Source organism: Micromys minutus, assembly GCF_963924665.1.
Source record: "Micromys minutus genome assembly, chromosome: 1".
NCBI classification, from domain to species: Eukaryota; Metazoa; Chordata; class Mammalia; order Rodentia; family Muridae; genus Micromys; species Micromys minutus.
Window position 1 is genome coordinate 115,108,590 of NC_137969.1, and position 143,328 is coordinate 115,251,917.

Sequence of the window (143,328 nt, forward strand, 5' to 3'; positions counted from 1 at the left end):
TTGAGCCTTGGTGTTGCTTAGTCTTCATGTAGGGCCCCCAACAACTGGAGTGGAAGGCTGTCTCTAAAGCTGTTGCCTGTCTGTAGATCCCATTCCCCTAACTGGGCTACCTTACTGAGCTCAGTGGGAGTATGTGCCAGGGGGACCGCTACCCTCTCAGAGGAGGAGAGAAGGGGCTGAGGGGGTGCTGTGTGAGGGAGGAAGCAGAAATAAGGGGGAAGCTCTTAGGATGTAAAATGAATAAAGAAAAATTGGAAAATACAGAGAATTGGTTTATACAGTTTTTTTTTTTTTTGAGGAAAAGCTTATTTCTTCCTATTCATGTACATACAAAATGCCCACATGAAATTTACTTAAAAATTATTACTATGTGTATATTATGTATGGGAGCAGGGATGTGCAGAGGTCAGAAGACAACTTTGGGAGTCAGCTCTTTCCTTCCACTGTAGGGTTCAGAGATTAAACTAGATTGTCAGGTTTGCTCTACAGGCCGTTACCCATGGAGCCTTCCGCCAGCCCCTACATGTGGAATTTTAGTGCTAATAGAGATACACCGGCCCAGCATATGGGAAACGCCTTTTGACATGTACGCAACATGAACAAGTTCCTGTTACTTCGTTATTGTTTTCCAAACAGCATGACTGCCCCGGTGAGCTCCAGGTGAGAAAGGAAATGAGTCCCAGAAGTCTGAAGAATTAGCAAGTGAACAACCACACTACACGAGGAATCTAGGGCCATTCAGAATCTGTCTCTGTAAACATCATACTAAAAGTGCATTATTCGCAAGTGAAAAACGACTTGTGACACCATCCTGCCTGTCGCCCAAGTGCGGAGACTGAGGTATAGTCTACCACACCTGGCTGCTGTTACAACTTTTGCAAAGTATATATTGAGGTGCAAGTTTGTTTGGGGGGGGGTGTTTCTAAGTAGGTACTAATTTAGAAAGCAAACATTAAATGTGCCACCATTGGGTAAGTAACGAAATAAAGCCAAGCAAACGAAGTCCGTCAGCTCCCTCTGTAGGTCTCCTACTTGTACAGCATCTGCCGCCAATCATGCTGCTCAAACATCATGACTCAAGAATATGCCGCCCTCTAGTGGAACAAAATCCCACAGCGAGTAAAGGCTAATGATTCATCTAATAGCAACAGGCATTGGGGGGTGGGGAGTGACCGGTACTCTAAACCCAATTATGTCAATTCTAATAGACAAAAGTGAGCCCAACCTTCCCCTTTAGTGTTTAAAAGTCTTTAAAAGCACTGCTCTTGTCCTTTGTAAGTTAGAGACCAACAAGGAGGACACAGTGAGAATCTTGTCTCAGGAAAAGAAATCATATTGGTCCGATACTTTTTAAAAATAATCGTTTTGGACCAGGGATGGTCTCAGTCCACCCAGGGTTTGCACAGCCTGCAGGTAGCCCTGTGTTTGATCCCCAGCACTAAAACAGGCGAATGCCGTTCAAGAACAGATTCATAGGAGATCTTGAGTGCTCCAAGAAAACAAGTCTTGTGACTTCATTTTCTTCAAAAGCATGGAAGTGTTCTGGGAATGTGTTCTGGTGCTCCCTTCCAGGTGTATCCATAAGAGCACTTACTGCAGAGTATTCATCACAGCTGGCTAGTGTTGTTTACCTGCCTCCTGTAACTTGCTACCCCCTCCCCCCAGCTTGGCCTTGAGATTGTTCGTTTTACTTACATCACTTCTCTGACCCTCTCAGAGTGTAACACTGGCTGTCACTGCATGAATCTGCCTCATTGTTTTCCACTTGTCCAGGTAAATTACAGGTTATGATGACACACTTGGAAACAAAGGCTCAAGGATCACAAGTTATTTTTGACTACATGAATGTTTGAAGGGAGTTCAAAACTAGCCTGGACTACATGAAAAAAAAAAAAAAAAAAACTGCAAGTGAATGAATTTTAGACATCTTGGTAATCCTTTGGTTCAAGTCCCACTGTTTACATAGAGGACTATTCTTAAAGGAAAGTGACTTCCCAGTGTCACAGCAGCACACCAACAAGCGAGGGAACTTCAGTCTAGATTTGGACTCCCACCCCTCAGAAAGCCTTAACAAAGATAAAGCTAAAGCATCGGCAAATGGACGGGCCTGCCCCACTTCCATCCACATATGTAGGGATCAAATAACTCCTTTTCGATTGAAGACTATGTGGTAGTCAGATAACCTTGTCACAAGCCTGGGGGATGCAAACTGACCCACATCAATTCCCTGTTCCCATCCTTATACACAAGAGGCATCCGTGATGTCCTCCCCTTTGCTTAAGAAACAGAGCATCATTTAAACATTTACCTAGAGTTGACTAAATCTCAGCACGAGTCAGGCGCTGGGACACAAAACACAAAGCCTACATTCTGAACTGAGGTTGGAGGATGACAAGACAATCTACGTAAGTCAATCTGCAGGTCACTTTTTTACTGGTAGAGCTGTAGAAAAAACCGCAGAGGAAGATGATAGCTTGCGGGTGCTCAGAACACAATACCAAATCAAGTGAGGAAGACAGGCCTCTCCGAACCAGTGACTTTTAGAGATAGGGTCTGTTACTGTGTAGACCAGTCTGGACTCAAACACAGAGACCCACCTGCCCCTGCCTCCCCAGTGTTGGGATTAGTGTGACACCATGACTGGACAACAGTTTAAGGAGATAAAACTGAAAATGTGATCAACATTTTTGAATATACAAACTGTAGACATAATTTTCTCTGTAAATCAAGTCTGCATTACTAATGCGCAGAGCATGCGTTAAGTACCAGACAGAAGCAGTGTAACAGTTTCAGTGAGTACCTGTATGCAGCAATGTGCCTTAGCTGAAAGTGGATGAGGATGACGGAAAGCCAACTGACCAACACAGAAGCATTCATTCTAGCTTGTGAAGCCTATGGTGAGGCAGCACATTAAGGTAATGGAAGGAAAGATGCTTGTATTACTGTGGCCAGGAAGCAGAGGAAAGCACCAGAATCCAACGTTCCAGCAAGAACACACCCGCAATGACCTAACCCTTAGGGTCCCTACCCCGCATTTCTACCCTTACTCAGCAACACCACTACCAATCTAGGACCAAGTCTTCAGCATATGGACTTTGGGGGACATTTAGGATCTAAACTATAACAAGGTATTTCATATGACACCACCTTAGGCCAGCACCAGCAGGAACAATTCTTCGACTTCGCTTTCAGTTCACAAGGTTTAACCTTGATGCCAAGAAGAGAGAAGGTACTTTAAAAAGGTAAAGTACTAAATACACATAACGCTAAGTGAGCCAGAAGACTTGGAAAACACTCAAATATGCAGAGATGATAAATTTCCTCTCAATAGTATGTAAACGGAGCTTTTAGGAGCTCCTTTTTGAACGTCAAAGCAGAAAGAAGCATGTTCTGACTTCAGAGTGCAGGTGGCACTCACCATAACCCAGCATCAAGGAAGCAGCTGGGAGCTGCACAGGTGGAAACCCTAGGATGCTCTGTAAGAGTGTCTGGTGCACGGATTAGCACAGCCATTTAGAACATAAAATAAAAGGTTTTTAACACTTGGTAACTTTTTTCAAAGTATGTCCTGTAATTTTCTCTCTACCACTAAGTCCACTCCACACATGTATCCTCACAGTAACTACAGTGGGCTGTGGCTTCGTGGGTTAATGAATTCAAAGTCACCTTTCACTACTCCGTTCTAACTCACCTGTGGCCTTAAGCTAACTCTACATCCACTAGCGTCCTAGGCAGAGCCACCAGCATCCTTCACCTGGGCTGACAAGCACAGCCAAATCATCTTCCACCTCTAAGTCTCTAGGAGCCAGAGTGATGCTTTCAAAGTGCAAGTCTGATCCTGCCCCCTTCACTAAAAACCCCATGCACTGCCAGACCACCCCTACTCCATTCTGATGCCATCACACCATTTCTGACCACTGCAGATAGCCTTTTACTGCAGGGCTTTCTCATGGCTTTGTGCTTTGACTGGGGTCTTCCTTCCTGGTGCACCTTGGCTGTGTTGTTTGTATCCTCATCGGTTTAAGTAGTCCAGTCTGGCTGGGACCCGGATTCAACCACTGCAGTGCCAGGAAGCTCAGTGTGACTCACCTCCAATATTACAAACTTGTGTCTCCCTAGGTTTTCTCTTTGTTCAGCATTATTTCTCTCTATATAACCTCTTGAGAAATTGTTACTTATCTTTTTAATGTTTCATTTCCTTACAAGAATGCAGACAACCCAAAGGAAGTAATCTGGTTTTATTCATTGCTATATCCCAGTGTCTGATGAACAAAGGACCATGCCAAATGGCTGGGTGTGGAATGGCATCTGTACTGGGAGGTTTAGCTGGAAAGGCGTAGTAAAGATGAAGCAGGATCATGGCAGCAAGCCCCAGAACACACAGAGACAGGGCTTCTGGCAATGACACACAATGGTCAGATTGACTTCTTTTAGAGTGATTTCAGATGTGTCATTGGCATAGACAAAGAAAACAAATGTTTCCAAGTTTGTCCAAGTGCCTTTCTGCTCACCTTTACAAAGGCTGTGGATGTTCATCATAATCGTGTTCTGATACTTCTAAAAAATGTTTGCAAGACAAAAATAAAAGAATAAAATATACAAAGTTCTTCATTAAAATAGTACCTTAATAAATCTGTTAAAAGCAGAGACAGGACTGGATCCCGACATTATTAGGCTTGAGGCCTTTGATGCAATCATGTGACCACACCTCAGCCTCCCCAGACACTGAGATGGTGAAGAAGCCTCCTCCAGCCACTTCTACTTCAGGGTTCAAAAGTAGCTGAAGGATGGACGGTTTCATTCTATTTTCCTTTTTTGGCCTTGGCTGTTTTTTCCTTTCTTTTTTTCACATGTTTAGGGATTTTATTTTTTCTCTTCTCTCTCTGGGCTTCCTTGACCATCTTTTTTCTTTCCTGTAAAAAACAAACAACCCACCCCCAACAAAATTTCATTCATTCAGTGTATTCAATTATTGCTGGAACTAAATTAAAAGTAACAAAAGATAAAAGTATATATAGCATCAAAACTAACGATTACAGGTTGGTGAGTTTGCTTTGAGGCTCCCTGCATCTCACTTCTTCCCATCTCTCTCCCTTCAGATCCCTGCCTTCTTTCCTCTCTCAAGAGGGTCTCACTTTGTAACCCAGACTATTCTTAAACTCCTGAGGTTCAAATCATCACCCCCTCCTCAGTTTCCAAGTTCGGGTACCTGATTACATACAGGTTATCTTTCTTCCCCACCCCCATTCCCAGCCCATCTACTATTGAGCCATATCCTGTTCCTTGAACTTTGTTGAAAATGCATTTATTATACAATTTCAATATTACCGTATATGTTGATGTTTACAAGTTCCCATGTTTTAAGAGAAATAATGGTTAAAAAGAAGCAAGTATTTGCTTCTAGCAGACAAACACAATGTGTTCTGTGTGATATTAAAGAAGCTAGTTTACTCCAAAAGTAAAGTCTGCATTTAGTTACACCACTGATGTTTGAGAGCCACCACGTAAGAGGAATAAAATCTCGGCTAACCTTTTTATTAAGGTCAGGGTCAGCAGTATGGTTTTTGCATCTGGCTTGATCTTCCTGCTCTTCAGAGTATGTGTCAGAGCACTCAGAGCTCCCTGCATTGTCTGAACCAAAACAAGTCTCTTCCTTATCTTCACTTTCTAGGAGCGCAGGGACCTTAAAATTGTCATAGAAGAATGTTATTTGAGCCAAGTACTTACTCAAGTGTTAGTCAACACATTAATGCCAGCATTTTCCATCAGTATGTCAGATACTCTTTCAAGTTGTACACGCAAACATCAAAGTAGAATCAACATTAGGGAGAAAGATGGTAACATCCACTCACTGCAGTAGGACTCAAGACATACACAAGCAATTAGCAGGGGTGCCCCGTCCTTTGACAGTGCAACATGATGCTGCGTTTACAAATGGATTACACTCACAGCTATCCTGGCACACATATCTCATTACTAGGGTTCTGGGGCAGCATAAATTAACACAACTCTGCTACTTTTAGCAAGACAGATAGTTGAGCTTGGATTTGGAAAGAGTGTGACATACACAGGTGGGGGTGGAGGTAGTAGTATCTATTTGGGTGACTTCACAACTGTTTTCCTATGTACTACATTACTAGCAATAAGCTAACCTAACAAAATGAACAATCAACCAAGAGGAAGTTTCATTTTCTCTGAAATTAACCAGTTATTTAACTTTTTCCTTCTTTTTTGAGATAGGATTTCATTAGAGTCAGGCTGACCTTCAACTTTCCATTTCCTTGTCTTACAGAGAACTGAATGGGTGCTGGGAACTGAACTCAGGTCCTCTGGAAAAGCAGCAAGAGCGCTGAGCTGCTGAGCCAGCTCTCCAGTCTTGACGTTTTTCAAAACTGATTTTAAAAATTACTAAAAAAGGTGTATGGCTATCATTAAATACCCCTGCATCAAAGAAGACTAACATTAATGACAAATATCTCACTTTTAACTGAAGAATTCAGAGACAGAATAAGTACATTACCAAATTTAATTCTAATACCACTTTACTGTAACTCTTATATATATTCAAATTCTTAAAAACTTCAAGAAGAGTTCCCACAGGCTGGCAAAATGGCTCATCCGGGAGCCTGAAATCTAAGTTGGATCTTAAAGTCCTATGAGGTAGAAAGAATCAACTCCCCAGAGTTATCTCCTGACTACCACACGTGCTGTGATACACTTGTGAGCACACACACATACAAATGCAGTATTTACAGAATAAATTCTGTTAAAAAGCAATAACAACATATGTTTTTCATACCGTCTGGACTCCTGACAAATCTTTTTTCAATCCCATGACAGTCTGGTATAGAATCTTGAAAACAAAAGGAAAAGGAATATAAGCATAATATATAATAGATGTAAACATAAAAACTGACAATAATATGCATACACTGTACCATTAAGCGTGGACTAAACACTGCTCCTGTGACTCTGAGAATGCACTGAGAACCTGTCCCACATGAATTCAGAGACAGCATGCACTATGCATTATTCTTGGGTCCCTGGCATCTCCACAGGCTCAATACAATCAAACCTGGGAGTTTTTACATGAGCTTTGCAACCCAGGAGCTGAGAGCAAATACTAACTTGGACCTGACTCAGTGAAATGTTACTCACTCCACACACAGTCCTATTCTCCTCTCACCAACAGATCTACATGGCAAAGTTGTAGTTACTACTAACAGTGCTTTCGAGGGTCGGAAAGATGGCTTAGTGATTAAAAGTGCACGCTGCTCAATCCTGACAGTCAGGATCCCAGCACCTATATTCGGTGGCTCAGGGAGCTCCAAGGGCTCCAGCACCCTCTTCTGGCCCAAGGACACACACAAATATATACTATACATGCAATCACACAAGCACATAGACATAAATAATAAAAGTGCCTTTTGGCCAGACAGTGCTCAGCAGGTAAAGGCACTTGCCATAAAAGCCTCACAAAGAAGCCACACAAAGATGGAGAGAAGTGATCCCATGAAGCTGTCCTCTGGCCTTCCTACAGGCACCATGGCATGTGTGCTCTGACACATGTCTAACACACGTGGTAATATATTTTTAATGCTTTTGTTTCATGCATGAAAATCTGAGGAACACTTCTTTGCTCTTTATATAAAAACTTATATGAACAGCTAAATTTTGCTACATGGTTGCAAAGCCTAAATAAAATGTTACTTTCTGGTCCACTAACAACAATTCCTGCCCCCCCCCCCCAACCCTCCAAGGGAACCAGAGAGATGCACTGTGGCTAAGAACTTGTTCTGCTCATGCAGAGGACCCGAGTTTGTTCCCAGCACCCATGCAGGGAAGCTTACAATCCACACTTAACTCCAAGTGACCATAATACCTCTGGCTTTCAAGGATATCACCCCCACCCATAATTATCCCTTTATAGCCAACATGTACGGAAGCATGCCCATACAAAGGGAGCTGACCGTCTCATGAGCACCAAGCCACTCACATTGTCCTGTTGAACATTCAGAGCCATGTCTTCTTCCTTTAACCGCATCATTATGTCCACATCTCTCTCATAATTCTTTACCTCGTTTAAGGTTCTGGGAATATATGCTTGTTTGAACACCTTAGAGGAAAGCAAGACTAAGCCATTATTCCTATAGTCTCCTCATTCCTCAGTCCTTAGCTGTATCAGTCATGCAGAAACGTATTGCCATCTCCAACGCTGACTCTCAACCTGAGTACACACTGGTGTCCTGCCTGCTATGTGGTAAGCTAAAATAAAATTTTACAACTGATTTGGGGAAGAAAGAGAGTGTATTCCAGATGATCCTTAAAGCAACACTCCTCCCAAACATGCACATTTCAAAAAGCATCTGAGGAAAGACAGGATGGAGTCACAGTTAGCAAGGACAGCCTGGCTGTGAGCAACTGAATACTCAGCACTCTTACTATGTAGAAATATCCTACTCGACTTCCACAAACTTCTGAGAAGAATAAGCTGCTATTAAAATAATAATAAATATAACAATAAGCCTATTGTGGACCTTAATGAAGACATCTTGATTTCTTTAGACTAGTTTGATTTTAATTTTAAAGTATTTAAAGTTTGTTATATTTACACAGTCAGCATATAGGTCATTGAAAAATTCATACAAGCAAATGAATCAGCTTTTCCTTTTTGACTCACACCCCACAAGCTCTTTCAAAACTCTACCTGAACAACAGGCTAAAAGGTTGCTGAGAATAGCAATATAACTGAATGTAGATTATATACCGTGTGTCTAAAAATCAAGTTCATACTTTACCAACAAAAACAAAACCATGAAAAATCCTGTAACATGAGCATCAGTCCGAAATGACAGCACACACTCGTAATTCCAGCAATCAGGCAGCCAAAGTAGAATGGGTGCCAGTTTGAGACCAACCTGTAGCTTGTATTAAGTTCTAAGACAGCCTGGTTTATATGAAAAGACCCTGTATCAAAACACACAACAGACCACCCCAGAGTTCCAAGCAAAACCCACAAGTGTTCCCCAAATCTGTGAATACATAATAAACCCCCACCTCTTCATCCACATGATCTTGGCTAGTCTTTTCTTCCTTGGTCCTTTGGGATGCTATTTCCATGGCCTTTGAAAGAAAGTAAAAAAATTATTTTCCTTTACATTTATCCTAGAAGACACTTTTTTTTTAAAAATCTTCACAGGTGTCACATCTTCACACTTCTCCCAGTAACCAGAGTGAGCTTCTATAATGGAGGTTAGCTCTCTATCGAAGACTTCCAGTCAGTTTAAAAGAACTAGAATAAAATTTTAGTCTCAATACTTTGATAGTCAGTCAAATACTTGTATGGTAGTTTGAATGAAAATGGCCACTATAGGCTCAAAGGGAGTAGCATTATTTCAAAGGATTAGGACATAAAAGGATTAGGCCTTGTTGGAATAGAAGAGGCCTTGTTTAAGAAAGTGTGTCAATGAAGTTTTTTTTAGGTTTCAGAAGCTCAAGCTAGGCCTACTGGCTCACTGTCTCTTCCTGCTGCCTACTGATCCAACGTAGAACTCTCAGCTACATCTCTGGCACCATGTTTGCCTGCATGCCAACATACTTCACATCATGATGATAATGAACTGTAAGCTAACCTCAGTAAATGTTTCCCTTTAAGTGTAGCTGTGGTCAAGATTTTTCATCACAGCAAGAAAGCCCCTAAGACAACATGTAGTTGCCTGGAATCAGGTACTAACAATATACAAATAAAATTTCTGTCCCTCAAGAGCTCATAATTGGGTTGGAGAAATGGCTCAGTGGTTGAGAGCACTGACTGCTCTTCTAGAGGTCCTGAGTTCAAATCCCAGCAACCACATGGTGGCTCATAACCATCTGTAATGGGATCTGATGCCTTCTTCTGGTGTGTCTGGAGACAGCTATAGTGTACTTATTTATAATAAGTAAATCTTTTTTAAAACTCTCATAATCTACCAAACACAGTAGTGCATTATGACCCAAGCATTTCTGAGGTAGCAGCAGGGGGAGCAAAAGGTCAAATGAGCTGGGGCTACAAGTAAGACTATCTAAAGGAAATAAAACCCCACAAAGAGACAAGTGAAACAAATAAATAGGCTGGAGATATATTCAGTTGCAAAGACTGTTGGCACAGCATGCACTGAACCCTTGGTTTAATCCCCAGAACTACATAAACTGAACAGGCTATTGTGATGCACAGTTATTGTGATGCACAGTTATTGTGATAGTTTGCATATGCTTAGTCTAGAGAGTGGCACTATTAGAAGGTGTGGCCTTGTTGGAGGAAGTATGTCACTCTGGGGATGGGTTTAGAGATCTTCCTCCTAGCTGCCTGAGGATGCTAATCTGTTCCTGGCTTCCTTCCGATGAAGATGTGGAACTCTCAGCTCCTCCTGCACCATGCCTGCCCGGATGCTACCATGCTCTTGTCTTAATGGACTGCACCTCTGACCCTGTAAGCCAGCCCCAATTAAATGTTGTCATTTGTAAGACTTGCCTTGGTGTCTGTGCACAGCAGTAAACCCTAAATAAGACAGTTATAATCTCAGAACTCAGGAGACAGAAGCAGGAGAATCCAAGTTCAAGTTTATCCTTAGCTTTATATGGAGTTTAAGGTAGCTGGGAATATAAAAAACACTGTCTCAAAAAAATAAAATTAAAGAGAAAACAATGACCCTGAAATCACTGTTCCTTCTGAATCTCCCCCTTGAGATAACTGCCTGACCTGAGTTTTAATGTCTGTCAGACACAGCAAGATGAACAAGGGCCAACGTGGACATGCAGTCCAGGGGAAAAAGGAAATATGAGAATCCTGACTCAGAAGTGACAAGATTAACAAGACACAAATGGATTATATCAAAATATAAAACTTCTGTTTGGGGACCAAAGGATACACTCAGACAACAACCACAAAAAGCAATGCACAGGCATTTGCCTTGTTGGGAACCCTGGCTGTTGAGTTTTCACCAGCCTTGAGTTGGGTCTTTTCTTCTGCTTGTGTGTTGCCTTTTTCCCTGAGTTTGGTTCCCAGCATCACTTCAGGTGGCTCACAGCACCTGTAACTCCAGCTCCAGGGATCAAATAACATCTGGCCTCCTTGGACATCTACACACACATGCAGCATATAGTCACACAAACACACATATATACATATTAAAAGAAAATGTGATTTTACTTATTAGCAGGAAGTACCAAGAACAGCAGAATGTAGGCAGAATGGTGGTTTCCAAGAGCTGGTGGGGGCTGGTAAACACGGGGGCAGTATTTGATGATTAAAAAAAAGTTTTGAAGATAGAAAAATCAGTGGTTTAAATAATAATTTCAATATCATGCTCAGTTTTACCTGCATGTTTACCACATGCATGACAGTTTTCTCACTAAACATATGAAGGTTGACAGTTGTCACAATTTCTCTATCTTGCCTGTTGAGTAAAATCAAGAAACTTGGCTCTACTGACTTCACTGTTTTTAATCTGTGAATTGGTAAGTACTAAGACGTTATTAAAATGAATGACACTGAGCAACACTAATGACTGAACCCCTCAGATATTCTACACAAAGGCAAACTGTCCTAACTCCTCTCCTCAGCCCATCTCACCTTCTCCAGATAAGCGTCTATGTTGTCAGCGGTGATGGCAGGGTCCGTGATGAACTCGAAGAGCTCACGCACAGTCATCACAGCAACAGCATGCTTGAAAAAGAAATCTGTCAGAAGAAAAAACATTAATGGCAACTCTATAAAGGGAACAGCTACTACTCCAACTAAGAAACAGAGAAATAACAATGCATCATCTCCCACCAATGGCTTAAGTGGCACTGTATTGAGTAATTCAGTGAGACTTGTTTGTCAGCACTAGGGATCCAATGCGTGGCCTTGAACACGACTTTCCACACGAGACAAATGTAGCATTCCTATGCCAGACTATATTCCCACTTCAAGTGACAAGACCTTCCCCCAGTGCTTCTCACCCTTCCTACTGCTGCGACCCTTTTAATACAGTTCCTCGTGGTTTGGTGACCCCCAATCATAACATTATTTTCATGGCTACTCCATAACTGTAATGTTGCTACTGTTAGGAATCGTCATGTAAATATCTTATACGTAGGATATCTGATGTGAGCCCTGTCAAAGGCCATTTGACCTCCACAGGGTTAGGACTCACAGGTTGAGAAACACTGCCTTATCCCATATATGCAAGCACAGATGCTGTCAGGAAATTCCACTTCCCACTCACCATTGACGTTGGCACAGTCTTTTCTTAAGAACTCCAATGCATGTGGGTGGTCATGCTCCACAGACTGAGAAACATCAATGATATACACATCTCCGCCATGGTACCTTGTGGGCAATAAGCACAGAAAGTTAGTTGTACACTATTACTATACTTTTGGTGTTTAAAAAAATCTATTCTGACATCAGTTATGGTGATACATGCTGGCAGGATTTGCTGAAGAATGCAGAGGTGGGTGGAGGATCAGGCCAGAGTTCAAGCTGCACATTTCTGGCTAGGTACAGTAGCACATTACTTTAATCTCAGCACATGGGAAACAGGCAGGTGGATCTTGGTGAGCTCAAGGCCAGCCTGATCTACAAAGTGAGTTCCATAAAGCTAAGCTATAAACAAATCTTCTCAAAAACCAAAACAACAAAAATCTATTCTGTTCCTTATTTTAAATAGACTCTCTCTCTAGCACAGACTAGCCTTAAACTATTCTTACCGCTGCTTCCTAAGTGCTGAGATTAGTCATGCACTATTATATCTAATTTAAAAAAGAAAAAAACCCATCTTCAATAATTCATAAATGACTACAGCAGATGAAAGAGTCCTAACTAATAAAAGCTGAGAAACGGAAAAATTTAAAACCTATTAAATCAGCTAAAATTGTTTCCCCTCCTGACAGCTTGTGCAGGGAATGAACACTGAAGCATCACACGCGCACACTCTCACTCTCTCTCTCACACTCACTCACACTCACTCACTCTCTCTCTCTCACACACACTCTCTCCCCACAGCGCTCCAGTCTGTAAGGTCACTGAAGGCAGTGACCACAGGGAAGCGAACACAGCACAGTATCACTTCGTAGCTTAGGATTTTCTTAGATTGAAGTCTATGAAGTAATTATGGGAAGTTTCCAGGAAACAAACCACACTCACAGCATGTTGAATTCACTGAGATCCGCATGGACAAGTCTAGCGTCCTGATACATTTTCCTCATGTACTGAATGACCTGCAGATACAACTCCCGTGCCTTGGATTCTGACAGCTGGACATTTTTCAAAAGTGGTGCAGGCCTGGAATGAAAAGGGAATGAAGAATCAGTTTTCTTGCATCATTCCAGTGTCCACACACCTCTCCTATAACTCATCATGTGAGCGCCACTCCAAATGCTGGCAGTTATAGGTGTGTTCCCAGCAGGTGAATAATTAGCCATCCCTCGAAAGCACAGTTACTTGTGTTATACAGAAACTTCACAATGGTGAATTCTAGCAGCTATGTACTAACATACCTGGAAATCATGAAAGGAAAAACAGAAGGAATTACCTAGTACATGGCTCACAGGACTTCAGATAGTTTCACCATGAAATTTCTGCCATTCCTCGTACTTACATGTCATCCTTGCCAATGAAGCTCATGAGAAGAACATGACATCTTAGCCTGAGTGGTTTTGGACATGGTATGTTTGCTGATTTTAGCCTGTTATGTACATAAAGGACAATTGGAAAGTCAAAAGACATAAATCAGAGCAGTTAGAGACAAGTTCTCTGAACTACACTATTTCATAAACAAGTCGTTTTAAATGTCACCATTATGTGCCATCAAAACACTGATAAGCAAACTATTATACTGCATAACCTGTAACACCTAATCTACTTCTAGAGGCATTAAAACTCTAAAGAGGAAGGACTGATGAGACAGCAGCTATGTCAACAATTATCTTCTGAGCTTAGTAATGTCAAATATAAAAAAAAAAAATCACTTACACCAAGTAGCCAATTGCACACAGGAGTATTTCTGAACAAATGGTGCTGGCTTACTAGCCAATTGTAACTACGGATAACACATACAAAGTTGAAAGACACTGGAAAGGGAAAGGGAAAAGCCAAACTTTGAGAAAACTAGCTAAGAGTCCTTTCTTTACAGTACTTACAGAAAAATGACTGTGTGAATGTGTCCTACACTGGACTGAGTAAGAAAAGCAAGTGATTACCCAGAGCTTAGAGCCTGACAACATTTATGTAAAACCCCTGGTTTGGCTTTGTTGGTTTTTGTTTGTTTTTGAGCCAGAGTTTCTCTGCATAGCCCTGGCTGTCCTGGAACTCACTCTGTAGACCAGGCTGGCCTTGAACTCAAGAGATTTGCCTGCAGCTGCCTCCCAAGTGCTGGGATCTAAGGTGTAAGCCACCACTGCCCAACTCCCCTGTAATTTTCTCACATGACAGTATTACCATCACTGTCACTGTCTTAAAATCCTATAAAAAGCCTTATCTCAAAACAAATTATGTTTTCACGTGGCTTCAGGCTCTTTAGAATAACAAAATTCATCTACATAGTTCAACACAGTAACAGAGCTGCATGATCTAATGGGTCCTTCTAGTCAGAAAGGGCAGGGCAGACGCCCAGACAGGCACAGCTAAGCACATGGACTACAACTCTCACACACTATCAGTTACCTCCACAGATTCCTCATCTCCTTCTCTGCCCACGTCTTCACCATTTTTCTAGGGTTTCCTTTACAATAGCCATGACGGAACCTAGAACAAGTAAGACATTTGTTAATCACTGCATTACACTATGTTAGCTCTTGACAGAAAAGGAATTCAAGAATCTAGACTCACCTGAACTCCCCAGTCACGTACTTATCACGATCTTTGAACATCAAAATAGAAGTTTTATATATTTTGAGTGCTCTGCTCTCTCCATGTTCTGTGCTAGCATAGTATACGTTAGCCTATTTTAAGCAAAACAAAGAAAAATATGTTAAATAACAAGTGTCAGTGATTCTAATGTCAAACAATCCATCACGGACCACTCTTGAAGGTGTGAACTAAAATAGGAAATGTGTTCCGATAAATATACCTCCAGCATACATTCACATGCCACCCTGTGACGGATGCTCTGGAGTGCTCCTAAGTCCCTATCACCTATAGTGATGACGTGGTAGTCTTAGGTCTAGTACACAAAACTGCTTAATGACGAATTCTCCCAACACAGCCTATTGTTACAAGGGGCACAGTAGATATAGAAAAGTCCAATTTAAATATAATTGGTTTCACACATACATCACTGATGAAACTTTTCTTACATCTAATTAACTTCCACAGAAAGGAGTTACTAATTGTGATGGTAAGAATGAAAAATGTCTTCCATAGGCTCATGGGTTTGACCCCTGGGCCCCAGTGGGTGGGCTTATGCCTGGGAGCTTATGGAACTTTGAAAGTATAGCTTTGCTGGAAGAAGTATGTCATAGGAGGTGGGCTTGGGAATTAAAAGCCTGGGCCTACTTCTAGTTCACTGTTTCCTGCTTGCCATGCTTCCCAACCCTAACTCTCTTGAATGCTAAGCTAAAATAACATTCTTCCTTAAGAATTATTCTTGGTTATGTATAGGGTCCCTGTGTTACAGCATGGATCCACCGCACCTCCATTTGCAGTTGAAGAAGACCCTGGGCAACAGGAGAAGAATTCTATTTTATCACAGCAAGGGAAAAGTAACATTTTGTTTTTGTTTTTTTTCTTTCTAAAGTCACACTTAGCCTTTAAATACACAGCACATAGGAGGCATAGGATCTCTGAGTTCAAGAACAGCCTGGTCTACAGAGTGATTCCAGGGTTCCAGGACAGCCAGGACTACACAGACAAACCCTGTCTAGAGGGAAAAGTCACACTTATTTTTCTAAAGAAAGACTGGCTAAAAGAAATGAGTGGGGCTGGAGAGATGGCTCAGTGGTTAAGAGCACCGACTGCTCTTCCATAGGTCCTGAGTTCAATTCCCAGCAACCACATAGTGGCTCACAACCATCTGTAATGGGATCCGATGCCCTCTCCTGGTATCTGAAGACAGCTACAGTGTACTCAAATACATTAAAAAAAAAAGTGAGTTAATAAATCTCATTCATTAGTAACTGTAAATTGGTACTCAGGACCACAGTAATCTGAAAAATCTAAGGTCACTGCTCGACTCAGTAATACAATAAAGTAATCATAGTAAATTACATATATAATTTCTTATCGACTGACTACCAAGCAAGATAATTTCTAGAAACGTTGTTAATAAACTATCTGGTATATATAGCTTTTTCGTTTTCTTTATAGTCCTAGCCGCCCTAAAACTTGCTTTGTAGACCAGGCTGACCTCAAACTCACAGAGATCTGACTGCCCCTGCCTCCGAGTACTGGGATTAAAGGTGTGCATCAACACAGCCAGCTTTCTTTCTTGATTGAACGATTTCTATAAGTAACTCTAGTTGGCCTAGAATTTGCAATATAGACCATGCTGGCCTGGAACTCCAGAGGTCTGATTCTGCCTCCCAAGTGCTGGGACTAAAAGCTTGGCTTTCTTTTCTTCTTAAACGCACAAATTATAAAGAGCCTTATTTTTCCTGAGTGTCTGAAACAAGAAAACTAACATGAAAATACTGTCATCACAACAAAAGCTCACTTCTTTTCCAGTGCTAATGCAGCCATGTATCTCTGATATGTATTTTCTATTCAACAACCTGAATAAAATCATCCTTGTTCTGGGATCCAAAACCTAAAAATTAAAAAAAAAAAAAAAAATTCTTTTAAAGAACAGTCATGAAAACAAATCACAAAATAAAGAACAGCAAAAATATATACCAAGAGTGATCAAGATGGCTCAGTGAATGAAGGTGCTTGCCACCAGGCTCGTGACCCAAGTCTGATCGCCCAGAACCCATCCGCATAAAGGTGAGTGGATGGAATAAACCCCACAAAGATGTCCTATGACTTTCAGAGGCCCCACTGCACAGGCACTGCCTTCCCCATCATGCACACACACAATACAGTTTTGTCTCTGTTGCTGTGATAAACACTATGACCCAAACAGTGTTCGGGGTTGGGGGGGGCTAATCTCATCTCACTCTTGCAGAAAATAGTAACTGCTGAGGGCAGTCAAGATAGAAGTTGGATGCAGGAACTGAGGCAGAAACATGGACCTGCTTTCTACATGGTGCTCAACTATGATACTCAGTTTGTTCCTGTACTACCCAGGTTCAGTGTAGCATCACCCCACAGTGGGCTGGCACACAACTTGCCTACAAAGCCAATCTGATAGAGGCAATTCCTCACCAAAAGTTTCCTTTTCGCAAGTGGCTTTAGTCTGTTGTAAGTGGACTAAAACAAAAAACAACCAACATAACCTATAATAACAAGTTAACATTATAAATAACCACTTTCATAATTCAGCTGCACAAACTGGTTCTCTACTGCAGATCAGCTTCTACACCCTTGGGGGTGAAGCACAGAAGAGGTGCTATCAAGGAAGTGAAGGACAGAAGAGGTGCTTAAGTCAAAAGGTTACAATTTCAAAGTGTGGAATTGTACACATACATAAGGGTAGAGGAAAGCCCAGGCAGCAATAATAAATCTAACCCCCTCTTTTTTTTTTTTTTTTATCATTTTCTTCATATTAGTGGATCAAGTGGCATACACCTTTAATACTAGCTCTCAGGAGGCAAGAGGCAGGCACATCTAAGTGACTTTGAGACCCTCCTGATCTACACAGCAAGTTCCAGGCCAGCTAGAGCTGGGCTCACACTCTCACATGCTCTCGCTCTCTGTGTGTGTGTGTGTGTGTGTGTGTGTGTGTGTGTGTGTGTGTGTGTTTCTGCTGCCCATCAGAAATCAGGGGCTAGAGTCCCACCCCCTCCATAAAAGCACATATAATTTCTAAACAAAGAGATCTCCAGTTAGAAAATTAAAGGTATCACCCTTCTTTCCCTTTTCATCTACACACGCCCTATATACATGGCAGCTATGAAACCCTCTTACTGGCAGATATTCAACCTATTTAACAGGAATGAGAATAAAATTCCTACAGACCCTGCTTAAGAAAGATCCTGGTCTAATAGTCTCTGTCTTCCAAATGTCTGAGAAGGGGAAAGCATTGCACAGTAGCTTCAAAGGTTATGGAAGCTATTCTGAAAGGGTTATGGCTCTACCTTCCCTACTAGTGGTCATTTTATATAGTAAAATGCTAATCAGTGAATATGAAACAGTGTTTACTCATGAGTAATTTAGTTGAGGTTGACACCAATAGGAAGCTAAAAACAAGGCACAATTCAAAGAGAAAAGGAATGCTAATTTCAAACAAGACTGCAGTACTTCAAGCATACCTGTTCTACAGTTGCTCTGTCGGCCTTATCTTTAATGCGATACCTAGATGGAACAAAAATGTACAGCAGACATATTCAAAACTCAGTGAGGAGCCAAAATAAAACCTCTATACGTACATGATTTGGTGACAATTATCAAGCAGTTTTTCATAAGAGATATAACCTGATACAGCCTCTTCACTCAAACCCCATTTCTCTGAGCACGCAAGTCAATTCTCTTTAGCAAGCATGTCCAATCTTTTGGTTTTTTTCTTTCCATTTTAGTTTGTAATCTTTTTTCATTTATTTCCTTGTAAATGAATGAAGAGTAGGTAAGAGCACGCCGCCCTGCCTACAGTGGTCAGAAGACAACTTTTGGGAGCTGGTTCTCTCCATCCACTGCCAGGGTTGGAAGCTGCAAGACAAGCACTTACTGCCCCCTCTCACTCTCTCCCAGGGTGGCCCTTTTGGTAGTTCCACAGAACATACATATAAATGCATGTATAAATATACAGATGTGCATATATGTTATATATGTAATATATATTTCACCTATGCATACAGAAGGGACAGCAAGGAGGAGATAGAAAGAGGTGGGAGAAGGAATGTGAATGTGGAAGCCTTCCCACATCCTGAGGCATTAAATAAGAGCATCTGGAGTACAGTGACAAGGGAAATGTGGAGTGTCTGTGCTGTCCTTTAAACTCTCAATTTGCTTCAGCTCATCCACTAAATAATGCAATCCAACACGCTAACTCGAACAAACACATGCTTAAATGCAAAAAGTCAGACAGACAGGTCAATGAAATACCAAGTGGCCAAAGTGTCTCTCAGAAAGCAGTTATCTCTGTGGACAGAGTAACAAGCCAGAGAAAAACTAATTTTAATGTTCAGTTCTGTCACTGCTAGTGGACTAATGTAATTTTCTATACTACAATGAACATCCCAGTATTAGCACATATGAGAAGTCAGTCAGACATCAGTCAAATGGAATTGACACTCATCCTGATGAAAACACACTATGTACTTTTACTACTTAAGACTCACTGTCTATTTTGATTTGCTAATGTATAGCATACTCTAAGCTAATAAACAAAAAGTACATTAACATCCCTTACAGAACAATTACACTGCCCAGTCAAGAAATAGTCTCTACCAACTTTATACTGAAACATTACTTACGATTCTGCTTCTTTTTGTCTCAATTTTACGGTGACTTTATTTGTGACAGAATCAGTAACATTCAGCTTATCTAAAAAGACAAAAAACTCAATGTAAACAAGACACTAATACTCATCTCTACTTCTCTATACATTTTCTTAATAGAATTAGAATATACTTATGAGGTAAGAAATAAGTTATTTATAGTGTTCATTCTCAGCACTATAGTGTGCTTTTTGAACCCGAATTCTAAAATTGTAGATATAGACAAAACTCAAAAACACTGATCTTCATAGTAAATCTCAGATACTTAATATTTTGTATACTACAGATAACACAACTTTACTTCTGCAAGCTCCAGTTTCTTTTCACATTAGAGATACATCATGATGACTAGGAAATACTTATATACACTAACTTCATACTTATGGAGAGTATACAGGAGACACTGGGAGGTTTGCAGAGTCAGTTCAGTCGAGGCAAGGCTTTCAACTAAAGCATTAACACCACCCACCTAAACAAATAGCACTTTTAGGAAAGGCAATGCAGAACCAAGAAGAATTGGGGTGGGAACATGAAACTTCATATTCCCACAACAGATGAACAGAGAGCTAAGAAAGGTGAATTACAGTGACTTGAAGTGACTAAAAGTCACTTTTCCTCATTCTATCTAGAGTCATTCATTGACCTATCACTGAGTCAAATACATTCACTTCTTCAGCTAACAAAAATGCCCAACATTTCCAAGAATTTCTTCACAGCTGCTAAGCAATGCAGTTTTTAAAAACTTACTTAGATTGATTTTATTTTCAAATTTTTGTAAGGACTTGTCACTTGGAGCAGACATTTTGGCTGAATTGTAGTTAGAAGTCTGTCGATTTGCCTACAAGAAATTAGTTTAAAATATAATTAATTGTAAATTCAAGCTTAAGGTTCATAGTTACATTTCTTTCTCCCTTTGCTATTTTTTATTATGCTTTGCAGGAGGGGACACCACACATATGGAGTCAGAGAACAACTTAGAAAGCTGATTTTCTCTTTCCACACTGACCGCCCCAGGCATTGAACTCAGGTTGTCAGGCTTGGCACCAACTGCACTTACCTACTGAACCACCTTCCTACTCCAGTTCAGCTAGTCATTAAGGCATCGTTACATACAGGAGCATACTAAAAAAAGCAAACTTTTAAAGGCTTTTAAAGGTTCTTAGAGCTGGAAAGATGGCTCAGCAGTTAAGGACGCTGGCTGCTCTTCCAGGGGAGCTAGGTTTGATTCCCAGCACCTGCACGGCAGCTCACACCCGTCCGTAAGTTCAATCCCATGGGGATCCAAAACCTTCTTTTAATCTCCTTGGGCAGTTCATGAACTGCCTGCACATGGTGCACAGACACATGCAGGTAAAACACCCACACGTTAAAAAGTCAAAAGAGAAGGCTGAGGTTACTGACCACAGAACACAGCCCACATGTTATTTTGTAGTGGTAAGTATAAAAAAATGTAAAAAGTCACCATGCCACTCTATCACCAGCTACTCTGTCCCCTGCAGTGATCCTGCTGTCATGGCTAGTCCCAGCAGTGGCCGCCCTTCTAATTCCCATGACAGGTCGCTGCCACGCCAGCCCCATGCAATGACCGCCTATCTTGAGGTTAGCTGTCACAAATCCCTGTAACCCGGCAAAATCAAAACTCCAGAGGCTTGTAATTTATCAATCAGATTTATATCAGTAAATTCTCACCCCACATAAACTGCCTACATAGATAAGACAAACTGTCCTACAATTATCCATCCCTTATAAGATATTCATAGCTACCTGTAGCTATTTAAAACCACAAGGGGGTGGGTCATCCTTCTCCATCTTCTTCCCTTTCACCTCTCTCAAAAACTCTGCCCCGCCTTTCTTTCTCACTGCCCAGTCAAGTCCTTGCCATATCTTGTGCCTGCCCTCACCTGCATATAGGCATCAACCCACATTTTCTTCTCTTCAATCTATTTTTTATTATGAATAATAAAGTTGAACTTTTAAAATTTAATTGGCTTATACATTTGATACTTGAATATTCGCTTACCTTCAAAGTATTTAATAAAGTGCTAAGGCTAACATTAAATTCTTTTTTTGAATTTATTTTTACTTATTTTTTATGTATGTGAGTACACTGTCCCTCTCTTCAGATACACAAGATGAGGGCATCAGATTCCATTACAGATGGTTGTGAGCCACCATGTAATTGCTGGGAATTAAACTCAGGACCTCTGGAAGAGCAGTCTCTCTTAAACTCTGAGCCATCTCTTCAGCCCTTAAATTCATTATTAAACCTGTATTTTAAGCCTGACAGTTCAAGACAGGGAATGGCAAAGGTAAGTACAAGGTTCAGCACTTACACTGGTATTCTGTGCAACCTTAAGTAATAACAAAGAGAGGCAGAAGCAATACCTAAAACTCATAGCAAATGCAGTGAAGGGCTCTCAGCCATGTGGTATTAGTACATGCTTTTAATTCTAGCAGAGACAGATATTTCTCCAAGTTCAAGACGAGCCTGGTCTATGGATTGAGTTTCAAGGTAGCACAGATATACTCAGAAAAACCCTGTCTCAGGGAGGGGAAAATTTTTTTTAAAACGGTACTAAACACTTGATCTTAGCCAAAAGGCCAAGAAGTAATAAAAATGATACTAACCAATTAAATTCCCTCTTATTGTATCTCAGCATGAAAGTCTTATCTGTAAAGAACTTAAGATTTTCTACTAAATGTAATATAAAGTTTCTTTTAGAATCAGTTCTGTCCCTCTAACTGTATGAATGTTTTGCTTGAGTGAATTCTTGTGTACCATATGGTGTCTAGTGCCCAGATGCCATAAGAGAGCACTGTATCCCATGTCACTGGAGTTACAGATTGTGAGCTGCCATGTCGGTGCTGGGAATTAAACCCAGGTCCTTGACAAGAGCAACATGTGCTCAAACCCACAGAGCTATCTCCTCAGCCCCTTTAACTTGTAAAAGAACTTTAGGCTTTGGGATACAGATTAGTAGTACAGTACCTGCCTAGTATAAAAAAGTCTGTGTTTGAGTCCTAGGACCACAATAAATAGAAATCAGACCATGTTTGCTATCACATACATGCCAGACTGACTGAATTGACTTCTGTAGTGCTGAGATGCATGGTAGGCAAGTGCTCCAAAAATACACTGCATCCAACAAAACAATTTAATTACTATAATCACGAGCAACAAACAGCATTACTATACAGGTAACATTAACTATACATATGTCGTAACACAATTCATGCTGAAATTATCCAAAGACCCACCAGCGACTCAGTGTTGGAGTTACCAAAACTCACTTTGTAATCCAGGCTGGCCTTGAATTTGTGATCCTTCTACCACTCTTCACAGGGAGCTGGGGCTATATAACTGTTCCACCAGCCCCGCTATACTTCTCTAGTTACCAATGAGTCTCAACATTCTTCCTTCCTGCTGTGCTGGGAAGCCAGGGATAAACCCCAAGATCTGTTGTACCATAGCCAAATGCTTTACAGCTTAGTGTGGCCTTTCCTTTGTATATTTTTAAGTTCATTCATCCTAGGACACTTCAGTAACTTAGCAGTTACTGACCATTTAAAGAATTCAAATACAAGAAATTATGAACTTTGAAGTCAGTAAAAGCTGGGGCTCTAAGATGATATAACCTACAGAACCACAGTTTTTTTTAAAAACTACATGGGCTGGACAGATGGCTCACCCATAAATTACTGTCACTCAAGCCTGAAGACCTACTTCAGTCCTCAGCAGCCACATAGAAAGGCAGACTCAGGGGTAAACATCCATGATCCCAGTACTGGGGCAGCTGAGAGAGTAGGGTCTCTGGAAGTCATGAGCCAGTGGCTGGCTAAATGGTGAGATCTGGGCTCAGTGAGATGTCTCAAAAGACAAGGTGGAGAGGCTGGAGACACCTCAGAGATATGATTAGGACTGGAATTGGATCCCAGCACACACGTAAGAACCTGTTTGATGTTGTGGATCCCCAAACTATCTGTAACTGGAGCTCCAAGGGACTGGTACTCACTTCTGCCTTCCTCACATGCACACAGGTATGTGCACACATATGTGTAGACAGACAATATAACACAGATTTACAGAATTCCTTACACACCTGATAGTTACTGCCACCATTCCAACTCTTGGTGAGTTTTCCAGTCACGTCATCGAAGTACCAATCAGTGTCATAATCATAATCATCATCTTCCTCATCAATCTCATCTTCGCTCATCGCCTCCAATGCATCATTCTGAAGGTTTTTAAGTAGAATGTCATCTTCTGTTTGGATTGACTGCACTTCTTTGTTTTCACTAGGAATAAGAATGTTCTGGCATGTTTATCCATCCTTTAATAGGAAGAGACACATACATACACACCTAAAAGATTCCCTTACATTTCCTAATCTGCTCCATCTTCTTACTATCAAATTCTTCTGTCTCCCCATCTGCAGCAATTCTTTATTTCTCCACGTCCCCAGACTAGTCTCTGCGTGCTGGCTTCACTTTTGCCTTAAGTCAAACTAGTTTACATTATCATCTTGGATAATGCCTGGTTCAGCAGCACACAACAGGAACAATACCAACATTAGCATGAGCTCCACGACAAGGACAACACATAATCAATCAATCTCAGGTGCTGAGATTAAAAATGTCTGTACCTCACCTAACCATAAAAAGATCCTTTTTTTTTTTTCTCTCCTAGTTCTGAGGACCCAGAGCCTTGCCCCTTTTGGCAAGTACTCAACTAAAGAACTAAATCCCCAGCACCTAGCCCCCCCCCCCCCCTGTTGTTTTGTTTGTTTGAGACGGTCTAACTGTTGGGTCTGGCTGCCCTGGAAGGCACTATGTAGCTAGTGCTGACCTTGAAACCATAGATCTCAGATGTTTCTGCTTCTAGAGTGCTGGGCTTAAAGGCGTTGCACCACCACACCTGGCTCCCTATTTCTTAAGTAAATAAATTCAGCTGTCAACTCCAAATTATTAACTGGCTACAGCTTACAGGGCTTTAGATGACCATGGGCATGAGTAGGAAGAAGAGAGATGGTCATTTAATAACTGCAATTTACTAGGACATCATAAGAATTGTACATAAATTACTTCAATTACAAATCTAATGATCTAGGCAGTGCAGTGGCAAAAAAATGACATCCCGCAGAGGACCACTGGTGTAGTCTCACAACATCCTGTGTGTATGGGGCCTGTGGCTAAACAATACACTGTTGACTATTACATACTGACTAGCAAAGAAGGCTTGTTTCTTCCCACTTAAATGCTTCAGTGGGGATTTTTGTGAGATGATCTGTAAGCAGAAGGCTGGGAATCTCCAATTTCTCCTGCTAATTCCTACTTACCCTCTAATCACTATGTTACTGATCACTCATTTTTTTGTACTATTTACCAATTTTAATTCAAATAATTTACCTCACTGTTAATATCAATCTCCCCTAGCAGAGGACAACCCTTGTGGCAATCAAAACCGTAGTCACTAATATTTCCCTAAATCTAGATTTGACACAGAGCGGTCAACATATATTTACCAAAACCACTCACAAGTGATGAATACAATCTACAGGATATAAGGTACACAAGACTGTTGTTTCAAAATAACTGTAATTTTTTTTTTTTTGGAAACGGGAAGTTTTCTGTCACTGCTTTCTTCGGATCTCACATCTGATTTCACCAAAAAACTTCAATTAACACTGCTACCTCGAAGTCGTTGTACGACCATAGCGATATTTGAATCTGGATATTTATTTGTTACTGGTTTTCTGCTCCACTCCTTCTTTCCAAGAACATCTTCTACGTAACGCAACAGTTCCTTTAGTTAATAAATGAAATGATGCCCTGTCACTGCTGAAAGCCTTCCTCTGGCCTATAAGACCTGAACAGCTTCTTAACTCCTCAGTCACTACCTGACCGGTCTCCCTTTTTCCTTCATTCTCTCCGTGGCGCTGTATGCGCCGGCCTCTTGGTCTGCCCTCCTTTCCAAATAAAAAAAGAGACTTGATATGTCTTGTTCATCATTACTATCGCCCGTGGAGGTAAAACTTTTGCTGACTGTGTGTGAAACCCAGTATGTAGAAGAAAAAAAAGTCCCACGTTTTTCAGTTGTCCCCCAAATCTTGCTTCTCTGTTAAACATTCTGGGAACAGGTAGCTTTCACGAACTGCCCAGCTATGAGGACAAAGCCCGAGAAAAACCCAAACCGGTAGGTGTCAGCTCCCCGAACCGAATACGGAGCTGGCGGAATCTGAGGAGTCCGTGAGTCATCCCCGGCCGCCTACCTGTCTGAGGAATCCGCGTCATCAAATTGCCCGGGGACCACCGCGACCATCCTATCCCGACTGCAGTCCATGACTAGTGGGGTGAGCTCTCCGCGCCCCTCAGGCCGCGAGCAGAAGAGACAGCTTTCTACCTAGCGAACGTGTTAGAGACGGCTTTCCACCTAGGAACCAACCGCGTCTCCGTGATCCCCGTCTCTCAAATCCCTCGGCAACCGCCAGGCCCAAAGCAGCGACCAGGAGCCACGAGATGTCAGGATCCGCAGTTTCTGCAAACACCGCCAGGAGACCGGAAGTGCAATGCAGGAAGTACGCCACCAGAAGTACTTCTTCAAGCCCAAGTGCCCTCAGGGAGCATGCGCGTTACGGTGGCCGGAAAAGACCAATTCGCGATGTGAAATGGGCGTGGTGCGTTGTCTGTGGAGTGGGATGTGTAGCACGTGTTGCTCCCCAACCTTTGGTTCTTGCTCAACCAAGGCATTTCCCGTCGTAGAACGTCAGCCCATTATTTCCTGGCCGCTTCAAAAGACTTACGTCCTCTGACGTCCTTCCTCCGGACTCCTTTGCGGTCCAGAGGACGTCACACTGGGACGTTCGAGCGCTCTGCGACGCACCACTTGGTGCCCTCGGTGGGGACGGTTGGAAGGTGTTCTCCCTCCCGCGGAGCCGGTGTGCCGGGAGGAAACCCGGAATCCTTAGCCTGAGTCCCAGAAGCTCTATGGATCATGGAAGTGAGCATACTTTTGCTCTCTGGAAACGTTGGTGCGTTGTTTTGAGATGCAAATGAGACAAATCCTTTTTTTTTTTTTTTCAAAGTTGGGAGGTTTAAATCTTTGCGTCTGGCAGGAACTCTCGTGACACCTCTTTCTGCCTCTTTTTTTTTTTTTTTTTTTTAATGTTAAATGTCAAGTATTATCTAGCGCGCGCGTGTGTGCACGCGCATGAGTAAAGTTCAGAGAACAACTTGAGAGCTTACTCATCCCACCGTGGGGTACGGGAACCGAACTCTGGTCATTGCGCTTTTCCCTGTTCAACCACTTGACAAGCCCTTATTGTCTTAAAATGCTATATCTCAAGCTGGGTGGTGGTGGCTCACACCTTTTAATCTCAACACTTAGGAGGCAGAGGCAGGCAAGTCTTTGTGAGTTCAAGGTCAGCCTGGATTATAAAGCGAGTTCCTGGAAAGCCAGAGCTACACAGAAACCCTTTATTGTACAACAAACAAAAAATAAAAATCCCTAGGGACCAAAGTGAAAGATGAAAACGAAAAGGAAGTCATTTTCTTTTTGTGTGTGTGATGGTAATTTATACTGAGCCGTAGGAAGCATGAACAGACTTTTAAAAAAACGTTATTGGAGAAGATGGCTCAGTGGTTAACCTGGGTTTCAGCTCCCAGCACCCAGTTGGACCACTCACAGTTACTATAACTCCAATTCCAGAGGATCCCACACACACATAAATGTTTTAAAATGTAATTGCAAGTCACAGGCCCATGGAAAAGAAAGACATTTTGCATTTGGAAAGTGATTTAAGGCTTTACACATGCCTGCCAACCCACAGGTAGGTTTGTTTGCAGGGCAGGAAAGATGAAAGGTTGAGTCTGCCAGCAACCCTGCCTAGATTCCTTGGCCTACTCGGTTTTTTACACTTTACCAAGTGATGACATCGATTTGAGAACTTCGGTAAATTAAGTAATCTTAACAAAGTCATCCAGGCAGACAGGTACCAAGGGTAGACTGAGACAATTTGATAATGTGTTACTAGAATTTGGAGTATTTTCAGCATGTATTTTTAACTGTGTAGACCAAAGTTTTTTTTTTAAGTATTTATTTTATATATGAGATACACCGTAGCTGTCCTGAGACACACCAGAAGAGGGCATCAGATCTCATTACAGATGGTTGTGAGCCGCCATATGGTTCCTGGGAATTGGAGTCAGAACCTCTGGAAGAGCAGTCAGTGCTCTAACCACTGAGCCATCTCTCCAGCCCCTAGACCAAAGTTTCCTAACTGAGGACATTGGCTTCACGATGGGACTGGGGGTGGAATGGGGAAGGGGGGGCATGATAAATTCTATACATCCACAACTTGATTCATAATTTAACTTGTGAGAGATATCTGACAAATGTCTGGCAATACTCACCCATGATATAACCTCACAACTTCCAATGTTCTCGACACTTTACCAACCCACAGCAACAAACACCGGAAATACCTCCGTTCAGATTTGAGACTTAAATGTTCCTGTTAGGGTCCGAGAATAACTGAAGAAAGGCCCCAGACTCAAATAGTATGCGGAGGCAAAGAGCATTTACTGCAGAAATTACTAGCATTCAGGGGCCAACCATTTATCAGAATGGCGACCACCTGAGGAGCTCATGGACTTTTATGAAGGGCTGAGAGAATTTTCCAGAAGGATTCGGTAACCTCTAATATGATCGGAAGAGGGCAAAGCAGTGATATTAGTCTAATTTTTGATTGGTTGTTAACTTAGTTTCATTGTAATTAGTGAGATCTTGAAGAGTTTGAAAACCAGCTCTGTTCTGGCCTTGTTATCTCTAGGGAAGTGGCCCAGACTTACTTTCCCTAAGTTAGGGTTCATGGACTAAATTGTCAGTGACTCCTGAGGAACCCAGTATGCTTTCCAGGGAGTGAATTTTTTTTTTTATTCCCAAGATTTTTGGACTTCCCATTATGAACTGCAGTGTTTTTACTATGCACTGAAGTTTTCTGCTCTTATAGAAATAATCATTTTATTACAGAAAGCAGACTTAATATTTTCCTGATCTCATTTCTTGGCATATAAATATCAAAGTAGTATATCTTTGGATGGTATTATGTTAGATAAACACATCTAGTTAATATGTAAATTTGCTTTCCTATTTAACAAGTGGTAAATTATATGTGTATCAAAAGAATTGTTTTAAAATAAATTTCTGCATAATTTATTATCAGTAAGTATTTTATTTGTATCTTCTACTTTATAGACATATAAACTTTACATAGTAAGTGGGAAAAGTCTTTAAAGCCCTGAACTAATCTATCCCACTTGATGTAAAAAGAGAAGACTGTAAATAGGAAAATCAGGGGCTAGAAAGATGGGTGCAGCTGGTAAAAGTACCTACTGCTCATACAGAGGACTGGAGTTTGGTTCCCAGTGCCCAAGTCAGGTGGCCCCCTCTTCTTGTGACACCAACTCTAGGGGATCTGACCCCCTGGCTTCCAAGGACACCTTGAATTACAAGCACAGATATACAGATAATTAAAACCAATAGGAATGTTAGTGAGGCCCAGGAAATAAGAGAACCGAGAAAGGGGAGCACTGGCCTGTGTGCAGTTCTGAGTACCAGAAACGATAGACTCCTTGCCGGACAATTATAATGTGGATATGGAGAATAAGTAACACCCTTGCAGTGCTAGTTAAGACTAAACAGCGGTGAGTTGTGAGAGAGCAATGACCATAGAACGTCACAGAGAACGTAAAACTAGACAGCTGGTGCGCTGGGCTTTCCTCAGCTTCATGTGGACTATCTGAAAGCTCAGCTGCGGGGTCCAGCCCACTGTACTCTGGGGGAGCATTCCCGGGCTGGTGGGCCTGGGGTTTTTTGTTTTGTTTTTTGTTTTAAGGGAAAAAAAGGTAAATGAGTAATGAGTAAGCCAATAAGCAACAGTCCTCCCAGTTCCTGCTTGAATTTCTGCTCTGAGTTGCCTCAGTGATGAACTTTGAACCAGAAGTATAATCCATAAATCCTTCCAAGTTGGTTTTGGTTATGATTTTTTGTTATAGCAACAGAAAGCATTATGGAAGGTTGGAGGAGAAGCACAGGCTCAGACAGAAAACATGCCTGTGTACAGAATATTGGGTAAGTAATGTGAGTATAGAGGATGAAATGCCTCAAGGACAAACAGAATTTGGATTATATGAGTTGACCTTAATATCCTATTTCCTGACAGATGTGTATAAAAATACAGATCAGGGCTGGAGAGATGGCTCGGTGGTTAAGAGCACTGACTGCTCTTCCAGAGGTCCTGAGTTCAATTCCCAGCAACCACATGGTGGCTCACAACCATATGTAATGGGATCTGATGCCCTCTTCTGGTGTCTGAAGACAGCAGTGTATTCATAAACATAAATTTCTTTAAAAGAATACAGATCAGTGAGAACAGAGCTAGAATGAACCTGTGGATTGTGGACAGATACTTACAAAGGAAAAACAGACAGAGTTGGATGACAGTAGCTGTGGGTGACAACATATGACTTCTAAGATGCCTCCAGTGTTTCAGACTTTTGCCCAACGTGGTGAAGTAGACCAAAAATAAACCAAAAGGACAGCAGAAACTGAGGCTGAATGTCATGGTGGCAGCTCATAAGCCAGTCAGAAGGCCGAGGCAGTAGGCTTGCCACAAACTTAAGGCAGCCCAGGGTACAGAGCAGGACCCTCTCTTTAAAACCAAACAAATTTAAACCCAACAGGTGTGGTATAGGAAAACCTGTACAATGTTGGATTTGACTTAGTATGTTGAAATAGCATCGGACAGAAATTTTGTGAAAACTAAAATGTTTCTAATAGTAGTTTGGAAATAATAGACTTCTTTGCTTTGTAGGGTTCACACTTTGTAGGACATTATTGGATAGAAGCTATACACATTGCCTTGGTTTTGGCCAAATCACTACTGTGATGCTAAGTTGGAAAATGGCATTTTAAAATTTAGAGTAGTAAACTTTACTTTTTAAAAATTCATATGTATATGCCTGCACACTACATGTATACGGCTCCCAAGAAGACCAGAAGAGGTATCTTCCAAGACTGGAGCTACAAACAGATGTGAACTACCATGTGGGTGCTGGGAATTCAACGCTGGTCCTCTGAAAGAGCAGCCAGTGTTCTTAACTTCTGAGCCATCTCTCCAGCCCCTTCATTAACCTTCTTACAATGTAAAGGGGTAAGGAAAGTCTTTGCACACACAGATTAACACTAAAAATGTGTCTTTCTCTTTTCTTTGCTTGTCTTAAAGAGGCCTTTCGTCATTTAGCAGTTAGAAATACAGACTCTCAAAAGTTTTGGTCATCATCCCTGGTAGCGCAAAACGAAAAGGAAAGTTACTGCCTTCACCTTCAGATCCTGTACGTTTTGAAGTGGATTCTTGCATGAAAATTTAGAAAGTATGTCAGAGTCAGAAACAATGAATGTCAGTGGTCCTCAAGACTTTTACTCAGACTCACCCGTCTTTGTGGAAGCCAGCTCCTCCTCCTCAGACCTACTTCAGGTGTGCAACCTACAATAGTAAGCTGGAAAACGTAACCTAGATTGCTCTCATATGAACAATTTCTTTTTCAAAATTAAGGAAGGTGCATGCTCAGACTAGTGTTCTTAGTCTTAGTGTGCAGAGTGGAATAGTTTTACAGTGTTCTAAAAGAGGTCCTTTCTACTTAGGAGGTTCCAAGCATGCCGCTAGGAGACATGGCTGCAGCTTAGTCCCAGACAGGATGAGAGCCCAAACAAGGGCCCGCCTCCAACTCTAGTGTATCTCCCACTGCATCTCTCTGCAGGTGACCGGCCGCCATGCCTGACACTGACAGCACCCATCCGGTGTCTTCATGAGAAGTCCTAGTGTCCTTCCCCAGGAAGTAATGTCTCAGGACCTTCAAGAATGTTGACACTTATAGCCCCTAGCAAGAGTACAGGAAAATAGTAGAAATGGGTTAAGTTTACCATATTAAGTTGGTTTAAAACAATGGACAAATAATGAAAAACTCATGTGGTCCAGAGTATAAACTGGCAAAGGCTTCCTAAAGAGCTTGTTTAATATTAGGGATCTAAGATAATTTAAAAGCCTATCTCTAGGAAATATTTTTAAAAAGATACTTAAGGAATTATTCATAATGGGGTTGCTTGGCTTAGGAGGCAAAGGCACCTGCAACCAAGCCTGGCGACCTGACTTCACTCTCCAGGCCTGTCCTGGGATCATCACAGGAGCCCCTCAGCACACAGGCCCAAACTCATGCACAGAGAAGGAATTATCTATAAAGTCTTTTAATTTATGGAGTAAAGGAGTTAATCCATAAATTAAAAAGATAATCCATATAATGCATAATCTCTAATTGCATTAGAAACATTTTTGAATGGGTCATAGTTAAATTACGTTAATATAAACGTCCCCATCTGTCCCTGTGACTAGAGATATATAACCTCACTTAAAAAAAAAAAACTCACTAAGTAATAGGCTACTTGTTTAATGTGACTTCTACAAGGGATTTAGAGAGAGCGAAATATGCAGTGGGAAAATGTACTAAAATGGGCGTCGTGCCTGTAAAACAAATTCTCACAAGAAACTACATAGCAACTTATGTTACTCCTTTAGAAAAGGCTAATGCTTTCTTGAAATGTTAATAATGCTTTTTAAATTATTATACAGACTGAAACAAAGAATGCAAAAAGGGGAAATGAGTCTGCACACACATCTTCTGAAGATATTTATAGCACAGAAGGCAGTTTGTTGGGTGGTAAGTGTGCCTTTGCTGAAACACGCAGAAAACTCTGTGTCCTGTGATAACAATACTGTGCGGAGAGGAGCACTTTATAAGAGTTCTACAGTAGAGCCACAGGCAGTCCTGTGGGACCCTGCTGCTCTCCTTCCTAAAACAAGACTGCGTTCTCTTTCCTTTTCGCAGTAAGGCTCTGTTTTACCCAAGGCAAGTATCTTTAATTAACAAGCTGTGATTCAAGTCTCCTCCAACATCAAAACCACATGTGGTTTGAATGAAAATGGCCCCCATAGGATGTGGCACTATTAGGAGGTGTGGCCTTGTTGGAGGAAGTGGTCACTTCCCACCCCCTCTAACACATACACACACACACACACACACACACACACACACACACACACACACACACACACCATGAAGATAGCAGGTATACACAATCTGTTTCAGTTTCTTTAACTTTTGTTGTGATAAAGTATCCTGCCAAGGCCAGGGGGCGGGGGAGGGTGTTCTTTAATCCCAGCACTCAGGAAGTAAGAGGCAGTTTGTGTGTGTGTGTGTGTGTGTGTGTGTGTGTGTGTGTCTCGTCTATACTGCCGATTCTAGTCCAGCCAAGATTTAAACAAGAATAAATAAAAAAACAACCCTGACAAAGCCACTTAAAGGAGGAAGGGTTTATTTGGTGCACAGTTCAAGGCCAGTGGGAAGTTCAGAGAAGCAGGAACTGAAGGCAGTCAGTCGCAGTCAGGAGAGCAGTACCGGCTTTCTCGTTAGTGCTTAGTGTGCTCTCCTTCACACAACCCCAGATCCCTGCCCAGGGAAAGGGCTCACTGGGACTACGATGGGTCTTTTCTCATCAGTTAACATTAGACAGACGTGCAGAGCCCCATCTCCCGGGTGATCTAAAAGCACAACCACACACCGCTCAAAATATCATTCTTTCCATTACTGGTAGAAAGATAAATTGTTAACAACTGCTTAGGAGAGTAATTTCACCATAGCTAACAGCTATTCCATTTCTACAGACCTGCAGATTAGACATGCCGGTCTAGTGCAGTGCTGGTTTGAATAGCAACATTAAGAACAAGTTGTGTAGTCAGTAAAATCTTTTTAAAAAGTAATCTTCAGTAGATTGAATTAGAGCTCCATGTATCTACATGGCTGACTCTCAAAGGAAAATGGAATTATAGAAAAGACTGCAGGATTTTCTGTTCCTGTGCTGGAGGTCAAACCGCACCTAGAAGCATGTATGTGTCAGTGCATGTGTGTAGGCCAGAGAACCATCGCAGGTGTTGGACTCAGGAAGGCTGTCCACCATTGTTCTGAACTCCCCATTAGATAGACTGGTTAGGACTGGCTAGCCAGTGCGCCCCAGGCTTATACTATTGTTACTGTCTTCCCGGTGCTGGGGATTAGAAGCACCTGCCACCACACGCACCACCACACCCAACATTTTTATGTGAGTCCTAGGTATTGGACAGACGTCCTTATGTTTGCAAGGCAACAATTTACCAATTGAGCTATCCCCTTAGTCCTGAAAGACTTTATAAAAACAGATATAGTCATGCTATTTCTGTAAAGGTGGTATCGCTTGTCGTTACCATAGTTTACCAGGTAAACTTGAGGCTGTCTCAAATGCTGCATCATTCAAACTCATGCACTCATCCACAGGAGCTCACTGTTTCAGTGATTCTTTCTGGGGTGTCTGGCAGAGCTCTTGGAAGCGGTTGTGATAAAAAGTCAGCGGATGTATAGGAAGAAGAGTTGGTGGTATCCATCAGATCCAGGGTTAAGATGCTGTGGGGTATCCAGCAGTGTTTCCCTAAGTGGTCAGAATGGTTGTTAAAGATAGTATCAGGCACTGAATTTTCATGTAGCACAGATTTTCAGAGAGGTGATGAGTTGTTAGTTATGTAAAACTATACACTATTTTATACAGCTGAATTGGCCAGTTTATAAGAAGAAAGGATAAGAATTTATTTCTACTATCTTTTATTCTATACTTGCCTTTACTGACAACCTATAGACCATGTGTGTGTCTGTGTCTGTGTGTCTATGTATGTGTGTCTGTGTATGTGTGTCTGTGTGTGTGTGTGTATCTGTGTGTGTATCTGTGTCTGTTTACCTGAGTATCTATGTGTGTGTCTGTGTGTGTGTGTGTGTGTCTGTGTATACTAGAGTTTGGCTTTGGGCATCTTCCTCTATTGCTCTGCACCTTATTAGTTCAGACAGAGTTTTGAACTAAACTAATCAATTGGCTACAACAGCTGGCCCGTGAGCTCTCGGGATCTGCCTGCTTCAGCCTCTTTAGTACTGTAAACTATAAAAATTAAACACACTTATGTGTTTGCAATTATTTTACCTGTCCTTTTAAAGTACTTCTTCAAAGAAAAAAAAATTTATTGCCCTCAGAGGCCAGAAGAGGGTGTCTGCTCCCCAGGACTAAACAGCTGTGCACTGTCATGTGGGTGTAGGGATCAAACCTAAGTCAAGCATGTGCACACACCTGTAATCCTAGCAGCTGGAGGTAAAGGTGAGGCTGTCTTGAACTTAAATAGTAGATGCTAAATTAAATAAGACAGTTGTTTGAAATATCATATAATGCTTAGAAGATACCATCATTATTTTAAGTATAACTGAAGCAGTTCTGTAAGTTTATGCTGACTCATTATCTCTCTTTTTCTAATAAGATATCAACCTTGGGAATTGCCCAGAGAGTATACGGAATCAACCAACCAACACTAGGATTTCTTCCTTGAGACAATTTGAACCCATTTGCAAATTTCACTGGATAGAAGCGTTTGATGATGAACCAACAGTTGAAGGTCTGAGGGGGACGTTTTCTTACTCGGAGAAGCCCGAGTTGCAGAGCCAGGTGTACAGTGATCTGGCAGATGCCAGAGAAAAGCCAGGTCCTTTTAAGGAAGAAAGTTCGGTGGAAAGTAGCGTTTTCGAAAATAAAGACGAACTTGTTTATGAACAGGTGAGGAAATCTTTTAGAAGTCTGTGTCTAAACTACTACAGAGGAGAGTGGCGGCCACTTACGGAAACACCATTGGTGAGAAGTGCCACTGTAGATGCCCCCCTCAACATCAGTCAGCCTCAAAGCTTTCTGGGTAAAGAAGCTGTTCGTAGAAATGGTGAAAATTTGTCTGATAGTGAGAATTGTTTGACTTGAGAGCTATTTACAAAGCAGAGGAGGTAAGGTTGAGGGCTGGTGTCACTGCAGCCTGTGACAAGCTATTGGATGCCGGCGTGTTTATACTGTTTGAAAACACAGAATCTGAGACTTTTCTGAATAGCATTAAATCATCAGATCATGGGGATCTTAACCAGTCAAATACAAAATTTCCTAATAAATACAGGGCGTACTTAAAGATTAGCTGTACCAAGCTTGTCCCCCGATCTAAGGATTCTACTGACTGTCCTGAGTTCCTTAGTATTTACATGGGCAGAGCAAACATGGTGTGGTAATTATAGCCCATTTTTATGTGAGTTGTACCAAATCAGCCAAGATTTGAGAGCTGGCCTTGAGGCAAAGGTTGAGAAAGGGAGGTTGTACAGAGGTGTTTATTAAATTATGTGACAAGCTAAGCCAAAGATATTTCTATCTTGTTAGACTTCTTTGGACAAGGAAAAATGAACTTGTCTTAGGTTTTGCTGGTTGTGGTCACATGTGTGATATCCTAAAAGCACTGACATCATCAACAATATAAAGTCTATGAATTCTCTAGACAACTAGCAAAGAAGAGTGTAATCCAACAGTAGTGTAAATGGTGTCTTTTTCAATGTGAGCTTCATAAGAAAAGGTACTCCTCACTTGTCTGTGATTATGAGAAGGGATTACATGGCAGTATTTGAAAGAGAACTTAACTCACCCATGTTGATTTCTAGAAGCCAGCATTTCAAAGATTAATTTGGATTTCTTAAGATTGCTTATGAGGGCTGGAGAGATGGCTCAGTGGTTAAGAGCACTAACTGCTCTTCCAGAGGTCCTGAGTTCAATTCCCAGCAACCACATGGTGGCTCACAACCATCTGTAATTGGATCTGATGCCCTCTTTTGGTGTGTCTAAGGATAGCTACAGTGTATTCATATATACTAAATAAATGAATAAATCTTTTTAAAAAATGATTGCCTATTTCTTCCTCCATCCCCTTCAGTGCTTTTTCTCAGTAGTCAGTAGGTACTCTTGAGAGTCTGCTGTGTACCTGAACAGGCGATGTAATGGTTCTATAATGTTAAAAACAAACAAGAAAAACACATGGCTCATGTGTTCCTGAAAATGACATCCTAGTAAAAGCAGAGATTAGCAAATAATCAGGAAGATAAAAGCACTTGTCTCCCAGAACTGCTGAGTGGAAGGGTTCTGCTGAGGGCACTTCTCCAGGCAGAGGCTCTGATGGGTGAAGAGAGGTCAATTGGACAACTGTGGGGTGGTAAGCATTCCACGAACAAGGAGCAGTGCTGGAGCAGAACAAGGAACAACTCCCTATGCTTTATGGTCTATGATACCTACTGGGATGTCAAGGAAGCCCAGTGTTCAGGAAACATGGGGCTTCAGGGAGCCGGGGGATGGTAGAAGATGATGATAGGGTGGGGAATGGGTAGGTAAGCCGTCTAGAGCAGTTAGCAGGACCTTAGAAACCTTGCTTAGATAACTGACTTTATCCCAGGGAAAAGCCACTAAAAGTCAGGGCTCAACAACTCTAAATTGATATAATGTCAACCCTACGGATACCTTTTACCAAGGGGTTTAATGTCATTCACTTCAGTGTTTTATACCACAAGTGTGCAGTCTTTTGTTACATACTACCACCAAACATGTATTGTGGGCATACAGTCGGTCATGACGTATGCCTGCCATTCTTAAGTTATAGGAATCAGCATGGGTGAAGTATATTATTAGAGATCTGTATTCAAAAGTCCTTACAGTCTATAGTAACTAGTACATTTTGTTAAAAATTGATTTTGAAATCAAAGAAAGCCGTATATATGTGACCAGAAAGTTTACATGACGGAAGATAGCAAGAGTCCAAATAGAATTTTTCTTTAATCATTAGATACACATGTCTAGCTTATGTCCCTGCTTATGCCATACGGTTGGAAGTTATATTCAGCAGTCTACTCATTCACGCTTGTTTTATTTGCTATAATTTACAGCCTGACGTTTCTTCAAAAGGAATACAGATTTCTGAGATGTCTGTTAGTCACCAGGAGGAAGTCACCGAAGATGGTGTAGACAGTCTCGCCATCTCTTCACTGTGGTCTCCAGATGGCATTTTGAAGGGGAGTGGGTCTCAGGACAACTTCCTGATGCCTGAAAGGGAGCTAGACTTTGAAAGCCTGGAACCTCTGGAAGAGGACATGGCTTTAAATGAAGCCTTACAGAAATTGAAACAGACTAACAAGAAACAGGAACTGCAGATTCAAGACCTCCATGGTAGGAACGCGAACTTAGAAAATAGGGTTCAGGAGTTGCAGACAAAGGTCACCAAACAGCACGTGTTGGTTGACATCATAAATAAACTAAAGGTGAACATTGAGGAGTTGATCGATGATAAATACAACGTAATCTTGGAGAAGAATGACATCACCAAGAAACTTCAGGATCTGCAGGAGGCTTCTGCTCACACCAGAAAGCACCTTCAGGAATCCAAGAAAGACAAGGAGAGCCTCCAGCTGCAGGTGAAAAAGATCAAGGTTCATTATGTCCGCTTACAGGAAAGGTGCATTGCTGAGATACAGCAGAAAAACAGGTCGGTCAGTCAGTGCCTGGAGATCGAGAAGACTCTAAGCCAGAAAGACGAAGAGCTCCAGAGGCTGCAGCACCACAAAGGAGAGCTGGAGAAGGCCACCAGCTCCGCCCTGGACTTGCTGAAGAGGGAGAAGGAGATCCGGGAACAAGAGTTCTTGTCTTTTCAGGAGGAGTTCCAGAGGCGGGAGAAGGAAAACCTGAAAGAAAGGCGGAAATTGAAGTCAAGAGTTGAGAAGCTGGTCGCTCAAGTGAAGAGTTTGCTGGTCACCTGTGAGAGCGAGAGGGCTCAAACCACAGCGCTCCGGGGGCAGGTCGACCAGCTGAGGCTGGAGAACTTAGAACTCCGGCAGCAGGCTGCAGAGAGAGGGGCACAAGCTCGCACCCCTAGCTTTGAGATGATTCAGTCAAAGGAAAAGCTGGAAGAAGTGGTGGAGCCAGATGTCACCCAGGTATTGATGCAGATGCTGAATTCTAACAAGTCCCCAAGGTCTCATACAGCCTAGGGATGGACACTTAGACTGGACACCCAGAGTATGTGTTTGTAGGAAGAATTATTTTCAAGAGAGGGAAGTGAAGGAAATGCACCACAGATTTAGGGACATTTCTACTGGTTGCTGGATGCTCGCCTTAAAGAACAATAAGTCTTGGCTTCTTGTGATGACTTTGGTAGAGGTGATGATTAATCTGGGAGTTTTATGAGTACCCATGACCAATGTCTAGAAGGTCCTTCTGAAAGAGGATTTCTTTCTTTTTTCTTTTGTTTTTGTTGGGAATTGTGGGGCATGTTTGGTATATTTTTGCTGGCTGCCGGAGGATTTTTGAAATGTGGTTCCAAATCTGATTTAGCAATAAACAAAATAAAATTGCTCTTTTCCTTACAAAGTAAAACATATGCTATAGCAGATGTTAGGACTGTAAAGCATTGAAAACAGCATTAGAACCTTTTGCCAACACGTTTGTAGAAACCAAATTTTAAAAAATGTCATTCTACAGCTTTGGTTGGTTTGTTTTAGCAGAGTGCCTGAAAGCATCTCCAGGAAGGGTTAATTCCGTTGTCGGGGCACATCTGTTCTATTTCTTCCCTTAGTCTATGAATCTCAACTAAGTAGAGTAAAATCTGTTTTGGTTAGCTTATATGTTTGTGGCAGGGTCTTGCTATGTAGCCTAGGCTGGCCTGAAACTATGCAGTTGAGGCTGGCCTTGAACTCAAGGTAGTAATGCCTGAGATCCCGACTGTTATATTTGCAGGTGTGAGTCATGTGCTGCCTAGGAAAAGTAAGATCTCATTAGGCAAATGAAAGCTAATCTGGCAGTTGTGGTGGTGTATGCCAGTGGACACCTTGCTGAAGAAAGCAAGCCAGTTTGGGCTAGGAAACTAGACAAGTCTACTCCACTGTAAAGCTCAGTATTTAATTGTTGGCTGGTTTTTAGATGGTCTTGCTATGTTACCAGGCTGGCCTCCGACTTCCGGTGAGTCCCCGGCCCTGCCTTCCAAGTAGGGCCTCATAGGCATGTGCCACTGCCCGGCTATGGTTATTTTTCCTGTTGTAATAACTTGGGCAGAGCTGGTATATTACCTCAGAAGTATTGTGGGGTGGTTTTTATTATCATTATAAACATTATTTAAAAGTAAATCTATTTTAAAAAAAGAAAGTAAATCTATTTTTTATTTATTTTTTTGAAAATACTGTTGTTGTCTTAGTTTTTTTTAAAAAAAATCAAAACAAAACCAAAACACTTAAAAGCTCTCTACGAATCACCTAGGATAGTGATTCTCAACTCAGACACACATGACTTGGAGGTTTGTTGATGTATAGACTAGCTGGGTTGTGCCTGAGAGCACACAGTTCTAGCAAGATCCCAGGGGAAATTATGGTACTGTTCCAGGGGCCCCGCCTTTCAGAGCAGCTGACTTTATCAGAGGCCTTGAGTTTAGCTCCTCCCAACCCATGGAACCTTTCCAGATGGTTTGAGAACAGAGATTTAACATGACATAGGTTTTTCCCTCCTTAGTTATCTTGTTAAGAAGTTAAATTCTACTTGGGCAGTGGTGGCATAGGCCTTTAATCCCAGCACTTGGGGGACAGAGGCTGGTGAATCTCTGTGAATTTGAAGCCAGCCTGGTCTAGAGTGAGTTCTAGGACAGCAAGGACTGCACAGAGAATCCTTGTCAGGGGGCAGTGGTGGGGTAGGACAGGAAAGGAAAAAGTCAAGTTCCTAGTCTAATCTTGACCAAGGAATTTGTTTTAACATTTTCAAATTCAAAGTCTTATTGCTTTTTCTTTAACCCATTCAGGTCCATAATCTCAAACTATGGTCTGAAAGCATCTATGACATCAACAATACTTTTATAGCATTATTAAGTCGTTACTGGTGTGTTGGAGCAGTGCCTTTGCCTTCCATGTCTGCATCTTTTTTGGTGCTGCCAATGGAGTCATTCACAGAGTGTCAGAGCCACTATGGCGAGGGCCACAATGAAAAGCTCTTACAGGTTACAATGGCCCTGGTCTTTGGATCTGTATCTGCTACTCCTACTTCCCTCCCCCTCCCTCTCTCCCTTGCTCTATCCCTCCTCCTTTCCCTGCTTCTCTTCTTCCTTCCTTCCCTTTGTTTATTTTTTATTTTTTTGTTTTTGAGATGTTTTTATTATGTAACTGAGGCTGATTTCAGATTTGTAGTAATCTTCCTGCTTTAGTCTCCTGTCTGCTTGGATTATAGATGTGAGCCACCTTGCCTTGCCTGGTGGCATCTTTTATAGTAAGACACAGGCTATCTAAGAAACAAGGTTGTTTGGGGACTGGCAAGATGACTCTGTGGGAAAGCACTTGCTATCAAGCGTGAGAACCTGAGCTAAGTTACTGAAATTCACATGTTCGGCGCAAAGATCTGATTCCCAAAAACTGTTCTGTGACATCCCCCCACACGTGTTGCATGTAACAAAATGAAATGAACTGTAATAAATAATAAGGGTATTTTATTCATTTAGAAAATATGAAGAGTATTATTCTTGTTTATTTTCAAAACATGGCTTCGATGTATAGCCCTGGCTGTCCTAGAACTTGATCTGTAGACCAGGCTGGCCTTGAACTCACAGAAATCCACCTGCCTCCGCCTTCCAGTGCTTGGGTTAAAGGGATTTCACACCACTGCCAGGCTGGAGTATTCTTAAATGAGACAACCAGTTTGAAAGTGGCTGAGACTCTGGAACTCATGTGGTATAATATATTATGTCTGTAATTTGCTGTGCATGTGGGAATACCGGTTTTGATATCCTCTCTCAAAAGATATCATTGCTTTTCTCAAGCATATGGTGTTTTAGAAACTCTGTGACATGTGGTAATGAAATTGCTCTCCTGGTGGATGGACTGTGTACTAGTCATTGTTCTGTTGTTGTGAAGAGGCACCATGACCAAGGCAGCTCTTATAAAAGAAAGCAGTTAATATGGGCTTGCTTACAGTTCCAGAGGTTTAGTATGTTGTTGTATCAGGGAGAAGGCAGCGCACAGGCAGGTACTGGAGCAGTAGCTGAGAGTTACATCCTGATCTGTAGGCAGAGGAAGAGACTCTGGGCCTGACATGAGCTTTTGAAACCTCAAAGCCCACCCCCCTCAGTGATACACTTTCTCCAGCGAAGCCACACCTACTACAAGGCCACACCTCCTAGTCCTTCTAATCCTTTCGAAAGAGTTCCACTCCCTGGTGACTAAGCATTCAAGTAAACAAGCCTATGGAAGAACATTCTTATTCAAACCACCACAGGATATGTGTATCAAATATGAGGATTCTGCTGCCTTTTCGACTATAGAATTAAAATTAGTTACAAATGAGCCAAGGTTCTTGCTGTGCTGAGCAAATTAAGACCCTGAGTCTGATACCTAGTACCATCCCCCAAAACTACAAAAACAAGAAAATTGTTCCTCCACTAATATTTTTATTTTGGAAAATATAACTTTAATAAAAGGTCCGTTTATGTTGAGACATGATGGATTGTTAGCCAAATGAATTAGTAAACAAATATTTTAAAGTGTTGTTATAATTTCTAATGTAACAAATCTGGCCCTCAATAATTTTTTAAGTGTGCTTTGTTTTTCTCAATAAGTTTTAAGAGTATAAAGGTATCCCAAGAAAACAATGCTTCAGAACCATTGCTCAGAGCTTTAAGCATAGTGTTTTATCAGTGTTTTATTTAAACACTAACTTGGGTCCTTTGACTTTATGGTGATAAATCTGAATTGTGCACATGTAGGATACAAAGGGAACACATTATAATTTGTTCCTGAGTTGCTCGTCTTGTAAAGAAAACCTGGAGCTCCAACCTATGAAGAGAACTTCTCCACTGACCTCTAGAATTCACAGTCTTTTGGCCCTGACAATAGGACTTCTCACGTGTCAGGTAAAAAAAATAAAATAAAATAAAGAAATTATATTCTTCAGTTGGAGTGAACTGAGAGAGGCTGTGAAAGGTCACAGAATTAAGTCACAGGAGGGGAAAAGGCAGAACCAGACCTATAGCCACCCAGCCCTCCCCATGCTTCATACTGTTTATCTTCGATGTTCAGTACTAAGGTGAATGTAGTCAGATGGAAAAATAAATGGTAAGGAATAAAGGCAGTAACTAGCCATCTAGTACTTCCTGTTCCCAGAGCAGGTGTCTTGGATTCCGAGCCAGTGTGCTCTCAGTGAGTGTTCACATTGGCGAGTTGTTTGCCTGATTTAAACATAGTTTGGGACAGCACCTCTCCACATTGGTAGGGTGAACAATGAAGTAGCAATGAGGTGCTGGAGATGTGGCTCAGGAGTTAGGTGCTACCTTCCCACAGAACCCAGGTTCGATTCTCAGCATCCACATGCAAGTTCAGAACCACCTATCATTTTAGTCCCAGAGCTCTGTGGGCATCAGGCATGCATACAGGCAAAATACCCATACATCTGTAGATGGAATAAATAATTTTAAATGGCATATTAATGAGTTCAAATTCTGGCCTTTCACGTGGTATCTGTGTGACTTGTTCAAGTAATATAACATTTCTCAGCTGGTTTTCTTGACAGGAAACTCTACTTGCTTCTGTCTTGGGTAGCAACTGCATTCAACAAAAATGATCGGAAAGGGTGTGTACTCCCTACATTGTCAAACTATTTTTTTCTTCTGTTGTACACTTCTTCCATCGGAAATACAATTCTCCACACTGGAATTTGAAGGCATGGCTTGCTGTATTTGTTTGTTTGCTTGCTTCCTTGTTTTGAGACAGGATTTCTCTGTGTAACCCTGGTTGTCCTGGAACTCACCATAATGACCTGGCTGCCCAGAACTCAAAAGAGATCCACCTGCCTGCCTCCCAAGTGCTGGGATTAAAGGCATATGCTGCCACTGCCTGGCATTGCCATGTTTTTAATAGAAGACAAAAAAAACCTTTGTCTCATCTACCTAAAGGCTACTGAACATTAGGATTTGCTGAGTTTGAGATAGCATGCTAAGTCTTTTGTGTGCAGGTCACAGATCACAAAGCTATAGCTCACAAACACTTAACTCTGGTTTTTAAAGGTTCAAATTAAATGTGGCACAGACCCTTCTTGGTTACCAGCTTCTTTATCCCATCCTTCCAATGATTATGAACAGTAATTTCTTAAACTCCCTGATCCCCCGTGGCTACTGTTGTTGTTCTTGTTGTTTTCTCCTCAGTCCCCTTTGTCTAGGTACCAGAAGTCTTTTTTTTTTTAAGATTTATTTTTTTAATTTATTTTATGTAAATGAGTACACTATAGCTGTCTACAGACACAACAGAAGAAAGCATTGTATCCCATTACAGATGGTTGTGCGCCACCGTGTGGTTGCTGGGAATTGAACTCAGGACCTCTGGAAGAGCAAGCACTGCTCTTAACCGCTGAGCCACCTCTCCAACCCCAGGTACCAGAAGTCTTCATAGCAGTGTATTATCAACCTACTCAGTGGATCCCATCCTATCGTACATAACTACTTCCTGTTTGCCTGTTCTGTGTCTCCCACCCCACAGTGTGTTCTGTACCTAATGCAGACTCAAGCCCACAATGATCTCGAAGCAGGAGCTTGCTGACTTCCTGACTATTTCTTAGAGGCATCACTTTCACTGTCCCAGATATGTTCTGGTCAGACATTTAACTCAGAAAAACAAAGCAAGCTTTGCCAGAGCTGACTTTCTGTCCTGAGTTTCACAGACAAGCAACAGAACTCAAACACGAACCATTACACATCAGACCTCTAGGACATCATTCTACAATTACTTTCATCCTGGCCACTCTTGAACTACCTGGTTGTATATTGGTGAGGACATCTGGCCTTTGCAGTGTGTCGGAGGTACCAGTTTATTTAAACTTTGCATAGGTAAACTGGCCAGGCTAAGGAGCAATGTACCTATGAATATATAAGCAGGCATTTATCCTAGATGAGGATTAACAGGCACCACCCACTCTTCACAACAATCTGTGGACATGTGTAAATCCACGTCACTATATTAGCGCTTTCATGTTAACTTTTGTGTTGTCTCCTAGTGAAATGACGGAGAGCATCTGAAGCAGGAGATACAATATGACTCACCCCCTTGGGCCCCCGATTTCCAAACTGCTTTCCTTCTCCCTTGTAGCTTCAGTGAAAATCTTTCAACCTAGTTTCTCAAACCATTATTATCCTTAGGACTGTGCCATTCCTGATGCTGAGGTTTACCAAGAGAGTAAGAAAGCTAATGACATAATGCAGCAAAGCCTGAAGGACTGTCAGCTTAAAAAGAAAGATTTAGATAAAGAGGTACTGTATCCTTTCTTTCTAAAACCTGATTCAGTTTAGTGGGAAGAGCTGGCTAAAACATCACAGAACAGTTGCGCCAAAAGTTCTGGATTTGTTTAAAAAGTGCTTAGGGACCAGACTAGCTTAATTATGCCTTTTAGAAGTAGATACAACACCTAACATTTGACTCCTTTACAACTTAAATCTCCATTGGAAAGTTTTATTCACAGGGGTTGGTGAGATGGCTCAGTAGCTAGGGATGGGAGCTACCACACCTGGAGTTTCAGGAGTGGTTCTTGCTTTCCATCATCAACTGCAGGGACTGAACAGGACTCAGGACGCAGCTAACTACAATGTCTTATACCAAAAAGCAGCCAAGGGAAAGCAGCCAGGGAAAGGAAAGTGGGGGCGCATCAAAAGGAAACAAGGTTCCGTGTGTCCTGAAGGAGTGACAAAATCTGCGCATCGTTTCCCCAGCACTAGATATCGATCGCAGGGTGAATGGCCATCTGCCAGTTCAGTAAAACCACTGTCCACAGACAAAACGTCTGAGGGAATCATGTATCCAAGTCCCACCCACCAGAGAGCAGGCAAGTGTTCAGTCTAAACAACGAGCTGTGAACATTGTTTACATCTGTCATTCATGGGAGAGACCAGACACCTCAGACAATGCAGGGGACCAGGTGACTTGCCAGCTTGTCTTGCTAAGCATAGCAGTCTTGGGCCCGCTGCAGGACCTCTCTCTGTCATGGAAGAGGTAAAACATGACATCATTTCAAGATGGGACTTTGCATGGTTGGGTGATTTTATCATAAATGTTTTTGTAGTTAATTTTATTTCTTCTCTAAAATATAAAAATGCTTTTTTTCTAGTTATTGAAACATAAAAACAGAATTGCAACTCTTAAAGAGTTAATTGCTAATGAAAGAGCACTTCAAGACCACACTATTGAGGTGAGTTTAGCATGTTCTACTTAGCTTCAACATACAAATACGCTATAGATACTCATGTCCTCTTGGCAGCTTTGCTAATGTCCTTCTAGCTCTATGTTCTGGGTTTTTTGTTTGTTTGGGTTTGGGTTTTTGAGAGAGGGCCTCTCTGTGTAGCCTTGGCTGACTCAGAACTCAGAGTGCTCATTCATCTGCCTGCTTCTGCCTTCCAAGTATTGGGATTAAAGGTGTGGGCCGTCAGCCATTGGCAAGTTCTGTATTTCTATGACTCCAGCCTCATGTCAGATTATATATGTGAGTGTTTTGCCTGCCTGTGTGTGTACTATGTATATGCAAGAGGCCAGAGGGCCTCAGATCCCATGAAATTGGAATTACAGATGTTGCTGAGGCCACCATATGGTACCGGGAACCAAACCTGTGTCCTCTATAAGATCTGCAAATGCTCGTAACTGCTGAGCCATCTCTCCAACCCTCTTTTTCTGATTCTCAAGTTAAAATGATACTGTGAAATGCTAGGAATATGTGAGTACTGAAATGTGTGCAAACATTTAATCTCAGATCACAGATGTTGATGCAGAAGAGCTCAAGAATGCCAGAGATGCACCTGTGCTGTTGGCGGTCAAACTAGATCAATACCACAGTCTGAATGAGGAGCTTGACTTCCTGGTAAGACAGACCAGTGCCTTATGGTCCTTTTTATACCTAGTGCCAGCCATTAAATTTTAAGAACTTATCAACCTTCTAAGTGTTATTAACGTATCATTAAAATATTCACACTGGCACTGTGGCACTATTGCCAATAAAAATATGAAAAATATTTTCATGTACACATCAGGCTAGAGAAATGGCTAAGTGCTTAAGCTGCAATTCTAGAGGACTCAGGTTTCGTTCCCAACACCTACAAAGTAGCTTGCAACTGTCTGTATATCCAGTTTCAAGAAATCCAATGCCCTCTTCTTATCTCTCCAGATACCAGATATGCAAGAATTAAAGAGACATATATTCAGGTAAAACATCCATACACATAAAATAAAAATTAATTTAAAAAATTCAAATATTGCTCAACATAATTTGTTTTTAGGCAAATAAAATTTATGCCTTTCAAAACAAAGAAGCCAAAAGGTAAACATGCTTTTATTTTCCCCATTTCTAGGGATCAAACCCAAGGCTTCCCTCACGCCAGGAAAGCTTTCTACCATAACCCTCCTGTTTAATTTTTTATCTTTAAAAATGTTATTTATTTGTGTGCATGTACATCTATTCCCTCAGAGGCCAGAAGAGGATGCCAAACCACCCAGAGCTGGTGTTACATCATTGAGTATGAGCTGCCAGATGTAGGTGCTGGGGACCAAACTCCAGTCCTCCAAAAGAGCAACAAATGTGCTTTTGGCTGTTGAGCCATCTCTCCAGCCCATGTTTATTTATTTATTTATTTATTTATTTTTGAGATAGGATCTTTCTGTCTAGTTCAAGCCTTCCTCCCACAGTGTCCCACCTCAGCTTCTGAAGTTCTGGGCTTACAGCTATTCACCACACAGCTCTCCAAAATACGTGCAACTTGTCACTGTGGATGAAGCACACTGAGGTTTCCGTGTGTTCTACTACAGTAGCTGGATTCAGTAACCATTTGGACAGAACTCTTAGTTCACCTAAGAGAATGCAGAAAAATTCAAGAAAATAAAAACATTTCAGTGCTTAGATAGTTACAGAAAACAATTTAAAAACCGAGTTGGCACCGTGTAATATTCCTTTTTTTTCATACTGTATTTTAATATACATATACAATGTGTGTTAATCAAACAAATCTCTTTTCTTACCATAACTTGTTTGGAGTTTCGGCTGCTTCCCTACTGGTTATTTATAGACTGTGTTGCATGTTTCTGTGGACACTGGGTCTGTGACTACTACCCGTGTGTTTCTGTAGACACTGGGTCTGTGACTACTACCTGTGTGTTTCTGTGGACACTGGGTCTGTTGCTACTCCATGTTAGATGCCTCTTACCCAGCCCTACTATCCTGTCTTCTCCTCATCCTCCCCATCCTCTAGACATGGCTACTGGACATCCACTCCAGCTGTTTAAAAGCATCTCCCTATGAAACCCAGCATGCAGTGTTTATCTTTGTGGGTCTGATGCATTTCATTTACTTTAATATCCTCCTGATCCATTATTTAGCTGCATAAATGTGTATAGCTGCTACACGAAAATCTAAGTGCTTTTAAAGAGATGGAAATGTGAGCAGTTCTAATCTTATCACGGTAGATTTTGTGTGCATTAGATTATTACACTGTGCCACAAATACAGTTAGAACAATACAAGAAGTCTCCATGGGTCACTGTAATGAAAAAGACCAATAATGTCCCTGGCACAGCACAGAGTCTAGCCTTTATTTCTGAATCACTTATAGCAGAATTAGGCACTGTATCCATTGCAATGTCATGCACCTTTAAAAGAGAAGAAAAGTGGTGACCCATGCCTATAATCCCAGAACCCCAGAGGATAAGGAAGGCAGCTTTCAAGTGTGAGACTAGTTTAGGCTATACATTGAATTCAAGGCCAGCCTGGCCAACTTAGGGAGACCCTGCCTCAAAATGAAGATGATGGTGACGATGATGATAAATGGCCTGGAAGTAGAGCTCACCAATCACAAGCTAGGTCCTAGGTTCTTTTCCCATCCCTGAAGAAGAGAGAAGGGACAGGAAGGGAGGGTTGTTGCAGCTTCTACAGCATGTTGCTTCACCGTTGCTCCATGGCCGTCCTCTGCCGGTATGTAAGTGTATATAAAGTGTAGGAAGACTGAAGTCACTCTTAGCACTGCTATTTATTAGGACATTTCCATAGTTTTTCATCTCTAATTGCCTTGAAAATTAATGTAGCTCTCAGAGAAGATTATTAATAAACTTTCCTAATGCCCCTAAATATACTACTCTCAGAAAAAAATAACTCTTTATTTAAAACTTTAATTGTATTTGATTGGTTGTGTGTGTGTGTCTGTGTGCTCGCACGCGCGCGTGTGCGCGCGTGCGCGCATGTGTATTGGCATGCAAAGTGCTATGGCACACACAGAGGTCAGAGGACAACTTGCAGGCATTAGAACTTACCAAAGTAAGTTCTCCCCTTTCCGTATGGTCTGGGGGACAGGCCTCAGAATAGCAGCTGTGGCTACAGATGCCTTCACATACTAAGCCACATCTTCAACCTGTATAATATTTAATTTCAATAGTATTCTTGCAAAAAACAGATAGTAGGCTAGACTGTGAAGTGCGAAAAGCCAAACCTTAGAGACGTGTGTCGTCTGCAAGGGGGAGGCCTACATCATCACACATCCGAGCTTGCGCTCAGACTCACAAGCCTCTTGTGGGCTATCTGTGCAAAGGATGGGAATGAGAACTGGATGTGATTCGTTTGCAGGTAGCAGCAGACGTTTGGCTATTTACAAAGCTACTCCACAGTAGAAAATAACAGAATTGGCAAAAGCCCTGCTTGCTTGTGTGTTTTTTATGTAACCGGCTGTCTGTGCCACACCTCACGTCATCAGAACTCGGCCTCAGAGGGTATCACAATAAGATAGAGCTGTCGGATTGCATTTTTTTACACCTGTTTCATGCTGGTTTCCAGGTTACATTTTTGATAATGTTTCTCCATAGATAACAAAGCTGGGAAGCCTTCTGGAGAGCAAAGAAGACTATTACAGCAGACTTATCAAGGAGAATGACAAGTACCGGAGACACGTAGGCAGCCTGATAAATAAGGTATCGTACACGTCTCCTTACAGAAAACAAAACCGAAAAACCTTCAGAAACTGTCAGGCTAGAATGTGGCCCAGATGGAAGACCATTGGCTCAGGATGTGCCCTGCTTCTGGTCCTCAGAATAAAAACCAAACCAAATACCCACAATAAACTCAACCCAAACATCACCTCAGAACTAACCTAACTCCAGAACCAAAGGGATCTGAAGTTTGCCAAGTCATTTTTACCCCTAACAGTCCCTCTTACCTCCTAATGCGTGGCCAAAAACCTTGCTGCAGCCACTTTAAAGTCTTAATTTTGGTACCCTACCTTCAAGGCAATTAAGCATCTTGCCAACCTGGTGTTTTACTTTGCTTTTTTGCTTTCATTTTGTTTCTTTGAGACAATGTCTCTATATGTGGCTCAGTCTGGCCTTGGGATCCCAAATTCTATTGCCTCTGCCTCACAAGTGCTGAAACTGCAGGACTGCATCAACTTAACCTAAGGCCATAGTCCTAACCTTAGTCCTTGCCTGGCCCATAGCACTGTGGAGGACAGTGGAGGACAGTGGGTTCCTGGGATTCCCACTGCAGTATGATATCAAGATAGGAAAAGGACATTTTGTCTCTGGTAAGATTTGCATTTATTGTCATCAAATAATTAAACTTCAACTTGTAAAGATTTTTAAAAGGAGAAAATAAAATTAAATACAAATGCTCATATTTATAAAAAAATGTTTATTTTCTCGAGATAACGTCATATGAAGAAATTATCAAGTGTGCTGACCAAAGACTTGAGATATCCCATTCTCAGATTGCACAGTAAGTTAATAAAACTAATTATCATTTTTAAATATTTATTGACGTTTTGTTTCTTCTGACTTCTAAGATTTTTTTTTCTCTGACTGTTAGAGACAGGATAACAGGGCATGTGTCCTTTCAGATGAACTAAAACCATGTCCCCGACCTAGTTCAGAACAAGCTAAGCTACTTTATTACTTCTTTCCTCTTGGGGACACTGGGAGTCAGAGCACAGCCTGGCTTCTGACAGACTGCTTGGAATTCCAGGACAGCCAGGGCTACACAGAAATCCTGTCTCAGAAACCCGAGACCAACCAAACCAACAAAAGTTACTTTCCAGTCCCAAACGGCAGAAGCAGGACCTCTTCCTCCTCTCTACCTATGCTTGGCAGTGCTGGCTTGCTGCTCCTGAGCTGCTTCAGTGTGTGTTTGTCTTGAAACATTCGTATTTCTCTCACATTCTAGAAGACAGTTTTCTGGATACAAAAACCTTATTTGGAAGTTAATTTGCTTCTAGGACTTGAAATCTATCATCCCATTCTGGATTCAGAACTTCCTTTGAGAGGTTTGATGTACTGTACTTGCCTTTGAATCATTCTGTTCTTTCCTGGTTAGAGGTTTGATGTGCTGTGTTTGCCTTTGTAGGTGAGTTTTTTTTTTTTTCCCCTTGTAGCTTTTAGTACTGTTTGTTTTGAACTTTTTTTTTTTTTTTTTAGCATGTTGACTATGCTCTGAAGAGTCTATTAGAGATTCTAAATGTTTCTTTTGCTTGGATCTCTGTCTCTCTGTCTCTGCCTTTCTTTGTCTCTCCCTGTGTCTCTGGCTGCCTGTCTCTGTCTCTGTCTCTCTCTCACTCTCTCTGTCTCTCTCTCTCTCTCAGTGCATAAGAATAGAAAACAGGCAAATCTCTAGCAGGCTAATGGAATGCTGTAACCATGCTGTAACACCATCAAGCATTTCCCTGTGGTAACACAGTCCCAGATTAGGAGCTCTGTTAACACACTGCCCTAGGGCTATGTTACAATGCATGCACTGTGCAAACAAAAACAGCTAAACGGCATGCTATATATTGCTATTATCTGTTCTTTTAAAAATATTCATTTAATGTATGTGAGTACACTGTGGCTGTCTTCAGACACACCGGAAGAGGGCAGCAGATCCCATTAGAGATGGTGGTGAGCCACCATGTGGTTGCTGGGAATTGAACTCAGGACCTCTGAAAGAGCAGTCGGTGCTCTTAACCTCTGCACCATCTCCCCAGCACCCATCTATTCTTATCTTTAACCCTGGAACCTATAAAGAGAAAAATTAACCAAGTGTTCTGAATTGCCAGAACAATGCTCAGGTTCTATGGTGATCTGAATGAGAATGACTCTGAGAGGCTCATATGTTTGAAGACTTGGTTCACTGTTAGTGGAACTGTTTGGGAAGGATTGTGTTTGGCATTGTTGGAGAAGATATGGCCCTGTTGGAGAAAGTATGTGACTGGGGGATGGGACTGGAGGTTTTAAAAGCCTATACCAGGCCCAATAGCTCCCTCTTTCTCAATATGCTGCTTGTGGATTAAGATGTAAAACTTTCATCTACTGCTTCAGTGCCATGCTTCCTGCCATGATGATAATGGACTGACCCTCTAAAACTGTAAACAAGCCCCGAGTTAAATGCTTTCTTTTGTAAAAGTTTCACTGGTTATGGTGCATTTCCCAGTAATAGAACAGTAACGAGTTCTCCACAGAATCTACAAGATAGTCATCTGGAAAAGTCCATTTTTTGTGTAAAATGCAATTGTTTCTTTCTTTAGTTTGGAAGAGAGAAATAGACATTTGGAAGATTTAATTAGAATGCCCAGAGAGAAAGCCAAAAGACCAAGGTAAGTTTTGTTTTCTATTAAAACAAATGATGTCTTTAAAATACATATAGTAAATAATACATTTAATTTTTTTTCTCCCCTCACATTTTTAAGATAAAGAGATAAATGTTTTGTTATCTATCATTTGAATATTTAATGCAACATGCTTTTCTAGTATAAAACAGTTGCTTGATCAAACTTTTGTTGTAGGTCTTGCATAGGGTCACATAGTTAGACTCCCAGCTCTCCTGGAGGCTAGCAAGCCAAGTTTAGCAAGATCCTGTGTCAAAAACAGGTTTCGTTTTAATCTTATTTTTGAGATGGTTTCATATGCTTTAAAAAAAAGCTATGTTTTGCTATGCAGCACAGACTACAATACAAGATCCTTTCACCAAGTGCCCAGAGTTCTGAGATTACAGGCACATTCCACCTACCTCATTACTAGAAGGTTTTGGTGGAGCCTGAATTAGAAGGCCAGTCTGCCTGCCCTCTCAGAAGCTTAAGCGGGATTCTACAAGGGTTATGAGCAAGGAGCTTGTCTTCAATAACAACACTTACCTTCTCCACACTTATAAAATGATTCTCTTTATTTGCATGAAACCTTGAAATCTCTATTTTTAGAAGAGTCTCTGTCAGTCAGTAGCCAGTGCTGTAGGGTATGTTCAGAAGCTTGTGGGTTGACTGTAAGGACAGTTGGGTTCCAGCTTCAGTGGTACATACACTAAAACCGAAAAGTTAGAAAAAAAATCATAGGGCTGGAGAGATGGCTCGGTGGTTAAGAGCACTGAGTGCTCTTCCAGAGGTCCTGAGTTCAAATCCCAGCAACCACATGGTTGATGGTTCACAACCATCTGTAATGGATCTAGTGCCCTTTTCTGGTGTGTCTCATGACAGCAACAGTGTACTCACATCAAATAAATAAATCTTTTTTAAAAAGCACTAAAAAAAAAAAAGAATCATAGCCATTTTATGTGGTCATCTTGCAAAAACTAGTTTCAATCTGCTCAGGAGTTTTGATTTCCAAAACAGCATGAATTTTCTCTCTTGAGTTGTAGGAACATAAAACCATGGGATTTATTTCTAGAATTATTTAAAATTATTTTTATATAATTTACACATTTACCAGTTGAGACATTTGTTTACTTACCACATTTATTTTTACACTCAATTTGAGGCTTATTTATATGGATTTATTGGCTTTGAAACAAGGGAAAGAGTTCACAAGGCATTCCCAGCTGGTAAGCCCATTTGTGTGAAAACTCCAGCGTCCCTGCCGAATACATCTGTGAATAACTCTGAAGTATTGGTTGACCTGCTGACCTCAGTGTACTAGTCAGAAGTTCAGCCTGATAATTCCTCTACATCTTTTTAAAGTATGGTTCTGATCTGTCCACTTGTCTCTGGAAGTGGAAACAGTTGAACTCTAGGATTAAGAAATAGTCCCAGATGTCTAAGTTTTTAAAATACGTTTTTATTTTATGTATATATGTGTCTGGCGCAGGTATGTACATATGAGTGTAGGTGACCACAGAGGCCAGAGGCTTGGAACTTGGAGTCACAGGCTCTGGTGACCAACCTGACATGGGTGCTGGAGACCAGACTTTGGTTCTTTGTAAGAGAGAGCCCTGTCAGCCACTCTGCCATCCCCACGCCCAGATGTCTAATTTTTGTTTCATCATGTGCAAGAAGATTTTGTAGGTTTCATTTCAAAGCTGAATCTTGACCTAACTAAGTAAATTAGGAGCCTATTAAATATAAGGAGACTATGGGATAGTATTATATTCACATGCATCAAGGATGGTTCTCACTGAGGATGGTCCTCACTGAAGATAGTCCACACACTGTGTTGAAAGTTTCATCATTTTAGGGTCTCATAGTTTGATATAAATGACAAGTGAGAGACAAATATATGCTAAACAATGGCGAGTTTTTCACCATAATCACTATTTGAGTCTTTACTCCCTATTTTTACATCATTTTCCTTCTTTCTTACAGACCAAGATTAGATAATCACCCCAAGTCCATGACCTTGATAAGTCATCTTGAGGGCCACGATAAAGAATGTTCTATTTCCATGTGAACTAACAGTAATATGTGATTAAATATTCATTCCTGAAGTTATGTTAACTTATTTGTATGTGTGCATGTGTGCAAATGTATGTGCATGTGTGGGCATATGTATGTGTGTGTTCATGTATGTGCATGGGTGTGTGTGTGTGTGTGTGTGTGTGTGTGTGTGTGTGTGTGTGTGCTTGAGTATCTAGGGTAGAGGACAAACTTGGGCAGGAGTCATCATGTCATTTTTGGACATGGGCTCTTTCACTGGCCTTGAACCTACCAAGTAGGCTAGGTTGGTTGACCAGTGAGCCCAGGCACCCTCCTGTCTCCACGACAAGACCACAAGTGTGAAGCACTTCCCAGCTCTTTCAAAATGTGGTTTTAGAAATATGAATCACGTCTTCTTGCTTGCTCAACAAACATGTGACCTATTGAAGTTCTTTCCTGCTGGGTCTCCTGTTTACCTTATTCCACCCCCTTTTCAAATCCCCAAACAAGGCTGGAAGCGTAGCTGTTAATCAACATATTCTATTGGTGGAAATGCAGAAATCAGGGTTACATTGAAATCAGTCAGGTATGAGAGTATGTGTGGTGTGCATTCCAAAGGACATGCTGAACAAGACATGTGATCATGCTTCTGTCTGTGAGAGAACTCTATACAGCAGGTCATCTATGAACCTGGAAACAAAATATGTCGTTTGTTGGAGTCTTGGAACACTTGGTCAAAGTGGTCCCACGGGGTTCAGACAGCCCCTGTCTTTGGGAAAGGGGTCTCATTACCTGGTTGGGTGGATGACCTGGAGGGCTCTGGATGGGTGAGGAACAAGGGGCAGGGGAGGCCCAGCCAGCACTCTGTCAGCTGAGACTGACATGCTCAGTAATTCAACTAATTCACTGTAAAAAAAAGTAGAAACGTGGTTGTGGCGATTTAAATATAAATGGCCCTCTTAGACTCACATGTTTGAATGCTTGGCCATAGGGAGGTGTGGCCTTGTTAGAGTGGGTGTGGCCTTGTTGGAGGGGGTGTGGCCTTGTTGAAGAAAGTGTCCTGGTAAAGGCTGGCTTTGTGGTCTCCTATGCTCAAGCTAGGCTCAGTGTGGCACACAGTTCCTTTCCTGTTGCCTTCAGATCAATATGTATATCTCTCAGCTCCTTCTTCAGGACCATGTCTGCCTGCATGCCACCATGCTTCCTGCTGTGATGATAATGGAATGAACCTCTGAAACTGTAAGCCAGCCCCAATGAAATGTTTTCCTTTATAAGAGTTGCCAGGGTCATGGTGTGTCTCTTTTCAACAATAAAACCCCTATGGACAGTAAGAATGATAGAAATTAGAATATTTTTAAAACCATACAAAAACATTGAACATAACTCATGACCAGCTAAAGAGATGCAACTCTAGCAGTGTCCCCTATCAGTGAGGTGGCCATGAGAGTTGTGGCATGACCCAGTGTGAGCAGATACTTTCATTATAATTCATGTCCTCTGGGAAAACCGGACATGCTGGGGGAAGGTAACTATTACAGAGACAGTAAGTCTAGAATCTTCACACAGATGAGATGAAGCAAGTGAAAGAAAGCCAGCACAGGCTGTCTGAAAGCAGGGCCCTGTGCAGAAACACTGAGTTGAGGTGGGATTTGAGCTCAGGAACTCTGGAAGAGCAGTCAGTTCTCTTAACCACTGAGCCATCTCTCCAGCCCAAGGCAGTCCTTTAAGAAACATTAAATGGGACATTTCTCCCTTGGAGACCATCCCACTCTGAGGAGTTCTTGATTGTTCATATACTTCTATCTCTATATGATCTATATCTATATCTATACCATCTATGTATCTTATCTACATATAATTTATATCCATAGCTATATCTACAAGCTGGACGTGGTGGTGCACACCTTTAATCCCAGCCCCGAGGAAGCAGATGTGGGTGGATCTCTGTGAGGCCAGCTTGGTCTACAGAGTGAGATCCAGATCAGCCAGAACTACACCAGAGAGACCTTGTCTTAATCAACTAATAATATAGTGAAACTGCTTAAAGGGAGAAAGAATCACTAGACAGGGCTGGAGAGATGGCTCAGAGGTTGAGAGCGCTGACTGTTCTTCCAGAGGTCCTGAGTTCAATTCCCAGCAACCACAGGGTGGCTCACAACCCTCTGTAATGGGATCCGATGCCCTCTTCTGGTATATATGGAGGCAGAACACTGTGTACATGATAAACATGTATGTTTTTCTTTTTTTTTAAAGGATCATTAGATGTTCTGATAAACTGTGTGGCAGGTTGTGAGCAAGCTGCTCAGGAGGCAGAGAAAAGAGGTAGAGATTACAAGGATAGGGGTGTATAGGAAGTTAGGTGAAGAACTGTTCACAACCTGCAGAGTGATGGTCCTGCAGCTGGAGAAGCTGGTAGGAAGTGGCCCTGCCTGGTACAGGGGACCCTGGGAAGACTTTATAGAAATCCTGACTGGGCAGTTTCAGGTTGAACGAGGAAGCCAAACATGCCCAACACATGTAGGTCTGACATGGCTGAAAGTCAGGCTCTTCCTGTGGGATGAGGATAATCATGAACAATAACCACCAACCTAGAAAACTTAAACTTGGTTCCCAAGAGCCACCAAAGGGGCTCAGAGTCAGGGAGTGATGTGGAACATGCTCTTTTGAAAGACCCTTTGGTGATACACAGGAGGGCTTCCTCTGTGTCTGGGGCCAAATCTCTCGTACCTCATGTCAGTCTCTCCCCCACAATCCTCTCTGTACCAGAACTTCTACCTCCCTATTTTCTGTCTAAACTAGTAGGACAACAACAACTTTATTGACAAGTGATTCTTCCATACAGTACAAGAGACCCTACAGCTAGAGGGACAAGGACGCTTTACAGGAGTGACACTGGATTTACCAGGTTTTAATGGCATGTTTAAAATCCGAGCCTAGTTGGACTACACTGAGAAATAAGAGTGACGTTTCATCTTTAGGGACATAAGACTGAGAGGAGAGGCCTCCGAGCCGTCGGCTTTGAGAGGTATCGTTAGAGGAAAGTGTATGCTGATGTGCTACACTGAGCAGCATTCACTGTGGTGTAGAGAGGGAAGTTTTAGAACCACTTCTTTACACAGGGCTGGCGTCTAGATTGCAAAGGATGACTGGCTTTGATTGGCCTATAAACATTTACTGTGAGAGAAAGGAGGGCAGAGCCTGAGGGGACAGAGGCAGGTTAAGTGGTGGGTTTTGTGGTGCTCAATCTGGTGGCTGGATTGCCCATGTTCTTTTTGAAGTGTGGCTGGAGAAGGAATGGAGGCTCTCCTGCTAATTGAGGAGCTGGTCAGGACACCCCTGTTTTCTGTACCCTTTTCCCATGGATTTTTTTTTTTCCTTCTTAGAGGCAGACAGCAGAAATACTTCATTCTGCTCTGTTCTTTGCCACATGAAAGATCTTTGTTCCTACACAATAAATACAACTGCTTAGACTGATATATTATTAGACATGCATAAAAAGAAGGAAAGACACACTATCGCAAAACCATATATCCCATTGGTTCAGCGAGTTTTTCTGAGCTGGGCTTGAGGGTATACTACTGCAGAACAGGCACTGGGAGTCTGAAGCAGGATGGTTCAAGGCTTAAGGCCATCCTGGGCTTCACATGATGGCCCTGTTTCAAAACAAAATGGAGTTCTCTCATGTCAGACTTGTTTTTGGTATCATGATATATTAACACACAGGAGGCCAAGAGCTACGGATTGTATAAGAAGACAGGGGGAGGGGGAACTTGAGAGTAAGAGGCGTGGGGAGTTAAGTGTGGGTGCTAAGAACTAAACTTGGGTGGTCTGGAAAAACAGCCCTCTCTCCAATCCAAGGGCTGTGTTTTTGTAGCAGGTCAGGATTAAGTGAGATGAGGGTTAAGAAGAGGGATGAGCGAAGTTCTGAAGGACATGAAGAAGACACAGAGGCTCTTGACATTTTAATGGTGCCGAGGCAAACCTAAGTGTCAAGGGAAATGATTGTCTGCTCCCACAAATTATAAAGGAATCAAATGACCAAAGCAGAGAATTATCTGTCTACCTGTCTGAACTTTGCCAATGTGATTATCCTGGGTGTCTTATGTTCCTAGAAAACAAGATACCTTCCAAAAGATGGGTCAGAAGTTTGGAGGAGACAGGGAGACATGAGTGGGGGGAGGTCGATATTAGGGAAGGCTTAAGTTAGTAGAAAAGACTTTCCAATAAAGGCTGTGTCATGATAACTCAACCTTCTCTCAGTTGCTGATATCGGAATGTTCTATTGCTGTGAAGAGACACTATGATCAAGGCAGCTTGCACAAAAGGAAGCATGTCACTCAGGGCTTGTTTACAGTTTCAGAGGCTGAGTCCACTATCATCAAGGCAGAGAGCATGGCTGAACACAGGCAGAATGGAGCTGGAGAAGTAGCTGAGAGGCTACACCCTGATCCACTGGCAGCAGGAAGAGAACTGGTCCTGGTGAGAGCTTTTGAAACCCCAAAGCCCACCCACAGTGACATATTTTCTCCAACAAGGCCACACCTACTCCAACAAGGCCACACCTCCCACTCCTTCTCCAATAGTGCTCTCAGACAACTAAGCACTTCAATCTATGAGCCTATGGGCCCACTCTTATTCAGACTACCACAGATTTCTGTTTGTTTTTGTGGTTGTCTCAACAAACTTGTCCTTGTGTAGCAGTAGTCAGTTAACCACTCTGTGCTCCCGATGGGCCGCACATGCTCGTGAGCGTGAGCGTGTCAGTTAATTTTAATAGGCCTTGACTAGCTTAATGACTGGGTGTTCCTAATCCTTCCAGCCTCTGGCAAACTCCCCTCTGATACTCCTCGGTTAACATCTTTTAAAATCATTGTTTCATCTCTGCTACCCCAAATACAATTGGGGAAGTGGCCCATGTGGCCAATTTCCCTGATTCTTAAGTATTAGTGGGCCTTTAGGTCTGGTCTTCTTCCCTATCATGGTGATCTCTGTTTCTTTCCTCTCTCGTGGTTCCTAGTCCAAGCCAATGTCAAAGTCCCGCCTCAGTCTATCTGCCCAGTCAATGGCCATTGCATCTTTATTGATCCATCAAAACCCAACTAGGGACAAGGACCTTCAGCATCTGGACACGCAGAATCCCAATATTGGAGGCCAGATTAATTCAAAGCATTAGGTCTAATCCCCAACATTTCACCTTTCCTGTCCAAATTAAAAAAAAAATAAAACACAAAAAAAAAACCTCTCAGACTTAAATTGAGCACAATCACAACAATTATGAAAATCACAGAGTATGATATACAATTAGCACCCAGTCCATTATATTTGTCAAAGTCCTCTAACATCATTCCTAATTTAAAGACTTTATGATTCTATACCTGAATTACATTGATTTTAGTTTGCATTACCATCTGAAAATCATCCTTTCAAATCTTATTATCATATCTCTCAATGCTAAAAACTTAAGTCTCTGCACTGAAGACCTTTATGTGAGAAGGCACATTGTTGGGTGTGAGCTTTGAGGTTCCTTTTTGTTTTTTAAAGATTTATTTTATGTGTGTAAGTCCACAGTCATTATCTTTAGACACACCAGAAATTAGATCCCATTACAGATGGTTGTGAGCCACCATGTGGTTTCTGGGAATTGAACTCAGGACCTCTGGAAGAGCAGTCAGTGCTCTTAACCACTGAGCTATCTCTCCAGCCAGGCTTTGATGTTTCAAAAGCCCATACCATTGGAGTTACCTCTCTGCCTTGTCCTTTTTGGCTGAACAAATAAGCTGCTGTGTCAGCACCAGGCCTGCCTGTTCCCATTCTCTCTGACATGATAGTCATGAACTCACTCTCTGAAACCATAAACAAGCCTACAAATCAAACACTTGTGTAAGTTGCCTTGGTAATGGTGTCTCTTCACAGCAACAGGAAATTAAGACAGTCCCTGATTCAGGATTGTGTCTGGAGTTTCTCAGCCCAGCAGCTACATCCTGAGTGTTTCACACTAGCCAGCTGAAGTTGCAAGAAATATACCAAAAGTGAGCCCTAAGTCTGGGTTGTTAAGAAAAATCACAGAACTGCGCCTAGGAGGTGGTTGTGATACAAACCTAATGACCAGACTTCAAGCCCAGAACCCATCTAAACGTGGAAGGAGAGAATCAATTTCCCAGAAGTTGTCCTCTGACCTCTACATCTGAGCACTGGCAATTTCATACCAGAGAGGGGGATGAGGGGGGGGGGGAGAGGGAGAGGGGAAGAGGTGGAGAGGGAGAGGGAGGGAGAGAGAGGGAGAGGGAGAGGGAGAGGGAGGGAGGGAGAGAGAGGGAGAGGGAGGGAGAGAGAGGGAGGGAGGGAGAGAGGGAGAGGGAGGGAGAGAGAGGGAGAGGGGAGGGAGAGAGAAATTTTAAAGGACAGAACTCCGATTGTTTATTGCAGAAGACGGGTAGATTTTTCTAGTCTGGGTAGTATTTCCCTCTCTATCTGCTTTTGTTTTGTAGCCCAAACTTGCCCCCAAGAACTCGCTACATAGCCCAGGCTGGTCTCCAACTCAGGGCAATCCTTCTGCCTCAATCTCTCAAACGGTGGGGTTACAAGGTGAGACATCATCACTCATGGCTTTAAAAAAATTTTTTTTTTGTCATTACCCACATCCTTTCCTTTCTGTCTTTCAATTGCCACACATGCAGGAAGTTTATGGTCCTTGGTCCCTCAAAGCAGCAGCAGAAGATGCTAAGGAGTAGGCCTGCTCAATCAGCTAGGCTGTCCTGGGAACCCGGAGGCCTCCCCACCGCCGGTCACGTGATCTCGTGGACCGCAGGTCCCGCCCCTGGGCTCCTAGAGGCCACGTCGACCGTAGCGGGGAGGGGCGACGGATGGCGCGCGTGCGTGCCCCGCCCCTCCTGCGCGGCCCGGATGAAGAGTAACGCCATTACCGCCAGAGCCGCCGAGAGCCCTAGCGGACGCGCACTGGACGCTGACCGACCGCACCATGAGACTCCTCCCCCGCCTGCTGCTGCTGTTCCTGCTGGCCTTCCCCGCCGCGGTGCTGCTCCGAGGCGGCCCCGGAGGTGAGGGGCGCGGGGCTGGGTTGGGCACCACGGCCTCCCCCCGGCCCGGTTCTCGAGGGAACCTTCCAGGACCCCCTCCCGCAGCCCGGTGCCCTCTGCGAGCGCGGGCCCGGAGCCCTAGGTCCGCGGGACCCACGCCAGGGCCGGCCTCGCTCCTCCGCCCGCGCTCGCCGCGGGCCGCCCGTTCCCAGCCTCTGCGCTGACGTGTCGCTAGCCCCACGCCGGCGCGCCTCCATTCATTCGTCCACTGCCGATTCTCCACCTCGGCGCCGTGGACCGCGAGGCTCGGTGTCCACAACTGCCCCTTCTTCCTGCTGCTTGTCAGCCTCTCCCGAAGATTCCCAGCCGGATGGCTTTCTTCTTTTCTGATTTCTCCCCACCCCCCGCCCCCCACTTCTACAGCCAGTTTTTGCTGGTTGGAAATACGCTGGGAAAAAGTTATTTCGAGCTTTGTAAGTTTATTCTTTCCAACGATTAACCTGGGGTAAAAACTTGGTAGTGGTCACCAGAATTCCTTTTCTTTCTCTAAGTTTCTGTGGCCCACGCAGGGCATGAGAAATAACGATACATGTTCTTGAGCTCTTTAACCAAGCAAACAGAAGTGCTTGGCTTCTACTTAGTATGACTTTGAATTATGCCTGTGAGGAATTTGGGCTGGGAGTGTGGTGGGACACAGATGTTGAGACTCTGGCTGGGTTGGAAGTCCGTGGCTTAGCTATCGCGTCCTTGAACTTAGGATCTTTGTGCTCGTACCTCTGGGGTGCTGGGTTTCAGGTTTCTGTCACCACACCCCGTGGATGAAGTGGTGGGGATGAACCCAGGGATTCCAGCACGCCAGGCATACAGGGCATGCACCCTGCAACCGTACACCCTTCGGGGTTTCTTTGTTCTTTTTAAACTGGCTTTTCGAAAATGACCAGTAAACTATGAACTATTTTAACTCAAGAAAGTAAAAGGACGAAAAAAAAAGGGATGATCTTAAAAATAAATGTTTTTTCTTGAGCATTGCACATGTGGTTCTTCCCACGTTTTCCTTTCCTACTGAATTGCCACATCATCACTCTCTGAGAAGTGGTAATAAGAACCGCTTGAACTTTAAAGGTCCTTTTAGAGTTTTGCTTGAAAGTGATGTAGTGTGATTTGTTGAGAAAGTCTTGTCAACACGTCTATGATTTATAACTCTGCATTATGATTTATTTATCCTTTATTTTTTGATATTTTAAATCTTTCTGAAAATATGCTTGAAGTCATGTGCAAATATAATTGGATTTTTTTTGCTACTAACCATGAAGCTACCATTACTTATTTTAATTTTTTATTATATTTAGTGTGTGTGTGCGCACGCGCGTCTTGCAGTATATCCAGAGATTAGAAGACAGTTTGCAGAGTGCATACCAAGAATCAAATCTACATGGTTTGGCAGCAAGTGCCCTTAACCACTGAGCCATTTGGACTGCCCTGGTTTTTGTGCCTTTTAATATTAAGAACATTTCCATTAAAAATTTTGTGCAGTAATTAAGACTATGATAAAAAATGTAAATATTTTTGGGAAGTGGCATCATTCAGCTGTCCAGAGAGACTATGTTAGGATAGGTGGAACATTTTCTTGTCTAGACCTGATGTTTAAAGACAATGATAAAGGTTAATTTCAATTTTATTTTATTTTCAGGGTCATTAGCTGTGGCTCAAGATCTTACAGAAGATGAAGAAACAGTGGAAGATTCAATAATTGAAGATGAAGACGATGAAGCTGAAGTAGAAGATGAACCCACTGATTTGGTAAGTACTATATAGTATATTTAGAATATTTGTGATATATTCTGAGCTAGAGATTCTAAGAGTGTATTTTTATAGGCAACTTTACTGATTATTTCTTAAATTATATGTAAGTGTAGGTTTTTGTATGGTACTTGGATGTGAGAGCAAATACCCGGGGTAGGGGGCATTGGATCACAGGGAGCTGGGGTTACAAACAGTGGTAACCTTTCAGACATGGGTTCTCTGCAAAAGCAGTATGTGCTCTAAGCCTCTGAGCTGTCTCCCCTGGGTTGAAGTTGGCCTAAGGACAAGTCATTGAGCATGAGCACAGGGGTGTTCTGGAGTAGTGGGGAGACAAAGATAAACTGAACAAGTCAAGATCATCCAATTGTGAGTGAGGCCAGCACCAGACCCTGAGCTATATGTTACATTTGGAGCCTGTGGTGCTTAGCTTCTTAGGTCTGTCTTGTCTTTTTGTGCTTATAACCTGCCATTGACTCTTATGGGGATTGGGGGAACCTCTACCATGTAGCAAAGTACTGTTCTGGGTACTAGATTGAACAGATGAAATATTTTCTCTGCTTTCTTAAGTTGATAATTTTTTGGGTAATGTGTGTGTATTTGAGAGCAGGTGATGAAATATGCCTTATGCATGTAAGGGTTAGAGAAGATTGCTTACAAGCTTTGAAATCTGTGCTCTCATGATGACAGTAAGAGCACCCTGCCCAGAGCTGGAGAGAAGGCTCAGCAGTTAAGATGCTGACTGCTCTTCCAGAGGTCCTGGGTTCATTTCCCCTGCACCACAGAACTACTCACAAACGTGTACTTTTAGATCCAGGGGATCTGGTACCCTATTCTGGCTTCCATGAACATATGCTCCATAGACGTGCATGAAGACAAAATACCCAACACAGGAAGTTAAAAAAAAAAGCTCAAATTAGGGTCATTGCAACATGCTACCTGCTAATGTGCTAATTATTTCTTGCCAGGAATACTATAATCTGTCCTCTATAGTTTTTTTTTTAGTTTTTTTTTTTTGTTTTTATGGACATGCCAGCCACTCAGCTCTGTGTTGATGTTGTTAATGATTTGATACATAGGCACACAGTGTTTCATCTGAGTAGAAGACCCTTAATTTGTGTACTTTTCCGGCTCTCCTACCTTTCAGAGACTTTGGTCTGCGAGAAGCCTTACACTCTGAGGCTCTGAGTCTTAACTCATCTCATTAGATGAACAGTCTTGATTAGATCAATATATTCCTGTTTCATAGTTGTAAATATTTGACCAAAGTAGCACTTTGGGTAAGATAATTTAGACCATATGGGAATTTAAGTTAGGATTAAAGATGGTGTTTAGGGCTTTGAAGTTTGAGCAAACATGATAGTAGTGGATTGTCTCATTTTCCTGAATTACTTGAGTTTTCTGGCACTGAAATGTACTTACTGTGGAGAAATGAGATCCAGAAGGGAAGAATTAGGTCTTTTTAAGAGGTTGGTTCAAATTTTTCTTACCATAAAAATAAGTGGTCAAGATGAGCTGAAACAGGAAGCAGAAGTATCCTCAGTTGTGTGTAGTCTGTTGAAGAAAGACGAACTTTTAGAGCCATGGCCGCTACAGAACCTCTGGAACACTGAGTTAGAGCTTTGGTTGTAACTACTCCCCAAATTTCTGTATTAGCAACGTACACTCAGCAGTCAAGACATGGAGGAATTGGGAGATATGACAGACTCCGAGTTGTCTTGAGATTCGTGTATACACTCACACATTTACACTGTTCCAAAGCTGGAGGTTGAGGTAGGAGAGAGACAGTGATATAGGAGGTGGATTTCCCAAGGAGAGGCTCATGCATTGTACTCAGGATGTTCTGACTCCTAAAATTTTCCAGTGCAGAAAACTGCACTATAGAACTTGTGATAGTAGGGGACTGTGTTCATGTTCTCTGCTTAAAAAACAAAAAACTGGTAGACTAGAAACCAACAAAGCAGTATTTTATCCCAGTCTAGTGAATTCAGTGGTTTTCCAGCCCTTTCACACCAATCTGTTTTTAATGTTGTTTCCCTTAGGCTGAAGATAAAGAAGAAGAAGATGTGTCTAGTGAGCCAGAAGCTTCACCAAGTGCAGACACAACTATTCTCTTTGTAAAAGGAGAAGGTAATGCAAAATTGTTCATTTTAATTTCAGTCTGACTCGTGAATACGGATGCATATAGTAATGCTGATTTTTAAAGGGAAAATAAATACTCTCTGCTTTACTAGATATTAAACATTCTTCTCAAAGATGCTTTCACAAACACGTGTGTACCTGGGTGCACACTTGCCTCTGTGTGCTGGGTGGTTTTGTGTCAACTTGACACAAGCTGGAGTTATCACAGAGAAAGGAGCCTCAGTTGAGGACATGCCTCCATGAGATCCTGCTGTAAGGCATTTTCTCAACTAGTGATCAAGGGGGGAGGGCCCAGCCCATTGTGGGTGGTGCCATCCCTGGGCTGGTAGACTTGAGTTCTATAAGAAAGCAGGCTGAGCAAGCCAGGGGAAGCAAGCCAGTAAGTGACATCCCTCCATAGCCTCTGCATCAGCTCCTGCTTCCTGACCTGCTTGAGTTCCAGTCCCGACTTCCTTTGGTGATGAAGAGCAATATGGAAGTGTAAGCTGAATAAACCCTTTCCTCCCAAACTTGCTTCTTGGTCATGATGCTTGTGCAGGAATAGAAACCCTGACTAAGACATTCTGGGAGCATAAAGACAGCTTGCAGGAGGCCTACCCTTCCCCTGTGGGTTCCGGGGAACAAACTCAGGGGTGCTGGGCTTACATGCCAGTACTTTTACCCACTCGGCCATCTTACCAGCCTCAAAGCTGCCATTCTTGAAATGTCTTCTAAACTGTGTCAGTAATAACATTTTGTTTTGTTTTGAGGACTTAAGCTTAATCACTGGAACCTCATTAAAGAGCCAGCAGTCCTATGAAAAAGCCAGTTAGGGTGGTTCATGAGGAGCATGAGATAGCTGGGTGGATTAGCACTGCAGAAACAAGAGGCCTTCCTCAGCACGTGAAGGAGAGAACTGACTCCCAAAAGTGGTCCTCTGCTCTATGTGTGTGCATCCACACTCACACACATACTAGCTTTTAAAAGGAATTTATTTTGTTGGCATTGAATTCAAGATTCTCCTGGCTTGGCCCCCAAGTGATAGGATTACAGACATGCATCAGGCCTGTCTGGAATTTGGAGTATTTTTGAATGTTTAAATGTCAGGAAAATACTAAATGTCTACAATTAGGCCTTAGTTATAGCTTAGCATTAATTTGAAAAGAAAACAAGAAACTTAAGTTTGCATATTTCTTGCTCCAGATGCATAGGACCAGAAGTGTTTTTGTTTATTTGTTTGTTTGTTTTGGGGTTTTAGAATAATGAGCTATTTGGAGAATGGAGTTTATTTCATGTACCATCTCATCACTGATGCTTGGATTTTCCACTTGTAGTATCTTGTTGGCCTACAAAGGTTTAGACTTTGAAGCATTTCCAGTCTTCTGGTTAGTGCTCCTCAAATGCTTGAGTACATTTATTGAGGGCTCTGTGGATGTCATTGTTCTTAATACTTTGCAGTATTTATTTAATCCCAGCAAATCCCTAGGGTGTGGTTATTGTTGATCTTGGGTTTAGAGAAGAAACTTGTCCTAGGGTTACCCACATAAAATAGATGGGCGAGACAGGATTCAAACCCAGATGTGTCTGTTTTATAGCCTGTGTTGTACTAGGTGAGTTAGCCCATTAGACTGTCTTACAATATCAGAAAACATTAGTTTTCTTGGTATTAAGTATTCTGTTTTCTATAAATTCCAACTTCATGCCCACAGAAAGTGATTGATTGTTGGGGATGCACGTGGTAGTTCTTCACGTAGCAAGAATGTACAAAACCCCATTCTGTTCTCAGCATTTTAGAAAAGGGAGTTTGCGTTTGTGACTCCTCATTTATTTTGTAGTAACATACTGAGCTGTATAAACCTCTTAGGTTACAGTCTTGCTACCATGGTTTTCTTAGCCTCTTATCTGGATGTTATTTGGCTGAAATTGCAATACCTAGTTTATGTCCTAAATTGGAATCCCAGAGAACAGACAAAAATGACTGCATTTAGACTGGTGCACAGTCACACTAGAGTGCTCTGCTGATGAGAGTTCTGAAACTGTCCATGTCTGTATTTCATTTGATCCTAACCCCACCCCTCCTATTTTGTGTTTTAGATTTTCCAGCGAACAACATTGTGAAGTTCCTGGTTGGCTTTACAAACAAGGGGACAGAAGATTTTATTGTTGAATCACTAGATGCCTCATTCCGTTACCCTCAGGACTACCAGTTTTACATCCAGAATTTCACAGCTCTTCCTCTAAACACTATCGTGCCACCCCAGAGACAGGCGACTTTTGAGTATTCCTTCATTCCTGCAGAGCCTATGGGGGGACGGCCCTTTGGTCTGGTCATCAATCTGAACTACAAAGATTTGAACGTAAGACCTTTTGAGTTGGTATTCTGTTTTTGGTAGAGACTGCAGTGGATAGTGACCATTGTCCTGTCTAAGTGCTTATTTTGTGATTCAAACTGTAATAGGCACCAGGAATACAAAAGGAATTGCCCGTCTGTCCCTGTCTACACTACTGAGGTGGTGAGAGGTGGCCCAGAGAAGCACTAGCTAGTGGTTAGGGGTGCATGTGAGCTGTGGGGCACTGGGGGCTGTGTGTGCCAAAGTGGCTTGAGCTGGATTTTGACAAGGGCAAAGAAGTGTACAGTCTGTTCTTACTTGGATGCTATGGAGTCGTCAGACGTGTCTGTCCCAGTGTGTTGTGGACCTTCTGCCCATTTAAATGCTTCTGAAGACTTTGTTACTGCTTTGGTCTTTTGTATACTCATAAGTAAAATATTGGCAGGTTTGTTAATTTCACTTTTGCCTGAGAGGAATGCACTCCTGCTGGGAGTAGACCCCATGTTGAGAGCTGTAGATGAGGGTGTGTTTACCCTTCTCTTTCAGGAGCTCCCTTCCAGGAGTGGGTTCACACCTCCCTCACCACATGTCAATGCCTTAACCTTGTATCTTCAGTCAGGCCCTGCACTGTAATTTGCTTTCCTGTAAGTTAGTGCAGAGGGAAGGTTTTTCATTTCATCGTGTTTTATTTCATAGCTTTTAAGTAGGGTGGGGCTGAGTTCAGCTTTGGTTTTGTAATGCTTCTGCCGTGGAAGAGCAGTTGTGTGTGTTAAATTGGTTAAATTGTCAAAAAAATTTTTTTAAGATTTTTTTTTTTTAAGATTTATTTAAAGACACTGTCACTGTCTTTAGACATAGCAGACAAGGACATTGGATCCCATTACAGATGGCTGTACCATGTGGTTACTGGGAATTGAACTCAGGACCTCTGGAAGAGCTGAAGCCCATCAAAATTGTTTTAAGATGATAATGGAAAAAAATGCTTTTGGTTCTGGAAGTCATAGGTTTGTCCCTTAAAGTGGAACTGGTCCCCAGTCTAGTTTCAGTTTAGAGCACAGACCTGACTCTGTGCCTCTGCTGCAGCTGCCGCTGGCCATGTTTGCTGGATTGCAGGAGGAAGCTGGAGCTGCTGAGGAGCTCTGTGGGCTCTGCTGCTTTCTGCCACTGCTCTGTGACCTTCAGTGCTGTCCCTGCTCCTGAAACCTCTGCCTTCTTGCTCCCTGCAGAAAGTAGAGGGTTGTTTTGGAAAGTTTGTAGCCATTTTTATTTTTAGGAGAAATAACATTATAATAACATATTGGACCTGGCATTGAATTATGGCTTTGTTGTCTCTTACAACTAATGGCAGGAAAGTCAAGTCTATTACACTTGTAATTTTTATTCTTGGAGCACATCTCACATGTGAACTTTAACACTGTTTCTTAAACAGGGCAACGTGTTCCAAGATGCTGTCTTCAATCAGACGGTCACAGTTATTGAAAGAGAGGACGGGTTAGATGGAGAAACGTGAGTAAAGCTGCACCTGTAGGACCTGAAGCAGTGCTTCTAGGAAGACACTGGGTTTCTTTCCTCTCCACAATGCCTGTGAGACAATTACATAAATTAGAAAGGTTTTTTTTTCTCTTAAAAGTGAAGAATTGTCCGTGAACTTAAATGTGTCACTTGAAGGGATTTATATCCAATTATGAAAAATATTATAAATGTGAGGAAACTACTGAAATAGTCTTAAACTCTGGGTTTGAAGTAAAACATGCTTTAGATGGGAGAATTTTATTGGCGGAGTGTTCTTAACTAAATAGAAGGAAAGTTTTAAAGCTTGTGGTTTTTTTTTTTTTTCTTACATGTTGTTTGAAAAGCTATTGTAGCACGTATTAGGATTTTGCTTTTAGTTAGAGATGGTATTTATAAATTAACACCAGCTATTTTTTTTTCCTATGCCAGAATTTTTATGTATATGTTCCTTGCTGGTCTTGGGCTTCTAGTTGTTGTTGGCCTTCATCAACTCCTTGAATCTAGAAAGGTAATTATGAATGAGCAACCCTGAAAACTACATTCAAAGTTACAGTACTAACCGCACTGGAGTAGTTTTATATTATGTATGTGAGTACACCGTCTCTTTCTTCAGACACACTAGAAGATGGCATCAGATCCCATTACAGATGGCTGTGAGCCACCATGTGGTTCTTGGTAATTGAACTCAGGACCTCTGGAAGAGCAGCCAGTGCTCTTACCCGCTGAGCCGTCTCTGCAGCCCTTTGTTGTTCCTTTTTAAAACAATACCCAGACAAGACTTTGGATATGTGACTTGCATTTGTTGAGAAGTGTGTACACATCCACTTAGTATACTGATTGCCCACTTTAAACTGATCTTTATATTTAATTAATAATGTTCCTTGAGTTCAGAAAGATTTTGTTGTTCCACCTAATTCATTTTTCTCATGGATTGTTTGTATTATCTGTAATCAACCAATTTATTTGGCTTAGAGTTCTTGGTGGGGATTCTTTTTTATGTATTCAGAATTTATGGGCTATGTAAAGCTGGACAGTTAGATAGCAGAGTTCCTACCTGCTAGGCAAGCATTTTACACTGAGCTAGAACCATAGCCCTTGGTTTTTGAGACAGGATTTTGCTGCGTAGTCTTTAAGGTGTAAAGTCAAGTGTAGCCCAGTCTGGTCTCCTGATCGTCCTGTGTCCTCCCAGATGCTGGGGTTACAAACTTAGACCAACCTTCCCTACCCAACTCTGAGACAGTCTTACTGTGGAGCCTTGGCTGGTAACAAAACTTAAGAAAATGGAATTAAACGGGTTTTATTTGCAGTACTTCAGGAGATGGGCTACAGAGAAAGGCTCTCCTTCTCCTTTTGATTTTGTTGTTGTTTGTTTTTGAGACAGAATTTCATGTAGCCTAACCTGACCTTGAAGTCACTGTGTTGCAAAAGCAGACTTTGAATTCCTGATCCTTCTGCATCTCCCTGCAGTATACTGGGATTGCATATACACACTGTCTTGAAAATGTCACACTTTTAGACGAACTCAATGTTGTTAGCCTATATGGGATTTTATGTGTTTTGTGTCTGTACCTATTCTTTAATTGTATTTCACAAACAATGCAAGATTGCCTGCTTAAAGGCATTTTATTAGTAGGCTGGAGAGATGGCTCAGTGGTTAAGAGCACTGGCTGCTCTTCTAGAGCTCCTGAGTTCAATTCCCAGTAACCACATGGTGGCTCACAACCGTCTGTAATGGGATCGGATGCCCTCTTCTGGTCTATCTGAAGACAGTGACAGTGTACTCATATACATGAAATAAATGAATTTTTTTAAAAAGCATTTTAGTAATTCTTCATTTCACTGACTGTAAATTTATTCTTATAAAGAAAATCGGTGATATAACAACAAATTAAGTTCTGTAGCAAGGGCAAGGATCTTTACAGACTGAAAAATGGTCAAGAAGATTTATTCTTTGAAAGCATTTTCCTCTTATGGCATGTGTACATGTGCATTCACGTGTGTGTACTTTGGCACATGTAAAGAGGTCAGAGGTCAACTTGGAGTTGATTTCTTTCCTTCTAGCATTTGGGACCCTGGGATCAAATGCAGGTCATCAGGCTTGGTGGCACACACAACTTTACTCACTAAGAAGCCATCTTTACAGCCCAAGATTGACTGTATAGTTAAAGCATGTTTTCTTCCTTTTATGAGATAATATATGTATTAGAAAAGAATGTAATTTGTCAGCTAAGATACTCAAATTATATACTGATCAATGTTTTTAAAATTAGAATACACAGACAGGCAGTGGAGACACACAGCTTTAATCCCAGTACTTGGGAGGCAGAGGCAGATGAGTCTCTTGAGTTTGAGGCCAGCCTTGTCTACAGAGTGAGTTCCAGAACTTCCAGAGCTACACAGAGAAACACTGCCTCAAACGAAAACAAAAACATTTTACAATTTAGAATGCTATGATGTATCTTTTTTAAAAAAATATGTCTTTTATGTTCTTGTAGCGCAAGAGACCCATACAGAAAGTAGAAATGGGTACCTCAAGTCAAAATGATGTTGACATGAGTTGGATTCCTCAGGAAACTTTGAATCAGATCAGTAAGTAGCCTTACAAATTTGATGAGAAATGTTTCTTTAAATTGAAATTAGTTTAGATTCAGCCAAAACTGTTTGCTCAGACTATTTAACACTTATCTTTCCATTTCCTGTGTAGACTCTAGCGTAAGAGTGAACGCAATGGCCTGCTCTGTTGATGGTGGCTTAGGGTTTAATGTGGAAGTGTTTTCAAACATGCAGCTTGTTTGTAAACATCTGACTTCTTTCTAATCCATTTCCTGTCTTTTTTCCTTCCTGTTGCTTCAGTGCAGAGTAGAAGAGGTGAGGTGATTAACTTCTTCAGTAGGCTTTGCTACAGTTTTGGGGGCTCTTGCATAGTGCATGAATATAGCAAGTTTAATGAATAGAATTGTGTATTTTGGGAAAACTGCTACAAACCACTTTTGAAAGAGTGAATCTAAAATGTTACTCAATATGTTATGCTGTTTTGCTAGTGAATAGTTTATTAAATATACTAATTTTATGAAGGAACATAGGAAAATGTCCCCGGTTGGTGAGTGACTTTAAAAAGTACTTGTGGGTCTGGGAAGCTGGCTCAGGGTTAAGAGTGCTGACTGCTTCTCCAGAGGAGTGGGGTCAGCTCCCAGGTGCTCACGTGGCAGCTCACAGACATTCAGAACTCCGGTTCTTGAGGGCTCAACCCCTTTTCTGGCCTCCACAGGCAGCTCATATGCCTCAGAACATTTTCCTTGAACACAGTGTAGGACACTTGGAGGCATTTTGAGCTTTGACTAATCAGATTTTCTGATAAGCATTTTACATTTGAATGTAATGGGATGTGATTGTAACCTCAGCACTCGGGAGACAGAAACAGCACTGGGGTTTGTTGGTCAGCTCAGTCTACTGATGAGCCAGCGAGAGTCTCTAAAAATACGATGAGTGGCTCCTGAGGAACAACACCCAAAGTTGTCTTCTGGCCTCTTCATAAGTATGAACACATACCCCTTCATGTGTATACATAGTCACACACTTTTGTGTGTCAATAATTTAACAGAATTCAAGTCAGGTGTGGTGGTAAATGCCCTAATTTCAGGACTAAAGAGGCTGAGGCAGAAGGATCATATTTTTTGGGGGGGGGTGCTCCTGGGCTCTAGAGTAAGATCCTCCAAAACCAAACAAAAGTGAGCTGAAGTTTTAGCTTCCATGAACTCCTATGTGAGGGGAGAAAGTAGCCTTTGATGTTGTCTGAGGCAGGAAAAGAAGATGGGTCTGAGTGTCTGATAGCATTTTACTTTATCAGGAACTAGGAGGATGGCTTGGCTTTGTCTAGAGTGTTTTAAATGTGGTGGAGCGCTGTCTGGTGATGATGTGAAGGTTCCCCATACTCGTGATTCCTTTCTTCCACCTAGAGTTTAAAATTTACTCTGGAAAGATGAAGTATTTTGACTTTAAGTAGTTTGGAGTTGTTTTTTCCTTAGGTTTTGTTTTATTTGGCTCCTCCCACCCTTAATAGGGAATAATGGTAAATGTTTGCTTTTGATAGCCGAAAAGATAATGATACGCATGTATGATTACTTTTTGTTTAAACATAGTGCTTTTTTTCCCATGCTGTTAAGGTATTTGAAACTATTTTCCCCTAAAACAAATGACTGTAGATAGAGTCTTACAGACTGCTCTCAGCCCGTGTGCTGCCTAAACTGAGCAGGCCATGGTTGTGACGGTTGCTGAAGTGGCTGTTTTGAGTGGAACTAAAGAGGCGTCAGAAGTCCTCAGGAGAGCCTTCATGTATTGCAGGTGGCTGGGACACTGTGGTCTAGTCACACACCATCACTCTCAGCGATGGCTCACCTGTAGATTGGGAGATGCTTCTAGAATTATATGTTCAGCTTGTTACTTTCAAAAAAAATTTTTTTTGAAAAACTGGTTAACTGGAGACATGTATGCAGACATAAGAGTACCCTTAGCCTTTAAATATTGTTGGTAAACATTTACTATATAATATATCCTGACCTAGTAATTGTTTGGAAAAAGGATGTTAGGCATATTCTTTTTCATTTCATAAAGTGCTTATAAATAAACCTCACACCTTGGCAAAAGTACTTTTTTCTAGTTTTTACTTTTTTAATAGGCAGAAATCATTTCGTAGTGACGGGATGACAGGACCTTATATGCTACCCAACCTGGCCCTGTGTGTGGGTTCAGATGAGTCTACTGCCTCAGCAGTTAGCGCATGACACCATGCTGGACACATTTTCTGTGTTCTTTTTATTTTTGAAAGAAGCTTGCTTGACAGTGAGCTGCTGTGCATGGTGTGTAGAGTGCTAGCACGTAGAGAGGGCAGGAGACCTGCACTTGCTCCTGTTTCTAAAAGAAACATACGGATTAGTTCTCTTATTACATAGAAACAGCACCACATTTATTTCTGCTAACTTCTAAAGGAAGGCTGTGCACTGCAGTGGCTTCAGCATTGTGTTACTAGTAGCCTGTGTTTGCTTCATCCAGTTTAAATTGTATAGCTGCCAAAAAGTATTTCAGAATTCTGACTTTTACATGTGTAAGCATGTTATTGAATGTGCATGGTGTCCTATGTTAGATATGAAAATTTTATTTTAATTGGTATTATCCTAGAAGGATATTTTTTAAGTTATTTTAAAAACCAAGAACTAGGTAAGAGTCATTTGTTGTGGTGTGGGAGGGGCGTGTGTGTGTTGAGTGAAGTTAGCTAGCGTTAACTTGCTGCTTTTCTTTCAGATAAAGCTTCTCCAAGAAGGCTGCCCAGGAAGCGGGCACAGAAGAGATCGGTGGGATCTGATGAGTAAATGTTGTTTGTGCAACAGTCCAGTCTGTGCTTCCCCTGCCCGCACGGGGTCAGTGCAGAGAAACCATGGCACCACAGAGGGCAACTTCTGCTGTGTGAGGACTGAGCAGTCGGAGTCTGTGGCCATGAGATTGCTGGAAATGCACTGCATTTGTTTTCTAAAGTAACAAATTTGGGTTTTTTTAAAAACCATTAAACTGTGTGGGTGTGAATGTCTGTGAGCAGTTAGTTGTCTTACCAGAATCATTGTTAAACTACCTGAAACATGCCTTTAGAATGCTCAGCAAAATGCTCTTGCCGCTTCCCCTGTGATATTTTCCATTTTGCTCCCAAGTTCAATTAACATTTTTTCCCAGTGTGGTTTTAGGTGACTTGTTTTGATGAAATAATTTGTTTATTTCTTGGAATCGACCAAATCCAAACTGATGGCACAAACCAGCCTTTTGCTTGCTGTCTGTCACAGCTTGTATTCTAACTGCACAGCAGGGTGGCTGCTGCTCGAGCTTCACAGGCATGTTGGGTAGTTTGCCGCTGTTTGCTGTGCCCCTTCAGAAACTTACCAAGAGAGTCCAAGAATTTTGGAATCACTAGCAACAAAATTGTGAAGCCTGACAATTCTACTGATACCGGTATATAAATCCCAATTCTATGCCTGTTTTTTTGTTGTTTGTTTTTTTAAACAAAGTATAGTAAGTCTGTGCAAACTGGGCAATGTGTTGTCCCTTGTTCCATGTGGCCTGGGAGCCTCTGGAGTGGCCTCCTTTCTTTGTTTGTTGTTGGCTTTAAGCAGAGCATTTTTGTTCTTAGTAGAAATAATCTTAAGGAAAAAACTGTCATGGTCTATAGTCCAGAGGGATCACATTTTAAGGGCAGGAATACATTTTAATTAATTTTAATCTTCAGAAATCTTAATTGGAAAGTTTTAAAGTAGTTACAAGGTTTATCTTTTAACCCTATCTTTTGGGAGTTTTGATTGTTGAGCTACTTTTTTGTCTATTAATGTGAAAAATCCTCAAAGTCCAAGCGCTTAAGATTTCAAGACCAAAATTAGGTTGGGTTTACTAAAAACAACCTTACTTACTCCTGCCTGACCTAGTGAATGTTTGACATTATTGTCAGACTTACTAGAAATTAAGGTAATTAAAACTGGACAAGAGGCTTATTCCTCTGTCTTTGAAGCCATATTCTCCCTGCGTGTATTATAAGAAAGTGGTCATTTCAGTAGTTTTTTTTTTATTCCTGACCATTTTTGTTCTTGTTTTCTTACAGTCCAATCCCTTCCACACACACCTGAAGGAAAGAAACAAAATAAAACACACAAAAACAAGACTTATATAAGCTCTTTAACATGTAAGCCAAAACCAATAATGATCGAAGGTCTTCTGTGTCTTTTGTAATTGTTAACCACTTTGCAAAAGGGGCTGAAATGTCAAATTGCCTGTATTTGCATTTCTGGACTGTAAACTTTGTATGCCTGTAATACAGTGTATGTGGTTTTTAATTGAGCTGTATAATTCATTTATTTTGAGACCTGCGGAACTGTATGTTTTTTGACTTGATGTAATATAGGAGACTCTTCTCATTCTCAGAAAACATTTTCCAGAACCTTCTGTGAATATCTAAGTTTGGTAAGCTACTGTAACATACTGCAGTAAGGTATAAGTAATTAAAACCTTTAAATGGCCCATAGTTAACTAAATACCTGATAAAACATGGGGAGTTTTAGAAACCACACTTAACAGCTGCCATGTTCTCGTCCCTGAGTAATTACTTGCCTTATATACCAGCTCTTTCGTTTCTGAGGTCCAGATGAGAGCCTCAGAGTATAGAATGTATTACTTTTTAGTGTAGACTGGGGACAGTTGAAAACTTGAGTCTTCAGGTGCCGGGCGTCTACTATAGCATCAGTAAGTATTTAGCAGAAACTAACTCCATAATGAATGGAATTCAATTCCACACATGGTTTGTTCAAGCACACTTAATAAGTAGTTTACTTTTCAGTGTCTTTTTTAAAAATGTAAATACTTGGATGAAGCTTTCCTTTGTTTCAATATAGCCATTTGCATCATAAACCTTGTTTTCAGAATTTATCCTTTGAACAAGTTGGTTTTAAAATCTGTTAAGTGTATCAAACTCTGTCACCTAGACATTTGAGAAGAATGTGTCATAAAGCGTGGATCTCACCCTGGTTGTATAGCTTCCTCATTTAGATCATGTGCTGCAGTAAGGGACTTTTGGGACTGATAAGTGTCCATTAAAACTTTGCCTGAGGAGTTTGGAATGGAAAAGTGAGACTTGGTATAAAAGGATAAGGGGAAAGAATCAGGTAGAAATGAGAAGTACCAGTGCCATCAGAAAATAGAACTTGGTGGGCAGTAAAGGGCTGTTTTCCTTCCAGTAGCTAGTTTTATCAGCCTGGCATCGCTAGGGATAGGTGAGCGTAGACACTGAAGCAGTCTTGCTGAGATGGTTGAGGTGTGGCTACATGCTGAACATGCAGCGATCATCTGCAGTGCAAAGACCTTCCTGCTTAGTATAAAGGAGAATGTGCTTGGTGGTGCATTGACTCATGACTTTTGTTTGGTTTTAGTTGGGGTCTTATAACCTTGCTCAGGATGGTCTTGAATTCCTTCAGTATGGTGTGAAATAATTACAGTTTAACTCAGAACAATATATCAGCCCTCATCAAGATTTTAATAGACTAGATCCTTGACTTTTATTTGAGCCCTGAATTTGTTAGCTTAAATTAAGACCATTTCTAGATACAGTTGAGGCACTTACATGGTATTGAATAGCATCTTACAGCCATGTAACTAGTCAGTAAACTTGGTCTGTATTTCTTAAATAGATCCTTACTCAGTTCAGTGAGGAGCATTTCTTGTTAGCAGTGTGCTTGTGTAATAGGTCTCACCTCTGCAGAGCACTTCTAGGGTCCTCAGGACTTAGCAGTTGCAGATAGCTAAGCAGTAGTGGCTTCAAGGAATTACTTGTGTTGATGTCTGCATGGTTCGGTCCCTTTTTTCTTTAAACAAAACCTAGACTATGATTATCTCTGAAGTGCTGGGGCTTTCTAGATCTTAGAATTGTGTTGGAACTCACTGAGACTGGGTACCCTGCAGTTGCCTTTGTAAGAAAATGGGAAGGGAAGCTGGTTTATTGAACATGAGTCTTGAGCTATGTTCTGTGGGGCCTCCTGTGTATGGACCGTCACAACAGCTCCCTGGGTGGGTGCGTTGTTCTCTGTACATGGAGAAGAGTCTCTGAATTCAAGCGACTTGGAAGCTGGCTGTTAAATAGAGCTTCAGAGACGTCTTTTAAAAAAACTTTAACAGTGCTTTTTGCTTTCACTCCATACAACATTTCAGAAATTTTATAAAACCAAGCATTTGGGCAGCTTACAAATACTTATTTTCTAGAATCCAGCAACTATAAAGTTGAGATAGTATTGGTATTGAATATACAGATGTGCTTGTTAATTGCACACATTGAATATACTTGCTACTTAGCTCATAAGCACTGTGAGAAATGCATCTTTTTACTTTGCTCTGTGTGTGTGTGTGTGTGTGTGTGTGTGTGTGTGTGTGTAGAATTACTTGAACTGGTGATTTAATTTTTATAATTTAATTAACCACAATACCCCACTTAATCTTCATTAAATAATATACTTTATATGTCTCCCTAGTAAAACAGTCATGTTCCTTAAAAACGTCTGGCAGTGTGTGATGGTTCATGCCTGTAATCCCAGCACTGGGAAGACTGAAGTGGAAGGATCATGGGAAATACCATCTTGACAACAACATATTCCCATTTTAAAAAACAAAAACAGTATGTTTAGATTATTTGATTAGATTTTTATTTTATTTTATTTTAGCCAAAATACCCATATTAGTGTTAGAGATGGAGTGTATTGTACAGGCAGGTTGGCGTTGGGATATGTCTGGGGCTACAAGACTTCTGATCTAGTTTCTGTTCAGTTTGGATTTTCTTCAGGCACAGTAAGACATGTCTGAGAAAGTCCAGTGCATCTGGAAAGCCCAAAGGATAGCTCTCTAGTCTTGAGGACACAGGTAACTGGTGCCTGCTGTGTTCCTTTGCTTTCCTCTGTGTAACAGTTTGTCTTCCCAATAGCACATATCCCCTACCCCATTGTGAGCCCTGAGTGTGTACTTAGTCTGCAGCTCACATTTAGGTTGAAACCTGTTACCACCTAAAGAAACAACAGGGCAAAGGCAGGTGAGTCTCAGTTTGAAGTCAGCCTGCTCTACTTAGTATGTTCTAGACCAGCCAGAACTACATAGTGAGACCCTGGAGTATAGTGAGTTCAAGAAAAGACAAAGATAGGGAACGTAGCTCAGTTGGCAATGGCCTTGTAAGCTTGAGGCTTTGGGGTTGGTCTCCAGAACCCAGGTGCGCCCTGTGCTGGGGAAGTGGAGGGAACAGAAGGAGGCTCCCTGGGACTTGCCGGCCAGCCATGCCTCCAAGGTAGAGGATAGTATTCCTATGGGTGACACCTGAAGTTGTCTTCTGGCCTCCACACACCCTTGTAAGAAAATGCAGACTCACTTTCACTTGCCATTTTTGCCAGGTGATTGGTGTGGTTCATAAATGCTTAGGTGGGGCTGGAGAGAGGGCTCAGTGGTTGAGAGCACAGCACCTATATAGGGTGGTTCAGAACAGTATCCCCCATGTGTGTGTGCTTGTGTGCGCATGTGTACATTAACTAAAAGTTAATCTACAGTCTGATTCTTCATACGCTGAGTGAGTACTTGAAATCCTGCTTTTATAACTACAAACCTCTAGTCAGTATAGCAATATCAAATGGTGTTTCAACATAGCTGTGTACTTAGAAAGGGGGGAGGGGTTCCATGTCATCGGAGTTCAGACTCCAGTGTCTCAGAGGCAGCTTTGGTTTCTTTGATGGGTTGCCCTCTGCCCTTGGGTGGTTAGGCATTTCTGGAATCAAGTGCATGCAGTGGATCTTTTATACAACCAGCCAGGACTAATGGGTCTTCTGTGAATGTGTGGTGAATGTGAATACTACCCATGAAGTACAGGAAGGGGGGACAGGGTGCTGTTTGGATTTAGATGTGAAGTAATACAGTCAGCTAACCATGCAAGGAGGGTTCGTTCTTGAAAGGAGAGTAAAAATTGGTGCTAAGGGGTGTGGCTCCATAGCATTTGAGTAGTTCAGTCCCCAGATTAAGAAAGGAAAGAGTAGGAAAGGCATGCAGTGCACCTAGTTTGGTGGGTTAGTGATGAGCCAGAGGGATGCAGCTTGCAGGGTAGGTCGTGTAGTCTGTCAGCTGACAAGTTGGTGTCTTTGTCAGAATGTTTGAAGTGGCTATATTTATTTCCAATGTAGTTGTTGGCCTTCAGAACACCTTGAACTCACCTCTTAGAATTCCTTTCAGCACCTGGCTGTGGTGACAAGCCTTTAATCCCAGCACTTAGGAGGAAGAGGCAAGTGGATCTCTTAGTTTGAGGCCAGCCTGGTTTACAGAGTAAAAGTTCCAAGACAGCTAGGGCTGCACAAACAGAAAACAAACAAAAAACCTTTCAGCATCAGATCAGATCGCCTAAAGACAGTCTATCTTGTTTGTGAGGGAAGCTTTTTAGAAGTTAATTTATCCAATTAATCTAATCAGACAGACAGAACTTAGATTTGTTGAAGGAGGTTCTTGGAGTCTGAAGGCATTTTAGACAGGATGAGAAACACTGAAGAATGGTCTATATAGGTATTTAGGGCACTTGCCTATTGTGCACAAGACCCTGATTTGGTTCACAGCACCAAGAAATAAACGTATTAAAGTTGGGTTCTTGCTCCATGTTCATTCATAGATCAGCTGTACACCGTAGCTTCAGGAGTCTGCAGCACTCACTTCTGTGCACAGGTGCTGTCCTGAACTGCGAACCCTAATGGTTGCCAGGGCCTTTCTGTACTGGACTGTAAAGAGTCCAGAATCAAGCTACATTTATAAACACTCTTCTGGGTGAAGTTTTGTTTTAACTCTAAAAACAACCTTTTCATGTGTTTGGGTGTTTTGCACGTGTGTGCATGTGTGTCCTGTTTGTCTGCCTTTCTGTACATGTAATCCCTACAGGGCAGAAAAGGGCATCAGATGCCCTGGAGTTGGAGACAGTTGTGACTTGCCATGTGGGTGCTGAGAATGGAGCCTGGGTTCTTTGCAAGAGCAGCCATCTTTCCAGCCACTCTGAGCGAGTTCCTAACACTGCCGTTGTCCCTGTGGGAGGTTTAAAGCACTCAGCTTCTAGTCCATATGGAGACAGGACTCCATCACCTTGGATCTCCTGAGCAGCCCATTAGGGTCGCCCCTGCACTTGTACCCTGTCCTGTTCCCTAACAGACTCACACTGTTACTTGTTTGTTCAACCTCTGAATCAAGAGCTTAGAGCAGGGAACCAGACCTGGGGCAGGCTTCAGGCTGCCTTGTTTGAAGTTGAGGCTGAGGGCCACTAGTGTCAGTATGAGAACATTCCTGGCTCCTTGAGTTTATGTTCACCCACAACACACACTTGCTTTATACTGAAACCTCACCTAGGAGTCCTTGCATCTCAGGAGCCACAGAGAATAGTGACCCTGAAGTCACCATGCTGCTTTTACACGTGGTCTGCTGGCCTACATAGGGTTTCATGATAGTCCTGACGAAACACTTGTCCTAACCAACACCAGGATGCACAGAACACTTAGCTGTGTTTAAACCTTGTGGCTAAACCCCCACTTCTCCCACCGTCCTCTCCATCTCTGGTACTTTGTCTCCCTCTTGAAAGCCTGGTCTTAAGTTGTACAGGTCCTCCTGCCTCTGTGTCTTCTCCTTTGTCAGTGTCCCCTGTGCTCTGGCTGCCTTCACCAGTCTCACTCTTCTATTTTTCCTTCTGATTTTGCCTTGCCTGGAAAAGCCTGCTCTTCTAGGATTGTTTGGCCACCTTCACTTTGTTCCTTCTAGGAGCATAGGTTCACATCTTAAGATGGGGCTACTGCATGGGGCTAGCTTTGGCTCTTCTACCACTATGTCGTTTGCTTCCTTTCCTGGGTTCTCTGATGTAAATTATTTCCTTCAGAGTTGTTCTAACTGCCTGTGACACATTAGTCTTTCTTTTTTTCCTAGGCCAGTGTCAAGTTTGCTATCCTCTGTGGCCCTCCCTCCAGCTCTTGTGTACTTAGAGACACCACGACTCCCTTTTATCCCGCCTTTATTAATGAGTGACAGCTGATCCCAGTTCTGCTTCAAATTAACATTAGATTTCCGTTCACTGTAACTTCAGAAGGCTTGGCGCTGCCATTTGAACTTAGCACCTCCCCGTGTGTGGTTTCTCACACTGTGGCTCTGGCAGGCTCATTTATTAGGAAGCTGTACTGAGTGAGGGTCTTCGAGGTGATTGATGTGTCCGAAGGTGTTGTTCCAGTATCTTTGGTGTCTATTCAGTGAAAATGGAAGTAATGAGACTAGTTCTCATGCAGCTTTGATACACATTCCACATGCTAAGTCTGGTGAGCCTAACACTGTTCTCAAGTTGTATCCCACTGTTAGCAGCTGATGGGGAGAGCATCTCAGCAGTATTCAAACTAGCTGTGTCACTGGTTGGTCTTGAGAGGAGACACGGAAATACCTTAAAATACTAAACAGAAAAAAGCAAAACAAAAAACTAGCCCTGGCATGGTGTTGCAAGCCTTTAATCCCAGCACTTGGGAGGTGGAGGCACGCAGACCTCTTGAGAGATCTGGTCTGTGTAGTGAGATTCTGTCTAAAAAGGAATTACAGATTTGATTAGAATTTTGCTCAGAATTATGTTTTTAAAAGGGAACATACCCTACATCCAAAAAAGGTCATATCAGATAACAAAGTCATGTTGTAGAATCAAGGAGACTCTCAAAGAATTTCATTCTAAACTTGATCATGTAGGCCTTTAATCCTAGCTACTTGGGAGGCTGAGACAGGAGGATCTTGACTTGAGCTGCAGGATGAATTTCCAGAGCAGCCTGGGCAGTGAAATGAGACCCCGTCCAGAAGGAACTGGGGATGGAGCTCAGTAGTAGAGAGAGGATGTGTGCGGCCGAGTTCCATCCCCAGCACACAACATGCGCACACTTTACGTGTGCTGCTGCTCTGTTGGCTTTGCAGATCCTGGTCATAAAAGATACATGAGGTTCCGAAGACCTTCCCCCTTCCCATTCCCATGGATACTAAGTTTGGGTTTCCAGTAATCAAACACCACACCACAAACCAGCTGGTGACTGTCGGCTGAGGCAGTCAAACCCAGGCTCTCCACGCTCTGCTCTGTGAAGTCGCACTGTATGTGTGCCCCACAGAAAGGACCCTAGTCTAGAGGCTGCAAACTCGGAGAATATGGCTTTATTACTGATGTTTCCAGTCTTTTCTATGAAAGAAAAGCATGCTCTGGAGAATTAGAAAAACTGAGGTCTATAAGAAACAGTATTTCTATGTTTTTTTTTTCTTAAACAAAACACTTAGAACAGTGTTAAATTTCAGATTAAACTTTAAATGCTAAATGTGTGTCTGAGGAGAGACATACCAAAATTCGAATTCTTTAAACTTTGTGCTAGGGTGGTGGACTTTTCCCTTTCCAAAATGTTTGTAAAGTGCTTATATTTTATAATGAAAGCAATAAATATGAATGTTGAATTTATTTGGGCCTCCAAAGATGAGTGTGATCCTCAAAGCTTTCCTGTTACCAAAAAAAAAAAAAAAAGTGAGCAATGCTCATACAGTGTGTTGGTGGAGGGACCTGTAAGTATCCACAGAAGCCCCTACAGGTATTTATAGGGCCCAGCGTCCTCACTGTGAACTTTGAATGACCTCCCTCTGCTCTGAGCTCAGAGCGTGAGGTCCAACCTCCATGTTTATTGCTTCATCCCTGTCCCACTCAATCAGGGCCTTGTTTGCCCTGCTGAAAATCTGAGGACTTGGTTCCCCTGGTGTTCCACTGTGGCCTGCAGGGTGTGCCAGGGTCTAGAGCCTCCCTGCCTGGCTCTCACATCCTCTCCAACCTCGGGACGAGTCCCGTGGCCGTGTGCATCACACAGCTTGCTTTGTCGTGTCCCCACCACCCCCGTCCTTAGGTTGTTTCACTCTGATGTAAGTGTTAGGATCAGAACTGTTGAAAGACTAGAGATACATCAGGTAGATCAGTTGCCTCAAACACACATGGCCTTACATCGCACACCTTGCTCAGACAAAAGGTTACCAGTCTTCAGACAGTATCTGAGTGATAGGTGTCTGATGATAGAAATTCATTACAGTTATACTGTGATACCTTTGCACACAATTGGAAATTAATAAGTACAAGATAACTTGATTTAAAAAAAAAAAAAAAACCAAAAAACTCTTCCACTCTTATGCTACAGAAAGCCTGCGATTCAAACACAGGTTGTGTGTATCCCAAGCACTCATGTGATTTGCTGCCTTCCACTCAGCACTGAGGCTGTTCTCCCCTGGCACCTCCAGGACAAAACTACCTCCTGGCCACTATCTACTGAAAACCCAAGGGGGGAGGAGGAGTTTGCATGCTGTGCTTGGGATTCATAGGCAGGACCCTGCAAGCTGCCTCATCTTGAGTCTGCAGAGTTGCAGATAGCTGATGTGTGTGAGGGGCAGACTAGACAGGAAGAAATGCCAGCCAAGTGCACAGTAGTGCTGGTTACGGTTTCCTGTGAGATGTCACCAGGTGCATCTGTAAAAGGCTTGGAAACATGACAGCTGTAGCTTCAGTATGAAAGTCTTGTTCCAAAACTGACTTGTAAGCACAGATAGTTTCTTCCATGCATGATAACCAGGCATTACCAAATGGTGCCACTCAAAATGGAGAGGCTCTTACAGACAACACAAGCCCATTAGCTATGGCTGCATGAGGAGAGAGACCTGGAAAAGTCTAGAAGTTTAGCTCCTTCGACCAGAACAATCGTCACCGATAATCAACAACTCCTGTTACTAATAGTTAAAACTAAGTCATGGATACTCAGAGAATCCTAGTAATCTGAAGGCAGAGGCAGGGGGCTTGACTGGGCTACAGAGTGAGTTCCAGTCTCAGAAAACCTAATTAGGGCCAGTGAAATGGCTCAGTGAATAAAAGTGTGTGCTGCACAAGCCGGACCCTAAGAGAAGCTGAGAGCCACCTCCCCAGAGTTTAACCTCTGACCTTCACATATCTGCCCACACAAACACACACACCATACATTTTAAGTCCATTTTAAAAATCATGAAATGTATATGTCTCTAAATGCATATAAAATTTTCTTATAGGAGATATTTTCACCTGTGGGAAATTTTGTTTGTTTGATTTTCTTCATAACTTTAAAGAGATGATAAGAAAATACAGCAGGGCAGGCAAGATAGCTCAGTAAGTGAAGACAGTAGTGTGAAAGCATTTTAGGAGCCATCCTAAGCTCCCTTGAAGCCAGTCTGCACGGATGTGTTTTGCTGCCCTCTGCTGGCCATGGAGGGTATGGTGGTGCTCGAACCACCCATTCTTGGGGCCTTCTAGCCCCTTGGTATTGCCTGAAAACTGGAGAAGCCAGGGAAGACTTCACTCCTGAACACACCTATTTACTCCAGCTGACCCTGGCGCAGCATGACTGTGAAGCACTCCATTTCAGGTCACACATCACAACAGAATGGAAAATACTCCTTTACCAAGATAGCACTAAATGCCCTTGGATGGTTAAGTTTATGGAACGCTTTGTCAGTAGGAAGATGAACGTTGTAATAAATATGCCTCCCACACGAGCCACCCATAGAGCAGCCAGCCACACTCAGCGTGCACCCTCTAGATCCCAACCGAAGCAAGCTGAGCAAAGAAAGCCGACCTCTCCTCCGCTTTGCCTGCCACAGGGCCTTAGTTTATGTCCCAATGGCGTGAGATGAACAAAGCGATTGTTCCCACGCCTTGGTGACAGTTTCTTCCCGGTATAAGCAGTGATGGTGTGTGTGTGTCACTGAAAGCACGTCAGCATGTTTCCCAAGCCAAGACCTATTTAAAAGGCTTGGTCCTCGTTCCTCACTCCATCCAGCTCCAGGCAATCTCGGGTCTCACTGCCTGCTGCTGGACCTACACCGAGGTGCATTCTTACCCCTAATTCCTGCATGCTTAGAAAGCATGTGCCAGATGCCAAGGTTCCCCAGTGCCAATGGTAGGTACTGATCATGGCACTGTGAGAGGTCTGACCCACTCCCCTGATTGCCATTCTAGTCCCTTCTGAGTGCACCCAGCATTACATGGGTTCTGGGGCTCAAAGTCTGGTCCTCACACCTGTATGGCAAGCTTCTTACGCACTGAGCCGTCTCCCCAGCCCCTCTCATCACTTTGTAAGGGAGCTATCTCAGACTCCCTACTTCATTGTGATGCTAAGTGCCTATCCCAGGCAGGGGTTCATTCACACCGAGTTCTTTGGATATTGCCATTGGCTGTGAACCCAGGTTCCCTGTTAGCAACAACGGCAGCACCCAGTCTGGAGTCTGGCAAACATCAGGCACTCAAACTAAGCTGATGAGAGGCAGGGATGAGAATGGTCAGGTACTGATTTGGTTTATGGAGCAAAGCTCCTTCCCTCCCCAGATGAGTGCTCTGTGGTCTCGGTTTTACTCTGCAGCATGGCGAAGCATTTGTTTTTTTAACACGTATCCCTCGTGAAGCAGGAAGCTGATGAATCTCAGTGAAGAGGCGTGCTTGTTAAGGCCTTCTTTCTGGGAGGGACTCATACTCGGGGGCCAATTTCAATAACTTTGAACTCCCAGCGTAGTCTTTTGTGTGACTCCTCATAGGAGGAAGAGTGTGGTGAGGAGAGTCCCGGCTCTTTGATGGGTGAAGTGTTTGGCTACAGAACATAAAGGCGCCTTTATAATAAGACGGCCTGAGGCTCCCCTACCCTGTCCCACAAGCTTCAGACGCTGGGGAAGTGACTGGGAGCCACCTAGCAGTTTCTCAGGTCACCATCTCCTTTGCTCTTTCAGGCGCAGGAAGAGAGAGGCGCACTGAGGTGACCCTGCGGCTCAGCCACCCCGTGGTCTCAGGCGCAAGATGTGCCTGCTTCAGCTGCAAGTCGCCTAGACCCGCGGCCCCTACGGCCTGGATGCCTTCTTTGCACCAGCTTGCTGATTGTGGAAATTTAGGACGACACCAGCCGCGACTGGACCCTCACGCGGGTCCTCTGTGAAGTCACCGCTGGAAATGGCTGTGTCACTAGGGCTTTGTGGCTGATGAATAGCAGCTGTTGTGTTTTGTCTCTTGGGTGGAGGGTTCCCAGGAAACCCTGCATCTCTTATAGCTAGTGTGTAGGAGGGGAGGAGCCCAAGCAGCCGGGAATGAGGGAACCTCAAGCCAAGCTCTAGGGCCACTCGGGTCAGCGGGCTCGCATGTCCCCACATCATCTGTGGCTTCATGGCAGGGAGAGCAGGAGACAGGATTCTGTGTGAAGTAAGCTATGGGACATCCTTGGCTGAATATGACTCGGCAGCTTCTGTAACCACTTGAAGAAATATTTAATGAGTGTCTACGGGCTCGGCTGATAGGGGGACTCATAAAGGGTTGAGTGATACCCTCAGTCCACAGGCCCTCGGGGTGGGGGTGGGGGTCGGGGGGAGGTGAGCCAGGCACCGAAGCTGAGTAGTGCTTCATGCAAATGTGAGTTTTTCAGAGGCAGGTGGATTTCCCCAGCTGGGTCTCAGAATCTGACTTCCGTGTGTGTGTGGATGCTCACCCTGAGCTTGAATTGTGCTCATGTGACTTGACTTGCTTTGAATCAAATTGGATGGAAATAAAACTGATATGAAAGGCTTACAAACATGTCTGAATCTTGCTGGGAGCCAGGCCTCAGGAGGTCAAAGGTGAAAGCCGTTGCTGGCTCTATCTTCACGGGTGTATTCAGTGACGCGCTGTGGGACGTGTGGAATGAACACATTTGGAACTTTAGGTGGTAGCAGCAGCCTTGTACCCGACCCATGACACAGGCTCACTTTTGGTCATATACAGTCACATACTGAGAAACTGAGTCACCAGCCTCTTCAGCAAACCACAAGCACCTGATCTACTGGACACAGCGCCTCCCCACGTCCCAACCTTCCCCATCCCACCCACGGCTAAGTCAAACACTGGCTTAAGAGCCTGCTATTTAAAAAAAAATTCTAAAAGAACCCCTGGGGAGGTGGGGTGCTGCCATATCTCTGCAGGGCTGCCAGCACCCCACCTTTCCTAACTTCGTGTTTCAGTTTATCTTAGATTCAAATGAACACATTTGCAACTTCCAAGCTCTTAAGCACATAGGAATTCTGAACTGTTTCTCTACCACTAGTGAAACATTAAACAGAAGCCAGGGTGGGGCCACCGGATGTTCCAGGTACTGCTTGAGCTCAGGAGGTAAAAGCCAAAGGAGGCAGCATAGCAAGACTCATCTCAAATAAATGAACAAATAGGTACCAAAAGAGGAACTCAGGACCCAGCAGATGGGATGATGCTCTAGAGGATCGAGGGGAAACAAAACAGACTCCCGTTGTTTAGTGATCCTTGGACGCCTGTTGGGTATGTTCAGACTTCTCCGAGTCTGACTTGTCTATTGGATGGGGTGCAGTTCCAAGAATAGCCAGCAGAGGACGTCAGCACCTAGCATCACAGCAGCGGCCAAGCAATGCTGGTTTCCCCATTGCCCAGTCTCCTTTTAGAAAAAAAAATTCACAACTGGCACATCCTAAACACATCACTCTTGTAAACATCTTTAAAAACAACAACAACAAACCAGGATGTCATTGCTGTGGTCCAGGATGACCTTAAATTTACAATCCTGCCTTGTCCTACTGAGTGCTGATTCAGTTGGCCTGTGGGAGATCCCCCCAAATCACTATTCTAGAGCATCTGGATGCTTCCCAGGTGACCAATGTGTGGCCACAGAGAGAGGACCACCAACCTTGGAGGAAAAGGCTTGGGAAGGAAGGTCAGAACTATAGACAAGTGCTCTACAAGCCTCACAAAGATCTTGACATTCCCAGGTCAGCTTGCCACCAGTGTGGTGATCCAAGAGCATCCGGTCCATCAGAATGCAGGGAGGGTGGGGCCAGGATGGGGAGGTAGAGCTAAGCTGTCAGTCTCCATCAAAGAGGCCAGACATGGGGTACCCAGGAGGGAGGTGGGCCTGAAGATTGCATTAGACTTTTTGGATGTGAACCAGCCTTACTTTGTCCTGGTGCCCTACTCTGTGGGTTCCTGGTAGTCGGGTGTTTTTTCTTAGTGACAGGTAGTGGCCGGAAAGAAGACAGGTGCCTTTCAGGCCACCATTTCTACTCCCCCAGGCCTCCACCTTTAATCTCAGCACTCCAGAGGTAGAGGCAGGTGGATCTCCACAAGTTCAAGGCCAGCCTCAAACTAAAAAGCAAGTTCCAGGACAGCCAGGGCTACACAGAGAAGCCCTGTCTCAAGGGTGGGGGGTGGGGAATCTTTTCCACACAGCCACCATGACTTCCCAAAGACAGGAAAGCATGAGCATGCCTTTGCTTCTGCCTCCTTGAGCAAGAAATGGGCACCTGCGGTCCTCCTGCCATAGTATATGAAGGCCACTTCAGATCCTCTTAGGGACAGTCGGGTGAAGTCCCCTTGCAGGCAGTCATCCTTCCTGGGATTCTCACAGCTGCTGTCCCCGACTGCTACAGCTAATCAGACGAAGGTTTGTCACCTGGTGGGACAGCCTGAGTCCCTGGCTGTGCTGATGCCAAGAGAGACCTGCAGATTGTGCCTTCTGATTTGGACTTGGGATATCTTTGCTTAGTTTACTTCTTCTTTTGCTTCCTAAGACCCTTCTCAATCACAAGGCCTCCTCCGGCTTCTGTCTTTTCTGCCACTGCCCGGCAGACTCCCCTCACTCCCTTCCTGGCACATCGTGCTCCGAGGCCCATGACTCTTTACTTTCCTTACACTCTTGGACACTAAAGGGTGGACACGGGATCTGTGCCTGGCACACGTACCAAACTGCTGCATTTTGTTCTAAGCTGGATTTCATCCTCACCCACAAGTTCTGACCCAGATCTGCTGGTTCCCCAGCTATACAAGGGCCTGCCTGGCACCACGCCGTCCTGCGTTCCTAAACCAGTCCTCGCCAGCAGCCGGCTCTTTGCAAATAACCACCCACATTGCTGAACCACTAACCTCTGTGGTCCCCCATTTTCTTCCGTGCCCCCATCTCAGGGAGCCAGACACCCGTTCTCCTCCCCACTGACTGCAAGCCCCCCATCCTCCACTTAGGGCCATAGCAGTGTCCTCTCTGGTTCTCTTGTATCTGCCTCCTCCAAAGTGCTCCTGTCCTTTAGTCCCCAAAGACTCCCCGGGCCCCTGCACCCCTCCCCCTCAGATGACAGTCTAATCTCTCCTTTCTAGTCAAACTCCCCAGCTTCATTTCTGTACCTCCTTTGCCTCCCAGCACCTGGTGTCAGCCTCTATTCTGGGAGGCTGGCACAGGGACCACACACTGCCCCCCTTCCCTTGGGTGGTGGTATTCTTGCCCACCTCTCTGGCCCTTATTCACTCCCCCAGCTCTTCCTTGACCAGGTGTAGTGACTCTTTCTAGGTCTTCTCTCTTCCCCACTTTCCCCCACCTTCTTCCTTTTTTGACCCTTTCTTCTTCCTCCCCACCCTTTCCAACTCTTTCCACATCAAGACTTTTAACCACTTGGCTCACTCCTGGCTGTGGCTCTCAAGAGCTCCCTAGGTTTCAGTTACTCCACCTAGAGGACTTGCAGGGAACAGCCATCTCCTTCCTGGTCACACTGCCAAGTTTGCTTGGGGACCATCATTACCTGATGACAATCTTCTTGGAACTACCTTTTGGGTGGTGGCTTCTTCTTTTCTGGGCCCCAATTCTCAGAAACCATCTACATCCCGCTTCCACCCATTCGGGGTCCACCTCCCGTGGACCACTTGCTAGGAACAAGTAAACGGGTTTACTTTTCTGAGGACCGAGCCCCAGGACCCATCTCTTAACAGAAGAACTATTAAGGTTAAGGCTCAATGGCATACCAGTGTAATAGTTCCGGGCCTGGGAGAGGTGGCTATTCTGCCCACCTCTTGTGGCCTTTCCAGGCAATGGGGGATGTCGGGCTCATTTACTGCATGAATAGCGTGTGGCCTGACATAGGGCCTTGGTGCAGACTGAGCAGGAAGAAGAGATCCTGGTCTCTTAGTTCATTGTCAAAGTGACCTAGCAGGGCCATCATCGATGCCATACCGGGGACCTACTGGAGAAGAAAAGATAGGTTCCAGAGCTAGCCCCCGGGTGCCAGGATCTGTCTGTCTGTCCATAAGGCCACAGTCTGGACTCCCATGTACAGGCTGACATGTTCTCATTTGTGCCAGAGCTGGTCTGGTTTGGATTTTTCTCACTTGCTCATTTAGGAACCTCAGACAAGACAGAACGTGCGATCTCATGATCTATCAACCTAGGTCCTCCGTAGGCTCCTTCAGCTTATCACAGCCTCATCTCTCCCAGGCCCCACATTACAAAACTGGAGTGTTGACTTCGCCCTCGCCTTTATGCTTCAGCGAACCATCGATGAGTCTCAACCTGCCTTGCTCTTCTGAGTGCTGCCCCATTCCAGCTTCCCTCCCTCTTGTCTAAACCAATGGCGTGGCTCATCTCGGCTGTCAATCTAACTGGATCTGGGATCCACGGTGGGGTTTCCTTGATTGCAGGCCGCGCCTTCTGAAGGCTCCGTCCTCATCTGAGACACTGGCGTGGGTGAGGCTGGAAGTGTGGAGGGTTGGGACTGGGTTCCATGATGCATGCGGAGGTGAGCCTCCCAGAACCCCTATGTCACCTGTCCTCGGCATCGACATGGTATGTGACCTTAGCAAGATTATCAGGACTTACATTCTTGTCTCGTGTGCCTTGTGTTGCATAGGAGGCTGAAGCCAACCTCCTGCCTCATCTCCCTGCGTATCTGATATTGCACCTGGCTGAAAACTAGGTCTCTAGAGAACACAAAGGAGGAAATTCTTTTAAAAAGACTTATTTATTTATTATATGTGAGTACACTGTAGCTGTCTTCAGACACACCAGAAGAGGGCATCAGATCTCATTACAGATGGTTGTGAGTCACTGTGTGGTTGCTGGGATTTGAACTCGGGACCTCTGGAAGAGCCGTCAGTGCTCTAACCACTGAGTCCCGGGGAAATTCTGTCCCCACTGTTTGAACTAAGTTCCACACATTACATCACCACATCTGGCTGAGGGACATGTGGGTGTCAGGAGACAGGATGGCCCAAAGTTTCAGGCCGATGGGAGGACCATGATAGTAGTCTGGGGGATCCAGCTCTCAGACTGAGTACCAAGGCTGAACCCAGCCACAGATGCTAGGAAGCTTTTTCCGGAAGGATAAGGGGCTAGCTGACGGGATGGAGCCACCACACCGCATGACACCGAGACCTCTGTACAGGCTGGGGAAGAGGCCGGACATTATGGAAGAGGGAAAAGCTGGAGATATCCCCAGGTCTCAGAGAGCTGCCCCAGACAGAGCAGTGCCCCAAGGTCTGAGTAGAATCTGCTTTAGCATTGGCCGGAGGGGCAACTACAGGTATCTATCCCGAGTCCCTGTGGTCCACATCTCCAGATGTAGGCAGCAGTGGATGGAAAAACATGTCTTAAAATATCGTCTGTGTGAAGACACAGTGGATGCTACTCCTTGTCATTAGTCCTTAAACCAAGAACTAAACAACCCTTCCCGCAGCCACCATTACTTTGTATTCTAAGCATGGAGAGGCACCTGTTACTGAGATTTGATAAAATGAGAACCGGCTCCTGCAGGTTGTCCTCTGACCACCGTGTGCACACCACATTAAAATACATACATAAATAAATAAATAGATAAATAAAATGTCACTGTGGCTGTGTTCGGACACCTCAGAAGAGGGTGAGAGAGCCGTGGGGGTCCTTATGGGAAGGCAGGGCTTCTGAGCAGCTGTATACCCTCCAACCCATCTGGGAGCTGCGTCCCGGCAATCACCATGTTGTCAGTTCCTGTGTGAGGCAGGCAAGCCTCAGGACAGCCCACAGGCAGAGCCTAGTGGGTCACTTCCCTACTTGGCTTCAGCTTTCTTCCCCTGAAAGGATCGACTGCATGTTCCTTATTTAGGACACTGACTTTGGCAGCCCGGGCTTGAAGAGTACTGTCTTGTTGCTGTTAACGAGCAACCTTCAATTATAGGTTTAAAATAAAACCAGCGGTTCTCCCTGCTTCCCAGCCTTGGGAGCCAGCAAGTCACTGCTGGGCGTGGCAAATGTCAGGAACCCTCTGGATGGCGGGAGAATGTCCCTCATAGGCTCTGGCACTTGAGCCCTTGGCAGTTTGGGGAGGTTTAGGAGGTAGGGCCTCACTGGAGAAAGTCTGTCACTGCGGACAGGTTTCTCTGCTTTGAGCTTGTGATTCAGGATGAGAGCTCGCAGCTGCTACTTCAGCAGTGGCGCTTAGTGAGTGCTCCCGTGTTTCTCCATGTCCCTCTGAGCCGGAAGCCCAAATCAGCTTTTCCTTTTTGCCTGTAAGTTGCCTTGGTCATGGTGTTTTAACACAGATACAGAAAAGTAACTAATGTGTACCCGGAACAAGCCAATGGAGCTATGGCTAGGTTTGCCAGCAACTGAGGCAGGAGTGCAGCTCAGAGTCGCCTTGAACCTATGTCCTGATTTTATTATACTCCTCCACCTCAAACGCTGCCATCGAACGTCTCTGGACTTTCTCCCCACATAAATACCTGGTTCCTTGTACTTTATGCTACTGGAAGACAGAGAGATCTTTAAGGGGCGGGGCCAGTAGAAGAAAGGGAAATTGTTGAACTGTGACCTTAAAGGGGTTATGGGGAGGCTGGTCCTGCTTTTTATCTCCTTGTTCTTGGTTGCTGTGAGGTAGCAGCTTCCTCAGCCACAGTCGGCAGTGAGACAGCTGGAAACCTCCGAAACTATAAGCAAACTCCACTTGTTTTGGTTGAGTTTCTTGCTACGCAGTAAGTCCAGGGTAGCCTTGAACTCGAGACCATTCTACCTCAGCTTCCCAGATAGTTCGATTACAGGCCTACACTATCATGCCTGACTGGTCTCTCCCTCTCTCCCTTCCCCTTCCTAAAGATTTTGTCTTGTTTTAGATTATTTATTTTATTTTGTGTGTCTGGGTTTTTGGACTGCATGTATGTCTGTGCAACACGTGTGTGTCTGGTCCCCTGGAATTAGAGTTAGAAATGGTTGTGAGCCACCAGGTGCTGGGAATCAAACCTGATTCTTTGCATGAGCAACAACTGCTCCCAACTGCTCTCTCTCCAGCCCCTTTCTTCTTTATAAGTTAGTTATAAAATCTTATAACTTATAAATTTATAATTTATAAAATTGGATATTTTGTTATAGTAATGGGAGGCTAGCTAATACAGATGGAGTCTATTAAGAGCTCTGTTCAGCTGGCTGCTGGATTTATCTTCTCAACTAAACTTTAGGCTCTAGACCCAAGCCTCACTAATTTTAATATACTTATGAATCCCCTGGGGTTTTGTTAAAACAGGGCTATTGATCTAGCACGTCTGGGTAGGCCTGAAGTTCTCATCCTCAGCCCACTAGGACTATGAATGCCACACCCTCGGGAGTCAGCTAGGACTAGGCTTTGCCCTGGGTGATCTCCACAGGGCAGCTCTCCCGTGGATGAGGCTCTAATGCAGGACTGTGGTGTGGACGAAGGTGAGACTGTTTCTCTCTCCCAACTGCCAGAATGCAGTCATGTGATAAAGCATCAACTCTGAAGTAGAGTCTTAAGCATGGTGGAGATTTGAACTGGAAGGTGCCCAAATCACAGATCTCCGAGAAAAGTAGAGAAACCTCAGCAGGGCAGGGTGGGGCAGGGCGGGGTGGGGCAGGGCAGGGTGGGGCAGGGCAGGGCAGGGGTCTCCTCTAAGCTGCTTCTCCTCTCCTCTAAATATCTGTGGAATGAATGTATGGTTCAGAAGTCCCGCCTACTCCCTTCAGGGTCACCACAGCAGTGTCAGTGAGAGCCGTGAATATTCACCACAGTATCTCATCTAATCCACGCAGTAATCCCAGGAGGCAGATACCACTTACATTCTTAGAAATGAGAGCCACTCACCAGAGGCAGAGCTGGGCCCTACATGCTTGTTCCTGTAGACCCAGGTGTTTGCCATTTCTCCACCCATTTGTACTGGTTACCTTTCTCACTGGTCTGCCAGTAACAAGTGAAGGATGGGTTTATTTGGGCTCACACCTTGAAGGACGTTCTGTCCGGGTGGATGGGGGAAGTCATGGCGGAAGCTTGAGGCAGCGAACAGGTCATAAAGCAACCAGTCAGGAAGCAGAGAGGTGAATGGTGGAGCTCATCTTTTCTCCCTTGTTCTGGGACAGGGACCCCAGCCCATGGAATGGTGCTGTCCAGTTAGGTCTGGGCTCTTCTCACCCAATGGGATCTAGAACCTCTCTCACAGATATACCCAGAGCTTTGTCTCCTAGGTGATTCTATATCCAACTAAGTTGGCCATGAATATCAACCCCCACTCCATCTCAACCAGCAGGGCAGACAGAAGGCTGTGTCTTCCTTAGGAAGACCTGAGGCTGTGTATAGCTGTACCCAGCCCTGTTTAATCCACACCTGCTTTTTGAACACAGATTTCGAGAGGCAGGTCCTTCACCTGACCTCCCACAAATCAAGCTCTCAGTAAATGTTATCTTTAAACCATGCTATTTTTACTTGTGTGAGTTACCTAAGGAAATCAGATTCATAGACCGGGGAGCAGATCAGAGGAGGCTGTGGAAGGGAGGGAAATAAGGAGGTGGTGTTAATAGGGCTTTGCTGGGTTCATAACAATGTGGTGGGCTTGATGCCATTGAATTGTACACACCTTTAATCCCAGAACTTGGAATGCAGGAGCAGGGAGGTCTCTGAGTTCAAGGCCAGCATGGTCTAAAGAGTGAGTTTCAGAATAGCTAGGACTACCCAGAGAAACCTGCCTTGTTGTGGAGGGATGAATTAAGGTTGGAAGAATTTGTGTGATACATTTTTATAACACACAAAACCTATGATTTTACACATATTTTGGGAATGCTGGGTAAGTGCTCTATCACTGAGCATTGCCTCTACTCCCTAACTCGATTAGTGGCAAGAGGCGATTGTCCCTTAAATCGAATTCCAGAAAGATCGGAGGCTACAACTGACAGATGCATCAGGACAGCTCAGGTCGGGTCCAAAATCTCAGAACATAGAGAGGCTAATGACAGCCACCTTGTGGGTTAAGGACATTGTTGTGGTTTGGGTAAATGTCTCTCATTAGCTCATGCTTTGAAACCTAAGGCGTGATTGGGAGGAGGTAGAATCTTTAAAGGGTGGGACCTGTTAGGTCTTTACGGGTATGCCCTAAAGGGAGATGGTGAAATCCACACCTTTTCCCGGCTCTTTCTTTGCTTCCTAGCAGCTAGCAGTGAGTAGGAGCCTTTACTTCTTCCACAATGCTTCGCCTTACCACAGGCAAACAAGGCTAACCTTAGTTGCCAACTTAACATCTTTAAAGAGAGAGAGAGAGCGAGATCCTCACTTGAGGACTTGTTTCCATCAGATTGGCCTGTGAGTATGCTTATAGGGTGTTTTCTTGATTGTTGGTTGATGTAGGGGGCTCAGCCTGCTTCAGGCAATACTATATATCTCGGCAGGTAGTCCTGTGCAGTGAAAGAAGGGTAGTGGAACATAAGCCTGGAAGTAAGCCAGTCAGTGGTGCTCCTCCACAGTTTTTACTGCAGTTCCTGCTGAGTTCCTGCCCTGTAATCTGTGGGAAGAACAGATTTTCCTCTCCCTGTTGGGCAGCGACAGAAAGCAAACTGTGACTGAGGCTAAGCAACTGTGGATGGACCAAGACCTCTGAAACCCATTCTTCTAAGCTGTTTGCCCCGGGAAGCTTGCTAACAAGCACCAGCCTTGAAGTCAAGCAAGTCACTGGCCTACCACTGACTAGCCACAGTTCTTCAAGTCAGTTTTTAATCTTTAAGTCTGGGATTAACAATTCTTACAGGTCAAGCTAAGCATGACCTCGTGAGCAAGTCAGAAAGCAGCATAATTCCTTGGTTTCTGCTTCAAGTTCCTGCTTGATGTCTCTTGGGCATAGAATGTGATTTAAAAGTATAAGCCAAATAACAGGAGTTGCTCCTCCCTGTTACTTTTGGACTCTGTTTTACAGGTGCAACAGAGATGAAAGAGAATTCTTGCTCAGGTTGAATCACCACAGCTGAGGTCTTGACAGGACAGCCTCACAGGTCTCACTGTGTTTCCTGTCTCACCACTGCCCTCAGGGAACAGCTTCACTAGTTGATTATGATTTGGAGTCTTCAGGACAGGTGGACAGCTGACTTGGTATTAGTCTGCAGATAGGGAAGGGACAAAAATGTGGGTGGTGGGCTAGACCCAAGAGTCACTGTGGGGTAGGAGATGGGGTTCTTTGGGATCTAACCAAGAAGAGTAACATGTCTCCCATGTTCCTTAGCCACTTCCTGGAAATGGGCTCCTAGGTGCAAGTATTTCTTGCCAAGATAATTTGTCAGGAGGGAAACCTCTTCAAAGCTAACTCCTGGTCCCCAGAGGAAGTCGTAGCTAAATGTGTCTGGCCTTGGCTGCTGTACACTTGCACACTGGATCTGGTTTATCATCCAGTCCTAGCGCTTCTCTTGAAATACTCAGCCCTGACTCTTTGCCAGGTGTGGCTCACACTTCTTTAATCCCTACACTTAGGCGGAACAGACAGGCAGATCTCTGAATTTGAGGCCAGCCTGGTCTACATGTGACCTATCGATGGTTTCCCTGTGGCCATTCTTGTCACCCCAGTGTCAAACTGAAACCAGAATCCCACCCAGCTACCCCAGTCTATTTTAAGACTGTGTTCATTCCACGTGTCTCCCAGCATCCTGCAGGGCTGGCTGTAGCTCAAGGTCCTTCCTCTGTGCCATCCCTCCCCACTTCCTCAGGGCCGACTGTCACAGCCCCATCCTGGCTTCTTTCTCTTGAACTCACATCTGTACCTTTTTTTTTTTTTTTAATTCCCTGCCCACCTTACATCTGTATCTTAAGTGCAGTCAAGGTTAACTGGATCATGGGGGAGGAACAAGCAACTCAGTGTAGTCCTCCTTCCCTCCCTTCCCTCCTTCTTCCCTTCCTTTTTGGTGTTGAGATAGGGTCTTATGTAGATCAGGCCTGGTATATTGGGGCGTTTTCTTGATTAATGATTGATGTGAGACAGCTCAGCCCACTGTGGGTGGACCTATCCCTGGGCAGTTGCTCCTGGGTATATCTGGGTATATAAGGAAGCAAGATGAGCCAGTCAGAAAAGAGCATTCCTCTATGGTGGGTACACACTTCTTGCCCTAACTTCCCTCAGTGATGGGCCATGACCCAAGAGTTAAGATGAAATAAATCCTTTGCTCTCCAGGTTGCTTTTGGTCATGGTGTTTGTCCCAGCAATAGAAAGCGAACTAGAATGCCAGCTCTAGTCCAGTGTCATCCAGACACCGAGTCCATGCTTACAGGTGCTTTAAACATCACCTAGTGATTGGCAGCTCCCCCCTCCCCCAGCTGGCAAGGCTGGAGGCTGTGCTTATGAGTTGCTTGGTTGTGGCCATCACCAGAATCTTAACCACTGAGCCATCTGTCTAGCTCTGTGGAACATATTAGGATCCACACTGACACCTCATCAAAGCCAGTTGTTGGGGCCAACAAAGGAGCCTGAGGAGTTTTAGGGACCCCACACCTCTTGCCATGATATGATCTGGCACTTAAAATAGGATGACCAACGATTCTGTAACATTCCCTTAATTAGCTTCTCACAAGTGTCTTCTGGGGTTGCCTACACCACAAAACACTCATTGAAACAACAACAAAATACTTTAAGAGAAATTTCAGCCCTTTGGGCACAAAGGTAATTTAGGTGCAAGGCAAGCATATTTTGGGTAACCTTTTCCCCTGGAATGTTTATCCCCAAGGATAACCCCTAATAGTAGATACACAGAGTTTGGCTATTCCCCAGTGATGGGGTACAGGGCTCTTCACAATGACAGATGCTCCCACACATGGTTTGACCAGCTTTCTCTTAAGTCTTGGGACTGCTACTCCGTTGCTATGCTCACTAAAATCTGCAACACTAAAATTTCAGCTTACCAGAGTCCTCAACTTTCCTAATGCTGTGACCCTTTAATTCAGTTCAAGTTGTGGTGACCCCAACCATAAAATTATCTTCGTTGCTACTTCATAACTGCAATTTTGCTGCTGCTAGGAATTACAATGTTTTCTGATGGTCTTAGGTGAACCCTGTGAAAGAGTCGTGCGACCCCCCAGGTTGAAAAACCTGCACCAGGCCAACTCAGTTCCTTACAACTTCACTGGGGAAAGCCAAGCATTCTTTGGAGTTGCTAGTGCACAGGACCAGTGCTACTGGTTGAGCTACAGTTAGACAGAGTGGCTGTCTGTACTGCTGCTCCTGAAGTTTCCTCCCCACCCCATTATGAAATTCACCAAGAGGCCTTTCTTTTTCTACCATGTGGGTCCTAAGGATCACTCAGGCTGTCAGGTTCGATGGTAAGTGCCTTTAAACTGAGCCTTTAAGTCAGTCTCGCACCTTCTTGAACCTGAGATAATCAATCTGGCTGGACTGGCTGTCCAGGAGTTCCAGGGATTTTTGCTGCCCCCATCTCCCCGACCCCGACACCCGTGCTGAAGTTACAGTGCCACTGCACAATCAGCTATTACGTGGGTTCTGGGGTCCTTACACTGTGTGGCAGGAACTTTGCTGACAGAGCCATGTCTCTGACCCCAACTGTCTTTTAAAGATGCTGCTTGGGTGCCCAGGCTCCTGAGGCCATTAATGGTTTTGGATCAGCCCCTGACAACTCCATGGTGCCTGACCCTAAGACCTGCCTTGAGTGGGCTGCAGGCTGGGAGACAGGATTGGAAGAACTCACAGGCTGGTCATGTGCCGTTTTTTTAAATATAACATTTATTGCTTTAGATGGTTTGATACAGAACAGCTTTCTTTTCATTCTGAATTTGGAAGTTCTATACAACTGAGTACAAAGAAAAACAAAAAGTACCAAAACCAAACTTGTGATTCTGTTCATGTGGCAAAAACCAGTTTTGTACATACATGTAGCAGCAGTTTTTAAGTTCCCTTTAGAAAAATATGAATTCTACAGTTATTATTGTTTCCTGTTTAATGCATGGGCTGAAATCATTAGGATCAACTTTTTTCTTGAAGAAAGAGAGGAGAGGAAAGAGACGAACGCAGGATGATCTGTCTGAGCTTCCGCAGAGCTGCTTGCATAACTGCCCCATGGGGCCTCTCGGTTTTGTTTCACAGCCGGGTTTTTATGTAGTGATTGAATATCAGCATTGTGTCCATTAAAGAGAAAACAAAACAAAACAACAACAAAAGAGAAAATTTGCACCTCAATTTTTTTCAGAAGATCCATATATATATATATATATACATTTATAATATATATATATATTTGTAAAAGCCCTGAGGAGAAAGAGAATCAAACAAAATGTATATAAACAAATTAGCTGGACATGCAAACTAACACTATGATTCACCCAGCGTTTACACAAATCACAAACTTCACAGTTTAATATTGGGGGAGGAGGGCGGGACAACAAAACATAATTCATCTCTCAATCTCACTAATAAAATGTGGCAAGACCTTATTAACTATGAAGGAACAAATCAGACTAAATAAAGCTTTAAATCAATAGTGATTATTGCCAGTTGCAGCCCTGGCGACGGCCGCTGCTGGGAGAAATCCCTGCTACATTTTACCGCGGCGTAGAGTTCAGTCATGGTTTCTCCCCACAATCACATGAGTTTAGTGTGGAGAGCTGCAAAGAAAAACAAAACACAAGAAACCCCAAACAATAACAATGAAAACAACATCTGTAATAATAATAAAAACAACTAAGGGATGTAGGAGCTGGGTTTAACTTAGAACACCATGGGATCAATGATTGATTTCTTTTTTTCTACAGTAAATAAAATCTCAAACTGGTCCATACATCCCTAATACAGTTAAAAATCATATATACCTCAATGTTTTTTTCATACATATATCACTTTTCATTATCTCTAGAATATTTACCTTCCATTGAAGTCAGGGTGGTTGGATTTTTAGCCACTAGAAACTGGTGGACAAAGGGGCACGTGTGTCTTGGAGCGCACATCTCAGCAGAGGAGCATACGGAACCACAGGATAAGGGGAAGAAGTGGAGCAGAGGAAGGTCTATCCTAGGGACATCTTGAGGCTCTCCAGCCAAGGGACAAACACAGGGCTCTGGTAGCAGTGTGGCTCAGGCATCCTCGGGCCTCGGCTAAAGGACAGGGTGCTGAGCCGAGCTCAGCTACAGTAGGAAGGATTTCTTTTTGCTGACGAGGGAGGTTTGCTGTTTGTATAGAACACACAGGAACTAAAGGAACCCTGTCTTTGTGCATCAGGGGCTTAGGCCAGTTAGGGATTTAAAAGCACTCCCCTCTCCAAGCAGCGGCCCCACATTGCAGGCAGGTGAAGACAACCCTCTCATCTGAACCTTGCACACGCACTTCAGTTCATCACTGACAGTAGTATTTCACTGCTTCTTAAATGACGGTAGTAGCGCAGCTGGGGGAAGGCGCTGACCCAGCTTAGCAGGAAGACCGGGATGCCTTGCAAACTGACTGAGGTGCCCCAGGCATGGCCTGGTGTCTCAGATGCCTGCTCCTTTCCACTTGTGCATCCTTGCTCTCCTCTCTGAGCCACTGCTTTGAGGACCACTCCTGGCCCCTGCTGGATTCTACAGTCACGGAAGAAAGGCTTGTACAGTAGAAGAGCCACCAGCTGCTTCAAGCACACCTTAAGCGGGGACCAGGAAGCAGTACAGGTCACCCAGGACAAATATTGCCCATTTGTTTCTGCTGAATGCAGAGCCCAGCGAATTGATGAATTAAAAATAAAAATAATAATATTAATATTAATAACATATATTGAATGGGAAGAAGGGATAGTCGATATATGACCTCCAGGCATGTCCTCCCTAGGCTATGGTTCTGGGAGGTCACTTTTCTCTGTAAATTAACAATTTAAACACTAACCATTTCTAACGTGGAGAGAGTGAAAACACACATGAGGTTGAAGCTAGACTCTTTCCTGGCTTTGGCTCACACCACACAGGAACCCTGCCTCAACCACATCCACTAATAACAAAGGTCAGGTCATGGCTCCTCCTCCCGGTGAACCAGAGAATACAGGTCTAGCTTAGAAATCAGCGGCACACCCTCTTCCCTCTGGTCATGTACATGAAATTCACATCATTTTCTTCCAGTTATTGGCTACAGGATCCAGGGGGAGGTTTTTTTTCTGCTTCCAGCTCACAAAACAAACAGTACTATCACAGATTCACAAAAAAAAAAAAAAAAAAAAAAAAAAAAAATGCTCAAACACACAAATACAAAAGGTAATATTAATGCTTAAATGAAAAGGTCCTCTGAAAAATTCATTAAAATATTTGTTTTGTTAAAACGTCATTGTTTTTTTTTTGGGGGGCACCCACAGTGACATGGGAGGACCCATAAGTAGTTAAGGCACTGAAGCCGGCTGTACGGGGCCGGGTGCATGTGTACTGAGTAAGTCTATAAGTATGGCACGAGCTGGTTGGCCGCAGGCTTGCTTGTCTCTCTCTCTCGCCCTCTTTCCTCTCTCCAGACAACTGAAGGATGCGGAGAAAACCTTGTGAAATCTACATTCGGGATGCTCTGCTGGCTTAGTCTGTGTGCTGGAGACAGGGCAGGCTCACTCCATGCCCACAAGCTGTGAGGCACCGTCGGTGGCTGCGAGGATTGGGGCAGGCCTCGTGCTGCACAGCTCCAGCAAGTCTTGCACAATGGCTGCCGGGCTCTGGGGATCGGTGTCACCCGGAGACCCCTGCTCTTTGGGGGCACTGGGCTCAGCGGCTTGCTCTGCCGCAGCATTCTCCTCCCGGCTACATTCCTTCCCAGAATTGGCCAAGCTCTCTTTCCGGCTCCTGGTGACAGCCACATGGCTGCCGGTGCTGGGAGCTGACTCGGCCTCGTTCTCGGAGGCAGGGTTGTTAGCACTGTGGGTGGACTCGTCCTCACTACCCTCCTCAGCCCGCTCATCCTTGTCGCTGTCTTTCCCGTGGTGCTTGCTGTGCCTGGCTTTCTGGTGGATCCTCTGGTGTCGAACGAGGCTGTGCTTTAAGGTGAAGGTTCGCTCGCAGGTCTGGCACTTGTATGGTCTTTCTCCTGAACAGAGGATGAAAGGAGATGTCTGTTAACACGAAGGCCACTGGTTCCCGCCTCCCCAAAGCCAGAACTAAATAAACAGGGCGAGGAGTCTCTGATGCCCATGAAGAGCCTTCTTATTTGCCCACCTGGCAAGGCTGGGGGGGGGGGTCACATTCTTCTTCCTGAACCTCTCAATCTATGTTTTCTACAAACTGATCTTAAAAGAAGCCTGGAAGCAAAGAGCTGTGGGGTGGTTTTCCCCAGGCTTGGCATGGCCGGCGACAGCTGCCTAAATCAAAGTACAAGAAGGTGCATTTGGATGTTCCCCCACAGCTCACATGTCAAGTTTCCAATAGCAGAGAACATCTCTGGCTAGAACAAGGTACCTCAGTGTAGGGCCCTGTTGGCTATGGCAAGGGATTGGGGTGCTCTCTTTGGAGGGATGGCCAGAGAAGGATATTTCTATCTTTTGGTTTCATGGTTATATCCAGGTCTTTTTCCCTGATCCCCACTAAAATAACAGAACCTTCTTTGGGGTCTTTATAACATGGGCCAGAGCAGCATCTGCCTTCCCTGGCATATCCCCGTCTTTCTCAGGGTCTGGCTGAAGATTACACCAGATGGACGTATGCCCACTCTTCCTGTTCTAGAAATCTGTGAACAGGGCAGCCACCCTCCCTGTCTATAGAGGACAAAACTGGGGCTGAGGAGCTGAAGAAAGTGCTTTCCAAAGTACCACTGCAGAGATCACTGCCCCGTAGAAGGTTTGTGCCATTCCAGGGCCAAGGAGATAATTCCTTAGACCCCCAACTTTCCCAGCGCGGAGGACAACCCTGCAACCTAGACAGTTCTCTCAGTGGTCCCTGGACCTCACTTCCAGTGAGATATCCGATGACCACTGCAGGCCACCTCTTCTGGCCGGCTGGCTCTGGTCTCTCATACCTGTGTGTGACCTCATGTGCCGGGTGAGGTCCTGCAGGGACCAGAACCGCTTGTTGCATACACTGCAAACCTTCTTCCTCTTGTCTGCCTTACTGGCCATGCTTTTGGGGGAGTCTGTCTTTGGTCTTTTGTCACCATCACCCCTGTTCTCAGCCATGCCTTCCCCATCAGAGAGACCCTCTGTTTCTTCATTCTGTTTCTCCACTGAGGCCTCCCTGGTTCCTGGTGCTGGATCTATGGCTGGGGATTCGGCACGATTCTCTTCAGGCTCAGGGGAAGGTGAGAGCCCCTCAACTGCTCTGCCGGCACTTTCCAGTGAAGGTGCCTCCTCCTCCTTTGTCTCCTGGCAGCTGTGTGCCTTCTTGTGGCGACTTAGGGTGCTCAGGAACTTGAAGTTCTTTCCACAGGTATCACAGGCATGCTTCGGCTCCTGCTGGGCCGGGCTTTGGCTGTCCACAGTGCCTGCCTCACTCTCTGCCAGCTTGAAGTCCATCAGCTTGGTGGCAAAGTCAAGATCCAGGCTCTGGTTGCTGGCTGTGTCTTCCTCTGGGGCATCTGCATCCCTGGTGCTCTCTTCTAGGCGACACTCTTCCTCTGGCTCTGGGTTCTCCTCTGTCCCCTTTACTTCCTCCTTCTCAGGTGGGGAGGCTTCTGCTTTGGCCTCTTTATCGGTAAGGTCCTGTGTATCTGGACTGAGCTCACTGGCTTCCGCTGACTGCGGCTCCTCTTTATCTCGTGCCGTGAGATCCAGCACCTCACCCGGGGTGGTCAGTGTGTCTGTGTCTGACTGGCTGTCTGTGTAAGAAAGCAGAGTAGGGAAGAGGTTCAGATGAGGTGACACTGAGCAAGCCCTTCTCAAGGGCTCTACTGGAACTTGGCCAGACCTACCCTGGACACTGAACCTCGTGAGGGTTTTTTGAATCTGACGTTATAAGGGCCAAACCAGCCTTCACAGTCCCAAGCAGATGGGTTTCCATTATCATATCTATGTATAGTTAGCTGTCCCCACCCCCAGGAAGGTGTGAGTGACTCAGGCAGTGCAGAGAGGGCGTGCATTCCAGAGACTTGCAGTACTAGGGAGGTTGAGGAAGCCAAGTTGTAAGGGTTATCTTTCCAGTGCAAAGAGCTTTTTACAAACATGCAACACACACAAGAACACCCCCTTCCTCCAATCTTCCAAATGTGGTCCTCAAGGAGTTTCACAGAGAATGAGCCCACATGCAGATTCTGTGTGTATGGTCCACAGGTACATCTCCAGGTAGAGGCCAGAGACCAAAGATTCTCCTATACCTGTAAGCAATTCATGGGGAGGAACTTCAACACAAACCTGGTCAGGAGCATGTGGGGAGGGATGGCGGCTGGCTCTGAGGGGCTGTGGGCGAGCATGAGGACAGGGATCTATAAGGTGAGTTTCTGGCAGAAAGTAATTTCTTGCTCCCAATTGTCTATCCTGCCCCCTGCTGCTACCCCCAACCACCAGCAAAACAGACATGGTAAGTCCACCAGCTTTCAATGGCCTTAAAAGAGGAAACCATGGCCAACATTAACGATACCAAGGCCAGGCACATTGGTGCACACCTGTGATGTCTGATCTTCAGAAACAAAAGTAGGCAAGAGTTTGCGGGGCCAGGCTGGGCTCCACAGTGAGTTCAAGGCTGGCCGAGTCTATGAGATGGGGGGGGGGGGGAGAGACAGAGAGAGACACAGAGAGAGAGAGAGAGAGAGAGAGAGAGAGAGAGAGAGAGAGAGAGAGAGAGAGAGAGAGAAGAGGAAGAAGAAAAAGGAGAAGAAACAGTGTCAGGAACGTTTCCTTTTCTTTATTAGGGTTGAATAAGGACTTAATGGTTTTAACAGGGAAATGGAAGCTGGCTGAGAACTGTTTGGTTGAGGACTTAATGTCCAGTGTACCACTAAGGGTGCTCAGTGCTTCCTCTGAACTCCAGAGGAAAGTCAACCTTTTACAGCAAATACAGAAGGTGTGCCCTAGGATAGGCACATCTCTGAGCACTGCCCGGGGCAGCTGAGACTTATGCACCTAATCTGAGACCATAGTAGACTAAGCCACTTACATGCCTAGCATTCCTCCTCCTCAGTGTCACATGCTCTGTCATGTGACATCAGGGCAGGTTTTGGGACATTACTACCCACATCGACTCCTTGGTTTCACCCTTACAGCACCTGGCAGAGCCCCCCCCCCCCCCCCCCGTGTGCTTATCTTGAGAGACTTCAGAATAGATGGACATAAGTTGTGACAGGAGGCATGGGACTGATGGGTGCACACCAGTGCTTAACTGTGCTCGAAGGACAACATCTCTGCTCATCTTCTGGAATGGAGTTTGGTTTAGACTCCACAACAAAAGCACAGGATGCTTAGATCGCCTGATTTGTGAGCAATTGTGTATGTGCATGTATGTCCCTGTGTCCGCCAGTGTTTGGAAGTCAGAGGTCAGCCTCTCCCTCGTGTCTTCCTCAATTACTCTATAATTATTTATTTACTTATTTATTGAGACCCTGGCCAGCAAGCTCCAGGGTCCTCTTTCATTTTGCTCCCATAGTGGTGGGATTTTAGGCACAAGCCAACACTACTGTTGTTGGGTTTTTTTTTTTTTTTTGTTTTGTTTTTTTGTTTTTTAATGGGTGCTAAAGATTGAATCCAGGTCCTCAAGCTTGTGTGGCAAGTACATTTCAAAATAAGCCACGACCAGTTTAAAAATAAGGTTAATTTCTGGTTAATTCCATTTTTTTCCCTAGTATACCCTAGGCTGTTCCCAATATCGGCTTTTCAGAAAAAAACAAAAACAAAAAACATTTCTTTCTGCTTTTGAAACAGAAGTTTGCTATGTATCCTAGGCTAATCTCTCAAACTTGTGTTTCTCCACTTTTAGCCCTAAAGTAGCTTGGACTATAGGCTGTTAGAATTAAAGAGTATGTATTTATAAATGATAAACCTATGAAAATAAAAATGAATTCTGAAACCAAAGCAAGCACTCACCCACGGGTCTGAACCATCCCATTCATAATTCTGTTCTGAGGGTGGATAAGGTCTTCTGTGTACAAAGGTGTCTGAACAAAGGTGGCTTGGTTGCACTCCAGACTTCCACTAGAGGGAGTGTTTTAACAGGACAGCCTGTGACCTGGTTTATGATTCCTGGGAACAATAGACAGCCTCCTCACATACAAAGAGTGAGCAGTCAACTTCAAAGGATAGGTTCTATTATAGCTTCCCCTCAAAAACCCTACGTATTTTGTTAGCCATCTCCAGTTAAGAGTCTCCTGCTTCCTACAAATGAAATATAGGTTAAGAGCACTGACTGCTCTTCCAGAGGTCCCGAGTTCTATTCCCAGCAACCACATGGGATCAGATGCTCTCTGTCTTGTAGGCACACATGCAGACAGAGCACTCACACATATGAATACATAAATAAGTATTTAAAACACCATCATGTTTATACTGTAGAAGGTCCAGTGCAGGTGCCTAACAATGAAACGGCTCCTTCACGAGTTTCCTGAGCAAGAACCAAGAGCATTGAAGAGCAGGCCGAGTCTGCTAGCAAAGGGAAGCAGTATAAAACTGAATATTTAACACAGCCCTAGAAGGGAAAAGGTCCCAGCCTCAGTATTTTTAGCATTGGGTACAGGAGGAAATCTGGGGTATTTTCATATAAGACCTCATGTTGTTGGGATGTGGCACTGACATTAGAAACCATGCTTAGGGATTTAAAGAATTCAATCTATGCCCATAAACTGAACTTTGAAAACTCCAGTAACTTCCTTGTAAGTTCCTATCATTTAAAAACCAAGTCTGTTTGGAATCAGGAGGTAGTTCAGTTGATAGAGAGCCTAAGATGATGAATTTGTGTTGGGGTGTGGTGATAATTCTCCAGAGGAAGGAGCAGAAGGGTCACTAGTTCAAGGTCATCATGAGTTTAAGGAGAGCCTAGGGTATCTAGCCTCCAAGGTCAAAACCAGAAAACCAAACCCAAAAACCTGTTCCTTTGTCCCCAGCTATACCATACTATCCAGGGCTGTACATTTCTCAAACCCTCCCTCAACTCCTGTGTCTCCTGATCTGCTTTTTCTCCCACCTCCATCTGTCCTCTCACCATGGGCTGCCCTTTGATAGTCTTACAAATTTCAGTGACTTCTTTTCTAAGAGGCTTTGTCCCTTTAAGAAAATCTATATAATTTCTGGGGCAGGGCCTTGGAAAAAGAAAGCCTGTAATTGTAAACTTAAAAAATAAATACGCCCACAGGCTAACACTTGTGCCAAAGCTAAGCTCAAACCATAAATTCTGACTGAGCTGTGGCATCAGCAGAGTTCCTGTGAACATCCTCCAGGATGAGCAGGATGCAGTGACTGAGACTGTTCTGAGGACATGGGTTCCCACCCCAAAGCAACCCCCATGTCAGAGCCTTCCCTCTTGAACTGGTTTGGGAAGAATCACAGGACCCTTCTGTAAAAGCAGGCTGTAAGAAAATGTTCCAGTCTAATAGGCACTGTGGCAAAGATGGTTAAACATTAACAGGACAGTCTGTGGCAAAGACAGCTGCTGCAGTGCCTTGGGCTTCCGGCAGTTTGGGAAGCTGATCAGGCTGGGCTCACGGGGACTCAACCATGGCAGGATAACTTTCTTACTCCTAGATCCTGGAGAATTATGTGGGAATGGAAGTTGGGGGCGGGATTTGGGGTGGAGTTAGCAAACCATTCTTGTCCTTAGAGGGTCTAACCTGGGCAGAAGGACCCAGCAAGCCAAGGCATTCCATTGCTTTCACTGGGCCAAATAAAAACTGTGGGGCAGGTCAACTGTTTTCCCTACTGGGGTCAGCTCTCCCAGATATCCCGTCCACTGTGATGTGTTGCTGAGGCAAGGACAAGGGAGTCAGGGGTTGGGACCAATGACTGTCACTCTGTCTACATTAACTTCTAGGGCTGGGGTGCCCCCTCCAAATTACACAGCATTCTATCTCACCAAAGTCTGAGAAGTCAGGAGACACAGATCCAACCCTTGATGAACACATCGGAGGCTGGCTTAGATCCCAGAAATGGGCAAATGCTAACCCACGGAGCTGGAGCCTGCATGTGCAATACCCTCCCTGCTACCTGAGACAGCCTCCTCTGTTTGGTGTGTTTTGGGGGTAGGGGTATCACACGCTATCAGTCGAACCACGGAGTGAACTCAATAGAGGACGTGAGTGAATGCAGAAGGGGACAGGGTGGGAACGGGGGCAGAAAAGGAGCAGTGTTAATTACTCAGTAAGTCCGAGGAAGCACACAACAGCGCAGGACAGTAATACCCAGATCCAGGTCAAGCAGAGTTGTGATTAAGAAAGGACATGCAGAGAGCTTTTTCAAACAAGGGCAGGTTTATACCAGGAGTTATTGAGAAGAAAAGCCCTGTCTTGCCCACCTCGGCCCACCTCCCAGCTAAAAGCTTGGGGGTCACAGGTTCTTGCAGTACTGAGTCCACTGGGCAAGTGCTGCTCACGAAGGCTGCAGAATCTGGGTCCCCCAAACTTCAGAGCTCTGAGTTTCCTTTAGGGATTTAAACCAGGAGCACAACATCCGGCTCATCCTACCTTCCAGGATCAGAGCAGTGGCAATTTCTGGAAGGAAGGTGATGGATCTCCCCCTAGCAGCTCCAAAGTCCCCTAGGCACTGACACTGTTTTCCCCAGGTCCACAGGTCTTGGTGTCACACGGTCTCAGAAGGGCTAAGCCCCCTAAGCCGTGGCTGCACAAGGCTCGGCTCCAGCTCACAGCTTTAACCGAGCTCTGGGGAGCACCCTCCTCTCTGTGGTTCTCCATCACCTAGAGGCTCTACCTGTGCTATCATGGGATCCAACATCACCCTCTTTTTGGGGAATAAGCCCGTTTCTTCTCAGGGAGCAGGTGGTAACTCCGTGTTTGCGCAACTGGTGGCGTTCGCAGTTAGATTTGGTAGAAAAGAAGGCACCGCATTTTTGACAAGGGAAGGGTTTCTGACCTGAAGCAGGAAAAGAAATATGCATTTATCTGGCTTTCTACTGCAATGAAAAAGAAAAGTTGCTTTTGATTTACTCTCCTGGGATTGCAGGCATCTGTTCAACCCTCCACCCTTTCCTTTTAAGAAAATAAAGAGAAACATACTAACAAAAAGAAACAGAAACGAAGAGACAATGACTAAAACAATCATTTTCCCTTAGCCTTCCTGTAATGGGAGGAGTTGTCACCAAGAGACTAAAAGAAAGTTAATAATGAAACCAAGATACATGTGTTTGAAGCAAGACAATAAAAACTGTTAACACGTAACATTTCAAAGACACTGCAGGCAATACCTAAATGAACCAGAGGAAGAGCACTACCTGCTAGCCTGGCAGGCTGCACGGAAGGTGGGGAGATGGGCGGGGAGCAGGCTCAGCCTCCCAGGGGAGCTGGTAAAGCTCTGGCAACCTTCAAGGCCCACTTTGAGAAGTCAGAGTGAGCCGCCCTCCAGTGTGGCAAAGCGACAGGATGATTCATGATGTGGGTCCCCAGGTGTTCATATTCTTGCTTTGTATAGGCTAAGAGCGAGTGGCTGACACAGAGGCAAGTGTGCAATAGGCTATGTACTGTGCTCCACAGAGACAGGCAAGGCCCGCCCAAACCCCAGGCCAGCTAAGAACAGGGCAAATGTGTTGGCAGGAGAGGCCCTCTTTCCCTCCCAGGGGAGGTTTCTGCTTTGGCCCGCTTATACCTTTCGTTTGATTCGATTCTGTTTGCATTGTAAACATTGTGTTTCAAAATGCATTGGAAGCTCCCCTGTGGCTAGTCCTGGGTTTGTGCAGATTAATGTGGAGGGGAAAGGGCAAGGGCTCAGGGAGAGAGTTTGCAGGAGAAAGTAGGAGAGGAGAGTGGCAAAGAAGGAGGTAAAGAAGAAAGAGGAGGAAAAACAAGAGAGGCCAAAGAGAAAGGAGGGAGGAGGAAGAAAGAGAAAGGAGAAAAAAGAGAGAAGGAGAAAGAGACAGGGAGCAGGAATGGAGGAAGACAGGAAGGGGAAAGGGCAGCATCCTGAGCTGTGGGAGAGGAGATGGTAGACTGTTCAGTGTCACTCACTGGTTTGCCCTCACCCAGTCACCCCTGCCCCAGTTGCCAGATTCCAGGTCCCAGTTTCTCACTCCACTGGGGACTAAAACCACCTTCGAGTTGCTGCCCAGTGCTGCTGTCTTGGAAGCTTGAACCTGCAGGCAACCTTCAGTAACTAACAGGAAGAGTCACATGGCACAGCTCCCAGGAAACACAAACCAGGGAGGGACCGTCTCTTTAGATGAATACTTGAGACTGACAAAGTTTGGACTAGTGCAGCGTGCAAGACCCTGCACAGGCCCCTGGGCCTTGCTGCTGGGACAAGCCAGAAGGGCTTTTTGTTTTTCAGGGGAGTGCCTATGACGATGTAACCCAGATTGTTATCAGGAATAATCAATCAAAGGAAAGGGGCATTTATTCCCTCTGGAGAGCACACATTCTTTATGATGACATTCCCAGACCTCCGGAGGAGCTGTCTGACAGAGCAGATGGGCCAGGGATACATGCAGCTCAAAGGCACGGCTCATCTCATGAGGCTCTGGGCTTGAACTACAACACTGAAAAGAGCAGCAGCACAACAACCACTACCCATGAAACCAACAGAACAACCAAAGACCCCCAACCCCAGCAATGTCTACTCCATGGAGTAGAAAGGCTTACAAGAGGTGTATGGGGTGGGTGTGAGCAGACACACACACATATTTCCATCAATCCAAACATACTTAGAGACCTTGGAAAGGCCATGAAAATCCTGTTATCTGTGCAGACAAGGAACCTTTGCATATTAGTTGAGAACCCACCAATTGCTTGAAGCACAGAAAACAACCTCATTAAAAACAAAACAAAACACACACACTCACACATACACAACCTGAAGTGACTGGGTGTAAAACATTTTGTTATGATTTTTTCAGGTGGCTCTTGCTTTTCATTAATAACACAATGTTTCAAAATTTCTTTGTCAAAAAGCAAGATGGCAGCTTCTTTAGGTCTGGTCAGATAGGGAGGAAGAGAACAGAGAAACAAGGTGCTTAGGGGGAGGGGAGCTATGGAGAATGCTGAAGCACTGGTTCAAGAACCAGCACCAGAAAGAGGGAAAGGGGCTTTAAAAAACAGGTTCAAGGCCAGAAGCTACTGTACTAGGATTCTTTGAATTAGCTATTTTGTCCATCTATGTGTATGAACACTTGTGCATGTGTTGGGGACAAAGGTGTGGAATCTCAAGACGGAATTACAAGCAACTGTTAGATGCACAACTTAGTACGTGGATACTGGGATCTGAACTGTTCTTAAACAGCCAGCCATCTCCCTGACTCCACTATGCTGGGATTCTTTAGTTTTAATGAAAATGATGCCACTAGTGGGCTTTACCCATATCTGACCATTGGTGTGTGTGTGTGTGTGTGTGTGTGTGTGTGTGTGTGTGTGTGTGTAAGAGCAGCTGTAACCACAGGAGCTACTTTTGTACCCAGGGCCTGTATGTCCCCCATACAGCTGGAGTTAAAGCCACCACTCAGCCAAATTCATTCATGCAGAGCAGTCAGAAAAGGAAGAGAGGCATTATCTGAAGGGCACCGGGAACAAAGCCAGGCAGAAGGAACAAGAGTTTGCTGAGGACAACGGGACCTTGTTTGTCAAGTCCTAAATGTATGAGCTGCAAATGTTCTCTGAGGAGAATCAAGGTTAGAACTAGCCTGGGACTCACATGGAGTTTTTGTGCTGACAAGACTGTAGGAGCTGAGCATCCTTGGACTTGCACAAACTCAACCCGCAGAGCCCAGATATCGTTCTTTTGGTGCTTTTCTTCTTTTGAAGTCAAAGCTTAAGAAAGTGAACACTTGGGCTAGCGAGATGGCTCAGTGGTGAAGAGGAGCACTTGCTGCTCTTGAAGACCTGAGTTCGGTTCTTACCACTTACATCTCTTGGCTCACAAAAGCACCTGTAACCTTGGCTCCATGGGATCTAACTCCTAGCCTCTGCAAGTACCTGCACACATATGTGCAGACACAAATGCACATACAAAACACCAATTAAACCTCAGTAAAAGGCGACCAGGTGCAACAGGTTTAAGTTGCTTTCTATACTGAAAGGACGTCTCCCAAATGTAAATGTCAGTGCTTGTTACTCATTAGCAGTGGGTAGGAGGTGAGAAGGAAGAGCCCAGGAGCTGGCACAGGAGTTCCAAGCACCCATGAGAAAGCAAGTGAGCTAGGGACTCCCAGATGTTACAGCTGGAGGGGGTTCTCAGACATTGCACCATCCTGACCCGTCACTGTGGAACAAGGAACCAGAGCAAAGGGAAGGAGGAAGAGAGGAGGACAGAAGCTGAAAGGGACTGGTTGTGTTTGCTGGCACTAAAGACACAGGACAAGATGCTGCGAGGGGAACTGGCAGAGACCGTGCGTGCGGCGTTGTCATGAGGTGCAGCATGTCCAGGGAGAGCAGTGAGCCACAGGCTGGAGAGCTGGAGGAGGGAGGAAATCAAGTGTAGAAACTACACAAGAGGACATGAAAGACGACAGCTCCCTCCTCAGATTGGAACCTAACTGAGCAGGGTAAAGAGCTAAAGCCATGTCTGTGCTGACAGCCAGCGGGTGGACCCCTAGTTGGACAATTAGCATCTGGCCCTTTTGCTCTGTGGTCGGGAATGGGAAGAATGGAGAAATGGGTTGAGACCAAATACAGATGATGAGATAATTCTACAAAGTAGCTGAGAAGTTGGAAAGAGGCCACCTTACAATGGAGGCTTACCTACAGTTGAAAATGGGTTTTGCTCAATGCTGTTGGCTGTAATCTCTCTCTGTGTGTCTCTCTGTCTCTCTCTCTCTCTGTCTCTCTCTCTGTGTGTAAGCATGTTTATGCCATGGCTTGCATGTAGAGGCACAAGAGAACCACTTGTAGGAGTTAGTTCTTTTTTCTATCATGAGGGACTAAACAGGTTCAGATGCTCCTAAGCTAGCAGTGATCAAACACCGGGGGAACAGAGGGGACATGCCTCTGGAATCTGCAGGTGCCATCACAAATGAAAAAAGAAATGTATGGACATTTGGCTTCCAGGAAGACTGTCAGTTTGCTGAGAGATGGCCTAGCTACAGAAAATTTCAGTGTCTATGAAGCCTAGAGCGCTATTGCTTCCCAGTATTTTTGTAAACCTCCTAACTACCTGGAGTATCTACAGTTTGCAAGCAAAATGACAAGATATGTAGCAAAACCTGAACGTCATTCTGATCGACAAGTAATGTTTGTCCCACATACTACAAAAATACTTCTTGGTCTGAAAATAAAATCTGTATTTTAACTAGCAATCCTTTACTTCAAATACAGTAAGAATAAATTTTTCTGGTCCAGTCTACTAATATTTGAACTGTAAAATCTGAAAAGGTAAGGACATCATTGAACGTACACCACCTGCCCACCATTCAATGATAAAAATCCTGTGGCACTATTCAGAAAATTGTAATTATGATAAAAAGTAAGCATTCTCTATTCTAAACATCTAAAATTCAACTTCTAGAAACTGACATCTGAAAACTATTTCTGGGATGTCATTTTGGTAATCTAGCTCTGTTATTTAAAACATTCAAATTATGCTTAGAATGTTTTCCTCAACAGTTGACAATTTTAGGATAGACAGAACTTTACAAAATCAGCACTATCAACTATCTATGTAAGTATTCAGAGTAGGAGAAAAGGTTAAACTACCCCGGGAAAGGGGGAAAACAGCCAATCCACTTTGCTGTATTACATGTATGTAGGTAAAGAACTCCATAAAAGGTTCAAAAAGATACCAGGTCACGTCAAAGCACCAAGCACATTACATGGCTGTCACCTTCATGCCAAGTCCCGCTTCTCTGGAATGGCCTCCATACTTAGAAAATCTTGAAACTTGTCAGGCAAAGGTTATGGGGAAAGAGGTGAGGGAGCCTGTGACCACTGACACCTGTGTCCGATACATTATTTACACATAGGCTCAGACCACAGACACAGGTCACACAGAAAGTCACAGCCTGTGACTTCTGTGACACAGAAGAATGGAACATGAGAAAAAGGCTCCAAACTTGAGGCTTCCTCCCTCCCCGTTCTTTCAAGACTCACCGCCTGGTGAGCCCTGAGGGCCTTCTTACCAGTGTGTGTAAGCATGTGCCTCTGGAGGGAGCTGGCCCAAGGGAAGACCCGGGGACAGTGGGGACAGTTGATCTTTTGCAGGCAGTTGGCATAGGAGTTCCGCTTTCCTCTCAGCAGCCTGTCTTCTGCAGAGCTACCTTGCTCCTCCTCAGTGGGCCCGTGGTGTTCTGCAGGGGCTCCAGCCACCTCTTCCTGAGTGTCATCCTCTGCAGTCTGCAGAAATGGACTGAACTTGTTGGTGTCTGTGGTGGCCAGCATCTTCTCGATGCTAGCAAACTCCCCACTGGAGTCCAGGTCCACAGCACTGCTGTTGGGGAGGGGCCGGTTTCTCGTTCCCCTTTTCCTACCCCTCTTCCTTGATGAGGCAGCTGGCCCTTGTTCAGTAGGCAAGGCTTCCTCAGGGCTGCTGGCTGTAGGGGGTGGGTCAGTGGATTCTTTAGAGCTGGTGGTATCAGTGGGGGTGGTGGAGGCTTTGGGGATGGAGCTTCCTGGGCTGTCCGTAGCCATAGTGTTACTGCTGGTGATCAATGGCCCAGGGTCAGCTACCTTCGTTTTCAGCAGAGTAGGAGCCGAGGACACGGAAGAGATGATCTGGGCAATGGAGGCTAATGGCTGCAGCTCCTCTGTCCTCGTGGGCTTTGGCAAGAGGAGGGGAGGCTTTGGCCGTAAGGGCCGAAGCAAGGCTGGGTTGTTCAAGAGGGGAGCGTTGCTGATGAGAGCTGAGGAGTAGATGGGGACAGTCAGCTGCACAGAGCCCTGGAGGGGCTGAGTGTGGGGTTCCAGCTTGGCAGCAGAGGTGACTGCCACCACAGTGCCTGTGGGGTTTTCTAGACTCCCTTTGGGCTCCACAGTCACTGACAAGGTAGGGCAGGGTGGTGGGCAGGGAGAGAGCTGATCAGCTTTCCCAACTTCCGGTTCTGGTTTCTTGGCATCGCTGGGAACAACCGAGTCCTTGTCTCCTTTCTTTACACTTTTGGGGATGGACAGGTCAATGGGCTCCATGGAGCAGTCGTAGAGGGCAGAGGAGGAGGAGTTCAGCAAGGAGGACATATTTTCCTGCTTCACTTGAACCAGCGCCAGGCCTTTCTGCGAAAAGTCAAGGGGTTCATTTAAGTCCATTGCAAAGCTGCTGGCTGGCTCCAACTTGACAGAGATATGGGAAGGCAGGGGCTGGGTGGAGCTTGAGTGAAGAAAGCCATTTTGGGCCTCCAGGAAAGTGGTGAGGGGCTTGCACTCAGCAAAAGCGACACAGCTGCTCTCTTCTCGGGAGGAGGCCTCTGTGGGCGTGTCTGTGGGGCCAAGGCCAGCGTCTGTGGTGAGCACATAGCTCTCGATGTCTTTCTCGGGCACGTGCAGGTGCTGCTTGAGGATGTGATGAATGCAGTTGCGCTTGGCCGCGAAGGCAGCGTTGCACTCCTTGCACTCGAAGGGTTTCCGACCTTTGTGGCAGCCACCCAGGCCCCGGCTGCAGTGTGTGCGCATGTGAATACGCAGAGCTCGGTAGTGCTTCAGATCCTCCCCGCACAGTCGGCACACCGTCTCTGGGGAGCAGAAGGCATCCACCAGCTCTGCTGTGGTGCTGCTCACGTACTGGATGTTCTTCTCAATGTCCTTCCTGGTGGCCTTGAGGTGCTTCTTGCGCAGGTGCCGCTCACAGTTGGCTTTGACTGTGAATGGGTAGTGGCAGATCTTGCAGATGTAAGGCCGCTCCCCGCTGTGCGTGCGAAGGTGGCGGATGAGGGCGGCTTTGTCTGCAGCGATATAGTCACAGATGTTGCACTGGTAGGGTGAGATGCCCAGGTGGGAGCGAATGTGGGCTCGCAGAACCCCAGAGAAAGCAAACACCTGGTTGCAAAAGCGGCAGGGGTAGAGCACCTTGCGCATGGCGGGGGTCTTCTTGCCACTGGGGCTTGTCATGATGGCCTTGAGGTCACCCTCTGTTATCTCCTGCTTGATCTTCGCCTCCATGTTGAGGGGCAGCAGGGCCTCAATGATGCTATCCTGTTCCAGCTGTGTCTTCATCTCAGGCTGGCCTGGCAACTCCACCCCAGGCTGCTGCAGGAAGAACTGTGTGGTCGTGTTTGGCTGGATCCCAGACTTGGACTGTAGCAGATGGGCAGTGGAAACTGCCTCGACCGACCCCTTGAGGAACTTCAGGGACTGTGGAGGAAGGCTAGGGCTGATACAACCTGGGGATGCCTGCTGCGCATTGATGAGAGGTGGGGGTGTAGAGGCGGCTACCATTGTCCGGGGCGCAACCAAGGGCTTTGGCTTCAAAGGAGGCATGTGCTTGAAGATTGCCTGTAGCGGGGTGGCAGGAGCCTTGGAGAGTGGCGGAAGACTGATTTGTGGAGGAGCGGAAGCTGCCATCTTTAGAATCTGTTGGATATCTGCCAGCTCAATGGCCGATTCTCCTGAAATAGGCTTAACCACAATACTACTGTCCGGCTGGATGATGAAGCCCTTCTGGAAGGGCTGCAGGGACAGATGCTTCATATTCTCCTTGGTAGCTGGGAGGACTGTCAGAGAACCACCTAAGGAAGCAGCTTCGAAAGGAGACAGACTCAGCACATTGGTGCAGCCAGGGTCCTGAGGTAGCTGACACTTGAGTGTCTGGAGCTGTATTGCTTGGTTGTCGTCCGGCAGGAGCTCCTCAGCAGGTGCAGGCTTGACGTCTTTGGTGTGCTGCAGGCCCAGGAAGGCCAGGAAGGCCTTCTGGTCCACGGTGTCAGCAGCCAGGGTCTTGGTCTGGAGCTTCTCCCGTCCCTGGTCAGCAGGGATGTGGGTCTGCCTGTGCAGAATGAGTGACGACAGCATGGGGAACGCCTTGTCGCAGGTGTCACACACAAACCGGTGCTGCTCGCTGATGCACCGTCGCAGGTTTGTTTCACACCAGGCCTAAATAGGACCCACAAGCAAAAGCAAGGTAAGAAAGGCAAGGATTTCAACATGACCGTGAAGGAGGTGTGAGAAGAACCTGCTGCTACAGCAGCTGTTTTCATTACCACAGAGGCAACCTTTCTGAGTGCAAGCCTGAGACTGAGTTAGGGGAACGAGGGAGGAGAACAGTCATCTGGCCTACAGCCCGTGGGCCACAGGGGGCCATGGGCAGCCGCAGTCCAACACAAAATTGTAAACTGGCTTAAAACATTAAGAGAAACTTTTGTGGCTCAGCTGCACAGTTCACAGTTACAACTGTAGATAGCGATGTCAAAAGGCTGGGCACACCTGAAAGCATCTGCTTATTTGATGAAGGACGCTGTCTAGGACATATACAAGCAGAGATAACTTCACGGTGGAATCTGAATCAAGCCTTTGGAGATCGGGGAGTGCTGACATTGGGGGACACAGCACAAGCCAGCATCAGACTAGCTAAGAGGACAAACCAGCTGTGCATGTAAGTATATGTCAAGTCTACTGCACCTGAGACTCAGGTACATCAAGACCTTGTATGTGGATTTCCCCTATCTCAAATTTATATATGGGAAAATTAGAAAGTAGTTTTGGTAGTTTCTGTATAGACAGGGAACTTAATGAGCTCATTTTTTGTTCAAATCCATAAGGATCCAAGGGGCTGGAGAAACAGCTCAGTCGTTAAGAGGATCTCAGTGAGGGTCCAGCACCCCCATCAGATAACAACCACTTACAACTTCAGCTCTGGGGATCCAATGCCCTTTTCTGGCCTTCACAATCATCCACATACATGACATACTTTCTGCCTTTCTCTTTCTTACACAGTTTTTTAAAAAATGCAAACCATTGCAACGGAAACTGCTTCGACTACCCAGCTGCCATACAGATACTGAAGAGTGACCAGGGCATTGATAAAAGAAGGAAATATACAACTTTGAATCTCAAAGCCCGAAATATGGGAAAAGGTACTGATGAGGTGTGTTCACATGACAATTCAACTAAAATCAAAGGCCATTAACTCCTCAGTCCAAGAACCCCAAGGGCAAGCTGAATTTCAGTGAAAGGGCATTATAAAAACTCAGAACCTCCACCCCCCCCCCCCCAACCATACCCTCGCTCCCAGCATACCTGAGAGATTCGAGGAAACTTCCTACAGGAGAAGTCAGTAAATCCTAAGTCGTGGAAGCCAGCAGGAATTGAAGGATTGTTCTGGATAAAAGGTCTCCCCATGGCATCTCTGGGAAGCTGCTTGTGGACAAGTGCATTGTGGCGCAGTAGTCCTCGATGTGTGCGGAAGGTGACACAGCAAATGTCACACCTAGGAGTTACAACCATGAGGAGACAGCTCAGTGTCTTCACCGGTCTGTTAGCTTTATAGCTTCATTTTAGTTGGAGAAAATAAAGGTCACCTTGCTAGTGTATATACTCTCCCTCTGACACCTCCACCTCCCCTGTGTAACAGCGCTGGTGGTCCTGGAATCACTGACAGGCTGGCTTTGAATGCCTATCTCTGCCTCCCACGTGCTGGGATTAAAGACAGGCAGCACCATGCCCGGGTCCCTTTGGTTTTTTTGTTCTAATAATTCTGGATAACAAATCTCTGCAGGTGACACAGATGTATGCAGGATACCATCATCTGAAGTTTGTGCACAAAGAGAAAGGAGTTGGGATCCTGAAGTCACCAGAGCAGGAACTTGTCTTAAACAATGACAGTAAAACAAAGAAAGGAAGGAAACCCAACAAAAAAGCCTGTGTTGCTGAACATGGTGGCACATGGCACATGAGAGACCCAAAGGCAAAACCACTTTTCAGAAACAAACAGCATACATCTACATGGTACTAGTGAAATCACATAGCACTTCTGGTATTTAACAGAAATAAACTGATTATAGCTTACTGGTAGTAACTGTATTAAATTCTTGTTTTACTACCACTATCACCTAAAAAATAACCACATACTGAGCTCACACAAATGCAAAGCCTCGCTTTGGACAGGAGGCCGACAGGTAGTGGGTACCATGATCTTCACCGAGAGTGAAATTTCCAATGCTGCATCAAGGGTATTAGAAGTATCCCCCCGGGGGCTGGAGAGATGGCTCTGTGGTTAAAGAACACTGACTGCCCTTCCAAAGGTCCTGAGTTCAGATTCCAGCAACAACATGGTGGCTCAAAACCATCTGTAAAGGGATCTGATGCCTTCTTCTGGTGTGTCTGAAGACAGCAACAGTGTACTCATAGCATAAAATTATTTAAAGAAAACAAGAAAACAAGCAAGCAAGCAAGCAAGAAAGAAAGTAAGAAAGTAAGAAAGAAAAAAAGAAAGAAAGAAAGAAAGAAAGAAAGAAAGAAAGAAAGAAAGAAAGAAAGCATTCCCAGTCTGAAGTCACTACAGTCGCTGGAGCTATTCATCAAAACGCCTCATTCACATAGACCTCATTTATATGAGGCAGGACAGATCTCACTGGACTAAACCCTCTAAAAGAGGGTCTTGTTGTCACTGGTTTTACAGAGGCAAAGCAACTTGCTCCCCTTACACTGCATAATGGTAATGGAAACTTTGTTGCTCATTCTTTTCTGGAAAGAAAGACGATGACAATCACTCACGTTGCAACTGAGTTTACGCTGAAGGAGTTCGTGCAGCCTTGTTCATCACTCCCTAGCAGCCCCAGCAGAATGTCCTCCTGTCTCTCCTCTGTTAATTTGGGAAAATCCCCTAAACAAGATCTAGAATAATAGGTTTCCAGTGGCCACTGAAAATACAATGCTCTTTTCTGAGGGGAGTCTACTGAGCTTCCAACAGTACTTAAGGAAGTTGGGCTCCGACAACCCTCCCCTGGTGTAGCTCCCATCTGTGGGTGGGGCATGCCCTACAGGATCCATCCCTTGTCAGAATACAAAGGAGGATGGGGCACAGGTTAGGGGACAGGTAAGTAGGACAGAAGGACAGACACTAGCACTTTAGGCCAGGGTCTATTTTTGGCTGGAACAGGTTCAAGGTCTGAGATCACACTGAGGTAATACTGACCTCTGAGGCTGAGGAGAGTGAGCCTGTCTAGAAACAGGACTCTAGCTTTGACACATTCTAGGTCCAAGTGAATTGAACATGGTTACCAGTCCACCTCCTTAACAATATCAGAATTATCATAATTACATAAATTGACCTCTGACTAGATATTAAGAAATTGCTGTTAAATTTTCTGCATATGCTAAATGCTCCTTACTGTGTGTATAAGAAAGTACCTCAACTACTGAGGTAGTATTTTATCACTTCAAGTTTTAACAATGAAGGTCTACAACTGCTGACAGAACCTCACTAGGCTTTGGGATGTATAGTAAGAAAGGACTTGTTTTCATGTTTTTCTGAGACTATGAGAACTTCTGGAAGAGCAGGGAGGGTTTGGGAATGGAGGGAAGTGTTAAACCCAGTGTTCAGAATGCCCCACAGCATCCAGCTGCTGGCTCAAGCCTGCGACACTGTGTGGGCCTCTATGAACCAGAGATAAGTCAAGGGGATGAAGAAGACAGAAGCTGCAAGGTGCCTTTCCTGAAAGCTGAAACAAATGGAGGGTAGCAGGAGACCTGTCACTGGTCCTGCCACTTCCCAGTCACTAAACACCCCTATTTCATTTTACAGTTCTTCTCTTTCTTAGGAGTCTCAAGTATGAAGTCTTGGGTGGCCTAGAGGTCTCTATGTAGACCATTCTGCTCTCAAACTTTCAGGAATCCACTTCCTGTCTTGTATTTTGAGTTTTATTAAAGGATTCCTTAGCCACCATGTGGCCGAGACAATGGGCACCTTCTGAAAAGGTTTAGAGCAGTGGTCCCTTTGGGAGTCAAATACCAGCTATCCTGCAAGTAAGATATTTACATTACAATTCAGAAAAGGAGCAAAATTACAGTTATGAAATAACAATACAATTTTACAGTTGGGGGTCACCACAAAACAAGGAACTGTGTTAAACGGCTTCAGCTAAAAGAAAGCTGAGAATCACTGGCTCAGAGTATCTCAAAAGCAAGCTGCTTGAAATAGTAAGTAAGAAACAAAGAGCAAATAACCCAAACCTCTACAAAGCACCCAAACATAACCTTCCCACCATAACCCCCTAAATAAACCAACTGAAGCCAAAAAAAACCACATCTGCTTTGAAACCATAAACACATTGTGAGGCTGGGTAAGAGGAATACTCTCAGAATCTTGGGTCTTCTTGCCTCACAGTCTGTACCTGTTGATGGGTCTTACATAAAGCTGGGGAGAAAAACTATCACTAAGTAAGGCCCTTTATCAGGGACAGGGTTTAGTAGCCACCCCCAGGCTGGGACACATGGTTTTGTAACCTTGTTTCTAATGCTTGAAGGACAAGGGAGGTCACTGTAACTGCGGGGCCTGTGGCAGCAGGCAGGGGCTGCATCTGGCACTGTTTTCAGGGAATACATAGACCTGGCTTGGGTTTGTCACTCTTCATTAAGGATACAGCCATTGGCTGGGTGGTCCCAGACTGTCATCCTCAACCCGGGTTTGTGGGACATCTCAGCCCTGCCAGGAGAATGCCTGCACAATGCTGAGAAGGGACAGAAACACAGTCAGTCACAGCAGAGAGAGCAGGCTGAAGGATGTTTTATTTTGTAACAGATCCTGATGATCTGCCAGACAGAACTGTTACACACAAGACTGGCTGTCTTTTGATTTCTTGGCAATAGAAAAGGCCCTATGCTGGAAACCAACATTGCTGTCAATAAAATAAATGTATTTGGGGAAAGTAAATCTTTTTTTGTAAAAGCCAAAGAAACTATAAGAACTCACACTTCCTTCTAAACACAGAACTGTCTTTTCAAATTCACATTGAAATGGGTATTCCCACGGGGAGTGGGGGTGGGGTTGTGGAAAACTGCTAACAGTTTAAGGAGACACACGGAACATTTGCCCGCCCTCAGTCTCTCTAGGCACACTTACTAGACTGTCCAAACATGGTGGTCAAAGAGGCAACTTATGTACCCCAAGGCAGAGCACGGGGACCGACTCACTCAGAAAGCACCCGAATTAGCAGCACATTAGCTGGCATGGTTAAGATGATGACTTTTTGAATTTGGCACATTAGGACAGAGCCCAGCATTTGTCGCAGTGTCTGAATCTGGGGTCCTACCTCAGTGGGAAGGGGAGGTGGGGTTCTTAGTGGTGGGAGGAGGGGGAGCTGCCTGCAGCTTATCTCTTCTCTTCTAGCCTCCCTTAGTGCCACTTGTGGTATCAGTGACAGGGACTGGGTAGGTGTGAAGCACAGATAGGGAGGTCTGGAGGTGGGGATCCATGGACTGCAAGCTCCTCCTACTTCTGATTGTACCTGTTAATATGTGAGGCCACAGACGCTGAATGGGGGAGCTGGAAAACTGACCAGACAACCACAACATGTGCTCAGAGGAGTGTGTTTCTCCGTTGTCAAGGTCACGGGGAGGCACTGTCACAGTGAGAGCTGGCTCTATAGACTGGGAGTATAGCTGGGTGTAGGGCATGCCATGTGTAAAGTCCTGGGTCTGACTCCACAGGAACTAGTCTCTTCTTTAGCCACAAGCCATCGAGCCCACCGAGTTAAGGGCACACCAGCTGAGGCCGTTCATACTCAAATCCAGTCAGACTTAAAGGTCCAATCAAAGACTTAGAAAGCATTGGAGTGTGGTGGTGCACACTTGTCCCGAGTACTAGGGGATGGGGGTGAAGGCAGGAGGGGCAGGAGCAAGGCCAGCTGCAGCCTCATATCAAGTCAGAAGCCAAGCCATCTGAAACTGCTAACTGCTGCATGCCACGTGCCTAATTAGGACTGGATCTGAGATAGCAATCCTTTTGATGGCAAGCATCTTTCTTTCATTTACTCTTTTCTTTTTAACAGAAAACAGCTAGGATAGGAAGGGAGTGGGTATCATTATGGTATGTGTGTTCGCTATAGGGACACAACATAGTAAAGCACAAAGTAGTTAAAAAATAAAGAAATAAAAAACAAAAACGGACAGGCATTTTTCTGTCAACTTTGTAGCTAAGTGGCATTGGGATGTGCTCCTCAGCATCTGCAACAAGTCTGCTGACCTGTTCTAGAGAAAGGTAAAAATCCTGAAGTCAGCGGGAGAGTTTCAGAAAAGGGACCTAGAGAGGCAGGCACTCAGATGTCCCCCAAAGCCTCCTGTGTACCTCTGGGGCAGTGGGTCTGGGTGTTGGTCTGTGTGCCTGGAACAGCAGCACTCAGGAGGCTGTAGCAAGAAGGTTCTGGGATATTTGACATGAGGATGGGCTAAAAAGCAAGACCCTGTCTCAAAACCAAACAGTAACACCCCCAACAAACAACTCCCTCCAATTAAAAGGCAGGTTGCAGAGACGTCTCAGTGGTTAGGAGATGGAACTACTCTTATGGAGAAACCAAATTGGATTCCCAGCACCCATCCAGGCAGCTAAGTCTACTCCAAGGGAGCCAACACCTTCACTCTCTGTAGGTACTTCCACTCATGTACCCACACATAACCATAAATAGAATAACTCATGAAAATAAAAAGCAACTTGGGCATAGTAGTCCGCACTTTTAATATTTAACTCCTAAGGCAGATCTCTGAAAGTTCAAGGCCAATTGGTCTACACAGCAAGTTCTATGATAGACAGGACTACATAGAGAGTCTCAAAGAAACAAAGGGAAGTTGGGGTAGTGGATGGATAGACAGATGGCCTCCCTCCTTTTAAGCACAAAGAGCTAACTTTAAAAAAAATCATGACCCAAAACATTTTCAAAAGACTACAGTGGAAATATCAAAACTAAGAAACTTTTTTACAATTGCAGATTTCTCCAACATCCTTTAAAAAAAAAATAGAAGCGTGGTTTTCTTTATTTATAGGCACCAAGTCACTCCAAGCTGCGAAACCTGCCTGGCATAGCCTGTAAAGGTTACAACACTCTCAGAAGGCAGGACTCAGACCCCATTTAAATAGCTGTTTAATGTCCTAAACTTCACAAAGGCAAAGCAAGATAAAAATGGCTCTCTTTATGACAATAGAGAGCAAAGGACAGATGCTTTCACGCTCTGTCAAGTACATAGTACTTGGGAGAAATTGTTCTGGAATTTGACTCCTCTGTGTCACTGGAATGGGATAGCCCAGAAAGACCACAGCAAATCGTTAACTGGTATGTTGGAGGATTTAAAATACTAAGACACAGGGGGCTAGAGAGATGGTTCGGTAATGCATGAAAACCCCCCCATAGCACCCACATAAAAGCTGGGTGTAACATCTATTTTCAAGCACATGAAAGCACACTGCCCCCACCCACAAACTAACTAACAACACATCCCAAGTAACAGTGTCAGAACAAAAAACCTCAGCATTCGTTATTACCTAGATCACTCTCCTTCATACTCACAAACCTGTTTTCCAGAAGGGGAAACTGAGCCTCTGCTTGCCTGAGGTCACAGAGGTGCCAGGCAGCAGGCAGGAACAGTGCTGTCTGTAACCCCGGATGCTCAGAGGACTGTCATTTACAAATGTAGCGGCTCCTTGTTGGCCCATGTCACATTCTCAATGCCCGGGCACTTTCCCGGACATTGACAACTAACTGTGGAACGTCTGGAATACCTGCTGGAAGGGGACCCAGCCTGATTCCCCGACACACTCAATTCCTTGCTCATTACAGAGTTTTGATGGCATTCCTTTTTAAAAGGGGATTTCATGCTTCATTTTTCCTGCTGTCTCCAGAGGCCAAAAGGAGTAAGTGCAAACAATTCCTCCTCTAAGAGAGTCCCACCCCACCCAGACATTTCTCTTCTCTCTGCCTACCCTCCCAGGCCCATCCTGTGGCAGAGAACTGACACCCACAGCTGCAGTAATCCCTCCCAGTTGTTGTGAACAGCAATGTTGGCCTGTGACAGAGCCCTGACTGGGTAGCTTCCCCTTGCCACATCCTAGGAACATGTCCAGGCTGTCCACCAGCCTGCATGTGGTGCAGCAGGGAGTAGTCTAAGGGACTCACAGAAGGCCCGAAAGCCAGGTGAACTTGGTCCTTGCTCTGCTCTTGGGTGGTAAGGAGCCAGTGAAAGGTCCGACTGAGACGCCTCCAATTGCCAGGCCAGGGAGGTTCCCTCCCCTTCAAGTCTCTGTCTTCCACTCCTGGCTCCCACTTGGCTGATCCTTGGACCCCTGGAGTATTAATAAAAACTCTAATACTCTATTCACTTTGCCTGGTGTTTAGGATGTTGAGAATACATGGCTTCAATGCACTAAGAGTCTTGGTGTCTCTTAGCAGGTGTTGTTGAGTAGTGAAGGGAGCTGAATATTCCTCACAATACTCAAGAGACAGAAACAAGAATGTCCTGGTATGTCTTACCAAATGGCCCCAGAGCCAGGTGCACAGCAAGGGAATGGCTGGCCTGCAGCTTGCTCTGGCTTCCCCTCGGATCTCTGGGTGCTTGCCAAAGACCCTGCTAGCTTCCCATAACCTATTTCCTGACTGATTGAGGGCACTGCCTTCAACTTTAGGTTACCCCATGATCAATGCTGTGACCATAATGATGGCCATACCCCAGAAGGAACAAAGAGTGCCACAATGCCCAATGTCAGATCCAAAGTTCTTGGTTACTGTGTCTTTCTTTTGTGGCTCTAAACTTGCTCCTTTTTTTTTTTTTTTTTTTAAATCAGTCCCTGGGACCCACCTCAGACATCCCTGTTTTACCTAAGACGGTTCAAATGCCTCACACTGTTGCAATGAGGACTCAATTATTTGTTAGATATATTTTAACTAAAATAATGTTAAAATTACTTATTACCCAACCTCCTTTAATCAAGGAACCACCTAAGATTATACAATAACTTGGTCCAAGTTTGCTTTTGGCAGCTCCTTCATCAACACGGTGACCATCCAGCTTTCCAGCTCACTCTGGGGGAAGGCTCGCTGCCTCCTGGCTTGTCTTTTAACCTGCTCAGTGGGCTGATGGGCACCTGGCACGGTTTACATTAGGATGGGTTAGGACAGCACAGCTTGCGCAGATTTCAACTACTAAACGTAAGACAGTGAGAAGGGAAACCCATACTGCTGATAACTGATCCTGGTTGCAAATACAGAATATGTGGTGCATTCTGTTTTCACTTAAATGAATCTAATCAGCGCTTAAGTTTTGTTTTGACTTTTTCCACGGGAGGTGCAGACTGAATCCCAGGCCTCACAGACACTGAGTCTATGTGCTCCACCCCTGAGATGACACCGCCAATCCACTGTTCACTTTAAAATGTGCAACTAGACTTCAGGCAACATGTGAGTCACGTTGTTCTGCTGAACACCACGCACCTGCACACTGCTCCAGCTTACCACGTCCCCAGGGGTGCAGCCTGTCACTCTGTCCTGCCCTATACAAAGCAAGACATTTGATGCTGGCCTTTCTCCCTTCCCTGCATACTTGCCCTCTGCACTGCCCCTCACCCTCAGCTCTCTTCTCTGCCCTCTCACCCCTTGCCCAGGAGCTGGAGGGCAGGGCTGGTAGGCAATATCCGACCTTAAGAACAGGAGTCTTTACCAGGGGCGGTGGCATTGTGTCTTCCTTTTGTTCAGTGCCAGAATTTCATTATTTTGAAACTCAGCAGAGTGCAGGAGAAAAGACACGGCATATATACAAGTTCAGATTGCCAACACTTTCTTAAGGAACACGGGCACCTCGCCAACTTGGGTCAGAGAGGAGGGAGTGGGGACAAAGGCGGAAGAAAGAAACCAACAGCTGTTTTAAGTTACAGACTCTGGTTCTAAACTGGTAGCATCCCACTGTGGCTCTATTGCCTTTGGGATTTGAAAATGGAATTGGTGTCTATTTTAGTTCTGGGTTAACAAGCAGTCTCTTCCATCAGCTACCACCCTGGCTAGGCCCCTACAGGCCCATTCCTGGCCCCAAAGCTTTCTCTGGTAAAGGGCTATTATGTGGAAGCTGAGCAGAGAGAAGAAAAGGGGAATTAATGTTCTATAATCAACTCCTTTGGATTTTCAAAGCCAGCCCCATCTGGCCTCACAATAGTTATTAGAAAAAGCCATGAAGCTGGAACTGGTCTGTTCTCTGGGCACACATGCCACCAAGCCACCCCTTCTTAGGAGCCATCCATGGCTATCTGCTGTGGGGTTGGTGGAATCAAAGGCTGCCTAAAGGGGCTAAATTCATCCAGACCTAAGCAAACTCTTCAATCAACCCCTCACCAAATCATTAAGTAGGTGAGGAAACCTACTACTCGGTTAACAGGATAACAAAGGTTCAACCTCAAAGCTAATCTGTACACCACAGCCAAGATGGCTCTGCCCGTGATTGATTCATGTCTGATGATCCCCCCCTCCCCATTTGCTCTGCAGAAAGATTTCCAACGTAGCATTTCAGAAAGGGACACGTGTCACTCACTGCCACACCATATATGCTGTACAGACTCAGGTGCCTGGAAATAACTCACAAGAGCCAAGTTACTTTCCTGTTATGATGGAATTACCAGGAAAAGCAAAGGTGGGGTAGTTCTGCAATAGAATCTGGGACAAAACAGACACAGGGCATTAGATTTGTGGCTGCAGGGCTGGAAGAACCAAGGTCCTCCCTGCTGCTCCAAGCTCTTCAGCACTCTCTGAGAGGCTTATGTCATTACTGTTCACTATTCACCAAGCTGTGCATTCAGGGATGCTACAGTGAATGGGACTGTGACTTTAAGACCCTGGTCAGCCATGGTGGTGCATGCCTTTAATCCTAGTACTTGAGGGGAAAGAGGGCAGATCTCTTGTGCATTCATACCAGCCTAGGCTACATAGTGAGTTCCAGGACAGCTGAGGAGAAGCAGAGACATCTTGTCTCAACAAACAAATGATTTCTGGATTTCTTAGAATCAGTAGCCATGACAAGAGGAGCAGCTATTGCTTGGTAGAGAAAAGTTCAGAGCAGTATTTCAGAACTGGAGAGGACTGGGAGAGAGTACAGGCATTAGTGATCTTGCTCTATTTCAATGTGAACTAGGAAACCAGAGACACAGTGCAGTGCAGCTGATAGGAGCCACATGTGAGCAGACACAGGCTTGGGTGTAGGACAGTTAGCATGTTCCTAGGATCTTTATGGATTGGGACCATTTCTCCTCACAGAAAAATGGAGGTGAAATCACACCGGACTAGCCAACCCATTAGCCACTGTCTTCAGATTGGAAAGTTTCATCCAGGAACTTTACAGCAGTTTAATGCTTCACACTTTAACATCTACAAAAGTTCTTCCTCCCATTCCAGTGAAAACCCATCATAACTGACGTAAGGGAATTGAGGCAAACAGACAACCAAATCCTGTACTCCCAAGATGTCCTCTAAAAGTATGACAAATGGGAGCCTGCCCTCTGCAGCTACATGCTTGATCAGAGGTTCCCATGTGGCCCTGTCTTTTATGCTTAAAATAGATGGAGCATACAGATGGAACATATAAACTGCAGCCATCCTGTGGGGGAAACTTCTAATCCCATTTGTACACCAAGAATACAGGACTTTTTTGTTTGTTTTGTTTTTGCTTTTGGCTGATGAGTTACCAGAGAACTCAGACAAAGACAGGAGTGTTCCTCTATCACTGCTAGAAAAAAAAAAAAAATCATCCCACTGCGCACACTTTTATCCCCCTGGAGCTGAGGAGCAGAAATATGGTTATTAAAGGCCAACAGAGGCTAAAGGAGCAGAGCAAGCACCAAGCACTTGTACTGTGTAACAGGTTTTCCCACTCAAATGCCGAAAACTCTTACCTACAGTGCTTCATGTCTCTGCACTATACATCTAGTTCAGGTTAAATACTTCTGAGCACTTGGTACATGTCAGTGCTGTGCTGGAAACATGAAAAGCATGGACTGTCTCTATAGACCATTATCCATGTATAGCCAACAATCATTTCAGTTGCCAACACCTTTTGCAAAAGAAATATAACTGTTATACAACAGTAACCTGTGACCGGAGATCACCAATGCCTGGTGACTCAATGATTACTCAAGGGACCCCAGGAAGAGCAAAGTGAACACAGCCCACATATACAGCCATCTTTGCTCACAATCTCACCTTTCTTCCAAATCCCATGTTTCTTAAGCGCCTTACCAATGTTCTCGTGAACTAGCTCAGTTGCTGGAGCACATGTTGGAGCCACATATGGAATGTCGTACGGCAGAAGAAACAGTAACATGTAATTTCCCAGACCACAGGTAACTTCACATTTTCTCCTACCTTAATGGGTTATCTGAATGGGTCTCCATGTGGGTCTCCAGTCCATACTTGCAAACAAACTCCTTGAAACACACTGGGCAGTGAAAGATTTCATCGGCCATCTTGTTCAAATCACCCGACTGCCCGCCTTCTACCATCTTAGGAAAAAGCATAGAAGAGCATCATTAAGGGGGGCCTCTCACATAGGTTTGCTTTAGAAGAAAGCCTAATATTGGTCTAGAAAGTTCTAAAAAGTATCTTCTTCACTGAGTAACAAGGTCTGACCACCCATCCAGCCAATCATCTATCCATCTGTCTATCCACCCACCAACCCCACAATCCATCTGTCCGTCTATCCATCCATCCACTCTACTCAGGAAACACTACTACACATCCACCCACCCTGTTTACACACCGGTTCCTCAGTCCTCACATCTAATCAACTAACACTTAGGAGCATCGTCTATCTCCAGAGCATTAGGAATAAACACAAGGACAAAGAGTCCTGAATGCTGATGAAGCTTCCACTTCAGATACACAGAAAATGTAAAAAGCACTCAAAGAACTTTGAGAATGCATCATCTTATCTGTGTACTATACGGGGCTTCTAAAGAGAAAGCACATATAGGTGATTTCCAGAGACTGCAAGAACAGTGCAGGAAACACAGGTCAAAAAAGGTTCAGGATTGATCTCTTCCAAGTCCCCACACTGAAATAAAGACTACAGGTATTTCTGCCAAAAGCCACACAATGGAGTATGTCTGTGCCATAAACTCAGAGGACCTTTTTAGCTGGTCCTGAGTCTTCTCTCTCCGACTCAGCATCGTGACTCAGTTTCCTTTTGGAGGACAACCGCCTACGCTTCAGAGGAGATGGAGGGGCTGCAGCTGCAGTGCTGTTGGTATCCTTCTCATGAATCTTCATATGTCTAGAAGGAAGACACACACAGAAGATGTGATTTGACAACCACACACAAACCCCAGGCTCCTTTTCAGTTAGACACAGGCAGGGGAACTTGAATTTCTTACCAGTTATCACTATGTTCTAAAGTGTTGGGGGGAGAGGCGCGTGCTCTCTCGCTGAACACCACCACTCCAAAACGTCCCTAGTTAAGAGCATCATTTCTATAGTGCCTTTGGGCTTTGTCAAACTTCAGCATCTCCTTGAATTTCTCTTTTAAGCTCTTGCAAGCATAGCTGAGTCTTATTCAATGTCCTGCTTTGTGTTGGAAAACATTCAGAAACTTGACTGGCATTACTAAGATGGAGACAGAATATCAGGAGATCCACTGTACTTGGACAGAAAGCTTGCCTTAGGTCATGCGAGTCTATATTATAAGAACTCGAAGGTAAATCATTCCACTAGATCATACACCAAGCCTCAGTTCTGAACTAGCCTCTAGGAACTACCTTCTAGCTAACAGCTATACTGCCATCTTCTCTCTGCCCGTGGAAGCATCTGGGGTTGTGAAGTGGAAGTGTACCACTGACAGAACACATGGCCAGAGTGCTTAAGACCTATGTGGAGTAAGAGCAGACCATGAAAACATCCAGACAATACAATGAGTGCATTATATGCCGTAATTCCTGTTAGCTACAGAACCACGGTACACACAACAAGAAGTACTATAAGTAATATGTATGTGTCAGTCCCCACAGGGGTGTCTGATGAGTAACCTATGCATGTGGCCTTATTTTATGAAGTTGTAATGCAACACTCTCAATAAAGGTCCTAAGACATTCAGACAAAAATGGTATTCGATCTCAAAAAGAAAAAGAAAAAAAGATCCTTATAAAACGATTTCATTTTGCTAATGATGACCGTCACTACCCTCAGGATGGAGGCCAAACTGTGCAGAACATAAAAAACACAGATGCAGGTTTTCACAAGTAATTATGTTAAAGGATGATTTTACTTGGGATGTCCAAATCCTTCCTCATCCTGGCTGCCAAGGGCTGAAGACAGAGCCGGGCTTTGTGGGTACTAGGTAAGAACTGTCTACCACCGACAACTACCTGGATGACAAGCAGCTGTTCCCATAGCTTATTTTCACGGGGCTGGAGTTGAAGCTAGGGCCTTGCACGTGCTAGCACGTGCTCTGCAGTGAAACTTTATCCACATTTGTTCAGTTCTTTTTCTTTTTGAGACGGCCTGGCTGTCTCTGGCTGTTCTTCCACTCTGCAGTGCACACAGGCCTTGGATTGGTGATCATCTGCTTCAGTCTCCAAAGTGGGCTGGGATTATATGCCCGCACCATTAGGCCCAGTGGGGAAAAAAAACATTCCTCATGCTCTGTCCCCTCGCTCTGAAAAGCAGCTTAACTCATGCTCTTTCAGCAACCTTCTTAAAAGGAGACAGGCTGAGTGTGAGGAGGCCAGGCGGTTTGTGACTCAGAGACGGCCACACGTGAAGGCTGAACAAACCAAAGATCTGAGGCAGTGAGGATGCTTTTCTTACACTCAGCCCCTACACTACAGCAGTAGGAGTGCCCTTTCCTACAAGGGCGGGGCTGAGAGATGCTGAGAGTGTCAGGGATCATGCTTCCTGCCTCATACTTACAATCTAGAATTAGAACCTCCTGTCTAGACTGCAGCACCACAGCCATCTATTGAAGGTTGCTGGGGAGATCCCTGGCTTTTGAGAACAGAGAACCTCGGGGAAAGGGAGCTTAATCTGAAGCTCTGTTCTTTGTGGGAATCAATGTGACGGGGCAGAAAGATCTAAAATATCTTGTGGAGAAAATGTGCAAAAATCATGGGCTGTCAGGCCATGGCCCCATAATGTTGCTCAGACACCAAGAAGGATGCTTTAGTATTTAGTCCTGGGCTACCTTAAGCCATAAGAAATGAAAAGGCGCAAATAGCTCTGTTCTATCTAAGTGCCACTGATTGTGAGTCAAGGAGACTCTCTGTTTTTGTTGTGTTTGAGACTGGGTCACATTTATGCGGCTATGGCTGGCCTGGACTTTACCATGTAGAACAGGTTATCCTCGAAATCAGAGATGTGCACTACACTGGGTTTCTGGACCATTATGCTTGGCTAAACCATCTCTTCTTAGTATCAACATTTATAGGTGAAAGGGGGCAAATCCGTACATTACTTTCTGATATTTGTTGCATGATTCATCTCAATTTAAGAAATGTTATGTTTTGGAAAAAAAAAAATCTAGTATTTGAAAAACTTATTTGTAAGGGGTATGTCTGGTCTCATACCGACAGATGGTAAAAGTACTTGAAATGAGAGAACGGTGGCTGTAAGCATTGGCCCATTTCAGGCTGTATATTGCCAATCCTGATGCAAGCACACAGAGATACAAGGCAATTCTGTATTATTTTGCACTTGGGCTTCATGAGAGAAACTGTTTTCACGACAGGAAGGAGAGTCTGGAACCAGCATCTAGTGGGAAGCTCATGAGAACATTTTTAACTGTGTCCACTCTACAGATGGGCCAGTTCTGGTGGAGGTGAACCATGGCCTCCCAGTCAGAATGAGCTACAGTATAACCAACAGGACTTCATGGTCTTCCTACTAAGCAAGATAGTTTCTAAAGGCCATGAGACAGTGTGTTCTGTTCTTAAACTTCCCCTGCTGGAAACTCTGGACCATAACCTGAATCCAGGCACTTCTTTACTGGTTTCTTGTGATGCGAGGCAGAATGGCAGATATCAAACAGTTGGCAAATTCCAACAGGAGACAGAGGATGGTGAGGGGCCCAGAGGGTCCTCCCTATCACCAGTTTCCATAAAGACTGCAAACCTTCAGAGTAGTCCCACACCTCTGGCTGCAGGAGTGCTAAGGGCACAGAGCAGAAATTCTGGGCACTTAAAGGCTGGCGCGGCAAAGCAGTTCACTACACTCTCACAGCTCTGCTGGGATACTGGATTCTAACCCAAGTACAGTTTCCATCTGGGGTTAGACTGCTGGCTGCGGGCCACAGTATGGGGGAGTTTCCCAGTCTGTTCTGCTAGCCCCACAATGACAAGAGTGGCAAGAAAACTCCAGATCTCAAGTCAGTCATCAGCCAATTAGCTTGAGAAAGTCTCACTGGCTCTGCTTCCACAGCTCCAGAGGCAGGAATGACAATCCAGATAAATGCATCCTTCCAAAGGACATGGGTGGGCCATCCCAATGAGCCAGTAATGGCTTTTTCCTATTAGGTTGGATGGCAGCAAGGACGAGCAGGAAGACAAAATTCTTATTTCCTGTGCTTAAAAGGCCAGAGTCTGTTTTCTTCCTAGATTTTATCTAATGTCCAATGTATCCCAAACCAGTGAAGCTCTGCCTCTGCCACACCAGTCTGAAGTTCCTCTCTTGCTTTTACAGTTGTCCTCAGAGGAAACACAGTGCTGGTTCACTTTATTTCCCACAGGACATCTGGGTTTGATCTGGGAACTTACACAGTGAAAGAACCCATTCTCTCTCTCTGTGTGTGTGTCTCTGTCTCTCATGCACGTGTGTGTGCCTACATACACACAGCACAGATGTGGAGGCACGAGAGCACACTGCACCTTGTGCATAATGCCTGCTCAAGCTGTCTTCCTATAATTAAGATGGCAGCCTCACAGACTAGAGTCTCACACTACTGTATGCAAGACAAACCATGTTTTCCCTCCTCCTGCTATTCATTCTCTACATAGAGAATGAATGGTTTCAAACACAGATACCATACTCTCTTGTCTCAGGGTTTATTTTGCTTACAGTTCTATATCATAGTCCTGCATTGGAGGAAGTCAGGACAGGAACCCAAGCAGGGCTGAAAGGTGGAGACAGGAGCTGATGCAGAGGCCATGAAGGGGCACTGCTTACTGGCTCACTTCCCATGGCTTGCTATGCCTGTTTTCTTATAGAATTCAGGACACCAGCCCACAGATGACACCACCCACGATGGGCTGGGCCCTCCCCTATTGATCACTAATTGAGAAAATGCCTCACAGCTGGATCTCATGGAGGCATTTTCTCAACTGGGGCTCCTTCCTCGCTGATGACTCCAACTTGTGTCAGGATGATAACATAAAACCAGCCAGAACTTCTTTCCTGTTTAAATTCTTCTGAATTTGTAATTATTCTTAGTTTAGATGTGGTATTCACTTACTTCCTGAGGCTCCATGGTGGGGCATCAAGGAAGGATACTCTAAACTCAACCAGTAAGCTCAGTTTTTGGTGGCCTGGGCCTAGGAGTGATACTCTAGGGTTTGGCTTCAGATACCTAGGTTTTATATCATGCAATTCCTCCCATGATGTCTGCATACTTGCTACCTGTGTAGGTGTTCAAGCTTACTACCTAGTTTTACTTCCTTAATAATACACAGAAGAAGCTGAAACTATCATATATTCAATGTGATCCTTGGCTATCCAACAAAAGTGAGTGCTACCACTAAAAACCTCTGCTACCTTTCAGTCTCTGCACTAGTCACCATACAGTGCATAGTTAAGGAATACCACATGACTGCAGGGATGAAGCAAGGGTGTCTGTCAAAGCAAGGAACAAAGTGTAAGTAGAAGCCATTTTAGGCAGAGCGTCACTGTAACAGCCACCTTCCAGTTTCCGAGAGTCAGACTGGCCTGATTACCACACAGTGTAACAGACTTGCCACCTGACTGTTGAGTATAGATAGTCTGTACTACAAACATTTTAATGGCACCTGTTCAAAAACTGAATGGTCAAATGTTACTAGAACTAATTAAACAGTTCAAAGAGTGCCTATACTCCAAAGAGATTAATGTACAGCCAAAGTATACTTCTGAATTGCATCAAGTTCTAGAATTATCCTTTGGAGGTTAGACACATTAACGGTAGCAATCTTGCTGCACTGTGATCTAAACAGGCACTTTTGTTAACATTTTTGGGATCAGAAATGTTCTCCACCAAAAACTGCCTACAGGTCTGGGTAACTGTCCTGGCTATCAAGTTGTTGGATAGGGTATCGGGCCTATGACTAATGAAGACAACGTAGATGTTTTAGAAATGGAGAATAAGTCTAGATTAAGTATCTAGGGTGTGGATCTGTGTGTGGGGGGGGCATGTGTGTAGCCCTGCTGCAGAGGTCAGAGGACAGCCTGCAGGAGGCAGCTCTCTCCTACCTCGTGGGTCCTGGTGATGGAGTCAAGGCATCAGACTTATTGACAGGAACCTTTATCCTCTCAACCAGCTTTTCCAATCCTAGATAAATTTTTATTTTTTTATAGCTTCTTTGATTTTGAAGGGCAATTTACTAACTTTTCATCTCAAAATTTCTCTTTATAGAGAGCAGGGGAAATCTCAGTGGTCAAAGGCCCTTATTGTAGGACCTAGGTTTGGTTCAACATCTATATGGCTGGCTACTGACAACCATTAGTAACTTCAGTTTCAGCAGACCCTGGCCCTCTTCTGGCTTCCAAGAGTACCCAATACACATATGGTATACATAACAGACATGTAGGTAGACTTCCTCCTATAAATGTAATTGTTGTGTTTTCTAAAACTTGAGGTTCATTTTCCTGACTGACGGATTACAGTACAGGAAAATAAAACCCAGAGACCATTTAGCAAGGTGAATGATCCATAAGAATATTGCAGACATCAGCGTTAAGCCATAGTTAACTCTTAGGTAAGTTGAGGAAGAGAGATTGCAGCCTAGTCTCTAAAATGCACCCCTCCCAAGCTTGTGACATCTTTTCTATTTCCAAATTCAGGAACTTCTTGATGATATTTCTGCAGCTTAAGTAAAGTGTGAATTGATTTCTAATACAGGGACAGATCAATACCACGTGGAAGCTTCTTTCAACTACAGACCCTCACCCCTAGACCTACACATGGAGGCTCCAAGGCATGGCCTGGCCCTCTCTGCAGTCACAGGCTTTGCAGGTGACACTGAAGCTGCAATTGTGATACCCAGCGCATCCTACTCAAACTCCTTAGCCCTTCACTCTGCCAACATCAGACATGGACAGCTCTTGGATACAGTACGCATCACTCAAACCATCTTTCAGTAAGAGGGTATAAATTCTTAAAGGAAGCTGGGAAAGTAACATTCTTAAAATACTTTTCAACAGTTATAAATGCCCAAACTAAGGATCTACCCAGTTAAGTGGCATCCATTAAGCCTTCCATATCTAATTTACATCAGAAGGGTAGTGCCCAGGAAAGATCTAGATACTTCCAGTATCTGTTAGTTTTCAAGACATAATTTCCTCATAGGTGTATTTGTGGAGGGAGTGAAGCATTTGATACACTGAGAAAATGACATTAGAAGAAAGGTCATCCCACCACTACACAGAACTGTACAGAGTCATCTCTACACTACTCAAATTAACTGGTTCAAACTGGTTTCTGGCAAACTGGTGATAGACAGGTCCTATCTACCTTGTGATAAGCCAACGAGTGACTAAATCTAAGGAGCATCTCAGCTCTACAACCTACATTTCTGAGTATAGAAGCATGTCTCTACAAAGATCTTTGTTTGTTTTTGTAACAAATGCCGAGGGAAGGAGTTTAGGGAGGAATGCTGTGAGAGATGCTTGCAATGTCAGTCAAGTTCTGGGCACCGAAGAGGGAGATGGAGTAGAAGACAGCTGGGAGAGGAATGGGAAGACAGTCTCAGTGTGCCCCACCTGTTATAGCAATGCTACCTCCTTACTAGAAGGTGTTGTTTATGTTCAGTCATGCTTGTCCAAAAGGCAGGTCACATCAGCCATGCCAAGGCGTGGAGGAAGATTTGATGATGTGTAAGTTGCTGTGCTGACCCAACACCACCCAACACCAGCATTCTCAGAAACGTCGAGGAGTCAGCAGGGCATGAGGCAAAAACCTTTCTGACAGCAGGCTCTCTGTGGGAAGGTCTTGGCTGCCTGCTCTCTGAGGCTCCAGTAAAATGCTTTACACACAGTAAACCCACCCACCACTGTACAGGTAGAGTCCATGTTCTCTCATAAAACAATGTGGCCCCATGGAGGCTCAAAGTAAACACCCAGTTCTAATATTGAACTGTTTTCATTCTGACTTCCCCTGCTCAGGAGGCACCTGTAGAGACCACATCTTCCATGATTACAGACTGCTCTCCTGAGACTCACTTTTCCCACAACTTAAGGTAACATGATGACCTCGAAGTAGGGGGTACCCTGATGGTGCCAGGTTAAAAGGAAAGACCAAGTTTATTTAGGATAGCGAATCTTACTGCTTTCACATTTCCTATTAATAAACGTTTCTGCGAACTACTTTCTCAGCCAGTCTCTCCTCCAAAATTGAAAGTCTCATCCTCGAAGGCTGGACCACTATTTCTGGTCTCCTGTATCATGTCATCCAGGGTTAAGAAAAGCCATTCTCATCAATCCAATGAGGGACAGTTTCCTTTCTTTCTTGGTTCTGAGTAAGACCCATAACAAACAATTCTTCACTGAAGAAATGAGCTGTGATCATTTTTCCCCATCTCCATTTTCCAGTTATCCATTGGGGACACAAATGACTTTGGCTCACACATTCTTTTCCTTCCCCTTCTTGAAGTGGCTTTAAAAGAGAGGTGAACAGCATCTCCTTAGAAAGGACTTAGTGTCTGCAGCAGCTAGCTCTCTCTTGCTGTTCTGAATCCTAACCAGGAGAGCAGCCAAGGCCCATTACTTCAATCTCTTCTCTAGACACCGTTCTAACAGCCGGCCTCTGACTCCTTATACTCCCCCTTTTCCTGCTGCCTATATTTGCTTCCTAATTTCTCAGTTACTACTTTTGTATACATTACTCCTGCATACTTGTCTATAAAATTACTTGTCCAGTTGAAGTCAACACCTATTGTTCTAGCTACCAGGGATGCTGAGGCCAGGAGTTTAAGGCTAGCCTGGGAGATAAACCTTGCCCCCAAAACTAAAACAAAAATAAGAAAACAAAACCCCAACTTATTCTTGAAAAACAAGACACCAGAGGCTCTTTCTACCAGTTAAATAACTATTCATCGACTCCACCTGATACACTCTCTATTTCAGGGATTTTCTTCCCTAAGCTAAACTGCCCCATTTTCTTTAACTTCCACCTTATAGCCCAGTCCAAAGTACACACCCATGGGCAGTCTTGTCTTGGAAATGAATCTCAGGTGATGGGGCCCCAAATGAAGTCACTACCCTCAGAGTGGCCTCATTGGCTCAGAGCCATTAACTCTGTGGGTAGTCACTGCCAGCTTCACCACAGAGAAAGTCTGTCTGCAGCAAGGGCTAAAATAACAGTGTCAAACCAAGCCCAAACCTATGTTTCATGGGAGAGTGGAATGCTCAAGTCACTGAGACCATTTGTCACTTCAGCCTGCCTGGAGGTTCTTCTTAGGTTTCTGAAAGGTGTCAGAACCTCCTCGTTCACTCATCTTCTTTTTGTGGAGGAGGAAAAGATAACCATCTTCATAGTAGGCCAGAGATGAACCAATGTTTGCCACTCCAGAAGAGGAACAGGAAACACTCAGGTTGGGCCCTTCAAGACAGTCACCTCATGCCTAACAGTAAAAAAACCGAGGCACTGTTGTGGGCAGAGGGGTAGGAGCCTGACAGTAGAGAAAGGTCTCCACCAGCTGGGGATACCAAGTACCGTTTAGGACCATGAGAAACAACTGAGGAACGGGGAGGAGTATGGACCAGGAGAAAGATGACAAATGAGCTCAGAGTATCATTACCCGAAAACCACCAGGGCGCCTTGTCCATGACTCCAGCACTTACAGCTGCCTTTATCTTAAATGAGGCAGGTGTGCAGCACAGATGGCCTCTGCTTCCCATGGATGACACAATCAGGTGCTGTGCTTTGAGGGAAGAGCCCTCTACTTCGGCAGCCTGAGGGGGAGGAGCCTCAGAAGAGCAGGGCTATGATCTTGGCCCTCGGATTTCTCACCTGTAAAGCTGGCAGTGGATTTCTCAGTGAGCTGGGTTACATAAACACGGAACCTAAGAATGAACTGGAACACGGAACCTAAGAATGAACTGCTCACACTCTCTGAGCCCATTATGAAACAGAATCTGACCAAAGAAAATAGAAAATCTCCACTGAAGGCCAGTTCTCGGGAGGCAGAGAGGGGAACAGGTACCAGAGGAGAGAGAGTGAGCCCGAGTCACAAACACACAAGCCACGTTTTCCTTGCTGCTCACACATTTCCTAACTGAAGGGGGTGAGGGGAATAGAAGTCGTCTTCCTTAACAAATCAGAAAAACGTTGCCGAGTGGGCACGCTTCAGTGTTTGCTAGCACCAGCTTGCACAGCCCAAACAGGTTGGACAGGCTGGATATTTAAACAAAGGTAGAAAGCTTAGAGAAGTGCAGCCAGCATACTTGTAGGTCTCCATCTGTGATGCAGAGCTGGAAATGAGAATCTTACTTCATGTTGCTAATTCCATGTATAAAACTGAACAGGACACAGACCCATGGTCTGTGCCAATGACACAGCAGAAGAGACTACGAGAGACTGTTTCTCATCCTGCGCCCAGCACACCTATCCCTCCCTTGCCTGCTGTGACCTAGTTCTCAGCTCTCATAACCACTGGGCTGTTCAAGTGTGGGCAAGCATGATGCTCTGGGTTTTGATGCCTTCCACTACTATGATTTTGATGCCTTCACCCAGTATGATTAAGCTTTTGAAATATTTTAACAAATATGTCAAAAACATCACACAGCTTGCATTTCAGAGAGAACTTTGGTATTTACTTCAACTCCAAAAGAAGATGAATAGATAAACATTCCTACTGCCAGAACAGAAGAAAGGTTGTTAAAAATATTAGCATCCAGCCAGCCAAGTGATAAAGGATTACGAACCAAGTCATGAATTTGAGAAGCAGCGCTGGAAGAAGAGGCCTGACTGCCATTTAACACCCCGTGCATGGACGGTTTTATGAGCTCTTCCCCTCCCTTCAAACTAACTGAACTTCAACTGGCCTTTCAGAAAGAAATAAAAAATAAACACCAGTCACAAGTACACTTTTAAATTATTCTCTCAAAAATAAAACCGTAGTGGTCCTTTAAAGATCTATTAGAGAAGGAAAAACCACAGAGAAAGAGAAAACACAGCTAGGGTTCTGTATGATGTATTCTTGTGTATTTTATCTTACTGAATATTAAAATCAAGCATAGGCCATGCTCGCCTACTCTTTTTCAGAGAATAATAGTAAGTGTTCTACAACTTGCAGATTTCTAAAGTACAAAGTCAAAGCGCTGAAAGGAGCCACAGAATATCATGTAAGAGCTCAATACGAATCCACACCCCACTCTAAATGTAAACACATTACAGAGTGAGCAGGAAAAATGCACCGAGACTGCAATGAGGATGTGCACGATGTAAGATGGAGACTTAGGCTGCCAGCACTCAGCCTCCCTGCAAACACCTAGGTTCTCAGAAGATAGCCCGCTGGGTTTTTAAGGGCACAGGGTCAGTTTCTTCCTTTTGCAAACCTGTGTGCTGCTGTGGCATGCAGAAGAGACTGCTGGGCTAGACAGCTTTCTAGGGACAAGTTGTTAAGCACCTAATGTGAGTCTGGGACAGACCTGGGAGATATTTTTGGTCAGTCCACGGAGACTCCTTTAACAGAAATCCAGAGTGGATGGAAGGTTGATGAAAGGTGACAGAAGTAGCCCAGAAAAATGTCACCTTTATCAGACCTGTCCACTGAGAATGGACAATATAACCAAGTAGCAAAGCTATCTGTTGAAAGCTTAATAATATAATTAGGGGGGAAAAATCGGTAAATTAAGGACATTCTTCTATGATGAGCACATTCATAAATGTCACTGTCTAGGGTCACAGAATCACGTGGACTCTCAATAGGACACAAAGCATATTCAGGGGAGTACGCAGGGATAAGAAAAAAATATGGTACTTAATACTATCAACATAAAACACACACACACACACACACGATATGTATGCATTCACATACATTCAGTGCTGCTAATATTGGTTGTGTATATATAATGAAGACCTCACACGAAATCCCTGGTAGCCTCAGTAGAACACTGCCTGTAAGATAATAGCATGTTCACGAATGTGCTCTCGTCTGTTTTAGTTTGACACAGGATCCTACTCTGAAACCTAGGCTGCTGAGAAACTCTGAGATCCTCCGACTTAGCCTCCAGTGTCGGGATTCCATTGTGCCCAACTATAGGTGTATGGTCTCCTATGTGGAATCAAAGGTTTTTTTTCCCAGTTCCCTGAAGCAATTCCCTTTTAACTGCTCTTGTTTCCTCAAAATAGGCTCCTTCATTGTAAATGACTTTTAAAATTTTTCCTCAGCACTATCTCAAGGTCAGGTGCCCACGGTTCTAGCTACTCGGGAGTATAAATCGGACCAACAACTACAGCCTTGGTGTCTGGGGCCAGCCTAGGTAGCAAAGCAAAACCACGTCTCAGACAAGCACAGGCAGGGGATATTTACAGGGAAACAAGACTTTACAATCTGTTCTCGGTAGAATGACCCACAGGTTTTTGTCCTGGAACTAATTTTTTGCCTGATCCCTTCCTTCCCACAGAGGAACATGGTGGCAGAGTGAACAGGTGATTTTGAGATGGGACTGACCGAACCTTTGCAAGATTTCCTCCACACTTGAGAGCAGCAAACATCAGGATCCATTACAGGGTGTCCTAAGAAACTTGATATGACTATGGGTGAGTGTCACAGAGCTCTTCCTCTGGGTGGGGACGGAGAGTGAAGAAGAGACTTGTCTTCCTGTGGACATAGCCTCACCTCCTCCCCTTTTCTTACTTAGTGCTGACCCCTGTTCCAGATAGCTGAGCTTGGCTGTGCAAGCCATCTGGAGGCTTAGCTCAAGCACAGGAGGGAAGTATGTGAAATCCAGAGCCTCTGTGGTCTCATTTACCAAGGATTTGGTCACTTTCTGTGTAGCGCAGGCTTTCCTTAGGTATAATGGGAACACATAAGCCTCAGTTCATGGCAAGGCAACTAGATGATGCTCCTGGATTTTCCTTTCACCTTTCTATGACTGTCAAATGAGAATACATCCCTGTTCTTCAAGAGTGAATGGGAAATTCTGTCTTGAGAGCACTCACCAGGGTCTTCTGCATCTCTTCAAGCCTAAGAAAATCTGCAGTTCCTTATAGCTTAAGGTATGGGAAACAAGCAAAACAGAATTGAGTTTCCCATTCTACAAAGGCAATTTGAGTCTTGAGGGTTTTACTTTTGATTTTTTTTTTTTTTTTGAAGAATACTCATTTTATAGACATTTAAACGAGGTCTATCCCCATCTTCTAAGAGACTAGCAAAGAAGAACAAGTCCTCCATTATCGGCACCTCATTTCTCCGTGGCTCTGCAACTGGAGGCTTTCTGGAACAGCTTTTGCAAGTTACAGGGCTTGTTGCCTTTTCCCCTACATTACCCTCACCTGGAGGGTGTGTTCTGGCTTGGTTTCCCAAGTTTGATTTGGAAGGCACACACTATTTAATCCAAATTTTCAACATGAGAGCATCTGATAAGAGTTTGGGAAAGTCAGAGGCTAGAGCCATAGTGATGA

The 143,328-nt window shown here is 44.2% G+C and overlaps 4 protein-coding genes across 12 annotated transcripts in view; 2 read left to right on the plus strand and 2 right to left on the minus strand.

Annotated features, from left to right (window-relative positions):
- Positions 1-4,241: 4,241 nt before the first annotated feature.
- RIOK1 (RIO kinase 1) lies at positions 4,242-26,100 on the minus strand. Its single transcript, XM_080933061.1, has 17 exons — positions 25,824-26,100; positions 23,655-23,850; positions 20,302-20,392; positions 19,531-19,600; positions 18,370-18,412; positions 16,674-16,766; positions 14,852-14,964; positions 14,687-14,767; positions 13,623-13,709; positions 13,169-13,306; positions 12,249-12,352; positions 11,612-11,718; positions 9,058-9,123; positions 7,997-8,116; positions 6,800-6,853; positions 5,531-5,683; positions 4,242-4,913 (listed from the first exon to the last, which is right to left on the minus strand). Exons 1-17 carry the CDS (start codon positions 25,892-25,894, stop codon positions 4,803-4,805), a joined length of 1,698 nt encoding a protein of 565 aa, XP_080789187.1. The 5' UTR covers positions 25,895-26,100; the 3' UTR covers positions 4,242-4,802.
- A 4,886-nt stretch (positions 26,101-30,986) lies between these two features.
- Positions 30,987-54,227, plus strand: CAGE1 (cancer antigen 1; the record flags this gene model as incomplete). The annotated part of the gene is given in 13 exon segments (XM_080940272.1): positions 30,987-31,088; positions 32,238-32,325; positions 34,995-35,471; positions 35,474-35,505; positions 37,468-38,511; positions 42,309-42,455; positions 44,730-44,840; positions 45,692-45,772; positions 46,328-46,435; positions 49,416-49,520; positions 50,249-50,319; positions 52,100-52,168; positions 54,143-54,227. Coding segments are annotated over 13 exon segments (2,520 nt in total).
- Positions 54,228-61,089: 6,862 nt separating this feature from the next.
- SSR1 (signal sequence receptor subunit 1) lies at positions 61,090-87,156 on the plus strand. Of its 8 annotated transcripts, XM_080930949.1 has the most exons (12): positions 61,090-61,251; positions 62,921-63,030; positions 65,073-65,160; positions 67,246-67,508; positions 68,911-68,987; positions 69,423-69,501; positions 71,489-71,582; positions 71,847-71,866; positions 74,292-74,521; positions 74,911-74,987; positions 75,628-75,708; positions 86,346-87,156. In XM_080930949.1, exons 1-12 carry the CDS (start codon positions 61,173-61,175, stop codon positions 86,546-86,548), a joined length of 1,401 nt encoding a protein of 466 aa, XP_080787075.1. In that variant the 5' UTR covers positions 61,090-61,172; the 3' UTR covers positions 86,549-87,156. The 8 variants fall into 8 exon arrangements, with proteins under 8 accessions (XP_080787075.1, XP_080787077.1, XP_080787076.1 ...); XM_080930951.1 differs by lacking the exons at positions 74,911-74,987; positions 75,628-75,708 and having other exon boundaries at positions 61,091-61,251; positions 86,346-86,510; XM_080930950.1 differs by lacking the exons at positions 74,911-74,987; positions 75,628-75,708 and having other exon boundaries at positions 61,093-61,251; positions 74,292-74,355; positions 86,346-87,153.
- A 14,694-nt stretch (positions 87,157-101,850) lies between these two features.
- Positions 101,851-143,328, minus strand: part of RREB1 (ras responsive element binding protein 1) — a 57,098-nt gene continuing 15,620 nt past the window's right edge. The window contains exons 6-12 of one of the 2 annotated variants that reach the window (XM_080926675.1): positions 130,653-130,797; positions 129,891-130,027; positions 118,804-118,993; positions 114,762-117,660; positions 109,418-109,579; positions 103,597-104,391; positions 101,851-102,672 (exon numbers count right to left, since the gene is read on the minus strand). In XM_080926675.1, the coding sequence (XP_080782801.1) occupies positions 102,200-102,672; positions 103,597-104,391; positions 109,418-109,579; positions 114,762-117,660; positions 118,804-118,993; positions 129,891-130,027; positions 130,653-130,797 (4,801 nt within the window). In that variant the 3' untranslated portion in view covers positions 101,851-102,199. The remainder of the gene's footprint in view (positions 102,673-103,596; positions 104,392-109,417; positions 109,580-114,761; positions 117,661-118,803; positions 118,994-129,890; positions 130,028-130,652; positions 130,798-143,328) is intronic. The other variant, XM_080926676.1, reaches the window with a different exon arrangement.

What these genes read in the sequence shown, in the direction of transcription:
- SSR1 (XM_080930949.1), top strand. Translation starts at nt 61,173, where the DNA reads ATGAGACTCCTCCCCCGCCTGCTGCTGCTGTTCCTGCTGGCCTTCCCC. An exon ending in GCTCCGAGGCGGCCCCGGAG is followed by an intron (nt 61,252 to 62,920) that starts GTGAGGGGCGCG and finishes TTTTATTTTCAG; the next exon opens with GGTCATTAGCTGTGGCTCAA. An exon ending in TGAACTACAAAGATTTGAAC is followed by an intron (nt 67,509 to 68,910) that starts GTAAGACCTTTT and finishes TTTCTTAAACAG; the next exon opens with GGCAACGTGTTCCAAGATGC.
- RIOK1 (XM_080933061.1), bottom strand. Translation starts at nt 25,894, where the DNA reads ATGGACTGCAGTCGGGATAGGATGGTCGCGGTGGTCCCCGGGCAATTT. An exon ending in GACGCGGATTCCTCAGACAG is followed by an intron (nt 23,851 to 25,823) that starts GTAGGCGGCCGG and finishes TCTTATTCCTAG; the next exon opens with TGAAAACAAAGAAGTGCAGT. An exon ending in TACGTGACTGGGGAGTTCAG is followed by an intron (nt 14,768 to 14,851) that starts GTGAGTCTAGAT and finishes TACTTGTTCTAG; the next exon opens with GTTCCGTCATGGCTATTGTA.